We start from the raw sequence: 144,179 nt of genomic DNA on the forward strand, positions 1-144,179 counted from the left end.
TTTCCCGTAAAATCAACCCCTGACGAAGGTCAATTTAGTCATTAAAAATTCAGCAGCTACAGGCTACAGCCGTTCCATGCACTGACGTGGCAGTTCCTTGCACCGCAAATGCACGCAATCATTGCACGCGGTAGCTTCCAAGCTTCCCTAATTAATTACTAAATGCACCTGGCACCCGTTGATCGGATTGCTGGGGTATACGGACGGCCGATTACTGTTGTCGCATATAAATTTCTATGGGATGATTGCGTCGAAAACATTTCTATGGGACACTCGAAGGAGGGGGATTCCATCCGAGTCTTATGATTGTGGGTGTGTGGGGCCCGCCATCGACGGACCCGATCTTCCTGGATATCTGGCCGCGAAATCTGGGCAGTCGATGATTTCGCGGAATCCAAAGATACACAGCTGATCAGATGGCTATAAATGGGGGCAATGAGGCCGACACACGGAGGAGTCCACGAGCGAAATCTGCTTCCTCACCGGCTCACGTCTCCTCCTCTCTCCCTCTCTCTCTCTCTCTCTCTCTCTCTCTTTATTTTTCTCTAACCTCGGCAACTTGGGGGAAGGAGGGAGCCGGGGATCGCCAACGGGGACCTCGGGGGAGGGCTTCGATGGGCTGAGGGCCGCCGCGTCTTGGGCGGAGGAGAGGCTTCGGTTGCTGTATTTGGTTCCAATTCGAAGAGCCAGGCAAGCATCGGGTTTCGCCTGGATAAGTTTTCGTGATTTTACGGTGTTTTCCCAAAATAAAATTCTTAAACGGTTAGGGTTTTATATTTGTCTTGAATTTTGTTTTATTTCGTTTTGTTCTGTACAGGAACAGGGGAAAAAGCAAGGTCTTGTCTTGCCTGGTATGATTTTTTGGTTTCTTTCAGGGGATTATTGAATGTTTTGGTTTCGCTTATGGAGGGATTTTTGATAATTATGCTGATTTTGTCATGTTTTATGTTGTTCGAGGGGTCGTTTTGATAGAAAAGGGGTTGGTTTGATTGGTTTGGGGAGGAAAGTTTGTTTTTTTAATGCGGGATTTTATTCGATTGGGTGATTCTTTACATCTTTAGTCACATTGCTTTCCTTCCATTATTTTATTTGGAGCGAAATTGATCATAAAGGAGGTTTTCAGATTTGTGGCGTGGTTGGGCCAAGGCGAGGGTTTTTCTGAGGGAAAATGGCCTTGGCTTTTGCCCGTGTTTCTTACTGGCTTTGGGGCGGGAAAGATCTCGAAGCCCGGAACAATTCTTCTCAGAGTTCTTCTCCGGATTTCCCTTCGGGATTTGGGGAGCCGGATTCCTTGAAATTCCGACCTGTTGATGGGCCTAAGATGCGGTCGCCGTCGAGAAGAATTAAGAGGAAGTGGCATAGCCGGGAAGAGCGGAGGATCGACAGGGAGTACGATATCGTCCTTGTCCCCTCGGATGGAGGATGCATGTCGGGTTCTGAATCCGATGATTCGGATTGGTCGATTGGGTGGTTGGAGCCTCATGCCCCTGCCTTCCAAAGTGAAGCGGAGAGCAGCTTCGCTGTCCTGGTCCCATGCTATGGGCGTGGTCGCTGTGAGCAGCCTGAGAGGTTGAAGACTCATGTCCTGGGTGTTGGTGACCTCATGGATGATAATCTTTCTGGTGAGAAACAAACCATGACTTCTTGTTAAAATTCAGCTTTTTTTAATTTTATTTTATTGTACCTGTTGCGTAGAAGTAAAGTTTGAGCTTCTTATTTCATAGGTCACATTTAGTTCCTGATGCCTTTATCTGGTTTACCTAAAAGAATACCCGAACTCATGGCTATTGGCAATACGTGAATTGACTTTATCTGGTTTCTTTAAGGAATGCATACTAATATTGTGTTGGTGCTATTTGAGAGCTTCTGTTACAACCTAATTTGCATGGTATGAGTGCCGCTATATATGTTTTATGTGCCACTTCTCCACAGGACTATATGCCTTTGCCCTTCCTCTTGTAAATGCTGCAGGCCTTTGGATATTTGTTCCAGTTTCTTCTGTTCTACTTGGCTGAGCTTCTAATTTTTTCCATTGATTACTTAAATTGAAGGCCAGGGTTTAGGTCTGCTGTGCAGCAGAAACAAAAAAAAAATTTGCACTTGAGCTGGATGCTGTTCAGGGAAGACCTTGAAATTCATTCATAGCGGATGATGGCTTCCGCTTAGGTTTGTCAGGCTTCCGCTTAGGATTGCCACAGCATTGCTTGCATCATCTGCCATGCGCTAGTCTCGAGGTCTGTTGTGAATGGTATCACGCTCCATTTGAAACTCTTATTTCCATTGTGCAGTGAATATAATGTGCATCCAGGGGCCAGCAACAAGAAGGAACCTTCTTTATGTCTACCTATTGTTTATGGGTTTCTCCTGGCAAAATTTCCTTATGTGTTTGTTAAATTTGAGTTTCCTCCCCTTCCTGCTAATAACTTGCTTTGTGCTGTCTGCCAAAAAGAAAAAAAAAGGAAAAGGAAAAACCTTAATCAACTCCATGCACATCATTAATCAAGATAATTGCTGTTGAGCTGTTGAGCTAGTCTAATGCAAAATATCTGCCTTTTCAATTTGCTTATGTAAAGAATCCTCAAATTGATGCATGAAGCAGACTGTACAAAAATGGGTTAAGGCTTGTTGATTATGAAAGAATGCTTGATGGCAGTTTGCCCAGTTATCTTGTCTTGAATCTTCGGAATGTAGTATATTGGGAGGGTTACTTATAGGTTGCATGAGCTTAAACTGTTACATATATGGTAGCACTCTGCCACATTTTTATAGTTTTCATGACAAGCTCCTTTCTTGATTAAATCTGCCATAGCTTGGAATTTGTAGTGAAATTGTAGAGGATTTAATGTAGGTTGATAGCCAGTTGTAAAATTCACTCAATCCTTCCATGGGGCCTTCTCAAGTTTTGAGCTGTGCTCTATAGCCAACCTTATATGCATGTGCATGCATACATCCACATATACATCTCTGAGTATCTTGTGTTGATAGGCATGGTTATGTGGTCATCATATATCTGCTAGATAAAACTAATAGCATCATAGAATTGGATAGATGCTAGTAGAGGAGCATTGGGCGTTTGTGAGCCTTCTGATATTTAAAAATATTTTTTTGAAAAACTTCAGAGTCTGATAAATGTTCTCCGGGGTCGCAAAGCTTGTGTTTTTCGTGAGAGTTCTGCATTCCATTTTTTCCGGTGCATTCGGAGTGCGAATTGCAAAATCAAGGTAATTGAAGAAGGTAATTTATAGCCTGTCTTTACCCTGTCACATGGAGTTTCCTTTGCCTGCCCTGTTTGTTTCTTCGTGACTGTAATTCTATGGAACTTTTATCTATTTCATATTAGACATATAATAATTTTTATACAACATGAGACTGGTTTTGGAATAGAATTGTTCCACCATTAGTTTTGTTTTTCAGTTGCCGCCTTTCTTGCTCTGAACTGCTGCATGTAATTTCTCTTTCTAATGATTTAGTTTTTCTTGTCATTGGTTTTTTTAAAAAATTCTTCTTGGTGCATGAAATTGGGCTGAAAATTGTTGGCATTTGGTCATAGAGTAATCAGTTTTTAGTTGTTTCTGTATTTTAGTGGTTACTACTGAAGATTTTGATAGCTTTGCTGCTAGCCACAAACCATGATTTTGTTACTTTGGTATAGGAGTTTTTAATTCGTTTCTTTGGTGCAGCTCCAACGTATCTTGTAGCAAGGAAAGATAACAAATGCTTGAACAGTATAGGATTGGCACAATTTTATTACGAGGAAAAAGTTGTTCTCTAATGTTCTGTCAAATTCTATTTTGCAGATGGCAAGAATTACATAGAAGAATGGCTCTCTTCTCTTCAGAACACCTGATCTCACAAACGACCTATTTGTCAGCTTGGCCTTATAAGATGTGTTCTTTATCTTTCAGAGATCTTAAAACATTATAAAAAGGAAAAAAAAGAGATGAAAATGAAAAAAAAATGTATAAGAGAGAGAAGAACATAGAGAGCAATGGGGTGTTGAAATTCCAGCTGGATTATTAGGCTGTGAAGATTCTGAAGCAAACTACTTGTTGTGAAGCAACTAAAGAGAGAGAAGCAGCTGAAGTTAACTGATCCAATTGAAAGTTCTACACATTTTTTTTTAATGGGGATGATTGAAGTCACTAATTGCTTACATTGTTTAACCTCCTTGCTTTCTGCCCCCCATTAGGGATTTGTTGCATTGTGGGTTTGTACATATGGGCATATGTAGTTCTTCTGTAAATATTGCTGTAAATATGGAACCATCCTTGACCAACTATGCTCTAAATAGTCTCTGTTTTAGAAAGGCCAAGCTTCTAGCAGCCTGCAAGGCAGGTTTCTCTGTTTAATACTATATAATTTTATAAACTCTACTAATATTCTTGTTGAATGGGTTGTTTAGTGGCTTGATATGTTGAAAGGATGGTTTGCAAGGCTTTTTCTCATTGATGGGTGTTTTTCTGCGGACATCTTTGTATCTGAAAATGATGCCCTTGCTTTCAAAAGAAAGCATGCAGTTTAATTTTATATGTAAAGTATTCGATAGTGCTAAGCTCATTATCTTCCCTGCCTTTCTGACCGAATCAATCCTTCAATTTGGTCAATTTTGTCTATGCTATTATCCATGTATACTTTGCTAAAAAGGAAGCCTCCTAGAAATCATATAGGATCAGATTGCGGTTGAATTTGTCCTCTCGGCTTTAAGTGCTTTGAACAAAAGAACACTTGATAGATAATTTAAACTACCTTACCAAGTCATTGGTAATCTGAGGATTTTGTCGCCCAGTTTAAGTTTTAACCTCAATATCTGCCCTACCTTTCTGACCGAATCAATCCTTCAATTCGGTCAATTTTGTCTATGTTATTATCCATGTATGCTTTTCTAAAAAGGAAGCCTCCTTGAAATCCTGAATTTGTCCTCTGGCTTTAAGTGCTTTGAACAAAAGAATACTTGATAGATATATTAAACTACCTTACCAAGTCATTGGTAATCTGAGGATTTTTACCGAGTCGCCTAGTTTAAGTTTGCAGGAAGATGACTATCTTTTTTCTAACAGCCAGGAACTCTGAAGCTTCGTAGCAGGCACCTTTTTCAGTGAGATAATCATATCCAAATTTCTGATAGGCATGAGCAAGTTTGGAGGTCGTACGAAAATGGAAAAAGAGGATTCCGTCATCTGAATGTGACTTATTTACATAAAGTTATCGTTCTTTTTCTTTATAGAAGTTTTTGGTCAAAAATTTGGTGTCAATTTTGTGGACTACTGTCCTGTTAAAGCAGATTATTATTTGTTCTCAAATTTTAATGAGGTTTATTAGAGTTTGGCAAGTATGATGCACATAAGAGGATGTATGTAAGGCTGTGATTCCTTAATTTGAGTAAACTAATTATGTTGTTAGCTGCCATGGTGCTTATTGCTTCACAGCAATAACCTTTTCTGTCATAATTCTGACAAGCTGTTATTAATCATCAGGGCGGTCATACACAAGTTTGAGCAGGACAGGCCATGCTCAAACTGAGCTCAGTTCAATAATTAGTTCCAAGCTGATCTAGCTCGAGCTCAGCTCCATTGCAAGCTTGAACTATATTTACAGACTCCTACAAATGACAGGAAGAGCTTCTAAATTTTCAACGTTTATGGAAGAGAGAGGGAGGGAGGCTTTTCCAAAGATTTTAAATCATATTTTAGCTCTTTTCGTATCTTTATCTTTTGAAAAGTTTTTTTTTTTTTTTTCCGGAGAATTCTTTCCATTCAATTAAGATCATCTAGTAGTTTTTCTGTTTCATTGTTTCTTCAAGTTTAGTCTTTTATAAGCAAATTGAGAAGCATCACAGGGTCAGTTTCAATTTTCTACGACTCTTCTATGTGCCAGCTTCAGGAGGCAATTCATGCTATTGTCGCAAAGCAGCAACAAGTTGGCTCCAAGGCCTGATACCATCAGGCCAGCTCAAATAGAAGACATTGTAGGTGAGGAGTTCGGCTGGAGTGCACATCTATTTGAAGATAATGCGTGTATTCTTAGATGAGCTCAACAAGAAAAAAGAAAAAGTTTAGTCGCATTGTAGAGACTGCCTAGTACCTCTTGGAGGACTCTATGATATGAACTTAGTCAACAATAGCAACAAATTGTTTACACTTTGGAGCCTTCAAATTTGGATCTAAACACTCTCTGAGTTCTGTAAGATAGCAGGGACAGGGAGTTAAAAGTCACCAAGCAACTGTTGCTCTCCATGTTGCTTCCTACCTCCTCACCTCCGGCTCAGTAGGAAGATGATGCACCTAGGCAACTGAGCCTACTGCCTGAGATTCTGAGCAAATATATTAGTTGGCAAGTACATTGCAAGCCACATTTCTGAATTAAATCAAGCTTTCAGCGTGCAATATCTTCAGATAAGGAAATGTAAGATTAACTATTGGGCAACGTTTACATTTAAACCAAGAGAAGCAGACGGTATTATCTTCTCCATCATTGTTATATCCATTGGAAATTAAAAGCCAAGGTTAGTATTCTGCAAACCTTCAAGTTTCTTATATCAATCTTTTTTTTTTCTTTCAAATTTTCCCTTGAAACACAGGAAACAGAAACATGTATTACCCGCCAATTGTTCATACTGGTAACTGACACTTTTATTCTTAAAAAAGACAGGTATCAATATCTATTTGCCAGAGAAGCATGTGGTTGCATATGAACATACGGAAGGTAGTAAAACCTTTTTTTAAAATTTTTTTTTGTAAAGGTAGCTTTAATCTTTGTGCAACAAAGCTATAAACGAGTACTGGGCTCTTTTTGGGAGGCTTGCCTCATGTTATTCTTTGGAAGATGTGCAAGGGAACTTGGTTTTGTGTCACATACGAAGTGGACGGCTGCCCATGCGACATGCGAACTACCCTACCAAACATGGTTAATTCACTGGACTCTTTTAACGGAGCGGCTGAAAAAACCTGAAGCTTTCTTCTGGACTACGTAATAAGCAACGGATAGCACGTCTCCATCTCTCTCTCCCCAAGAGCCATAAATGGATTCAATATTTTCAAAGTAAAAACGATAAAGGGCAGATGGGAACATACACTATTTTTCACGCCATTAATTAAGGGACAAAATGGATGCCAAAAACACTAGCTAACTGTGTAGAGTGTATCGATCAGGCAAAATTTTAGCTTCTGGCAGGAAGCAAACACTGCGGATAATGATGAATACTGACTGTTGCTAGAATGAACTGATGATTTTTTTTTTTTTGTCGTTGTTATTGCTGCTGCTGCTGTGGCCGTGATTACCACATTTTGAAAGATTTTATAATAGGTTTAACTAATTGCTTCAACCAACAGTACATATATAGGTGAAGATAATTATCAGCGAGGACTGGATATAAATCTATAATTTAGCTTGAGATCAGACCTTGATAAACATGAATTATAGAATTCACCAAGCTACTGAGATTATTTAAAATGAACTGTGCACATGATATGTTGATTGGTAGATATTTCATACATAGTTATAATTAAATTCTGATATCTCTCCTTCCATGCACACAAAGATGTGTGAAGAATTAATCGCTACCAAATTAAAGCCTTTCAACTAGCTGGATATGTTCAAGGAAAAAAAAGAAGCGGAACAACAACTGCATCGTGGATCAAACTCTTGATCACCTCTGTACTACATAATTATTAGCCTTTACAATCGAGAGAAGATTTAACGTACCCTAAAACCGAGGGTCTTTATGAAACCAAAGAAAACGGTACCAAAAAGAGAGAACAGATCTCTTCAACAATGTAAAAACTCTCCACCAAACACCTAACATCAAAGAAGGCTCTCAATATATGAAAAGCATCATACATTTGAAGGGGAAAAGAGGAAAAATAATCATCCTTCAAAGTGCAAGACCTCAATCAACTCAAATAATCGCCACAATGAATAAACGTGGTAAACTCAACCCAACTAAATCAATTCAGATCTAACAAACGAACGTCAAATAATCTGCGACAGCAAGCTCAAATAAATATATCTATACACCATTTATATAGCAACAATGACAACAACTAATTATATAAGAACACTAGTGATCAACTAGCGGCACCTATCCATAGATCATGGCATGTGCAACTTGGAAAGGGCTCTCAACACATGCACTTGCAGCCTCAGTAGGAAGATGTACTCGGCGGTGCGCACGAGAAGCTGCTCGGCCTGCAACTCCCTCCCGCCCGGCACGAGCCTCTGGAGCTCCGTCACCTTCCTCCGCACTGACCCGTGAAAGGCCTGCCTCCCTTTCCGTCGGCGGCTTGCAGCGGCGATCCCGCGCCGCGCCACCTTTCTTAGCCCGGCCTCCTCTCGCCGTGGCCTCTTCATTCGAAGAAGGTGGTGGAGAGCAATTTGGAGGGGGGAGGGAGGGGAAGGGGGGTTGGGTGTGAAGGAAGGAGAAGAATATGGGAGGAGTTAATAAATAAGATGCGAGGAGAAGCAGAGATATAAAGAGGGGAAGGAGAGGGCTTGGCCATGTGCGCCACCCCGGCTTTGGCCTGGCCCTGACGGCCTTTTGTCGTTTTGCTGGACGAGGGGACCCACGTCGTAGTGCCACGTCATATCCGGTGCACGTGTCTGACAGCTCTCAGACGCGGACTTCGTTGGGGGTCTAGTCCTGGAAGGCCTGCAGGTCGTTCCACGTGGCAGCAGGTGGTATGTGTACGACCTGGTTGTCAACCTTGGCTGCCATGGGACTATGGGAGGCCATGAGGGTGGTAAGAATTAACTATAGTGTGGAGATGATACGGTAATATGGATAAAATATAAAATTTTTGTTTTAAAATTTTTGCAAGTATAAGTTTTTTATATTGTTTTTATTCGAAATAAGAAAATTTTGAAAAAATAGAAAACAAAAATATAGCACCAACATGTTCTTAGCCTTGATTTCTATATTTTATTTTTAAAAAATAAAAAAATAAAAAAAATGCCAAATAGATTGTTCGTAATTGCTCTCTCGCTCTCTGTCTATCTATTATCTTTCTATTTATCTATCTGTTAATCAAATACATGAAACTTGGAATTTTTGAATTTAATTCATTAATGGCCAAATGTGCTGCAAAGTCAAGACTTAAAAAGAAATTTATGATTAATGAATAACTTTGAGGCATATATTTGTTAACAAGGCTCTTGTGTAGTGAGATTTCCTGATAGAAAAGTGACTCCTACATCTAACATTCATGTATATCACTCTTTTGGATGCATCACCACGATGATTATTAATTAGCTGTCAACTTAACATTTAAACTTCTTGTTTTTCTATGGAGCATGCTGAATTCACATATGAATTTATACAAGAAAGCTAGTTAGTTGACCTAACTAAATACATTATTTGATGGCACTAAAACATGATATGAGTACAAATTGTTGCATTGCTTGTAGTTCCGAAAATTAGGATGGAAGAAAACTTGGTAGAAATCAAATCAGTGCGAAACTCAAACTTAGATTATTGGTATCAATGTCTAAAAACTTCAACAACTGCACTAATAGGCACCCCTTATATGATAATTACTTGTAATTGAGTAACATACTTCACCATTAGTAAGCGTTTCAAATTTGATGTTGTCCAATTCATTAAAGATAACAATATAGTGCTACGCCCTCAAATTTCTTTCCTTATTGAAGTAAAAAAAAGAGAAGAAATCTAAATAATAAACCAGTCCCTTATTTTTTTTGAGGGGAGGTGATTATAATTTTTCGGCAATTTAGCTTTTTCAGTTTTTCTTTTTTAAGCAACATAATATAGTTACATACCATGAAGCATTAAATCTGCAAATCAAGTAACAATATTCAATATTGCTTTCTTTATTGCAGCAAACATAATTCTATGTTGATTACTTGACATAGAGCTGGTTTTACGCTTGTATACATATTACATGTAGTTTTCAGTTATGATCCATACAATAAGACTATATATCATTTTGCCGAATATAATTTGGTTAAGGATGGTAAGTTAGGACATCAAAGTTAGTTCAAACTGGATGGAAATTCAAGCTCCATATGTTAGGTCGAACTGGTTTTTCCAAGGTCCTGAAAAGTATATTTTTCCTTTAATTTTGACCGATAGGAGTGAGCGCAAAAATTTTCCATTAGTTTAAAATAGCATGAAGTAGTAGTTTGACCTACAAGAGTACCATGATATCAGAGATTTAAAAATCTTAAATGGCTTGCATTTTTTGTATGGCATAGGAAACTACATATAGACATAACATGCACCATGATATATAAATGTATCCCATAAGGAACCGACTTTTCTAAGTTGTGCCTAAGCTAAGCCGGATTGCCTAATCCCAACCTGTCAATTTTATTCAAACTTTAGAGATCGAGCTTGTGAATCGTCAATCTGTTCAATCTCTTAGCACCATCCTTTACATCCTTCTATATATATAGTATGAGAAAGCATGCATCCGGACGCCCACTTGAGGATGGCAGTATTTAATCGATGACCAAACATACATATGCAGCGTTTCAAAAACTGGCATCCAAGCCTCGTGGCTCTAATGGCGAGCGAGCCAATGAATACTGTTTGCCTCCATGGCCTTGATGGGGACTCTACGATACCAACTGCAACCGTGTGGTCCTTCACGATCCACCATTAATTTCACAAAAATCCAAACAAACTACACTTCATCATCCCAGTAACACCGCCCGGGGGGTAACTCATCCATGCACCTTCTATCAGAATAAGCGACCAATATCACTCCTCTTCATGTGGCTGCAATGATAGCAGGTAACCGTCATACTGCAGCAAGATCATGGACATTCATTGCTCCAATTTGGTGCAGAATTATGTAGAGATGGTAGGGTGGAGGGGACCATAAGGAGAGGAACATGGCCAGCTCCGGGAGGGAGGACGAGTGTGCATGGAAAAGTAAATAAAAGGCGTTTTTGCTGTGGAAGGCATGCACTGATGCACCCCACGAGGATGGGAGGAGTTATATATGGCCCTGGCCCTTAGCTCTTGTAATTGGAAGGGGACGGAGCACATGAAAGCACATGACATGGCCCCCTCCCTCAGCCCACGTCATATGATCGCAGCTCACAGGACTCACCACCCTTTCCTCTTAGCTCTCATCCTCGCATTTGCTTTTCTGACGGCAAGGTGGCCGCTCGATCCTAGTCACGGCTAGGAGTGTACCAATATAACCCAGGAATTTGAGAACTCTGGTATCATCGAGGGCCAGCCTTCGAGGTATATTATATTTAAGGAACTAAACAAAGAACGGCTTAAATATATGGTACCCATTCTTATTAGAAGAGTAAGTGCAAATCAATTTTCTATGAAAAATCTTCTATTAGAGATAAATGGAAAGATAGCCGGTAGCTGTAGGGTCAGCTAGTTGGCATCCAACTTTAGATGAGAGAAGTCCCGGGTATGGTGGTGTTGGCCAATAACCCCACCATATTATTTCAGATAATGCAATCTGTTAGTCATGTTATTTTTTTTTCCTTGTTTCAAAGTGGAGAAGATTACCATTCTCTATTAAGGTCAGGAATATTGCTCTTTATTTTTCATTGTGCAGCAAAGGATTTAGAATTGTCAAGGTTCATAAGAAATGAAATATTTAGCCAAAGAGGTTATTAGGCCCAACATTTATTGACCTGATGGCCTGTCTTTCCGTTCAGCGCAGTTAGGATTAATCTCATGCATATCAGAAATCATGGATTTGTACATAACTAGCCTTGAGCATTACATGAATCTGATGTCAATGCAGATATTGTTTGGTAATACTAGCTTGGAAGAACTATCTTCACTTGATTTTAGCCAATGGTGGGGAAGGGTGCAGAAGAGACATCCTCAAGACTTAAATATCTTCAACGATCTATGGCTCCCGCTGCAGGAATGCTGGTGTCAATAGTGTCTTTAGCATGAATGTGTGCGTGTGTGTGTGTGTGTGTGTGAGAGAGAGAGAGAGAGAGAGAGATAGAGAGAGCGCTGTGCATGCCCAACACCAACTAATGCCATGTTCTCTAATCATGCCTTGCCTACAGATGGAAACACAGCTGGGTGACAAGCTTGGTAGGGAATATCTTGTGCTTGGCCTTGTGTGGCCCTGCATCTTTTCCCTACCTCATAGGACTCTTGCCATGCCTGCCATCATATCTCTCACCAGTATTATCGCATATCTCTCAACTTTCCTAGCCCTTACCAAAGGGAAAAAATGGAAAAGAAAAAAAAGAGAGAGCGAGAGAGAAAAGAATAGAAAAGACAGCGTGCCACTCATTATTTTCTCCATGGCCATGCAAGAGTGTTCCTCCTGCCTTCAAAACTTCGGTGCTCAAGCACATGCGACGCGCGTGCGTCGGGATACAAACCCTTCTTTGCTGTCACGACCAGCCAGGCCACATGCGATGGCATTTGGCCTCATGTGCACATCCGTGCTTGCATGTGCTCGTAGAGCTTCTTCCATATCATGAAAGACTTGCACCAAAGTATCACACATGATCGAGCACTTGGTGCCCATGGCACCTACAATGGCATCAACATGGTTGAAGGTTTGCTTCCCTGAAAAGTTGGAGCAGAAATTGAAATGGCACATGGGTGAAGACACCACATGCATGAAACCTTGGCATTGCCGGTGCTTTTTAAGTTATCGATCTGCCGATGCTTAAAAGCATCGCAGGATGATGCCCCGATGCTTCACATATGGATCTGAATTTAATTATTCATGGCTCGAGAGAAGGTCATGTGGCTTGACATTTGAGTGCAGAAGCAGGTTAGATGCACACTGGCATCCTAGGGGGTGTCCACGATAGCTATTAGTAATATGGCTCAGATAAACGACACTTATTTTCAGTGTCAATTAGGCAAATTGGTGCACTTTCGCATTGAATGAAGCAGACTTATAGCAAATATAGCCCAAGCAGTATGCAACTGTCATTACTTTAGTTCATCTGATGATATATTGTCAATCATTTGTGCCGGTAATTATCTACGTGCACCTAAATTGGTTCCTTTATTTGCAGAAATCAATTACAGATTGCGCGAGCAATCTGGCCTAAATTAGTCGAGGGATGCATGCTGCTGCGTGCAGTGATCTCTATCTCAGGGTACAAGTTAGAATCTAAACCCATTGCCAAAAGTATCTACTAGAATTTCAATATGTGCCAATAAAATGATGTCCGCCAATGTGTGTGTGTGTGTGTGAGAGAGAGAGGAGTCCCTAACCAGAGCTGGTTCAAGTCCTAATGTTGGACCTAGTTCGGGGTGGTTCAAGCTCGCTTCAGGCACTAATTTTGACTGGGTTTGGACATACAATGGTGGATCTAGATGAGTACCTTGGTGCCCTTTTCAGACTCCCGATCCCGATGGAGTATGTTTCGCTATTGCTTTGGACCAAGTTGCACTGCTCCCTGCTTGCTCCGGTGCATGAAATTCCATGCACGAGGGCAGCTCCACGTGCATGTTGGAGCTTGCAATCATGTAGAAGGACATTGATGCAAGAATAAACTGGATGCAGAATTGACAACCAAAGGATGGTGATAGGTATTACTCTCCAAATGAAAAAAATTGTTGTACCAATTGGGTGGCTAAGAAGAAAGGTATTATCTTTTTGTTGCATAAGAAGTATATGTTGTATGAAGTAGGGGCCAAACAAAGCTCGTTTTTTGAATCTTCTTTAGTTAGAGAAGCCTATTGGGCTGGTTGAATCAGGCATTAAGTTGTTGAAGACATAGCAAATTCCGTGCAAAATCAGGTAGTTTTTTCTTTTTTTTGGTTAATGGTTTGATTTATATATGTATGTATATATATAGTTTTGGGAAGGAGGCACGCCAAGAGGAAATCCTTGTCACTAGCTAATGTTTAAGATCCTGCATAGAACTCTTCAGGAAATGCTGCTCGAGAAAAGGTATAGGAAAAGACTTATTACTAGCATATGACTGTCTCTTGACATCAAGGAGAGTGGGGATATGACATGAGGAATTTTAGGTAAATATATAGCCCATGGACTTGGAGGATATATTAAGCTTAAACAAAACCATTCATGAAGATCCCTTTCCCATTATTGGGGGTATGATACAAATACAGTAGCATGAGCTAAGCTGTCGAGGGTGCAAAAACTGAGAGCAGTCTCTATTAGACCTTTCACAAAATAACTGCGATGAAGGGCATTTTTCGAGCACTTTGTCATAGAAGCCAGATTTCAGAGTCCTCCAGGAAGTAGTGTCAATTTGAACAAAATTTTATCATATCAGTATTGTTCTCATTATAGTTTAATGTACTATATATGATGAACTTCAAATTTGCAATAATGAAAGTGAACTAGACAAACAGTAATCAGAAGAGCGATTTCAATTGCTCACTGCTGACTTTCATCTTGCGTTACAATCTCCAGTAAAGAATATGACATAGTCATGCTTCTTGTGTCTTCGGTATTTGAGAATTTAGATTGGTGAGAGGATGATGCCCTTTTATTGGAATTAATATACATAAAATTTGTCACAAGGATTAATTGAGTAATAAAACAAATGATCAATGATCTAAAGACCAGATAGGCCTAATGGGAAATGTTGAAAGGCCTCATAAATATTTTGATCATGTAATTTTCAGTATAACAGTTGTGTGCATGTGCAAGTTAATTTCTTTAAGATGATGCATGCTCTTAAAAGAATGTCAACTTTGCAAACCAGGTCCCTTGTTTACCTTGTTTTAAGGGTGTGTGTGTGTGTGTGTATATTTGCATTGAATGTGTTAAAATTGTGCACATGCAGAGAGCTGTTTAATTAAGCCTCACTCTACTATGTACTTGATAGGTGAGATGTACGAATTAATGAGCTTTGATATCGATCTTATCCACAAAAACCTAAATGTTTGGATGGATAGGTTTAAGAGTATATAAGCATTACAAAAATTTTTAATCTATCGGATGTGGGACTATTATTTTTTTAATAATTATTAATAAAAGGATGGGATGGCGTGGATTGTTAGAAACTCAAAAATCAAAGCCACCAGTTTGAATGGGCCAATTGACAAGTTTCAGGTTGCTTATGGTTGGGTGTTTGATGCAGTATCTTTTTTAATAAAGATCCAACCCAGGATTCAGTGCCAACCATTACGCTAGGGTGGCTGGTTCAAGGGAAAAGGGAACCAATCAAGGGGTAGCGCCCTTGCAAATAAGTTCCAAAAGGTGGTCATGGGTTAACATTTTTTTTTTCAGCAGGCAACATTTTCAAAAATTATAGAGTCAAGACTTGACACAGTTTCCAACAAAAATTAACGGAAAGCAAACTATGCCAGTTTAGGCCGAAGCTATCAGGAGTTGGATTTGTCTCGCAGCAATGCATTGGAGCCAACATCGCACAAGCATATGGTTATCATCTCGGCAGACATCTCAGCTGAGATAATGGCAGACATCTCATATATATATATATATATATATATATATGTATGTTTGTATATCTATATGTATTCATTGGTGTGTGTATTCTCTTGTTATCATGAAAAATTAGTATATGAGGCTGATATAATAATTTCCCTTATGACCTCATCTAGTGGGCTATTTTGGTTGGATTGGTATGGTCAATGGACCGGGCCACAGCAATACTAGGGTTGGTCGAAGGGCCAGGCCTCGACTATCTAAAGCCTCTTCATTGGGATCTACTTAGATAGAACCAACCATGAGACTGCCTATCTCTTCATAAATTGCAGCCGAATGTCCCTCTATTAGTCTATGCACCCTTGTTTGAATTTGTTTTCTAAATTCCAAAAGATATTTGTCCCAAAATTGGAGTCAATACAAAAACAACTAGATGCAACGCATGCAAGATGCTGCTATCCTGTGCTGATAAACCTTAGCTAAGGTATAAATAACGTTAAATAGTGACTTAACTTTTATTTAATTTTGCCAGTACATCATTTAGAATAACAAAAAAACACAATGAAGTGTTGAAGGTTTTAGTGAAAACCATCAAAATCTATTCTCCTTCATTCGTGCCATGGACTTGTGCAGTTGCATGTGCCTCTCAAGCCAATAATTATGTTGGAGAGTTTAACAATCATAACTTATAAAATTTTGTTATCAACATTGACTAAGCCAAAATCTACGAGGTACATCTTTCAAGCAAAGCATCCAAGTTTCAATGAGGAAGGCAGCTTAACTTGAGGGTGTTCAAGCAACCCTTCGACACGCAAGACCTCCACTTCTCCTATTTTTCGCCACCAAGTCCTTTTCATTTTTTCCCTCCAAAAGAAGTCCTTTTCATTAACTGTAGATCATCCTGACCATATGGACTGATTTGATGAATCTGAGCCGTCCATTTTTTCTAAACCCTGATCCGTATGCTGATGTCACCACAGGTCAAGGTTGCGTCATCCTTCCGTGCCTTGACAGTTTATACAAACAAAGTCGCATGTAGCAGACTCACGTTCTATAGTTCTACAACGATGTCCAAAAGACACCCTTGGTGCCTTCTATTTATTAAGCGCTTTTCTGCAAAAAGCCCTCAACAAACATGGTTTCTTTAATAAGCTCCTCGGACTTAATAGTCGTTAGCAAATTTTTTATTTTCCTCCGGATGAGGTTATGGACTAAACTGGGAAACAAGGCCGTTAGTTTATGTCAGAATGAAATTTGAATGTACCAGTTAAAGACAAACAGTTGAAATCTGTAGCTAGTTAATAATTGAAACTTTGTCAGGGGGTTATGTCTAAAAATCTTTTTATTTTTACGGTGAGGACAAAACCACTCTTCTTCCTGTCCAACCTCAAGCGGAAAACCACCTTGGGCTTCGGAAGAGCTCCCACCACCCCGCCCCCAAAACGCTCTCCTTGCTCCTTTCCTCCTCCCAGTTTTTTTTCTTTTGTTTTTTTTTACTCTGAAAAAATAATGTATGGCAATAAACTCTACTATTTTGGAAGGAAAAGAATAAGATTTCCATTGTCCCCTTGAGGGTTTGGTTTCTTTCTGCAGCCAGAAACAAAGGCAGCTAACCATAGGAACCAGAAAGTGAGAGACCCCAGCAAAAACTTAAAGAAGGTCCCAACTACTCTCTAATGGAGGACTATCCAAACCAGAGGTAGGCCACCAATTCCACTCTTAAACAAATAAGCCCTCTCTTTCCCCCTCATTCGACTCTCTTGCTGTCCAACTGATGTGAGGGTGGGAGGAAAAAAAAAAAGAAGCAGCTTTTTTTCCTCTAAAGCCGTAGCAGTTTATTACACATGTGCTTGGGATTGTATTTTTAGCTCAAAAAAATTTGAACTTTTAGCCTTTCCTCTTCTGTATTGGCATGCCTCTTGCTTGTATGATTCGGATTTCAACTAAATGCTGGAAAAGGACCTCTCTGTTTTTTGAGAAAGACTGAGCTTTTTTCTTCTTCCTTCTTCTCCATCTGTGATCTGGATTTGATCTAAATTTTTTGAAAGAAAGATCATTCTTTTGGCCTGCTTTCACCTCAAATGAGATGGATTAGTTCTCTAACCTTGAAAAGTTTGAATTTTTAGCCTTCTCCAGCTCCTGTTCTCGGATGACTTGGGCCTGGTCCCAAACTACGGAAGGAGATGGTTGTTCTATCCTCCGCATCCCCCAGAACCGCTTCGGTACTGCCCCAAACCAAGAGAAAAATTGGATTTTTACCTCCTTTCCCATCTCCCCAACTCCATAGCTTTCAGAGGGACTCACTCCCATTCTCCTCCTCCCAGCCCCCACCATCCCCACCATCCCCCAGCGGTAAAATAAGCCCTGCGGTCCTCCTAATCATAGTAATCCTGGCGGTGATCTTCTTCATCTCTGGCCTCCTCCACCTTCTGGTGAGATTCCTCATCAAGAAGCACCCATCTGCTTCCTCTTCCAGCCACTCTAATGGGCACCAGGCGGCGGCGGAGCTCTCGGGCTCGGAGGCCCTCCAGCGGCAGCTCCAGCAGCTCTTCCACCTTCACGACTCCGGCCTCGACCAGGCCTACATCGACGCGCTGCCCGTCTTCCTCTACAAGGAGATCGTCGGCGCCAAGGAGCCTTTCGACTGCGCCGTCTGCCTCTCCGAGTTTGCGGCCAATGATAAGCTCCGCCTCCTCCCCTTCTGCGGCCACGCCTTCCACATCATCTGCATTGACACCTGGCTGCTCTCCAATTCCACCTGCCCTCTCTGCCGGGGGGCGCTCTTCGTGCAGGGCCTGTCGATGGAGAACCCAATTTTCGATTTTGAGGAGTCAAGAGAGGAGGGCGGCTTTGTAGGGGACCGGGAGGATGGCTTCTCGGTGCCTGGAGGTCAGAAGCCGGCGGAGGTGGAGGAGATTGCTGCTGAGATGAGAGTGTTCCCAGTGAGGCTTGGGAAATTTAAGAACCCGGGCGATAGAGATGGTGGTGCTGGTGGTGATGATGTCGATGGTAATGGCAATGTTAGAGGTAATGTGAGAAGAGAGGAAGGAGAGAGCAGCAGCAGTAGTTTGGATGCAAGGAGATGCTACTCCATGTGCTCTTATCAGTATGTTCTCGGGGAGGCAAATCTCCAAGTGTCTCTCTGCACTGGCTCTTCTAGGATTGGAAATGGTAAAGGGGTCCGGGGAAGGGGAGCTTGTGGAAATTCAACAAGCCATGAGGTTTGGGAGGGGAAGAGGCTAGGGATAGCTAGCAAAGGTGAAAGCTTTTCAGTGTCAAAGATCTGGCAGTGGTCTAACAAGAAGGAGGGGAAGCTCCCAATCTCTTCATTTGCTTCCTCTGTGAACGGGGGATTGCCATTGGCTAGGAGAGGTGTTGGCGATACATGAAACATGCATGTACTGTGATTATTGTTGTTGTCTTCTCTTCTCTTCTCTTTTCCTTTTTTTTTTTTTGAAGTCTCAGTTGTGGTTATTCAACCTCAGCATCAAAATTCATATTTATCCCTTCTCTTTGCTTTGATTTATTTATATTTCTTTGCATGTTACAGTTGTAGTATTGTTAGATGGATTTTTCAGAGAACAGCTAGTTGGTGACCAGAAGATGGTTCTGCAGTCTGATAATTTGGATTACCCAGGGCTTAATTATTTTGTGGTGATCCTTAAGTTTAATTACAAGCCATCCACGGATATATATCTACCTTCTAGAATCCAGACCACCTTTGGCGTTTATTAGTTCCCTTTTGCTTCTGGGTACTCAGAGACCGGTGATGCAGAGCTCAGACTGCCCTGATGTTTGTAGCCTTCTCCTTGTTCTGATCTCAGAGCTGCAGCTCCATCACTGATTGAAGATTTAAAACATCTGTCAATGCGCCTCGCTATATCAGCTTTTTTTTTTTGTTATTTTTTTTATTTCCCCTTGTGTTTGTTGTTTCTCTTTCTTCCATGAGATAATGGAAATATGTGAAAAATTTACGGTGCAATCTTGTGATGAAAGCCCTTGATATGATGTCTGATATAAGAGTTCTTTTCCTTCTCATTGCTATTGCCAATTCTTGAACATCCATTTGAGTGGCATCAATTCCCTCCCCCTTACCCCAGAAAAACAGTGAAAGCACCAGAAGGTCCAGAACCAGCCTTCAGTAATTTTTGTAAAGATAGGATTACCAGTTCATGCTTTCTTAGGTTGAGCAAAACCATATCTTGCTGCCGGCTACCTAGAGCCGCTAAATTTTCTTGCTTATTCCTTTCCATTACCTAGTTCTTAACCCCACCTTTAGATTCTCCACATGTACATAAGGCTCCTATATATCTTGAGAAGAAACCGGTTCTTAGATATATTTCATCCCTTGTTTATATAAATTATTTTGAGATTTACTCCTTTTGATCTACACTTCTGGATCATGGAGGTATAAGAGTTACAGATTTATGCTCCATATTATCTGGAGGGTTTCGGAAATTTGCATAAATGCAAGAATTTAATCCTATAAATCGACGATTTCAGATATTCAAAACCTGTGTTAGTTATAATCATCGATCTCTTTTCTCTGAACCTATCCTTTAATCCCTGCTTTGTTTGATAATGGTGAGTAGATAGATCATAGCATGGATAGATAGAGAGAGATAAACAGGAATAGAAGATGAGAGGGCAGGTAGGATCCGATTGCCACTATTTCCCCTTACAAGGTTGATGACACGGCATGCCAGATTAGCAGGCCACGTCAGCATGGAAGCGTTGCACGTAAGAAGAAGTTTTGTGGGAATAGAATATATGTTATGGCAAATATCAGATAAATAATTGTAAAGAATACAAGAGTTTACTCTGACTTTAGGCAGGAAGCAGTGAGCGCAGCTTATGGTGGATCAACTATTAACAACGTCCCTTTCGTTGGTATAATTGGTTCAGGCAGACTCCGAGCCATACAGATTCTATTGATTGATGATCTTGCCAATCCAAGATAGTGCATTGGCCACTGAAAGATCACTTTATCATGGATATGTTGTTCTAGATGTTCCGAGTTACAGCTTTACCTTTGGGTGGGAGGGCAGGGCAAGAGATTCCATGGTGTTAGGTGACAAGAAATACCATTAAATCTCATTTTAAAGTTCGATTTAGAAGTATAACGTTTGTGGTGAAACGATAGTATGCAAATGCTATGAGTAGGAACAGGGGATGTATCTTGACGAGAATTAATGTCTTGGCAGAACTAATGCACTAGATCCCATCAGAACTAAGGTCAGCTGGTAGGAGTTATAACAACTATTAGCTTTAAAGCAACTTCAAATATCACTATACTATTTGCTGCTTTGTTGAACCGCTCAGGAAGAAAGAAGTAATTAATCTTTTCCACTCATCCAGCTCAATTTTTTTAAGAAAAAATTCAGAAAATGGAAAAATGAATAAAAGTAGGATCATGGATAACAAAACCAAGTTATAAAACCTCTAAAATTCGAGACAGATACTTTTTCTAGTTAAAAGAGTATACAACTTTTCTAAAATTAATATAACTAATAGGAATAATCATGAAAAGTTAAAATCCTACGAGAAGTAGATCTCGGTTTTTACATCAATTTTATCTTCAACCGCTTTATCTATTCTTTTCATATTAGAAAATATGTCTAGTCAAAATCTTTTTCAAAAAGAAAATTTTACATTGATTGGCCTATTTCGAAGCTCAAATGATGTAATTTGGCCATGATTGCTCGATACATTTTACCCTTAGGCCGGTAAGGGAATTTGGAAGCCACGGAATAGTTTGGATTAGATAGTTTTGTAGATAGTTGGTTTCTTTGATAACCGGTGGACATTTTATGTGTGATAATGCATGCATATTATGGATGTAGTTGGACAAAAAATATATATGCAATTACTCCAGATCCTGATCAGTCACTACATGAAGAGCCTATCCAACATACCACTTAAATGTATCTTTTTCCATCACAATTATCATATTGAGGCAGCTCAGTAGTTTTATGTGCATCTTTAGGTTTCACTTTCATGGTTTGGGAAACCACAGTGGCAAGGTAGCCCCACCCCCTTGTGTCAACAACCTCATTCAACGCAAGGCCTTTGGGTTTCTTGCGGACTTCTGTCCAAAGAAAGTTCAAGGCAATTTGGAGGACAACACAACGTGGTTTTGGTGAAAGGGTACTCTGTGGGACTCGTTCTTGCACTCAATAAAGAATCCATCCGGCTTGGGTGCCAAGTCCTTTTCTGTCCATTATCTTCTTCTAGGTGCCTGACTAATAATGGCACTTTGGTTCACTGACGCTTGCTCCATATTCCGTTCTTAAAGCCATGGCTCCACTCTAAGACAGACAGGAAAAAAAAGATTCTGGAGTCCAATGCTAACCGAATTGTTGGACAAATTCTTACGACAGAAACCTTAGTTCAGACAGAAACAAAAGAAATAGTAACCGTTCCTTCCAATGCCAAGTACTAACGTTGTTTGCATTCAATTTCTACTGGATTCTTTTTTATGTCTTTGCTTCTTTCATCTTCCACCTTTTCCCGAAAGTTTGTGCTTTGAGGACAAATCTTTTCAATCTGATATTCTTTTCTCTTTTTTCATCTTTCTTAAGTTTGTTTGTAGAATCTACAGTTTTTCTTTCGCATGATTTAAAGGAAAAGAATAGTGGACAATCAAAAACCCAATGATAATTTTCCCTGATGAACTAGTGTTCATACAAAAATTAATTGTTGATCTACCAGCTATAACAAAGTGGTCGATAAAATTACATAATTTTATCGGACAAGTTTTAATTAATAACTTAAGTCTTGATGCTTGGAGAGATCATGGATGGCTTCTTCTCACTTGTACAAAAGGTTACATTTGGATAGGTGATTTATGGAATCAACTGACAAAGAGGGAGTTATTGGGATAACAAAAAGTTATTGGTGCTGGCAACCACTAGGAATCAACAGGAAGGGAGTTACCAGGATAAGAGTCCACCTAGAAAATGGGAAATAACTACCAATTTACATGAAGAAGGCTCCATTTGAGAACCTTGAGAGAATTTTGCATCAAGAACTTTGATTTAACATTTAATATAAAATCTCATCCCATCTTGGACAAGATCGATAGAGCATCAAGAAGGTTATGCATCCTTGGCCCTTACCGGCACATCAAATTCTCCAACATGATGACCATTCCACCTTGGATGTCTTGTACTCAATTGCTTTTTTTTTTTAATGTAATCAACCTTTATTTATCTGTTTCTCTACATGTAAGTTACTACAACCTTATTTGTTTTATTTCTTTGCATATTCTCATCATATTAAAAAATTTAAATTCTGTTATTAATGCAAAGTCGAACCTAGTCTCCTAGCGACCTAATTCTATTGATTGATCTAATCAATTTGGCATGCCAGCGGCCTAATCGACATCTAGTTTTAGTTTCTCAGGAAATAAAGGATAGATTTAGACCCGAACAAATCGACTGGATTCTCCTCCAATTCTGCTGTAAATACTAACTAAAATCACTTATTAGTACTTTTTGCATCATGCCTATAGGAAGCCGAAGTGCTCTTCTTTCACGATTATGTTCACCTATTCATCAATATTGCGTTGCTAATGCTAAAACTTACCATGCCAAGTATGATAATCTTCAGAAATTAATCACTTGAAGTAAACTTTTGAATATTGAAGGGTAAGGACCTACCCATGTCCTATAATATTATTGTTAACTATAAGCAGCATTTAATAAATTCAATTAGGAATTTTCAAAATGATTTAAAGCTTTTGTAAAAATCTTCACCGCCGTTATATCCTTTGATGATTGGAGCTTCATTGCTCATGGATCCAAGGGTGAGGACCTACAAGGAACGAGATGAGACTCGTATTGGCGAGCTCTTTATTGGAATAGCTGCAGAATAAGTGCCAATCTTGTAAGCTTTCACTGAGAAACAGAAGAAAAGATGGGAGTACAGATTCTGAATACAAACATTATCTTTAGGGTTCTAAGAAGAGATTGAATTGGATTACTAATTTGTCTGTTTTGATTCCACTAGTAGCCTTGAGATTGGGACATCAAGTATTAATTAGTTATTATTCATTGATGAGGCATGCACGAGTAAGTTGTCTCGAATTTGAAATCTATCCTCCATCTTTTTTTGAGAGGATTTTATTCTCCCTCATTTGTTGTCAGTTCTATTAGGATATCAAGTCTAGCTGAACCAGTGGCTGAATCATTAAATGGAAATATTTCCTTTCTTCCCTTTTCTTCTGATCGGTATGCTACACAATAAGCAAGCTAAAATTGGTGTTTCTTTTTTTTAAATGACATGCTATTGGAACCTAAACTTCGTGATCTCAAAGTGCAGTTGCATTGTAAAGACTCTGTATTTTTTTTTTCGAAGATTAGAAAAAAATCTTGAGATACTACATTGCATGAGAAACCTATTGGTTTTAAATAGGTTGAATGATTTTGGCTAGGAAAATACTGGGTATTTAGCGAAAGATCTAGGGGAAAAAAAAAGTGGCTATAAGCTCTGGTTTTCCGATAATTGCCGGACAAAATATTTGGACCCCAGATTTACACACTAATCCCTCAACCCCTAATGAATTGCATCAAAAACTGGTTTTACACCTCTTTCGGCCATCAGGGTTGTGGTGGGATGAACTTAGCAAGGCTCATGTCACGTAAACCAATTGAACCCAACACCCCGCCGACGGCCGTTGCGCGGGAGTTCTTCGAGTTCTTCACGGGCGCCGTGGGGCTTCGTCTTGGCCGGCGAGATCGCCACCACCCGCCGCAACCGAAAGTGCCGGGGGGTTTGGCCGCCTCCAGCTCGACTTCCTTGTCGCCGCCGACAGGGCCTGCCTCCTCAGCGAATACGTACGGCCTTCCCCGGAGTTCTAGCGCGCCGTCCTCCGCTCCAATGACGACGACATCATCGTCGGGACCGCCGAGACCCGGAACCGCGTCGGGAGGGCTGTGCTCGACGCAGGGTTCTGGTTGCGGAGCGGTTCATGGAGGCGTTCGGCTTGTGGGATCGCGTGAGGGCCGTGATCGTGCCCGAGAGGGAAAAATTTGAGTTTTTTTTTCTGGAGGATGGCAGGGAGTGATACAACTCTACAAGCTGGAGGTCACGTTCGGGGATCGGATGCTACTCTGTTGCAGGTGAATGCTTCCATTTAATGCCTAATTAGCTATATTCATATATGACTTTGATTCTGGTTAGGAGTTTAAGTTAATATATGTTTATTTGTATGCAAAAATTGGTTAGTATGTGTTCCTTCTTCAGTCCTTGTTCGTATTTATGGAACTGTTTTACATCATGAATTTTCCGCATTTCCTAGTGTTTAATACGAAAAAAAAAATTCTAGTTTGGGTTGTGAATTGAACCTTAATGGAGTAAAATGCCATGCAATGGTCATATTATTTTGAGAATGTGCACAGCGCTGTCTTTAGGGATGGAACTCATCCTCTCTAGCTTTCTATAGTCTCTATTTAATAATATCATATTAACATTTTTTCTCGGTGAACGCCAACATGGGCTGTTTTTTTTTTTTAATTAAAACGGTGATTAATATAGCTCTAACGTGAGTACATTCTGCCAAGTCAGAAGAAAGTAAAAAATATAATAGAGGCGGGAGCTCTACTGTGGACGTTCATAGAAACTCTCCAGCATGACGTACAATATAAGAGGCAACGTGGACTGCTTTCAGTCCCATGCAAGTTATATAGATCGGGCTTTTTTCCAAATCCAGTTTGGCGCGGGGACGAGTTTGGGGATGAAATGTTTTCCGCAAAAGCTGGGTGTCAGGACCGCGTCCAAATTTTTACGGGAATTAACTGGAGCTGCTTATGCAAAAACTTAAAATATCTCATGCCTTTAGATTTGAAGTATTATAGGGCTTATTCTGGTAATTCAGTAAGATTTGGTCTGAATTTTTTACTGAATTTGTAGGCTCGAAAATCCATTTGAGCACGGTATACATTAACCCAACACCTTCTAGCTCGAATCTTGTGTTAACCCAAAAAAAAAAAAAAAAACCCAATCTTTATGAGTCTTTTTTTTGTTCCTACAAATCAAAGTTGGGGCTTCAATGGGTTTGTATAAGACAGATTGGACGGATTATCAGGCTCGAACATGCTTTTGAGTGTGTAATTCACCGGAACAATAACAGGGAGTGCCAGCTCAAAGCAAAGCGTTGTGGGCAATAACAAAACAAAATAATACGAGTTAAGATGGTAATTATACCCATTCATTGAAAATTCGAAAAATCCTTTGGGCATTTGGGTCAACAAAATTCCTTATTAGCCGTTTGCTCAACATTTATTTACAAAAAGAAAGCAAGACATTGAACCCAACAGCAGACAGATTAGTTGTAATAGAGGTGTCCCAGCAGGCTCCTCTAAGGATTTTGTATTCATTAAGGATGACAGTGATATCCAACCATTACATTAGCTGTAAATTGATGCCAATTTCAAGAAGTCAGCATAACATGACAAACAGGGAGAGAGGGGAGAAAAACAAAAGCCACGAATAATTCCCACTTATTACACTTTTACAACAAATTTTCGAAGTACCACTAATAATTTCTCCAACCAGCAAACGCAACCAAAGCTAAGAAAAAAAAACGACTGCATTTTTACTATATATATATATATATAAATTAAAGGAGCAAAATAGAACAAAACAAACAATAAAAAAAATCCAGCAACGTGCGGCCGTAAAACTCTCCCCTCCTGTCGCTTCTAGAAACCCCTCCGGCGCACGCCATCTCCGACCTCAACGACCGCCGGCCGTGGAGAAGACCGGCGGGGCGTCCCGGACGGCAAGGTTCGCGGACGACGTCGCGGGAGCCGGCGGGACGGCGAAGCGGGCGGAGAAGTCGCGGAAGCCGGTGTAGTCCCCCTCGGGGCTGCCGCCGTGGCCCTCGTCGAAGTTGAGGGTGTAGCTCAAGGGGTCGTACTGGAACCTCGACGACCCCATCCGCACGACGCCGCCACCGTGCCGAGGGTTACGCTTGAACCGCCGGATGAAGGTCTTCCACCGGGGCCCGGCCACGAGCTCCGACCACTCACGAACCTTCATAACGGCGCTCCGCCCCCTTCTCCACCACCCGCCTCGCTCATCGCCCCTCTCCGAGACCCGCACCTGTTGCCACCACTCGACGGAAGACGGCCCCGACGAAGAGCGCCCGCCGGACCAGGGGATCCAGAAGCAGCAGCATCTTCGCGCGAATACCGCATCGGCCGTCGACGTCCCATCAAATTCAAGCGGCGCTGTGTGGGTCTCCGCCTCCATCGCTCCAATTGGAATTGGGAGAAGAAGACGGAGCAAGAGAAGTCCAGAAGATGAAACCGAAACCCTAACCCTGATCCTAATTCCGGCGCTAATTGTTCTCCCTTAGGTCGTCGTCGCCGTCCTCCCTCTCCTGAGAGAGAGAACCGATTGGAGAGCCTGAAGAAATGGGGAAGAGGAACGGGATGGGTTTGATATCTTGGAGTGGACCGGTCAAATCGGGGAGACTGTGCTGATGTGGCGCTTGGCACGCCTGGGTGGGAACTGGGAAGAGGGAGCGTCGGAGATGGGACCCATCTGACCGTCCCGCATCAAATCAAATCAGCCATCACTACTTTTTTAGGTCCAGAGGAGGACAATGGAATATTCCGAGGAAGAAGGTGTTGGGTTAAGTGCAACGAGCACAACCGTAGCTTTTGATTTCCACCGTTGAATTTGGAACTGAAGTTAACTGACGATGACGTCAAATTATCATGCTCTTTATACCTTAGATGATACACATACTGAATCCGTTCTCAATTCACAGGGTGCAATTTGCATGAAGCTGTTGGATCATCTGGAGGGTCACTTTGAAATTTATGCGGATGAATGACTAAAAAATTTAGAGTGATTTGAGATTTGCGTGTGGTGGATGATCTTGTTGTGATTTTGTGTGAAGAAAAACGAATTCTTTTTATGATTTGGCCCCTAGCATCACTCAATGCTATTGGTTCTGCTTTATTCTTTACTCCCAAGTGGAGCGTTGATAAAGGGCTTGGGAGATGGCTGCGCTGCAACTAGACTTGTTCTACTTTATGTATATTGTACTAATCTTTTGACTGGTGCAAAGAACTAAGCAGTTGATGGAGCAGAATAATGGAGGTATTTTTTTTATATAGATATGCAATTATATGCTCCTTGTTGTCATAGTGAATGACTTTTTTTTTAGGAGGGTGGTGGTGTAATAGAGATTCTCATAATCTAAGCAGGTTGGAAATTTCAGGATCCACTGGGTTTGCTTATAAATCGGTCTTGGTAGGCATTCAAGTTGATGATCGGATCCTTCTGTGAGATTAGCCTTGGTCAGCTTTGGTGCACAATTTGTATACTATCTGCGTCAAATGTTTCATTACTGGTCAGAGACCTTTTTTCCTTTTGGGCTGCTTTCTGCGGCTCCTTCCAAGCAACTGATAAGAGGAAAAGTTTCCTCCTAATGTTGCACAGGTGATGATTCTGTTGCTTCTTTCTTGATTCCACAAGTTCCCAAATACCTTCACCGTGAAGCGGGGTATCCCCACAAGAAACAAGAAAGTCTAGATTAGATGGTGGATACATGGTAGAAAGGAGAGTAGTTTGGCGTGCCAGAAGGTTGCAAAGAAAATCCTGGGCTAACATGATGATAGCACGTTAACTCGCCATTCAAACCAACTCTCATGTATTACATCGATTTGTATGAATAACATCAATCCTCACATCCAATGATTCGGTGACTGGACAAGCACCCTTCAGCATTACCGCTAGAATTATCCGGTGATCCTTCTCCACAAGTTCCCATTATCTTAAAAATCCATTCCACGATATGCCTTGTATTTATAATTTTAAAGAAAAAGACATGATATGTCCCCTATATTTGATATTTTTGCACTTCTTTACTCGGCAAGACCTGCATTATTTCCCTCTTCTCCCTTTCTCATCAAAAGCACGAATCATGTCAAACACGCAAAATTCTGTCCATGCATGTGCATCCATTGAATGGCCAAATAGGCACCGTCTCTTGCGCATTTTAGTTAGTTCAATTGTTTATATATTCTGACTGATGAATCTCGTAAACAAGTCCGTGCGATTCGACAAATCGATTGAGGTGATTAATGAACAGAACGCAAAACACTCTTTTCCAAATATTTATCGGCAAAGTAGGAATAGGACCCCTAGTGCCCGTATTCACGTCCTTAATTAGCCTCCCCAGACAGAGACGATAGAAACATAAACCGAGTTTTTTGTTTGGAACCCAACAAGAAGGAACTGTTTTCCGAGAAAGCACTTCGATGGCCGGTCACACACACGCAGGTAGGTTGGTTGGTGCGCGCACGCATTAAAAGAGACGGGCCGGTACGGTCATACAATTAGCAGGAACATGGAGAACTAGAGTACGTGTCACATAGAGTGAGATTGAACGCAGTGGAAAGAGGCCATGATACATTTCACTGCAGATGACTCATGCCGCCCAAAACTCTCCGGCAAAGTTCAATTTCAGGTGTATATATATATATATAGAGGGAGAGAAGAGTAGACACATAATTTCAGGGGGAAAAAACGCTAGCATTGATGAATGATGAATTACTTTCACAAAGTATAAATTGAACATTACATCCGTACAACAAACTCTTCCCTGCCCAGGAAAATGAATCAGTTCTGCATCCCTATAAAGGAAATGCATGGTGTATATTAACAGTAAGTGTACTTCATACCTACCAGAACTTGAGAATGCTGTATTAATGCCAATTTCTATACATTATATGGGAACAATCGAAAAAATGCCTAGATCGTCCAAGGCTCCTCTGAAGCAAAAAAGGAAAAAAGGGGGCAACCCTCCATGAAATAAATAATTAAAGGAAAAACTCTAGCACACGATTGGGCACCAAACAGCAGGCTCATAAACCAGGAGGAAAATTGTCGATCTGTCCTTGTTCCAACTTTTCTTGGTTATTCACTTTGTAAGCCATCCTTACACGCATGGCAAGGGCTTTCTGAAACAGCAAAATATGCACCATTAACTCTGTGAAGTAACATTACGAAGGCAAAAACTGAACCAGGATACATCCACGTTAACAGATGCATAATAACAGGTATTCTTCGAGAGCATAATGCTACTTTTAACTGTTCTGGGTAATAATTGTCATAGCAGATGAAACAAAGGTCATAAGTTGAAATGAATTTAGAGGAGGTCCAAGGGCTTGGAATGTAAATACAAGAGTCCACGGTGAAATGTAACACAGAAGGAGTTTCAATGTAACAGAAATACCCACCATTCTTTAATTATGCAGTAGTAAAACACTGAAAATGTTATTTTTTTATCAACTTATCACAAGGTCAAGGAGCGGGATCTCCATTCCTCAATTCCCAGCCAATGGGCTGATTGATGGTTTACCAAAATGCGAAACTAGAGCAGTAGGATGCCTTTATATTGGATGCTGGCATCCAGGATAAGCCACAACTTCAGGAAAAGAAATCAGCCAGCAGATTGGCAGGTCAAAAGGATTCTGTCCATGACCGAGGAGTTTGAAGCTGAGACTGACTTACCTAATGACTTATCTCTACTTGTAACTGCTGCTGGAGTGGGTTGTTCTTTCTTCAGATTTTAATCTTTAGCGTTCTAGACTTCTGGTCTTGGCCACCCCTCTAATAAAAACAGAAAAAGCAGAAGGCTGCTTCTTGAGTAAGGCATGGCTAAAAGGTCTCGAATCATGTACCAGTTAATATGAGTGCAAAAAGCTGCATTACAATTACCCAGATGTTGACAAGGTTAATTTCCTCAGGTTACTTAACAGCCTCATCAGTAATAACTTCAGCAGCCATGCTGTCAATGACACCTAGATTACAGGAACTCAAAATATCAGCATGGCTAAAAGGTCCCGAATCATCACTCCACTCAAATTCCAGTAAAGCCACTATCAGAATTGGTTTTGTATGTTTAGGGAGTCCCCACCAAACCAAGAACTCAGCCCTGATACTGCTTGACATATTTAAATAACTATCCATGCCCTTGAGATTACACACAATATGCAAGCAGACATGAGCACATATAAATGCACCCCCATGCACCCATACCCATGCACACATTAAGAGATGCACCCCACCAACATCTGCTTGCACAAATGCACACATCCATGTACACTCTGGTTGTGAATAATGCCTGAGAACCAGCTAAGCTTTGATCAGCATTTAGTATGCTAATGCAGTCACTGCTCTCAAATTCCCATAATTCCTTGGCTGTCATAATATCCATAGACTCAACTGCCAGGGAGTTGGACCAAATTATGCATTGTTCATATCTGTAATAAAAAATAGTATCATCTTTTGATGAATCCACTTCTGAGAGACCAGATAAACTGGCCTTTGGGCAATTTCCAACAGCCAGACAATGCTTTAATTCATCAACTCACAACAAGTGAATATCAGACTTTGACCAACAGTGAATAAAAAATGAATACATAACCATAGGGTTTCGAACAATCCCACAGATTAAGCATGCACTTGATATGGCAAAATCAATTGCAGATAAGTGCAGCACTGCAACGTCATCCAGTTCTCCAAAATTACCAATAATCTGGTAGTGTTGGTCAAGTCAACTTGACTATAAGATCACAGATTTCATATATAAAGTAATCATTAATGCCAATTGAGGTGCATTTGACTATAGTTCTCATTAAATGTTCAATTTGAATAAACTTAACAATTCACAAACTTTGGATTTTGTTCCATTTACAATAGATTGTGGAGAAGGCATCTGTTAGTAATATGGAGAAATAGTTTAGATTACTCAAGTATTCAAGTTTGTTATTCCTTAAATCCTTCTACATGTCATTTACATTTCTTCTTTCCTATTTTTCCCCAAGTCCAATTGCCAACACCTTCTGATTCCCCATTAACTTGCACGTACTATGGCCCTAATGTTGACTTTGAAGCTAAACATAACTGCTTAAGGATGATGGAGAATATAAATAAACCGTAGTTTATATAAGCAAACAAAAAGCAGGAATATCTTGGTGGTAATAGTGTAAAACCAAACATATGAAAGTTGTATGGAATTCAAAACTTAAGTACCTGCCCATGCTGGCTATTAGTGACAGTTAGCATTTGTGTAATAGTTCCACTGCCACCGGCTGGAAGAGTGCTGCTGCTAGCAGGGTCTAATTGCAACTGGATGAACTGGGGAATACATGCATTTAAGTATCATAAGTGAAATGCTTTTTAAGTCTCCAACTAAAAATTGTAAACTATAACGGAAAAAAATTGATAACTTAAATATCTTATCCTATCAGCCAATCCACATCCAAGAATCTATTAACACATCTCTTGGAAAGCTTAAACAAGAAAGTACAACTGGAATTTAAATTAATATCCATGAAGAAGTGCAATTTATATACATTAATATCACACCCCATCACAGGCAATCACAAAACATATGAACAAATGTTGTTATTTGTGTTCTGACAATCAGAGATTCAAATGATCATCCATATTTGTACAAAAACCTATAAATATATCTAAAATTTCAGGAGCCTTGTGCAATAGGTAATTCTGAACGCATTTTATTGCTGCAGTTTCAGATGTTTTAGTATCAAAAATTTTTATATTCCCCAAAGGGCATTACTTGCTATAAAGTAATCTAATACAGTCATCATCATAATCACCCAACCCTTTGCCCATCAAATATGTAGTTGACTACAGAAGACAACTCAAAATTAAAAGGCTCTATGGAAGGATCGAGCAGCTATTTCAATTGGATATCAATCTGACTTTAGCCTTCTAAAACTGGTGCTGAAATCATAGGAAGGCATACATAGGAAAGGGGAATTGCCACGAAACCTATATGGCTAGTTGACCAGTAAAGAGATCTACATTTCATAGTTTAATCTCATGCAACAAGAAGCAACCATACTGGTCCCATTATTCATAAGGATCCTCTACTACACTTGAAAAAAAGAATAATAAGGTCAAGGGCATTGAAACAGTTGTACGATGACAGTATCTGCACATGAACTTGAACATGAGAAAGGCAAGAACCAATGACTTAGGAAGCAAGCACAACAAAGCATCCTCGGCCTCAAACAGTAAGGCTCCAACGAGGGTTACATAAGATACCGTACAACAAGACAACATAATGGAAAAATTGATAAATTCAAGGATTTAAAAAGTTGAAGTTAACCTAGTATTATTTATGTTCGACCTCGAACTCAAAATGAATAAGAAGATATGCAAGTGCCAATAGTAATGAATAGAATCTCCTTAAAACAGCTATTTTTATGCATGTAAATCCAATTCATGTAGATGTTTGCCTGCCTAACTAACTACCCTACATGGGCGAGAAACATGAACCGATGCTTCCAATTGAAAGGACTGAAGAAATTATTGATCTCTCCATCCAGATATTCTCTAAGTACCAGAAACTACCCAATAAGCTAGAGCTGATCACGGGCCTTCTAGCCCGCCCAGCCCGCCCAACCCGGCCCGAAATTTTTCGGGCTTGGGCATTAAGAAAAGACCCATGGGTCGGGCCTGGGCAAGAAAAACGGCCCGACCAAAAAAATCGGGCCGGGCCTGGTCGGGCCATTCTGGCCCATTTCCATATTCCAAACAAAGAAAAAATCGGGCCTGTCGGATCGGGCCTATCGGGTCGGGCCGGGCTAGACGGGCCTAGAACCAGATTTATAAAGTCGGATCGGGCCTGAACAAAAATTTAAGCCCGACAGTCGGGCCGGGCCGGGCCTGAACATAGCCATCGGGCCTAATTTCTGTTGTAGAGCCCGGCCCGAGCCCGGCCCGGATTTTGATGAGCTCTACTATAAGCATATCAACATATCTCTCATATAAGCGCAACTCAAGACTCCAACAAACCATTCCAATTGCATCTACCCTCCATATATGCGATGTCTCACAGATACCTTGGTTACGCATCCAGGAACCCTTCAGTGGTTATTAAATAGTTAAATTGAGATCAGATGAGGGTGCCAATTACAACTTGGAAGGATTAATGACATTATAATTTATAAACATAATAATTATCTAATGCATGGAAAATAAGATAACTCGAAGGCATGCTAAATCAGCAAGTCCATTTGGGTGAATAACACCTGTAAGCATGGTCTGTCGTACCTATGCGTACCGGTCTGGCCTCGAACCGGTATCGGATCAGCGTGGAATCCGGTACCAGTAGCTTATCATGGAAGAACCGGTACGGGACCGGTACGAGACCGGTACGAGACCGGTACGGGATCAGCGTAGATCAGCATTGAATCCAAAACCAGTACGGGACCGGTACCGGACCAGTACGGTACAGGTCCGGGCCGCCACCAGTACGCCGACCGATACCGGTACGGCAGACCTTGCCTGTAAGTGGAGTGAACGACACCCCTCCCCTTGGTCCGCGCATCCCACCGACAGAAACGTGGACTCGATAATTGGGAACATGTGCAGTTCATGATCGTGAATGAATATGCATATATTTATCACATATCAAAATCTAGTAGTCATTATTGTGACGACCATACCATTGACCATCCTTCTATCCAAGTTCAGCCATTGGGCAGGAATAGGAGAACAAAGTGAAAGTTTCTGCTCTAGGTTGATGTGGAATAAAGATAAAGGCTTTGATTGTATTTATGATAGTCATCTTAATTCAACAAAAGGTAGGGAAGAATTGGCTCACATAAATTTCACTCATAATTTATCTCCCTAAATCAAGGCAATGGATGATCACAGCCAAAGCTTAAGGGTATGATTTTCTCAACATCAAGGAAGCCACTTTATATGGTCAAAGTTATAAGACTGCCTCAGCATCTCACAATCCAAATGATTAACCTTGTTTAGAAAGTGGAATGGTAATCTGCAGAATGGAGAAAGAAACAGACACCCTCTGGTTGTGCAACATTAGTCTTTACTTATTAATCAGTCTTCAATCAGTGCTCTTCCTATGAAGCCAATAACTTGCTAAACAAAAATAAAACGTAATAAAATTATTAATCCATCAAAGTAGCATCCTTCTAATAAGTAGATATGCAGCAGAAAAAATGTCCATATTTGCATATTGATGACTAATATGATTGGCCACGGAAGGAGAAAGATAATCTAAGATAACACTTTTCACCACACAAATTGCAAAGGGCTTGAATGACATGTTTGGAATCAAGTACTTATTATGTTTGACACATCAAATTTTTTCAATGGGTGAAAAATCTGGCAGACACAAGTTGCAACTCTCCTCAAAATGGAGGATGTTCTATGTTTGACTCTTGGAAGGTCATTCCCTATGTATTTGACACAGTAATTCTCAGTAATTCTTTGGGTGGGTTTCCCTGCCTTTTCCAAAAATTCACTGCCTTTTCCCAAAACAGAAAAGAAAGAAATGGAGAAGCCTCACAGACACACTTCACATGGCAAGCACAACATTAAGCTGTTCATGAAGAACCATTACCTGCTTGACTTGAGGGAAATCAGCATGTACAAAACAGTAACCTGCATGTGCACTGGGGTTTCCCAAGATGTCAGAATGTTCAAATAACAGATAGCTGCACTTATGCAGCTTAAATTAATTAGACTTTTTTCCCTAGACTAGTACTACTGTAACACAATTTGCACCCTTTAGGCTACCTTCCAAGGAGTATCATGTCTCGTAGTAATATGGAAGCTCCACAGTACAGTCGACAACTTGTTTTTAAAGAAAAAACCAGTAAGTATATAATATGCTTAAAATATAACAAACATATTATCTCATGACAAGATATCTTCAAGGGGGAAGAAACAATAAACACTGCAAAATAAGAAACTAATGATGCTTTAGAAAAAAGTCCATCTAGTACACATTACAATACCTTTGGAACAGCTGCTTGAAAAATGAAATCTGTGTAAGCACTAGATGACAAATTTGTGAAAGTAGCCTGGATCACTGTAACTTGTGGATTTCCAGGCTGCTTTGTGAAGCTGAATGTAATCTTCAAGGTGCTGCTCTCGAAAGCCATGATAGATGGATAAACTGGATTCTCATTTCCTGTTTATAGCAAAAAAAATGTAATTATACTGTTCATTACTCCGCCATCTTAAGAACATAAGCACCAAAAGATCTTATGTGGAAAAGATGTACTTGATGGTAAGCCATCCAACAAATCCATTACTGGAGCCGGAGCAATTTTAGGCTCTCGTGCATTCCCTACAATAATCCAGCACTGATACTTGAGAATCCAGGGATTAAGATGTAAATAAAGGTGACAACAATCTCCTCAACAGAATATTTGTTACCTTGCTTGGAGGAAATAGTATTAGGCACTGGTATATCAGTTGATGCGGAAGGTGATCCAATTGATAGAAGATCCATCAGAATATCTGTACCTCCACCCCCTGATGGAGCTAAACATGGAGATACAACACAAAACAAACCAATTAATATGGCTCCATTTTGATAATATTCCAATTATCAAGAATCAAAATTCGAAAGTCAGCAGATAATGATTAAAGAGCACTTAGATTATATGTAACCTGTATTATAGGTGAAACAACGACCTGCAGTTTAAAATTCCAAGGAATATATATATGTTCCTTGGAATTTTAAGCTGCAGGTCATTGTTTCACCTATAGTATCACTAAACCGAGGTAGCGATAACCAACCACAGTCCAGATTCATCATAGGTTACCATGCAAGACCAACAGAGAAAAAAAAATTTTAGGGAAATTTTTTGGAGCCACTACTATAAGGATCCATTTGATGATGGATTTGTAAAACTTCACTCTGAAGACCTTTCTATTGTATCTCCCCATAGAATAAATATTTAACAGAAGAAAAGTTACTTCCACGCCTATATAGCAACTTAGAAAGCAAGGATCATGCATCTGCTTCATCCTTGACAATCATCACCCAGTCCATAAGATAATAAATATCATTTCAACACTATCTTGACAATAATTCACAATGAAAGCTTCTTTACCACTTCCTGTAACAAACATTAAGGACAAAAAGAAGGTTGGCAAAAAGGCGATTAAACTTTAAAGGGTGTACCCTGTCCTAGAAGTTCATTGCGCGGTGCACTTTGAGTAGGATGGCTTGGGCTATAGGCAGTTATGCTCAACTGAGAGGATTGAACCCAGGTCCAAACCCAAGTTCAGCTTCTCAAGTCATTGATCGAGCTATTTAGTATTCAAAACTATAAATCCAGAATTTAGGGAAAATTTTGGCTGAGACATTGGTTATTATGCATCACAATGCAGGACATGTATAATAAAAGAACAATTGAACAAATGCACAATGAGAGGAAAATCAAATGACCAAATACATCAGTCAAATCAACTGGCAGGAAAAAGATTATCAAAAAGGAAAAATATAAAACCTGGACTTATCAAATCACCACCCAACAAGTCATGCAGAAACTCAGTAGTGGATGAAGTAGAAACTGGTGCATCATCTGAACTTAAATCCAGTAGATCCACCAGGGGAGATGCTGGTGGTTTGGTTACACCATTCGGAAGCTTCAGTGAGGAAGCTCCAGAGGAGGTTGGTTGGCTAGATTTATCTGCTGAAAGGGTCGCTTGTGAGGAGCCTGCTCTCTTTCCAATATAAGCCGACTCATCCAGAACAGGCATCCTTTCAACCAAAGAAGACCTATATATGCACCATAACACTCAAATCAAATATAATAAGCCCAAGCACAACAACTTTCAAAAAGAATCATAGTTTTTCTAAATTGATAGCAACTAATGAATCAGTTACCCACTTAATGTTCTGATGTCTTTGGATGATAGAATTGAATTCAATTGATCTCTGCTGTAACTCCAGTTCAACATTTCCTTTATGATGCATAACAATCTCTCTTATCCTCCTGATCAGATAATAAAAATAATGACAGCGATGATGATAATGATGATATTATGTATCACAGCATATAAAGTAGAAAGTATCATAATTCAAATAAAAAATGAATGTTGAATAGAGAAGATAAACCACAACTATAACAATCCATCCTTTTACCAACTATTTAGTGTCAGCATAGAGATTTGTGGATTATTTCCAAGAAAACAGTGTAGCAAATTATTTTTTGGTAAAACATTAAGACATGTCGAGATTGGAAACAATTCGGATAAGTCAATAAAAAGGAGATTCAAACTCAGCGTAGGTTTCGTACATACCCAGTCTCAAGGCTGGATGAAGGAGAATGGTTGCATTCGATTGACAACCAGCATTAAAACAAGAAAAGATAGAAAATAACATGTGCATAAGATAGAGTGTAGCCAAAATGAAAATGTTGAGATGGATGTGTGATAATACAAAAAAAGATAGAATAAGAATAAAGTAATTCATAGAAAGATAGAGGCAGCACTAATTGCGGACAAATTGAGAGCAGGGCAACTTAGATGGTTTGGATATATATAATATAGGCCAAAAAATGCACCAATACATAGGAGTAACTTGATACATGTAGAAGGAAAGAGGGATAGAGATGGATTGAAAATCACATGGGATGAAGTAATAAGGAAGAACTTGATATCACTACATCTTTCAAAAAGTGTAGCCCTAGACAAAACGGAATGGAGGAAAAAGATTCATGCGGACCCCATTTAGTTTGGGATTAAGTCTTGAATGAGTTGAGTTGAGTTCAATCAAAAAAAGATTTGCAAGCCTAACATAAAACAGATCTTACATTTAGAACTCATTACAGATTGAGCATATACATATGCATATTTATATACATACATACAAATTAGTAGGTTAAAATAAAGAAAAAGAAAAAGACAAAAATAACTAGATTGAAGTTTTTATGACTAAACACTTTATCAAAGACAATGCATATTTGGATGCGAATAGTACATGTAGCTTTCCTAACTCTGAATTAGTCCTGTTAAACTTATGAACGGTAATGAACATGTGGTTTGCAGAACTCTGAATGCACCCTGTTAAACTTATCAGATACAGTGAAGTGGTACTAATTAAAGACAATCAAGCACTCAGAGATGGAGTCAAACTTGTGAAAGTGGAGATAATAATAAGCATTAAAGCAATTTTATGTAATTAAATGGGTTGAGAACATACTCCGAGGTGGGAGGAAAACGTGAGGAGAGCTTCAAAAGAGCAACCAAGGACATTGCTCGAGTTGTGATATCTGAAGAATGACATTTTAAAGCAACCTCTACAACATCCACAGCATCGGATTCTGTCACCTGCACCAGAGATTTCTGCTTGTCATAAAGGTATCAGCACTTTACAGAACAAATTCATATCTCAAAAAGAGATAATAACATTCAACTGTTTATTTTTTTGGTAAACGTTCAACTGCTTTTAGGATTGCAAGATGTCATAAGTAGAATGTTTAGAAAAGCAAGAGATCTCAAGCATGGAAAAATTGAAAGATGGCATCAGGAAAATTTTTTGATTAATAGGCTTGAAAATATGGATGCAGAGATGAGGACCAAGAAGAGAAGGAAATGAGATCATGCCCAAGAATAGTGTATTTGAGTTTAAAGTACATTAGCATAAAATCTTGAGAGATGAAGTATCAAAGGGAGGGTGTAGCAAAAAAAAGTATCATAGGGAGGGCATTAGAACTCGAGAATTTAACTAATACAATGTCATGTGAAATGGCAGATTCCAGAGTCTAGCTAAATGACTTCCTGGAGAAACTACAGGTAAGTAACACTATTTTTTTTTAAAAAAAATGGTGGTGGAAAGATACTTGTCCAAGAGACCATCAAGAAAGAAGCTATAGCATCAAAGACTTTCAAGGATGATTAAAAGAAAAGAAAAATGATAGCAAGGATGCAAAAGGCAAGGTCCGCCGAACGGGTACCGAGACTTGTACCGGTCCGCGGACAGGTCGGTATGGTACTGAACCGGTACAGTACCGACCAAAGTTCATCGAACTGTTACCAGTTGGCGTCCGGTATGGTTCGGTACCGTATCGTGTCAGTACGGGTAGGGTGTGCCGGTTCCGTACCAGCACACCCATTTTTTTTGAAATTTTTTAAAATTTTTTAATTAGTAATCACTCTTTTTGAATTTTTCAATGATTTTAAGTCTAATTTGATGTTTTCTTGATGTTTTTTGTTTTTTTTATGTTTTTATGATTCCAGTTTAACCTAAATGATGCATCTTATTGTTTTAAAATGATACAAATCATAAAATAATTAGTAAAATGTCGCATACTACGATAAACATAAAATATCCTCAAATTAAGTAGTGATGTGAAAATTTAAAATAATACAATTAATTATATTCAAAGTATAACATTCATGCCGACATCTAAAATCGGATCGAGTGGCAACAGTCAGGATCTCATAGATATCTGGATCATCAGTATAGTTAGGAGGCACATCAGCCTACCCCTCTAACCAAGCGGTATTCTAGTCTTGTATGCTCATCCCATAAGGAATGCGCGCTGGGTTATAAGCTCTCGAATCTCTCGCTGAAGCTCTGATTCTGAGAGATGTCCTCTAGCTGATAATACGCTGTGGAGGAGCCCATCCGAATATCCCGGCAGCAAAATCCGACCCATAAGATGCTCCGGGCTGCGTAGAATAGTAGCCACAGGAAGATATCTCAAACACATCATATCTGTATGGGTCATAGGTTCTATGTGGGTACAGATAATAGGATCCAGTATATAACTCAGAACCTGATACGTCTATGTATCCTACTTCATGTGCGAGATCATCTGCAGCTGCATCGTGTCCTGAATGATCTTGAGAAGCTCGTGTCCTATATGCAATCGTATTCTTGCGGACTTTACTAGATCATGCACCGTGATCCCTATCCTGTGTAGCATACGTAAACTGAAAATCACCAGTGAATCAAAGATCACTCTGCGACTGTCTTATAAATGATGGTCATGTCCTCCACTTTCTTCCTGGTCAGCAGATTCATGACCACCAGAACTGCTACTTCTGTTCTCTGAATCTAAGTGAACTGACTCCTCGATACTCTCTACTAGGGATGCTGGTGCTTTTTGTTTTTTTTTTGTGCTGAGCAGCCGTCTTCTTACTCTTCGTGCCCCTCTGTCTGGCCATGCTAGGAGGATGTGTCGCTCTCCTGACCGAGTCGACCGGGTAGCATAGTGGACTCGTCCAAGTATCTCTCGGTCATATCTCTGAGAGAATGTCTCGGATAAGAAGTCGTGGTGACCGACTCTCCTGTAGTTATGGCTGATCAGTTGGAAGGATGCGTGAAATATTGCTCTCAGCCCATTGTCCTGCATCAACTCTAGCCTCGTTGGCTACAAAACTGGCCAGTTGTGAAGGCAATCCTCGCTCATCAAGCTCCGGCTTCTGCTGCTGGCCCACAAGCCATCCAATCATAGCATTATCCTCATTAATGAAAGCACTATGGATCAAATCCGTGTACTTGTGTTCCACTTTATTCTGAATGCACTTCAACCTCAACCTCAACCTCAGATTGTAGTAAACATATACAAGATCGTTGAGGCACTTCTGTGTCAAATAGTTCCTCTACTTGCTGTGGTTAAGGACGAAGGTGGACCAGTTGCGCTTACATCTATTCGAGAAGACCGTCTGGAAGAGAATCCGGATAGCTAGCTGCTTAACATTTTTCGCGGACAACCCAAAATGAATCTACTATTCAGCTGCAAAAACATTAAAGAAAATTACATATAAGATAGTACTAAATTAGTAACGATCTAACGCCAGGTAAATATCCTCCTGATGTGTAACATACCTGGATTCATACTTTTCTTACGACAGCTGTCGAGACTCTAAAGTTGTCGCTGCCCTTTCTAAATATTTTGATCTGTGAAAAAGAACTATGTTGTACTATGTTAATAATAGAAGATACCAGTTAACTTACACATGTCACTTAAGTTAACTTACCTCTTCTAGACATAGAGTCGTGACTTTTGGATATGGCTCCATCTTTTAAATCACATTATGCAAAGTGACCAAAAGATTGTCATCTATATCGATTTCAGGTACGCTACACTAAAATCGAGGATTCAGATAGTATGATGCACATAGTTTATTAATATCTTAGTAAAATTGTACTAGTACAAGAGCAGACTAATTTTCAATATTCTTGCCTACCTGCTAGATATAAGTTCCTACCCATCTGATAGTCCACCGCTGCTTAATGATATCGATGTACTCATGGGCATGCATCTGAGTCTTTGCCCTCTCTATGTGATACAAGAAGCCCATCTAGGGTATCTCTCGTTGTCCACAGCTCGAAGCATTTCATACAATGGTCTGATAGCCTTCACTATCGCAGTGGCCCGCTGTCAAAATGTCTATCTGGTTACTAAGTCCTCGACACTGCTCCTTTCAGTGCCAATCCGCGTATATCTACTTTTCTGCCCCTCGGGACTGATGAACATCGGACGTAGAATTGCTTTTTTCTCAAAAAGGCTATTAAATACATCATAGTTGGTAGCAAACCGTGTGACTCTTGATCTCAAGATCTCTTCCCCTGCATACCTTCTCATCAGTAAAAGAATTCACGTACGGTTATAAATATATCTGATGATGGTTTGGGTTGTCTCCACTGTCCACTGCACCTTACGAATCTTCGCAATATTCAACATGAGGTCAATACAATATGTAGCATATGGGGTCCATAAATGTAGCTGCCGCTCAATCAAAATCTTTTCGGCAGTCTTATATTGTGGCAGATTTCAGTGATGACCTGCACGACCATTCTCCTCTCCTACCTGATCAATCACCTCCATCAGTTTGAAAATGTACGCAGCATCGTGCACCCGATCAGAAGCATCAACCGACTTATAGAAGAAAGTCTCTGTATCACAATATATCAGAAAGTTGATGCTCCGTCTGGTAGGACCAGTCCAGCCATCACACATCACTATCACTCCATATGTGGGCCACTTACTCTTGTAGGAGGCAATCCATTTCTCTAGCTCCTTATTACTATCAGGAAGTTCATCATAGATGTCCTTGGGGCCTGGAGGACCTACACTGAGACTTGCAACCTATATGGCAAAAATGACAGATCTCTAGTATGTATTGTCCGCCACATTCGGTGAAATGTGGCTGAAGTAGAACTAGAATCCAATAACTCGCCACATATCCTTCTTATTCTTTTTCAGTATTGAGTCAGCCCAATCTCTACTGAAAAAGGCATGTGAATCTAAATCATGGATTGCTGCTCCTGGTGGAATCTCTCTGGATGACTTCTTTTTGCTACCAGAAGCCTCTAGCATAGATCCAATCTAGCCACCGCCTCTGGTGACGGCCTTCCTGACTGAGGTCCTCCTGAACTCTAAATCTGACCTACTGCTCGTAGAACTGAAGCCCCTCATAGTACGAGGCCAAAATGAGCTCTATGCCTCACCGCCTCATCATGCTGCCACTGATCATCCAGGTTCGCCTGCATGGCAACTTAAATCTACGCCTCCTCGTCATCTGGAGCTGACGCCACCTCTTCTGACTCTTTGGAGTGATATGAAGATGACTCTGCCGCTTGGCGGTCCACCTCTGCCTTCTTGAAAACCCTCTTTTGCTACTCTAAAATCAGCGAAGTACTTCATCAGCTGCCGAACCTACTGAGTAATTCCGGCACATAAATACATCGGAATAACCATCAGCTAAGTGCTACTTCAACCTAGTTACCTCCTCTCTTGAACTCTGTATTGCACCAGTTGCACTTCTAATAGTGCCGACCCATTTTTGCCCATGATCCTAGCCAATGTCACGCTCTGGCTTCTTTTTCCTTGATGGCTCCATTCCTACAGGTTTATCATGTATTTTATTTTATCAATTATTTAAAAATATCAAAATTTTGTTACAACGAACATAATTTTTTTTACCTTATAAAATACATCTGATTTATCTAATACATAATATTAATTTTTCAGATTTATTTATTTATATATAATAATTTTTAAATTTAAAAATATGTTTAAATTACATAAATTCAAAAAAATGATATATAGCTCAAAAATTACTTCTAAATTATGTAATACGTACTACTAATTTTTCATAATTTTTAAAAATATTTATATATTTTTTAATTATTTTTTAAAATTTAAAAATAATTTTTAAATATTAATATTTTAAAAATTAATTTCAGCTCAGATTCATGTAGAACCTAACAATGAATGCTACATATATTTTTCTAGGCCCTTGGCCATGCATCAAAGGCTACTTATTTCTAAATTTTTTTCAAATTTAGGCTTAGGCTACTATGTGCATGATCGCATCAAAACTTGAATGAATGGATACCAAATTTTTATGAAGAGCAACTTGCATGCCCCTAAATACGTTTCTATTTTTACAAATTTTTAAATTTTTATATATTTTAAAAAATTCTTTCATTTTTAATCCAAAAATATATTTCTAATTTTTAAAAATTATATATAATTCAAAATTTAAAAATTTTTATGTCATCGTGTAAATCGTCTATAGATCTACAACATATAATAAAATCAAACCCAAAACAAAAATTTTGGCATAATCTTTCCTTATTTTGTAATTTTTGAGCTATATTTCGAAGCTCCAAAAAAAAAGAGGAAATAATATAGAAGAGAAAAAAACATACGTTATTTAAGCTTTGATCTTTCTTCTGAACTGTTGAATCAGTGAAATTTTTAAATTTTTGAGCAGCGAAAACCTCTCCGCCACTTTTACCTATTGTCGGGAAGGCCTTCTCGAGCCTTCACAATATAACAAATAACCACTTTAAACAACTCAAAAGGCGGGGCCCGGTTTAGAACCGAGTCAACTAGGTGCGAACCGGCCGGTTCGCACCAGTTCCAGCCACTATGGACCCTCACTGGTCGGTTCGGGACCGGTTCTGGTCAGTTCGAGGTCGGAACCGAAAATTAAAGGCAAACCAACCAGGTCTTGCTCGATCAGGGTCAGCTCGATACTGCCCGAACCGGATGGTTCGGCCTGGTTCGGCAAACCTTGCATGTGTGTGTGTGTGTGTGTGTGTATATATGCATAAACAACGTATATACATACATGTATATACATACATACATACATATATATGTGCATACATTTATATTGTATAAATGTATATATTGATATATGTACATATATACATACATATACATATATATTGGTCTACTCTTCTTCATTGAGGCGTCAATTCAACCAATCCAAAATCAATGATGGAGATTCCATATGGAGGATCCACACCATTGATTATAATCTACTTTACAAAAAAACTACTTTGAAATTAAAAATCATGTCTTTTGAGGTCATTGACCTATGCATCAAGTGGTCCAAAAATACGTTTTAACTTTTAAATGCTTGATATGATATGTAGCATGATTGATGATTTGAAGGTATCCAAATCAATTTTAATTTGGTACATACATGTTGAAGTGTAGATCACATGGTCAATGGTGTGGATTTTTAATTTAGATGCCATATGATATACTCAATAACAATATTAGAATCACTGATGTTTGTGGTATTTGATGCACAGGTGGGAGGCTTCCAAAGCACAAGCTTCTTGATTTCTTGATAGATTTTATAATGTAGATCATAATCAATGGTGAGGATTCCCAATTTAGAATGTCCATCATCAAGCATAACTGAAAAGAGCCAACTAAATGAGCTACATCCCCCCCCCCCCCCCCCCCCTTTCCTCTAAAAAAAAGAAGAAGTCCTGGTAAGAATAGGGCCTAAACCGACATTATATTTCAATAGGAATGCTAGAGAATAAGCAGCCAGAGCAATTAGGCCAACATATATCTAGAAGATCAGGACAAATTAATCAGACCAGTATTTTTTTCTGCAGCATGAAAGTACAATTTATCCTTCAAAGTTCATCATTCTCCACATTGAGGTAATTTGACTCAGCTGGTGATATTAATGTATGGGAATTCATGGAAAAATGGGTCATTACAATCTCTAGCAAACAAATTAAGCGAGTCCTTAAGGTTTAAGGAAATACATATGAACAATATCAGATTGTTTTCACTCATGACATTGTGTATTCTAGGGTATTAGACTGATACCAGTTGATACAATGATCTCAAAATCTCTAAACCTTGTAAAATATGATACTGATTAGTCCATGATATGATATGTGGTATATGATGCCATGCAAGTAGTATAACAGTAACTTAAAAGGGAGATAGTCAAACAGTTGGCTGTGAAACCAACCTATGGAGAAATCTAGATTTCACACGTTTTAAGACTGCAACAACAGCAACAACAGTGATGCAATATGATGTAACAAATTCAATTGACTAAGTGAGGACAAGGGAAAAACTTATCGAACCTAAAAATCAGGTAGACTCAAGAAATGAAAACAGGTCTATATGTAAGTGAAGCTGAATAAAATTGTTCACGAGGCTAGCTTTTTCAGTTTGAACAGAAGTGCTACCTGATATTAGATATCTGGAGATAGAGGGGAAATACTATGTGCAAAATCCTAAATAAAGGGTAGTTCTTTGTATTTCGTAGGAACACCCTTGGTTCTCTTCATCATTTGGCAGAGTGAGTTGATTTGGTAAAATATTAGAACTCAAAAATCAATTCTACATTTGTGCTCTTCCATGAGAAGATCAATAAACCGAAGTACTTCTTCCCACTTCTGTGATTTCATAGCATCAGAACATAAATCAGCACATGAACTATGTTTTCCAATAATCAACTTGGCATAGCTACATACAATCACCATTCTGATGACATCAAATTATACACATGGCTCATATATTAAGTTAGGTTGCAAATGGCAACATTAGAAAAAATATGTCAGAACTAACAAAAGTTTAGTTTATATTTTTCAAAAAAAATAATAATTAAACTTTCAAAAGGCACCCTAGATTAACAACGCAAACCTTAAAATCAAAAAATATTTATATAAATATAATAAACTTTTCCTTTCAAGCTTGGCTGATTTAACTTGTAATGCCAACGTAGCCTAAATGACGGTTTTGAATCACAAAGCATTATTGTCAACCCTATTTTTAACATTATTGAGTTTCTTTGGTAGAAAGAATATTGTCCAAATAATATAAGAAAAGCTAGGATAGGAAATAAATCTAATATCACGAAGAATGCCCTCACTGTTATTGGTTCCTCCATTTCCAGCACTCCAACATTATTGACCAGCATCTCGCCATATTCACCAATGCACCATACTGTTACTCGCACTAAACTCTCCTGCACAATGAAGTTAGACAACTAGTAAGCAATGTAAACACAACATAGCAAGTATCCTTCGCATCAGCTCTGAAAGTAATTTTTACCTGTTCATTTGAAGTTTGAAATGCCTTGTATAATGACCTTACAGAGTAACCTTGAAGATCAGGTGCATTGCTTATCATGACTATTAGCGCATGCCACTCATCATCTTTTACATAGTTCCCTGCCTAAAAGTATCATTAAAAAAAGTGTAACCAGACATATTATCTTTGATACAAAAAGGAAAAGAGAAGAAAGTTAGCATCTTCTCCAGAATTAGATGAACTAGTCACAAAATGAGATCTTAAGATTATTGGAGATTTATCAACTAAATCACCAGAATTTTTGAATAATTCTATTCGAGATTAAATAACTCCCAGGTGGCCAACAATGAAATACAAATCCCTCGATACAAGTTTTCAACATTCAAAAAAAGTTGCACCTATGAAGGAAATTAGATACCAAACATGGCGGTGGATAGGGTTGTGAAAATAATGCCACAAAATTGTGTCTGCAATTCAATATGCATCAGCAGCGTCCTTAACAATACGGGGGAATATGTGAAGAATGTAACACATGAATTAAGTGCAAATACACAAATACTTCCAGCAGGGGTACACTTAGTTGCATGAGAGATGAGTTAAGAAACATGACTCATAAGGTCATCTCAAGCATCGTACATCTACAAGGAATATAAATCATTGAGAACAGGATGTACTTCCAGAGATCTATGTTATCCAGCCAAGGCTGGAACCATGTTCAAAATCAATAACCACATACGGGTCAGAAAATACATTTTTGTTGATAAAGAATAGTAAATTCAAATGTGACGAAAACAAGAGGGAAAGAAAGGAAAGTAGGGAAACCTCCCACAAACAATAACATGCAATAAAGGTGTTTAGTTTCAAAAACATCTCCACAATACATATCCATCTATTAACCATTATTTTGACAAGCAAGTTTTTGTCATCTGAAAATGGATAATTGTGTGCCATCTAATAGCTTGATCTTTAGACATTTGACAATGTATGCTTTAAATAGCGAGGTTATGTAAGTGGTGAGCTCCACTAATTAAAGGATAAACGAGTGCAATCCCATTACACATATAAGTTGAAAGAAAATAATACAGTAAATAAATAATATACATATATATATATATATATATATATATATATATATATTGCACCCCACACATTATATATTACTAAAGTTCAATAGCATAGTAAATCAAATTAGCAACAAAGACATTGCTTGACAATTCAAAGCAACAAAGAGTTGACAGTGTGTTAACATTATATTCTGTGATTACTCTTTTTTGTCAATCAGTTTACTGCATATGTAAAAATCTATACAACTGCATATAGCAATCTTGCAAGGATGAAAGTATGAGATCATGAAGCTCCAAAATCTGAAGCAGGCTATTGCATGTAAGCCCTGACAAAGTTTCAATGAGAGTCCCTCCTTGTTAAGAATATATTTTCAATGGCCAAGAACTGCATGGCAACAGCATGCAGAAAATGGGAATGGGTTAACATTTGCTCTCGTTCAGAGATTTTATTAGTATGACCAGCTCATCTAGGGATTTGTGAAAGATATGGTCTGGTCTGAAAAGGAAGCTCCCTTATATGATGAGTTCTTAAGCTCTTTTAAGGAATAGTTGTTAAGCTAAGCAGATTTTCTGACTCAGTCTTCTCAGGGTCAAAGTCATATATGCCAACAAAACTATGGCTTGTGTATTGGTTTGATTTTCTAAGCAAAATATTTGAAGATAATTGAATGAAGATTAGGCTAGCATGTCATCGCCAACAGGCATTTACCTGTATAGCTTTGTTTGAGGCCAAACTCAAGCTTGTAGAACAAAACAAACATACTTAATTATACCCATGCCATTCTTTAATAATCATATCAACATGCCAAGGATGAAAACATGAATTTAAGAGCCATTAGTTGGGGTGAAAGTGGATCAGATAATATCCGTCCAGATCCATTTTCGTTTCCAAATCTATCCGGATATGGACATCAATTTGAGCATCTAGCTAATATCCAGATCTATATCCATATCCGTAAAAAAAGGGGGGGGAGATATAGATATGGATAGACAACAATCAGATCCACATCCAAATATTATATTATATTTGTAACCCTATTTAATTTTATATAGCATTCATGAACTTTTCAGAAAAATAAATGACCACATTAACATGCTATTAACTTGATTTACTATCCACTTAGTAATATCTTTGATTCTGTGATCATAAAGTTTAATTATCCAACTCATATCCGTATTTATATTCATACTTCTAGTATCCGATTTGCATCCGTATCCATTTAAAACAAATATGGATATGAATTTTTGCATCCGACTAATATCTGTATCTGTATCCATATTTGTCAAACAAAATAAATATAGATACGAATATACTAGTATCCGATCCGATCTCAGCCCTAGCCATGAGCATGGTGTATGCCAGCTAACAAATGGCACGGCATGTTACTTGCCTTGCCCAAACTAAAAAAATAACTTTTGGCTAGGTATCGATCACAGGAATGAGTCAATAAAGGTCGGCACTCGGCACATCTGCTACCTAGTACAGTGCATTGTTCAATGGTAGTACTGGCCCGGAACAATCCAGCACCTAAAGCCTTGGACTAAAGTAATAGTGGCTGTAAGAAATAAAAACCAACACAGGTGCATATCAATCAGCAAGTACCTAAGACTCAGAGAAACCATGGTTGCGACTTAGATGAAAACCATGTAACTACATCTCACATGAAATTTGATTTCAAAATTTCTACACCAGCAAAGATGATACAAGGATGTGGAAAAGATTAGTGTACTTCTTTTGGAATAATGCAGTAGGAAGAACCATGAAATTATGTATCATTTGAAATGCAATTTTTATGCCACAATAAGACAAATGAATCAATAATTGATATCCCAATATCTTGCATCTGTAAAACATGAAACACCCTCCAACTACTCTTGTGACCTACCAGAGATAAAACCTTGAACATCTGATCAATATACCATAGCTTCTCTTGAGAAAACCTACAGGGAAAAAAAAGAGAGAGCACGAAGTATTATTAATTTGTGGCAACCACTTCTACTTTATAAGCCCTTTGCAAATATACAGACATAGAAGGCCAGTACTGCATTTAACCAATTATGCCAACTGTCTCATCCAGTAAGCATAATCACTAGCTTTCTCCACATGGTAAGTATGTAACAGCAACCACATAAAACCTTCATTAAAAGCAGTGTCATCATTGCATAATATTACAATGAAATAAAACATAGAACGTGGGGTTGAGTCATTAATCAGAAGAATTTCTCAAGAAGTGATAACAGCGTAAACATAGCCTCTGTGCCTCCTTTAATACATGTCAATATCAATCTAACATAGGTCCCTTGAATGAATATAAGTTTGAGATGAAAACTAAACTGTTCTAGAAATTTATTGGAAGCAACATTATTTTAGATGCTTTTGCATAGAATAATATTAAACCTTGTTTATACTGCAAAAAGATATTTACTTTACAATAGTTGTAACTACTGAAACTTACTTGACTGGGTCATAAGTTGCATATTGTCAATTTCGTGCAATTTATTATATTGAAAATATACATATTTTTAATGACTTGTGAATAATCGTAGGTGGTGCAATCAACCATTGTATCACCGAACATTCGACTACAAAATACTCCACATCAAGGACTTAAGTCCCAAATGGGACGGTTCCTTCCACACTATACAGTTCCAAGAGGAGACTGGGAGTTGGGGCACCCATTCTCTTGAACTTCAATATCCTAATCCATCCCGAGTGTCAGGATGCATCCAGACGGACAAGGATGTATTTTTTTTTATTATTTCTTTTCTTTTTCCTCCTTGTTGTTATTACCAATTTCGATATGTTTCAATGCCTACCATCCCATCCTGACACTGTACATCCCAAAAGCAAACCAAGACAAGGCCCAGTACTGAGAATTGGACCGTTACTCCACAAGATCAGAGGAATGCAAAAGTTCAAGGTTTGGCATTATTGCTAATATTCACTATAGATAAATAATTAGTATTGATGCATTTACAATATTCAGGTTCCTTCCAATGTGCATATTATTTGTAGGGGTGGCAATGCTTAACCCATTTAACTTGATTCAACCCATTGTTGATTAGGTTAGGGTGTCTGTTTAATAACATGATCAAGTTCGGGTTTGGATTTTTGAACTGCTTAATAAAAAAAGTCGGGTTCAAGTTGACAGATTTTTGACCTATCCTACATCTGACCTAACCCATAATTGGTCCAACCCAACCCGATTTCCACCCCTAACTATTCATACATGTCCTATATTCCTTTGTAACAGCATTCTATTGATATACAATATACATATCATTCCTCTGAAATCTCGGCATGTGGCCTTCTTACCACTGTGATTATTGATAAAATTGTACATATTCATATACTAACTTGCTTTTCTAAGGAGAGAATGACATATTTCAAGCATTTTCTTTGAGGATCACAATTAAGTTTTTGACAATTTGCAGTGCATATAGAGGATGAGGCTTGGAATGCCCACCAAAGTGATCAAAATTGAACTCTCTAAAAAATTCCTTCAAAAAGCTGTTATTTGGCAGTAGATATAAAAGAACAACTGGTAGAAGAAGTGAAAAAATCAAAAAAAAAAAAAAAGAATAAGAAGCAAGTTACATATGTTAAAAAATATATATCGTAAGAAGATAAGATGTGCAGAAACCTTCACATTGATCCCCATCAAAACTTTGATCTAAGTCCATGTTTCAGATCAAATCACAAAGAAAAAAAGGTCTAGATTTATATATGTCTGTGCTTATGGTTGAAATTCAATGAAATGGAACAAATTGCTAGTTTGGTGAAGAGTCAGCTAATATTACTGCAAATCATAGAAAATTAAAAAAGAATAGAAGAGTAGAAGAACAAAACAATTGAATTTTCATTATCACTTAGTATGCTGCTACACTATGCTATCCTCCATTTAAACCCTGCAAGGCTCCAAACTGAACCCCAAAGGCAGCATCCACCCTTAATTCAATGAACAAACACAATTAAAAGAATGGAAAAGTTTGAAGCGTTCCAACTGAGAGGGGGAAGGACGGCTGGATGGCTCATGGGCTAGCTCACTACTACTTTTCTTCCTTCTCTTTCCTTTTCTTTTCTTCCCATTTTTCCCTAGTTCCATTTTTTTCCAATCCCACCTATTTTTCCTGCACTAATTCGCTTTGTTGGAGGCTTCTTAGGTGGTGGGTAAGGTTGGGGATATCCATATGCTTTCTGTTCTTCAGTCAAGAAAGTCACCCTAACATTGAACTGACATATGGGCGCTAAGTTGGACAGGCTAAAAGAACTAAACCTTCTGATGCATAATATTTCTTATCCTTAAAAGGAAATACAAAAGGAGACATGATCAAAAAACAACAAGTTGCTACTTATGACACTTACGTGACTCTTCCACACCCCAAAGGAACAAATTAACAAAAGGTATTAGCAAAATCGACTTTCCATTTTTTTTACTCAATTTTCTCTTAGGTCCGGTCAGCATAGACTAAACGGGTTTTGAGGAAAGTTGTGATTTAGTCAGTTGATGTGAGAATGCTAGTCACAAATCCTCAATAACAAGAACTGAATGTTCTTGCCTTTTGCTTGCTTATTATGGAACCAAGGAAAGATGTAAGTTTATCAAGAAATGTGATGAAGGCCCAAGAAGTTGGAGTCACCAAACCCGAACCCAATTTCTAAGCTGAATTCATAAATCCCAATCCACATTCATAGACAAGCCCTACACTGACGTTCAGAACTCTTCCAACATGGATCTCAACCCATATGGCATATGATTTTTCCAATCAATGGCTGCATTACAATGAGGAATGAGGACATTTTATGAAAATGTGTACCAAAATGTAAATAATAAATGGGATTTATACATGTATAGCTGTCAAAAAGTGCCTTTTTCTTCTCAAAGAGTGGAATGCACATATATATCCCCTGCAAAAATCTGTAACTTGCATATACACCCATCCAAGAATCTGAAGTTTGCATATATGCCCCTCAAAAAATCTGAAACTTGAAAATATGCCCCTAGGATTCAATGAAATCCCCTGCCATAACTATATTAACTAACTCTTTTGTCCCTTGAAGAATTTTTGCGTATAAACCCAACAAAAGGTGTTTAGTTGTTTATTTATCCAATAAAAAATGAGAAGTGCCTCTTAAAATTTTTAAACATTTTACATGAAAAGGGAAAAATAGTAAATGCAAATTTACCTCTTAAGTTTTAACTCATTCAGTTTAAGCTTCGAACAATGACAGCTAATGCAACAGTGTACAGAAAGTACAATGCAAATTTTAAAATTTAGGAAAAGCACATGTGCTCTTTTGACTTTTTGAAAGGTAAATCTGCGAAAAAAGGGATTCTTCCAAACCATATAAATAAAATTTCCACTAATTCAGCCAATAAAATGAATCAGAAAAATAATTTTTTTTAAGTCAGTCATAACAAGAGAAATAGCCAGTAACTTCATTTACATAACATGCTTAAGTAGTATAAAAAAACATTTTGATTGATATTTTAACTTCACATAAGTTGAAATTAGTGAAAATTTTCACTTACTTTTCAACAATTGAGCAAATTTTGGCAGTCAGATCTCCCTTGAATTCTTGATCACTTGCTTCTAGGTAATCAATAAGTTCTTTTGTCAAAGACTTCACATTGGTGTCATTAACTAAGAGAAAAACAAGTTCGAGGGCTCTTTTCCTAATTGAGGCATCAGAATCCTGAAAATTACATACGCATATCTGTAAGCCTTCATTGCAAGTACAGCAGAGACGATAGACATCAACAGGCAGAACAACATAGTCTATCATTCCCAGCAAATATCAACGATAAGCATAGACAGAGCTTTAGCAGCAGCCTATGGAAGCATAATATTTTTTGGGAAAAAAGAAGACAACAAATAACCACTATGGAAACTATATGCTACATTGATGGCTTTCATCTCCCACCTGATTAAAGTATTCATCTTTCATTTAACTTGATAATATACTCCCACTTTGCATGGTGTACTTCATTTGTTTCCCTCCCTCGTAGAAATTGCAAATTAAACTAATAGAAAAAGGTTGTATTTAAAAAAGATTGGAGTATGTATAGAATGATAAAACAATTACAGTAAGGGAAAAAATTGGGAGAAGCAGTTTAGCACTTTAACCATGAAGTGTATAACGTGGTTATTTTTCAATGGGACTTTAAGCCATTAAGCCTGTATATCTACCCTTATCACAAAATAGCACTTTGTTGACATTGACATCATCTATCACATATCTTTGCGACATTAGAAAGTCAGCTTCTTCTGCACAAATCCCCTTAAACCCTTCTCAAGGTTGCACTACATGGCCTACTTTCATATACAAGGAAACCAACATTTTAACATCAATCACTCGTCATGTTCCTTTTATAGTGTTGTTCATGTATCCACCTATCACACCAGCATAACCTTCTCATGTGTCTACTTATTCAGGTTATCAACTATGCGGTAACATGTGTTAACACATTCTTCTCCGCATGCCAGAAGTGGCTCAATAGTTAATAAGCATAGACATATTAAGCTACTTTATGCAGCAATTTTTGAAGTTCGCTTCTAAGAGTATTCATATGAAATTCTGTGGTCATGAAGCCATCCTTTTAGTCACTCTTACAATGTCATCTCAGGTTCTTGGATTGTTATTAATGTTCAGAACTTTTTTAAAAGGAAGCATCAAAAAGTCATCTCAAGTGCGGGTGCTGGCCAAAAAGCACAGCAATCAACTCCTGAATTACAACCTAAAAATAAAAAAACTTAATATGTCCCAGACATATCATTTAAGTATTAAACTATGACAAATGCCTGAACATCACATTAGCCAACTTTCCGGTCTGACACCTGTTTGTCCAATATTGGTGCCTCTATCCACTTACTACTTATGAAAGAAAGCCTAAAACTACAGCTTCAAAAGCTATGGTCTCCATTTGAAAATTATGGCATGACCTTGCATTGAGTTTGCTACACACTGAGTACATATAGTTAAGAACTACTAGATCTAGGATCCAACTCTGATGGATTGATATCTTTACTTTATTCTCTTTTAATATGATATATACAAAAACAGTAAAATGTAAACAAATCATGTAGTCTTCATGGTACAAACAAAAACTCCTGAAGGTCTGGTTTAAAATGAGAGCTAAAATGGTTCAGCTAGCACTATGAATTTTAAAAGAAGAAAAGGGACAAAAAGGCATCTCTCAATACCGTTACCATTTAAACTGGAAAAGGTGTAGTAAAAACAAAGAAAGCGAGACATCAGATTCAAATTTTCAATATGCCTGTCAGGCAGACATTTCTGCAGGGTGAAGAATACCAACTATATACTTATTATTCTCTACTTTGCAAAATATACCATCTTAGTAAGAAAACATGAAAATATGGTACCTTGACACACTCTAGAATCGTTGTTCTGTGCCTTTGCACTGCTTGAGAATCAACTGTGACAGCCTTCATGAGCATATTAAGGGCAACATATCTGAAGGGAAAAAAGACTAAATAAAAAAGTGAAAACCAAATTATTCAGAATAGAGATCCTGTTCTGATTTTTTTTCCATTTCATTAGTGCAAGGACCACGTAAAGATATAAAATCGAATGACAATCATATCCATAAGAGGATCGGGTATACGCAGAGAGAAGGAGAGGCATAGAGAGAGTGATTGCATTAAAGATGTTGATAGGAAGTTTAAGATTATCAAAATAGCAAGAACAAGAACAATGTATAACAGATATCAAGACATGCAAAATCTGATAGGCAATGATACCATAGAAATCAACACTAACAATCCAAAAACAACAAAAGAATCACATACTCATCATTCCTTATTTTAACGTGCATAAACATAAAGAAAAGACTTATTCTAACTATTTGATATTGGACATGTGCATGCCCATGTGCGCAGAGAGAGCGAGCAAGAGAGAGAGAGAGAGGAGAGAATGTGTGAGAGAGAGCGATAACCATGGTTCGCCATACTGCTCCAAACCGCCGATTCGAGGCATACTGAGCCATACCGGGGGCGAACCGGCACGATTCCACCCCTCAATTCGAGAAATCGACAAGGGGAGAGGGAGAAGGAAACAGAGTAAGAGAGAGAGAGAGAGAGGGAAGGAGGGAGAGGTTGGGAGAGGGAAGGGGAGAGAGAGGGAACTCTGAAGCTCTCCTCTCCTCCTCTCCTCCTACGCTCGTCCACAAGGCCCCACTAGGTGGAACCCATGTTTCGAACAAAATAAGAGCACAGTCTGCTGACTTCACTTAAAGAACGGAAACAATTAGGGCCGAACCCTTGTTTCATTCAAAACAAAGGCTCCACCCAACGGGGCCTACGGACGAGCAAAGGAGGAGAGGAGGGCTTTCGAGCCCCCTCTCTCTCTCTCTCCCTCTCACGGCCTCTTTCTCTCTCCCCCTCCCTCTCCCTCTCTCTGCCTCCCTCGCTCTCTCTCCCTTTTCTGGTTGAGCCCCTGTTTTGTTCGAAATAAGGGCTCCGCCTATAGGGGCCTATGGATGAGCGGAGGAGAGGAGGGCTTCTGAGCCCCCTCTTTCCCCCTATCCCAGCATCTCTCTCCCCCCCTCCATCCCCTCTCTCTCCTTCTCCCTCTCCCCCTCCCTCTTTGGTTTTCCTTTCTCGGTACGTGCCAAAACGGCACGAAATGATACCGTACCATACTGTACCATCAGGCTACCGACATGGGTACCGATTCCAATACAGCAGACCTTGGAGATAACATTAAAGAAATAGCAGAAAGCTCAACATTATTCCAATGGTCAAAGCAAGTGCTGCACAATGGAAAGAATAAATAATCAGCACGTATTCTAAAATATGGAATGCAATGCCATGAAAATCGGCATTAACCATCTGAAAACCAACTTTTTTACATATTCAAATAAATATTAACATAGTACAGAACCTTGTTCAAATTTCCAACTTTTTGATATTGGCTTTAAGCATATTTCTTTGCCACTGCTATCTAATACAAGAGTACCAAGCCTAGACTAAACTGCATACAGCACTGATTCAATTTGTTTCAATTTACAAAGAAAATGCATGAATGAAGAAAGATGTTGCACATGAATTTCAGAATTAACCAACCTGAATACATCAGTCTGTTACATATTGCAGCATCTATTACTACATTTCAGCAAAAAATGCAAGCAAAATGTCGCTTATAATGATAAAATGGACATTTCTCACAATTGAGCCATTGAAATTACTAAAAAGAAAACACAAAATAATAACCTGATATTGTTGTCACGATTTGACAAGAATCTTCCCAAAATATTGATAGCAAGCACACGAAGACCACTAGTAGCTTCAATGCCCATTATAGTTTCAACACATTCATACAGAATAGCATTTCCAGCATTTTTGTTCGACTCAGTTTTTGTCGCAACCTAAAAAAAAATATACAGCATGTATCAAAGAATGACTTTTTAAAGAAACATTAGGGTCCAAAATTTGAGGCCTAATTAGAACAAATACGAGCTCCAAAGAGCATAGAGCAATTAGAATAGCATCAAGAATAAGCAAGCAAACATTTAATTCAACCAAGTGCAGATATAGGTGGAAGCACAGGATCCGGATGGCGGTGGCTTACCATGCCCTTCAAGATATAAGATGGCCAGTGGCATGGTGATCAAGCCTTATCTGGAAGTTTTTGTTTCAGTCTAGTAGTGCAACAGGCTCCTTGCTACCTACAATTGTCTAATAGACTCATATTTGCAGAAGTACAAAAGGCTAAAGATTGACTGAAGGAATTGAGGATGTATAGTTCATTCACTCGGCGCTTGCTGAAGTTTTTTTATATGTAATCATAGTCTTTTCAATGTCTTTGAAGTCAAAACAGCACAGGTGATGCCCCTAAAGAAATGGGCTTAATTGTACGAATATCAAGTAGCTATAAGGATCTGCAAAATCTATCTTGATCTTGTGGCAAGGGAGACAAATAAGTGCAATGAAACGTTTAACAGGTATTGGGATGACATGAGTCACATTCCAACTTGTGGTGATTAGGCTATGAATCAAGTGGTATATCATCAATTTCCTGGTTCTATGCCCCATGGTGCAATGTTTTGAGTATGGAAAAAGCCATATGTCACAAATTGGGGACTTCAAGTCCTCCAATTCATGGATTTTGTCATGCATGAGAATGGTGAGCACAAAGTGGTAGATAAAATGACTGTAACAAAGTTAACTACAAGATTCACAGGACACATATTGATGATAGCAAGACATCACATGAATTAGACTCTATTTTCATAAATTTAGTCACAGTGTGATGCTATCGCATTTTGTGCTGCTTCTTGCTCCTTCCTATTCAAGTAATGGTCCTTGCTACTTTTACGCTTTTCTCATTTTGCATGGAATTTTAGTATACAGACAGCTATTTAAATTACGACCATCTATATATAATTATCACCAAACAGTATATCATACTGTAACGAAGTCTAATATACTTAACAGAAACTTGTCTGAAGTTTCTTATTTTTTCTTAGTTTTTACTATTAATACTTTTCTAAGCTTTTTTACTATTAACATTTTTTAACTTCTTTTCTAAATAGTTTCAGATAAAACCACCAAACTACAACATTTTCCCATGGAAACCACTGAAACTACCAAATGTACATTTAGACTAGGCCAGACACTGAATTTCTTCACTGAGAAATTCAAAACATGATTACCGTACACTGCAAGGCCAGCGAAAGAACCAAATTTGAAAAACATGATTAAACATTTAAAATATGTACAATGTACACCAGAAAGTCATTGAAATGATAGGAAAAAGTTCCTAGTATATATATAGTGCATGCAGCTTATAGTGCTGTGGATCTTTCCAGGCTCATCTACCAGACCTGACAGGGCATGACAGGGTTATCAGCTTAGCTTTGTACTTTCCAAGTCAGATGCCATAATATGTATCTGAAGATTTTGGTACACATACATGTGCACACATATCCAATAAATAAATTGCATATCTCTTGAATCAGAATTATTATTCAAGTAATTCTGTTTTAGATTCATGAAAAGGGAGAAATATATAAGGAAAGGAAATTTACCTGAGCAAGAATGTCATTCATATATTCACTGGAATCTGCATCTCCTTGGCCCAGCATACGCATGAGCCTAAGCACTCGGATATGCAAAAAAGGGTCTGTAATCCCAGCAATGTCATACTCGGGTGCATATGGACTATTTGAGACATCTCTCAATATTCGAACCAGTCCCTCTGTGCAGTTCTATGATCAGGATGAAAACTAATCCATGTCATGAAATCTAAAAAGCACAACCACTAAGGCAGCAAGTATACATGAAATGTAACATGACTACCTACATACAAGACAAGAAATCACATAATCTTCAAGCAGAAGAAAAAAGAAATAAGAAAACCTAACATACACCATACTGTCCAACCAACTTAAATACCTGGCCTTGAGGGCAAAAGGATGGCTAAACAAATTAGTTGGTGAAAAATGGTCCAACTACTTGACAAAAGCACGTTTTGCAGGAATTGCAGTCAACAAGACTTCTGAAATTTTGTGTGCATGCGTGTGTGTGTGTGTGTGTGTGTGAGAGAGAGAGAGAGAGAGTGAGAGAGAGAGAGAGAGAATCTACAAGATTTTCAAACTTAAACACTAGTCTGAGGCACTTATCTTCCACATTGTTCATGATAGTAGTGTATCCAGCTCCATGATAGACAACAATAGTTAAAAAGAACTAGGGTAAGGTAAAGGTCAAAGAATGAAATTTTAAAAGCTTAAATGTGGCACGCATAATCCCCTTGATGTAGGTTACAAAACTATTAGGTAATAAAAAGTGTCCATACTCCATAGTCTTCCACAAAGGAAAAATGGGCGCTGCAACAAAAGTACCTGGTTTGTAGTTTTCTATTACTACCTCATATAAATTACTGACTGATCTGAAGCAGATAAAGAGATAAGTATGGATGAAAAACAATTTGATTACAAATTACTTCAAAGGCAGCGGGACAAGCCTCACCATGGTAATGAGATTCATAAAATCTTAAAATGTTAGAAATATAAAAAGTCATGGCTCCAGGAGACTTTATGCCAAACAAAATGTAAAAAGTCTTTTCATAAGTTGTTTAATAAGTTCGTGATAGAAGTCCCAATCTTAATAGCTTACGTATTTCCAACTAAGCCACAAACCCCAGTAGCACCTCAAAGCCACTGCAATAGGCCATATCCATACCTTTAGCCTCTGCGGCACTTCCACTCACCAGTTCCTTCCTTGCCCATAAGCAACCAAAATGGCTCTAGTCATGCCCTCTACCTTGAAATCACTAATATGATGTTCAATTATTCCATAATTGAAAAGGAAAATACTAATTTTGTAAAATGAAAAATTGGGTAAATTAGAGTCTTCTACACCTCAGCATTTCTCTAAATCTATGTTCAGTAAATATTACGCAAAAGTTGCCTCTGACCAATATCTCAGTATAAGCATCCAAACCAAGCATATTTCTTTTCCAAGCCTTAGCAACACTCATCAAGGCTGCCTACAAATCCTGTTTTAGTCCTGAAATTCCATTTGGTGCTTCAAGGTGAAACCAAATAAAAACATGTTTTATTGCATTTCTTTTACAGCAGAAAACTCTTTTCTCTGTTTCTGCACGGCAAAGATTTGCCAGAGACCAGCGCTGCTACCAAATTTTGTACCTTAATCATCCTCCCAACCAAACCTAGAACATATAAAAAACTCAAGAATCTCGAATGATTCAACAGAGCACCACTCGGAGTCTCTCACCTTTTCTAAGACTCTTTGTCAGCAATTTCATGTTAAGCCACCCCAGTCCCTTGCATTGACTCTTTCCTTGATCTTCTAGTAGGTTTTCTGCCATTTCATTGGTCTAAATACAATGCAAGTCCGCTCCACCATGGAGATCACAGGGTTCTTCCCCTCTCATTATTTCCACCCCATTCTCGTTATGAACACCAATTAAGTAAACTTTTGATTTCCACAATTTCTAATAGTACCATGTTACACTTAATTCAATTAAACATCAACTTGGGCATTAATTATGTGATCATCTAAAAAATGGAAGGAAGCAGCAGTACAGCAAAAGAAAAAAGAATTAAAAGAAACCAATATATAAAGCCAGATATAGAACTTCAAAATCAAATTCAAGTTGGATAGATTACTAAATATATCAAACAAGGACCTATATAGAACATCCACACAATGAAACTAAACAAATTCAAGCATCAGGAAACAGTGGATTTTCTAAAATTCCTTAACTGATTGCCAGTTGCATAGTTTCTTTTACAAAATCTGAAAGAATCTAGCCTAATAGAAGAAACAAGAATGTAACAGAAGAGTTTGTTCAAAGTCTTGAATTTTCTAAAAGTCCTTAACTGCAATATCAGTTGTGTGCCAGTTGCATAGTTTCTTTTACAAACTCTGAAAGAGTTGCAGGATTGAAAGAGTCACCTAATACAGGAAACAAGAATGTAGCAGGAGAGTTTGGTCAAAGTCAAAAGTTAGACAAAAATAACAATTGTATAATCAATATGGCAAAAAAATCTAGAAAACAGATATAGTAATGCTGTGCACCGTACCTTTCTCAAATATTCTAGGGCGTTGGTACTAGCTTTACAAAGATCTATGCAGAGCTGAACTCCAGCTATTAAAACTCCATGATGCTTTTCCTTCAGCAAAGAAGAAGCAGGGCCCATAAAGTTTTCTGCTAAGTCTGGAACTTTTCTTATTATCCTTATAGAGCACAAAGCAGCCTGAAAAACAAGAAACCTCCTTCAGTCACTGAACAATGAACTCTGTTTAATCTAACAAAGGATTAGATAAGTTATACTGCATCAATATAAAGTGCAGTTGTGCAGGATAAACTCATTCAAAAGTGAACGAGGCTACATCAAATTTTATCAACTTACAGTATATTTCATGGCTAAAAGAAACAATGTAGTGATCAACAAATTTTGAGATAATGACATTTTTTATCTGGCATAGCATGAAAGAATTTTCTAGAATAAAGCAGAGGAATAAAGGAAAAAATTGAATCATAAATTAAAAGAGTTATACAACAGGAACACCCTATAACTATACAGGATACTTATTTGCTTTCAAATTGCTGACTATAACAGCACAATTAAATTCATACTTCATTAATTTTGAGACAGAATCTCTGTCAGTAGTCAGTACACTAGAAACTGCAAGCATATTCAAGAGATTTGATTTTGACAACATCAATTTTCTGCTTAACTTCCTTCATTAACTTCTATCAAACCTGGGTTGTCCATTGAGTTTGACATGCCCCTGCTTTCTCCATCCCAAGCATTAGTGTTTACACGTGCAAGCACACATGCATGTGCACTAACAGTAAAAGAATAAATGTTAAAAATGTGTTGCGTCAAGAAAGGTTTGAAGAACAGCGGTATGGGAGTACCAGTCACAAACATACAGGCACAGTACGTACTGTGATGTGGCCAACACAAGTAGTACAGAATCCAGTACATACTGCAGAATAGTCAGTTGTACTAATTCTTCGTCTAAACAAATACAACCAAACACTAAGTATTTAGTATTAATAATAAGATATTAATTTTAAAAAAAAACCATGAAAATTAAAAAGAACATTGCACATATCAAAGAATCAGTTAACAATACAATTTCTCAAAACCTCAATCTTCAATATCATCAATTTACTTTTCGACTTCCAAGTTTAACTTCAACCCATTATGAGTAACCAATTGCAACCACTTTCCTATCCCTTTATCAATATCACGTGACCAACCCCCAATAAGTTTTTGGACAAGGACATAAAGCTTCATGGTTGACCAAGTATTGCATGAAGAACTCTACAGCTCTAGTGTCCAACCTTACCACAAACTACATAGGAACAAAAGTATAATGTGGGCATATTCCATACAGGGATCATGGAACAGACTGAGAATACAAAAGTCCAAATGTAAAGCACCAGAGCACATGCATATCCACAAAAGGATAAAGATTGGTAAAGACAATCATCAAAGTTTCCAAGTTTGAAAGGATGTATAGCATTTCTCTATGACTGGATTATCCTGGGCAGATAGCATACTCTTTACATCACGCCTATCAGAACATAAATCAAATGGCCATGCAAGAAAAAAAGATAGAAATGGGTCACGCTATGTATATAAGAGGTATTTTTAGGAGCTCATTGATCAAAGTCACATGAGGCCATAGGAGGAATAGCTTTAACTGATATTATTCTTCCTTGGATCTTTTATAGAACTATTAGAACCGGTTTTCTTGTTGGCTAAACACCTGCACCTAACACAACCAACCAGAAGCAAGTAGCATGTAAATTTCTGCAAGTGTAACAAGTTGAGGATACTTAGCTGTAAAAAAACGATTACTTCTTCAAAATGTATCTTAACAAGTAAATCACATTAGACACTAACAAAAAGCAGCCAACTTGAACTCACAATCTATGCAGCACAGTCCATTACCAAAATGACGGTTCCATATATCGAATTCAGAAAATAGCATAAATAACAGATTGCAGTTTAGTGTGCAAATCCAAGAACATAAATGACTGTTCATCCTTGCAATCCTATTGAAAGAATTCATTTCAAGAAGCTCCTTATAATAGCTGAGAAATACATTTTTACAGAGAAAAGCTGTACCTTTTTTTTAATGTTTGGGTCTCTAGTTTGTAATAACCTTTCTACTTCCGGTGTAAGATCCCGTGCCATTTCTGCAGAACATATATTCCCCAGAGCACAAAGTGCAAGACCCACAATATACTGATTTGAATGATTGAGATCTCTGCTTGCGTCAAGGATATGAAGAGTGAAAAAGTATGCCATTCCAATGTCTAAACTATGATACCATTTCAGAATACATATGTTAAAATTTAATGAAATACTAGCTATATGAAGTGTGCTAAATGATACCATATTAATGGATACTGTTTCAAGGAATTTGTAACAAGCATAAGAACTTCCTGCCTTTCATCAAGAAGCAGCATTAGACCAAGATAACCAATTCTCTTTTCAGGAAACCCAGAAGAAGCTATCAATTTGAGACATTCCATTTGACCAAAATGAGTGGGATAACCAAGCATGTGAATAAACATGAGTTTTGCAAGATTACGATGACTATAATCTTGATCATTTTCACTAATAGCAGCACGTATAGAAGCACATTCTTTTCTCACAACAGCACGCTCTTCTGCAGCAGTTTTGCAAGCACGTATAGCTCGAATCATGTCCCTGCAATGTAAGGGTCAGAATGAATAGAACCGAAGACGTTGATAAAACTCAGCTGAGAATCAATATACTTGTCTGGTTATACTAAATAAATCAGGGGTAAATGACTAAGGACGTTAAAGTTTCATCCATAGATTTATCACCAAGGGTAAAGAAATCAAGAAACATCAGAGAGATTCAACTCAAAATAATTTTTAGATATTTACTAAACCTCAGGAATACTGAAAAAAATAAGGCTCACTTTGTTGCACTATGCAGAGCACAGGAAATGGGCGTGAGAGTAAGCATGTAAGCTGTGACTCCCCACCGAAATAAAGACGTTTCTATTCATTATGTAATTTAATAATTACATCCCCATTGTTTGGCTGGTGCAATTCTTCTGTTTTCTTCCCTCTAAGAGAGCAAGAAAGAAGACTAAGAGATGTGATAAACGAAGATGAGAATATTTATAATTTGTGGAGAGTGTAAATGTGGTGAAAAAATGCGCAGTTGCCAAGTTGGTCATTCATGCCAAGGAGTCTACATCATGATAGTCCTAGAAATTGGCACATGTGATGCACATGATTGACCTAACAAGGAGAAGAACTACATGAGTGGTCATGAACTCATGATCGTATCAATCAGAGAGATAGATAACTATAAAGTTATCTAAATTAGGATTGTTTTCCCCATGATGTGAATTTATAAACATACTCCCATTTTTCACACATTCCTCTGCATATGTGTGTGAATTTCTACAGACAAGAAGAAAACAAATGGTTGTGAAGGTTGGCAACCAAAATGAAGGGGGAACTAAGGATGGCTGTACAGACCACCTGTACTAGAAGCCAATAATAAATTTGTAGTAAGAAAAATCGTTATACAGAAAATGTTATCAATGAATAATCGAGTATGAGAGTTCTATTCACCCTTAGTGATTGTACATCTCTAAATAGAGAGTTATGATACTTGAATTTGCCAGAAGGTTTCAAGTGACAGTTTCTTTTAACAAACCTTAAGGCAAAAGGATGACTTGATCATCTTCAATGATCCAATAGTTAAAGCATTCTTTATGTGATCTTGTAAACAATATTCTACAACTAAGCAGTCTAAGCTATTGTTCTTTCAATAATGTATCACAAGTCAAAACAGTCCGGTTTGAACTTAGAATCATATCTTCATCAATTACCCTGCCAACTTGTGCATTTTGGTTCTTAAATATATTTCACATATTAAATTCAAGGAATATCAATTAGAATCTTGGTTACCAGAAACGTGTTACATGAGGTTACACGGAAGTGGGTCCCTTAAAAGAATTAGTAAGAAAATATTTACGTAGAGGGCGCAGGGACAAGTTTCTAAAGAGATTCAAGAAGCGGGTGTGCCACCCTAAAGGAAGAGTCCTGCTACCGAGGTCTACCGTACTGCCTCGTACTGCCCGGTACGGGGCGTACCATATTGTGCCGAGAGAAAACCAGTACAAAACATACTTTTAAGTCGGTACAAGCCTCGTACCGTCCGTACCGAGGCGCACCGGTCCATACCGATGCATATCGAGATGAAAATCGAGAAAAATGGTTAGAGAGCTATTTCAGCACAGAAGTGTACCCTACTATACTGAACTGATAAAATACCGATACGGTACCCGATATCGAAATTGCAGACCTTACCTGTTACCAAGTTCAAAACTAACTCAACTAAGACTATGTGATGATTAGTAACATCTACAGAAGCTTGACTTATTTATTTGAAAAACAAATCTGATTTTTAAAATGGGCTTAACAAAGGAGAGAAAAAAGAGAGAAAAAGTTCTGGCAGAGTCCACGATGAAAACAATGACTATATTCACATGGAACCACTTAAAATCTTAAAATTTAAAATCACGGCGAAAAATGGCCTTCAACTTAAAAGCTTTAGTTCAATATTTAAATCTTCAAAGTACAGCAAAAAATAGCCTTTATCTCTTAGTTTTATGAAAGGCACCACAACCAACCAAGGTGATTCATATCCTTTCTTTATTAAGATCATTATCTGTTAGTTTCACAACAGAGAAACCTAACTGCAATCGACTGATGCTAGGATAATCCTTTAATAAACAAAAGGCAAGGACAATATAATTTTCCTAAGTAGATAGGCTTGCAGGTTTTCACTTCAGCCCAAAGCAACCTACTTAACTCTTCTAAGACTTCGTATACAAACAGCCCTAAAAGTAAATTGAAAAAGAAAAGAAGAAAAAAAGAAAGAACCATGCGTAGCCCCTCCTAAAATCCTAGTTTCATCAACAAAAAAGTTGAGATAACCTAACATGCAAACATTTAACATCAAATGTTCTTTATCTAACTATCATACTTTTATTTAGAAATTAGCTGATGTCCTTTAAATGATGTACAAATGGTTGACCGTTGAGATCTTCAGAAAATATGTGGTAGCAAACCGAATATTTAAAAGTTCTAACAAAAAAAAAGACAAAATCTTTAGAATAGTACATGATAGTAATCACTTTTCCTTAATATTTCATAGTCGCCTCCTAATATATTTCGTAAAATCAGTCCTTAGATACTGGTTAAGGGCAATCCATGGATTAATACCTAGTTCTTTATTCAAAGAACAAATTTAACCAAAGATTAAAAAGCCACTTTACAAGATTACCAGTCACAAAAAAGAAACATGGTACTGATGTGGCAGCAAGAACCAGATCAAACAGTCCGAGTTCCATACACTGACAAATTTTCTTGATATTTTATGGACCCTTTCTAATACATATGCTAAAAGCAGTCCTTAAATAGTATGTAACTGCAATTCTTGGACGTATATATCATTCTTGATTTAGAGAACAAAACCAATCTAAACCTGAAATACTACTTCACAAGATCATAAATTACAAAAAAGAAAGGTTGTAACAATGTGGCAGCAAAAAGTAGATCAAACTATCACTATTCAATGCAGCAACGACTTTCCTTGATATTTTGTGGTCCTCTCCCGATATATACATTAGAATCAGTCCTTAAACTGTAGGCAAAAGCATTTCTTGGATTAATACCTTGTTCTTGATTTGAAGACCAAATCTAAGCTAATGACAGAAAGCTGCTTTAAAAGGTCACCAGCTTCAAAGAAGAAAGATTGTACGAATATGGCAGCAAGAACCAGATCACATGGTCACAATTGCAGATAGTAACTTGTCTTGGTATTTTATGGTTCCCTCCTAATATACTAAAATCAGTCCTTGAATTATAGTCAAAAGCAATTCTTGGTTTAATACCTTGTGCTTACTTCAAAGGACCGGACTAACCTAACGTTAAAAAGTTACTTCGCAAGATCACCAATCTTACCAATGTGGCAGCAAGAACCAGGTCAAACAGTCACGATTCCATACACGTTTCTTGATATTTTGCAGTCTGGTCCTAAAATATGAACTAAACAGATCCTCGGTCATAGTTAAGAGCAGTTCTTGGACCGCTACCTCATTCTTGACTCAAAGAACAAATCTAACCTAACGTCAAAAACCAACTTCACAAAGTCGCCAATAGCGAAGCACAAAGATTGTACTAATGTGGCAGCAAGATCCAGATCACCTGGTCAGAATTTTATACCCAAACAAATTTATTGATTCTCCGTATAAACAGATAGAATTCAGCTGCCTGGAACGAAAGACAGGTGATCCGACTGGAAGCGATTGCTTTCAAACGAAGCAGAATCAAGAAATCAAGAAACCAAGAAATCAAGAAATCAAGAAATCAAGAAAGAAACCAAGAAATCAAGAAAAAGAGCACGAATAGAATAACTTCTAAAGGTTCGATCGAAGCGGAGCGGAGGATCGGAGGTTACCTGAGCCGAGTCCCGGAAGAGAAGGGATTCATGGCGAGGTCCGTCTTGAAGTCTCCTGCGAGTCCCCTCGGTTCTCGATCGAAAGGGCGGCAGAAGACCTAAGTCTCGAGAGGGGGCGCGAGGCGAGGGATCGAAAGCCGAGCGGAGTCGAGGGATCTGAGACCGGGGAGAGAGTGAAGGAAGGGGGGGATGCAACGATTATTGGATCTGAGCGAGAGTGCGGTGCTGGAACTTGTGGGTCCTCCGAACGGAATGCCACGAATGGAGGAGAGATACTTTGATACGCCGGTTCTTGAAGCAGCTAAACGCACCCATTCGCCGACACGAGGGCAAAATCCGCGGGTAGATCCCTGGGAATAGAGATAGGGGCCAATGTAAGTGTTATAAGTAAGTAGGCCAATTGGAAAAGTTGGCACGGCCGGATGCAGCCGTGCACGCGCCCTTGGAGAGACCTATCTTGCAGATGATCGCATAGAGTTTTATATGCGATCTCAGATCTGTCGTTCATCTCAGACCGTCGAAACTTGGACCAGGCCCAAGCCTTTACTTGGAGGCTTGTGTTGGTATTGGGCGTGGGTCTTATAGTATCTTATCAGTTAAATTTTAACTAATTATATATTTAATTAGTTTATAAATTATATACGAATTGTGATAATATATTTGAAGTTAAATTTGATCTTCTCGTTGACATTTGAATATTATTTTTTATTTATATACAGATATTTAAATAATTGATGGATAGGTATAAGTTTGTATAAAATAAATGGGATGAGTAAATAGATTGAGTATGAGTTGAAAGGTTTTTTTTTTTTGCTTTGACTTGAACTTGGGTTTGGTCCGACCTGAATTTAACTTGACTCGCCCATTGCTTTCGGTATCTGAAATGGGTGCCAAATCAGATTTTATCTCCCACAGGGTAGATGGTTTATTTAGAACTTTAATGCCCCAAAAATCTTGTGGTTGACCCTGTGATATTGAAGGGGTATGGATCTTGCGGAGATAGATCAAGACAATTTGAAAAGCAGCTTCTGCTGTAAATAAAACAGAAGATCTATTTGAAATGAAAGAAAGTCTATCTAGTTCACATAGTTGTCTCTTTTTCTGTTATGCTAAATTCTTGATACAGAGCTTCTTCTCATAATGGTACCAATTTAGGCTTGACCACCATAATTGCTGGAGGCTACTCAAGATAAAACAGGGCATACTGATGGTCCTGCTCAGAATGCATCTTTTTCGAATGATCTTGAGTTGGTGGATGCTCCCAAAGTATGTGCCTAGCTGATTCTGATCAAGGAAATAGGGTGGTTCGATAAATGGATTTAAAACCAGAGGATTGTGTACATGAATCCCAAACAGATGAGCATTCTTCTTAAACTTTGGCTCCAGTCTGTCTAATGTTCCTTAGTGAAGCTTTGGCTGTTACCAACAGAACCTATGCTGATTAAGTATGAAGTCTGAGATTTATTGTTTCTTATGCTTCTTTTACCATCATTGATTTCAACAAATGAAAATGTACCATGCTAATATTTCTGTGATACTATGGTGAGATGTCATGATAATGCTACTTAATTACAGGATGCACATGACTACATGCTTCTCTAATGATGACTATCCTTCGGAATCCTTAATTCTTAACTGAAGCAGTTAATGCCCATAATCCTTAATTTTTAGGGCTGGGAGTGACCTCTGTATGTGTGATTGCTTGTGTGCACTCTTAGGCTCAGATCTTGGGTTTATAACTCGGCCATTCTTCACCTGCAATGTGTCACTCTTTATATTTAAATAATTACAGCCAATGCATTAAAAATTGCAGCCTGAAATCTCGAGACAGGAAGTCTCCAGCAGACATTGTATCAACAGGACATAGGAGCATTACTGAACCAGTTAGAGATCAAAAGGCTCAGTTCTTAACTGGGCAGTACAGTACTGAACGGCAATGCGTCTCTGGCAGCCACTGTATCAAAAACCTATGTGGCATCTCTTTTATTAGTCAATATATTACTAATGAAGTAATGATACTAGTAAGCAAGGGTCATACACACTAACTGTAAAGAAAACCTTATGCTTGTGTCATCCGATGTTCACAATGCACATTTAAAGTTTTCAACACCAGAGGGCATCTCCACCGGCCCCAAAACCCCCGAACAAAGACTATCAAATACAGAATGCAACAACCCTGCACACAACAATCATGTATATCAAAATTTAATAACGGAGATTGCATAGATATTGACAATTGTCAACAATTTGTGCAAATCATAGAGACAGAACCCAAAGTACAACTAATATGATTAGAAAGAGAGGAGTCTTGAACAACGAATATAGACAAGATATATTAAGGACTTTAGTTCCCTTAACAACCACAGCATAAAGTTCTTCCTAACTTCCATTTGACCATTCATTACACAAATCTTAGTCCTATGCACTTTTATAGAAATGAAATATGGTAGGCAAGACCAATGATCCCACAGGTAGAGAAAATTTACCATGTAAAGAAGAGAAGGGGAAAAGAGTCTCTAAAACATCTAATAGTAATTGCTGTAACCCATGTAATTATTCCGGCAGTGCATGCCAGACTGATCATAGATAGAATCCCCATAATTCAGAGACTTAATCTCCACCGTCCTGCGCTTGCTATCTGACTCCTGGACAGCTCCAAACACAATTTCATTGGTTGTTTCACAGCTCTGCTCATAGTAAGTTTGTGGGCCCAAAGAGTATTGCCTGTGCTGTTGGAGGTGCTGCTGGTGCTGCATCTGCTGCTGTTTTTGGAGCTCCCCATCCCAGCCGCTAAAATAAGCTCTTCCCTGCCGGATGTGGTGGAGCTTTTCTGGTTCTTTTGACATGAAGGCATAGGTCTTACGTGGGGTGGGTGTCCTTGTCTCCACTGGTGGAGGCGGCTCATCTTCACCTCGGATCACAAAGCTCTCCTGCACCGGCCAACTGTTTGGCCTCCACTGCTGCTGCTGCTGCTCTTGATATCGGTTCGCTGGTTTTTTTCTTCTGAAAATCGAGAACATTGCACCAAAGATCAATGTTATAGATGACCTGGCTCCAGAGAAGAGCTTTCCAACTGAGGTGAAGAGGCCTTCTTCCGCATCTTCTTGCTTCTCTGATTCGTCCTCAGGTGGGATCAGTGGTGACCTGACTGATGGTTTAAATGGCTTCTGGTATGGAGGCATCATTGCTTTCTTCATAGGCATTTGAGGTTCCTGGAAGATAAATCATACTTTCAGCAAGACAAAAACTATTGCAGGAACAGCAAAAAGACTTGGTAATAGATAAATTGAGACCAAAATGAGGTGTTTTAGCCTAGTATTATTGATCCAGAATGAGTGATCCGCCACCTCACTAGAAATTGAGATGGACATTTAGAAAATAACCACAAGATTGTTGAAAGTTCCAGGACTAGCTTGCCCAAAAGAACATTAAATGAATCACCTTCTTTGGTTTAAGCATATAAGATGGCTCCCAAGCTGTCTTTGATTATATTCTATCAGTTACGCAAAGGTCAATCATACAACCACTCTTCAACATACAAGTATAGCTCTGAACAATGTTTTACATTTCATTTTCCATGATAAGTTTCCCATGGAAATATGTATAATAGATATTTTCAGCAAAACAGCCCACAGGAATATTGCAAATAAATATGAACAAGGGGAGTAACAAGAAGGAAGCAACAAGAAAAAGAACAAAATTGAGAATTTGAACAGTTTTATGTTGAGAATTCTTTTTTACTGCAAACATTTGTTTAGCTCAGTATTTGAAAACCATCATGAAAAAACAGCAGTAGAGTCGATAATTAATGTTATGTGGTCCAATAGGTAGGTCTTTGCTTTAGTCAAGATTGGGCTGTTTTCAAGATGAAGCAAACTGGCTGCAAGGAAGGTACTGGCTTTGGCTTTAAATAACTATGTAGTTTTTCCTATTAGAAAGACTAACTACACAGATTTACTCTAAGTTTTGTATCAAATAGTCTTTCCCAGTACAGGGTGAATCATTATCATGTACTCACATGTTTGGAAGAGACAATAGCTCCTACTTGACGTTGAAGCAAGGCAAGCATGTAACCAAAGAAACCAGCAGCGAGAAGGACAGCAATTCCTGCAATGGAAATTCAGATCTAGTATTCAAGATCCAGTTTAGTAAACAAAATAATAAGTAAATAAATAGAAGGCTCAGAAGTCTGCATGCTAGAGCTCGATGTATCAAGGTCTCATGGATGTGGCAGCTATTATATTTACTGAACTTTCTATACTCTGAAGAAAGTAGAACAAAAATAAAAAAAAAACCGATAATATGATCATATCATGTACCTAGAGGAAAGCCAGTTTCATATTGGTAGGCACAGTCATCAAAATTGAGCTGTATCTCCCGAATTGCCTGGTTTCCCCTGTCTATGACCAGAAGAGAGCAGCTACTACCAACATAGACCACTTCAAAATCAGTAGAAAATTTTGCATCTTCACTTGGCCCATCAATATGCCCTCCTCTATTCCACTTGCCCCCGGCAATGGTTGTAACACCTAACGATAACGAAAATACAACCCATAGTTAGAATGTGATTTTTTTGATTGCTAGAAACCAAGTGATGTTCAATTTAGGAAATAGTTTCAATGAAGTGAATGGAAGCACGTAGTACCATTTACCAAACAAAATTATTATAACATAGAAAAATAAAAAAAAGGACTAGATGAATAATACATGCACCTTAATGAGTACTTGAATATCAAGAAAATGGACACGCCTATTAAAGAAAAACTTGAAATACCAGGTCGCCTTGATTTAAAAGCATGCTGTATTTCAATGCATTATGTGCATGTAATGTGATTCAGGTACCCATATCAAACAGACATAGACATGCGAGCGAGCATGCATGTATACATAAAAACAAAGCAATGGTACATTCAAAAGGAGTTGATCGTATGAAATGTCAGTCATGGCAAAGTACAAGCACTAAACTTCATCCTAGCTGTGAAACTTCTTATGGTTTTTATAAGACCGAGGGAAAACAACAAAAATCTTGCAAATGAATTTTCTTGATAGAGATCTTGCAAATGTCATCACAACAATATCCAAATGACCTTAGTACGGTACGACAGACCATGGGAACCAGTCAATACATTTTCAACAACCACACTGTAATTGCAAATCTTAAGTGTTTATGATAAACATAAATATATGCAAACTTTATCCCATTGTTTTAGTTCAGCTTCATGGAACCTACTTCAATTACTTCCTATCTGAGGCCAAATCTGCAAAAATGTAAATTTCTCCATTCATACATGTATATATGTACAGACTGTAATTTCAAACTAAATCCACCATACCCTTTCACTAGGTCATCTTAGAAGATTGCTCTTAAAACTTTGTACTTCCCCCGTTTAGCACATATCCATGTGAATATTGTCACCACTATCACAATTTGGTCAGCTAATTTGCCCTCTTTATTATCAAGAATTTTGATGGAAAGTCAGAGCCACTTCTCTGTCTCTTATAACTTCCTGTACATCTTAATTTTACTTGATGCTGCTAAATGCTGCATGGGTGATTTCCCCTTATGGCCACCATGCTTTGTTCTATTGGTGACTTGCTAAAGTGTGTCTCTGTCCATTAATACCATGGTGGAATCCGTTGAGCTTAAACTAATGTATCAAACTAGAATCTTAGTTATCCTAGGAGAATATATCGAGGCAAAGCATCTACTTGTTCGCCTCATATAGTGAGCCAATCTTATTCTTTAATATGAGTTAGTAGCATTTGCAATTCAGGAAGTCCACAATAAGCAATACGAAAAAAAAACACAGAAAAATGAGATAAGACCGGCCTTACGTTTGCCCAATCATACATGTTACGTAATTCATTATCTATGCTACATGCTTATTTTTCAAATTAGTCTCCCAACCCTTTTTTAGAATTTTATAAGACAGTTGATCACAAAAGAGCCTGATTTAGAAAGGATTATGGTTCTTATGCACAAGTTTATGATTCCCTCAGTGCTTCAAATCAGGTAATCTTATTTGGAATCTTTTGGTCCTTTCATGATAAGTTGAGTGAAAACAAGCTCTCCTTAATGAATTATCTGCATAATCCTCTATCGTTATAGCAAAGGATGCCTCTCAGGAGGAGCCTTTTCAATTCTATCCATAACATACGAAGAGAAAATTGGTTCGGTGTAGTTTGATTCTATAATGCTATGTCTCAACATCAAGAATCAAGATATCGTATAACTATGGCATGCCAGCCTAGCATTGCCATGGTATGTACTATGTACCACATCATACCTTGCCATTTCTCGGCATACTTGACATGCACTGGCATGGCTGCATGCCATTATCACACAGCCGATCCCATGCTAACGTGTGTGCTGGTAAGGCACTACAGTGTACATACCATGCCCTATTCCATATGCTGGGCAAGCATTTTTATTAACCCCAACTCTCTCATTTGAGAAGAATGTTAAGAATACCTAATGTGATTACGACAGATCACTAGACAGGTCACAGAGTTGCTAACAAGATAAATCAATAGAATTTCTCAAAAGGGGTTCCCTGTTGGTGATATGCATGTGCACGCATACCCAAACTCCCTTATATTAGCACAGCTGTTAGTGCTAGCATGCAGCAAGGTGTACTTGTGCAACTATCTTACCCTAATAAATGGGGAATATCCCATAGATACAGAAACATAGGCTGCATTTTGTTGGAGAATAGGAAAAACAGGAATAGTAAAAGTCATGCCTATGAGAATAGTTATGACATGAATTGTGCCATTTTTTTTTTGGCTCCACTTTTGAATAGCCAAAGGCACCTTTCTAGAACAACTTTTGAATGATGATTTTGCATCCATAAAAAGTAAAAAGTAGGCATAAAAGGTGCCTTTGTGCCAATGAATAGCTTATGATAGCTCTCTCTTGGAAAAGTTATGAGTCATAAGCAAGTTTGACCGGCATAATGATTCCTTGGTTATGCCTCCTTCCCAAATACTGCTTGGCAAGCATAAGGCTTATTCCAAGCCTCATGCCCACTCTATGCCTGAACCAAAACCTATAATGGTAAAGCTATGGATAAAGCTGTTAGCTAATCAACACTTTTAGCTTGAGATTGTTTTTTTTTAGAAGATAGAAGCAGCAAATGAATGCATACTTACAGATATTCATAACTCATAATACAAGCTGGATTTTAGGAACAAAAAAGAAAATGGAAGCTGTAAAAACTAAAAACAATTGTAATGGTACATGCAAGGTTCGCCATGTTGGACTGAACTGGACAGTACGGAACGTACCGTACTATATTGGTTTGATACTGGTATATGGTATGGAGCATGTACCGACACTCGGTACGCCGAACCAGCTTCATACCGTACCATCCGGATATAGTGATAGTGTGGCACTAGTACAGAGTCCGGTACTAAAATGGCGTACCTTGGATACATAATTTAACTTTCAAGTGCTTCAACCCACCTGCATCACTAATTTTCCTGATTGCCATGTTCATGGTGTCTGCAACATATATATTCCCTCTATAATCCACTGTAAATCCCATTGGATGGTTCATCTTTGCTTCTCGTGGCTTCCCATCAACATGACCAGCATACCCTTCCGGTGAACCAGCAACAAGTTTTGGCCTGCTGTCTGCGGTTCCCCAAATTATTAAACAGGAAATTAGTAGGGTCACAACAGAAACTTGTAAACGAGAAATCATAAAAAAAAAAAAAAATCAAGAAGTTAGAAACTTGAGAAAGAATTGGAGTCAAACAAGAATGTGAAACTCAGAGGGACTTCTTTCCAGCATAAAACTATACATTAAGAAGCACCATATTTGAAGAAAAGTTTTAAGATAAAAACATTTATTTGAAGATGTTTAATTTGACCGAGGTTCCAACCCATAGCTCAGTAGGTAGACAATGTTCATTGCAACACTATGTATCATTACATGTCATCCAATTTGAGCTTTGAAATAGTCAAAAAAAAATAAACAACAGAGGGCCTATCAGAAAAGGAAAATCCACATTATTAGCTACAGAAGATGAAAAACCATAAAATGCATCCAGAAGTGCGTGAGAAAAAAAAATTCAATGAAAAAGGAAACATAAACAACAGATAACATACTTACAATCTTGACCATTCAGCAGATGAAAAGATAGACCATTTAAAAAATGAACAATGGGAAAAAAAAAAGCAACTATCTCTGAAATTTTTGAATTTCTAATAACAAACTTAAGTAGAATACAATGAGAAAGTGAGATTGAAGCATTTTATTAGGTCATTTCGGGCGTTAAATTGGAATTAAGATCCATAGAGGGGGGAAAAAAAGCATACGGCAAAGGGGGAAAAATAACAAAAAAGGACTGGAAAATCTCAGCCAAATCCAATGGGGTTTTCTCAGAAACATATTACATGCCACTAGAAGACAGAATGACGCCATGTTGACTCCAAACGTCACCAACAAATCAACATCACTACATTAAGCTAAAAAGACTGCGTTCAGGACCAAAATTCCCCAATATAACAAACACTCCAACCGAAATCACACAGATCAGGACAGCATTCAAGACGATTTGAGACCCACTCACATCTTGACAGCGGCAATGAAATCCTGTAGATATTACTGTTCACAGAATCGAGAACAAGAAGCTCCCCAGTCTGGGTCACCTCCACAGAGTAGGGCTCGATCCCAAGCTTGCTCCCGTCGAACACCGTCTCGACGGTGTAGCCACTCTCGAACTTCATCGTCGGGCGGACAGCAACAGCTGAATGATCCGACCAAATCAACCCCAACCCTCACACTGCATCAAAGAAAGCGAAAAACGAAAAAAGAACTCCTAGAAATCAAAGAAGCATACCAGTTCTGGTGGTGGACTTAAGCGACCACAGCCGCTTCAATAGAGCAGACGCCGCATTGGAGATAACCCCACTCACCATCTCTACAAAAGAAGCAAACGAGGATTTGAGAGAAGAAAAAAAAATGTGGCCGAAAACAGAGCAAGAACAAGGATGGCGGGTGAAACAGGGATCCTCACTTGCTGGAGAAGCAGCCGAAACAGGGGAAGACCCATCGAGAAAAACCACCAGGAGAAAGAGCACGGCAATTCCTCTCTTCTTCTCTTCCATTCCCTCCTCCTGCTCTCCAGAGGACTAATGACTACAAAAAAGGGGAATCAAAGAGGAGTAGAGAGAGCTCAGAGGGTGCAAGCCATCTGAGCGAAGTCCTTTGAGAGGGCCCTTATGATGATGGGAAGCAAGAAGAGGAAGAGCAAGCTCATCAAATCTGTCACCTTTGTCCTTAGTTTCTTTTTTTCTTCTTATTCTTGTGGCACTTCTTAGTGGACCCGCCCAAGGGGAAAGGCAAAGTGAAAGAGACAAGAGAGAGAGTAGAGCCGAGCTTGGCTCACGCAGTTCTTGCTTCCCCTCCTCTCTCTCTCTCTCTCTCTCTCTCTCTCTCTCGATGTAATATTTTAGGGATAGAGAGAGAGCGCATCAAGAGAGCTTGAGGAGGGGGTTATATAGTTTAATCAAATGATTTAGTTTAGAAGACTGTTGCAAAATTAGCAGCCTAAAGCAGCTTAGTGCAGAGGAATGGGTGCAATTTCTTCTATACTTTAATTAATTTATCTTTTTCTTCGATATTATCTACCATTTGGCTACTTGTTGTCACAAGTTTCAAGGTGGGGGCTCTGTTGCTTTTGTGCTTCTCTCTCTTGGTTTCTTTCGGTATCCGCCATTCTTTCTTCGTTCTTTCCTGTGGGTCGCTGTAGATATATTCCTGAAGGCCTTCTTTTTCTCTTTCTCCACAAGCTGCAATGCATGTGGTTTTTGTTTTGGTGTCGGCAATGGAGGGAGGGATGGCCATGCGTCCAGCTTCTTTGCTTCTGTCCTTCCACTAGGACCAGATGCTCGGAGCTAAGTGTCTTTAGTGTGTTAATCCGCTCGACCTCTAGGCTAACTGGCACTTTGATTAAATTTAATGTTTTAATGCTCAAGTTAGCCGTTAGTGATTTATATATATATATATATATAGGCTTTTATAAATTATGGTATCGTACCACGTTCCGGCTTTGTCTGTGTTATATAGAACTATTGTTAAACAAACTTCATTATGATTATTGTAAAATTTAAGTTACCACAGATAAAAATTTGGTTGGAGGTGTGGGGTTAAGACTGGTCACCATGATAAACGAATAGCTCGGTGGGAGGAGGTGTAGGGATAACTGGCCTACGGCCCACCAGTGGCCCACAGCGGAGTGTTCTCCATCAGGTGAGATGGAGGGCCGGGAAGGAGCCTCGGTTGAAGTGCCGGCAGTGAGTGGCCCGAGTGGAGATGAAATATCTCCCGCCTGCTGGGCTTAGTCCGGATCCCCAATGGCCGCGCGCGATTGGGGCGCTCTCCCCTTGGGCTGCATCAGCCCGGGGCCCAACGAGCAGTGCCGCGTTGATGCAGCTCGCGAGCCCGGGTGGCAACCAGGTTGGATACCAATTAAATCGGATGTGCGTAAGGTCCAAAATTTATCAGCCCAATTCGATCTATTTATTAAACTAATCAAAATTTTATATCCGAGCCCGACCTGCTTATTAAGCAGGTAACCTCAATCCGATCCACGTAACCCATCTATTAAATATGTCAAAATAGATTAAACGGGTTAGAGGGATTTTTAATGGGTTAAATGGATTTAAACAGATTAAGTGGGTCGGGTTAAACAGATCGGAAACATGTTAAGCATATTTCAAATAGGTTAAATAGATTTTAAACAGTTAAATAAGTCAACCCGACCCAGTTATTAAATAAGTTAAATGGAATAAAGGTTTAAACCTAAATCCTACCTATTTAATAAACAAGTTTAAATAGGTTGACCGTTTTATGACCTAGATCTGTTTATAACAAACCCAAACATGCTTGTAGGAGACAGTAGCAAAAAAGAAGGAAGTCTGCTTCATATGATTTTCTCTTATGCACACAGCACACACAAGAGGATTTTTATTCGTTTAGGTCTCCATAGTTAATAATGGTATGTTATATAAATCATTTCTGAACATTATGATGATTTAGTGGCTGCTATTTGTCTATACATTTTTCAATCATGATAATTCAGAAATAAAATGATATTTATCAAAAAATAGAAAGATGATATGTCTTGTGCCAATCACCTGTTATTGAACAAAAGTTAATTTCTCTAATGATTCATATTTTAAAAGCATAAATTTATTCAAGCAAACATTGCATACATTAAATAATGGTTGTTATTTTCATTATAATGAACCCCCTTGAATTTGTTATAATAGCTGTTAGTTAAACCTTGCTTTGAATTGTTATAGTAGTTCTTATTTTAAAACTTGGTTTTTCTCATTAAAGACATAATCAATTTATATACAACTTTAGTTGCTGGTAGGGAAACCTAATACATTTAGATTACGGGTATTTTGTGGAAGAAAAAAAATCTTTATTTTGCAGAAAAAGGTATGATTTATGCACACAAAAAACAATATTTTAAATTTTATAGAAATGTTATGGTTCATCCTCAAATCCATGCAAATTTACATGCCCATGCACATATCCTACCATATCTACAATGGAAAAGCCGTGGAGTCCTGCATGCTTGTGGGACTCCGCGCGCGTCCCAAAGGCAATTTAACATGAGATGGCCTCTAAAACCTAGAGATATTTTTGGAGAAAAAAATGAAATGTTTTCATAAAAAATGAAAATCAAGTGAAATTTTCGTTCAGAATTTTCTTAGCTTACTTGAAATGATGTTTTTTTCGGTTGTTGGTTCATTGCGAAAGAAGTTTTATATTTATTCTAGTTTTAGAATTTATTTTCAAAATTTAGAAAAGAGCCTAAGAGTATGTGACTCAACTGGGAGCCATTCTAACCCAGCGTTTCCATGGCTGCCTATGGAATTAGCTTTGGGGTCATTTGGTGGTGTAAATGGGCTGAGCAGGACCTACTTCGGTAGTGGCTTGGGCTCCTCCTAAGCGGAAGCTATCTGAGTTCAGATCCAATTATGGACAACTAGGCAGGCCTTTAGATTGATTAAAACGTGGTCTTTAGGTTGATTAAAATGGGGCATACATTAGCAAGGTTAGATGTTGGGACCCAATAGAGTAAAGTTTTTTTGGATCTTGGTAATACTTGTATATCTGATTAATGTATCAATGCGGTCCAGCATGTGCTGGGTCGTGTTGGGCACTGCTAGTTCTCGTAAGCTTTATTCATCGAGTGCTCGTCTCGATGCACTGCCATAGAAGCAAGCAGCTATGATTGGTAGCCTGTGGTGCAGCCGTGTAGAATATAATTTCTTCTTGCAGAGCAGTAGTGACATATTGCTTTTGTATGTAACTGTAATTCGTGATATACTTCTAGTACGAATCTTCTTTTCTATCTTTATGTATCATATTGCTTCAAAGTATAATCTAGTGCGCTTTTTTTTTTCCTCCTTTTTTTTTGCATGGAACCTAAGTTAGCTTGAGTGGCACAAACAGATATTTTTTCCCATTTTTTTACACAAAAATTCAGAAAAAATGTTGGCTAGGCGAAGGGAGGCAATGCATAGTTCACTATAGATTGGCTATACTTGGCTTGGATTATTGCTGAGTTGTACTGCAAATGCATCATAGTGAGTTCACTTGAATTAATTTAATGTTATAGTATGTCTAATTGGACCTCGCTAACCTGTGTGCTGGGAATTGGTGGACCCTTGCCAAAAAGTTGCTAATTTATATGCCTATAGTCTTTCAAATAAAGGAGGAAGCAAAGGGATGGAAGCTGGACCAGCACAAATTTTTGTTTTTCTTTTTAAAAAAAATGTTTTGGGTTTCTTTTTCATTAATTGTGTCGGGTTCATGTGGTACTCCTGTACACAAGCAGCTATATTGGATGGATTAACTCTCCAATATGGACGGAAAGATCCTCATCTTCGGTGCTGGAGAAGAAAACCATTCGGATATTTGCAAAAGAGAAGGTGCAATCTTGGGATCATCTGGATTATTTTAATCCCAAGTATGATGTAAACAAAGCTAGGGGTCGTAATCCATGATCTTATCCATCAATTCAACAAATAACCAAATCAAAAGAAGCGAGTCTAAATTTGAAATATTCGGATTTGTATGGTAAACAAGCTGACACGATTAATTTATTCATTTAGTGACTGTTTGAATGCTAGGAGATCTTATCCGGCGAGGATCCTATGTGATGGCTCGAGGAATCTGAGGAGGAGGAGGATCCTATGTAATCCCAGCTTTTTTCAAGAATAGTAGATTTTATTTTTCATGTGATTTATCTTTATCTCTACAAATAGTGATTGACCACCATGTTTTCAACGTGGAGACACTTTGGAACAAGGATCTTATCCCGCCTACATGATTTTTTGGCATCCAAACAGGTCCCTAATGAGCTGAATTCAAGTTTAGAGTTCTGATCCAATTAGCCTAATTCATTTGATAATTGAATTGGATTGATATGATTATACCTGTTTTTTTTTTAATACACATTCAAGCATTAATCCATTAGAAATCTATTTTACATAGTCTAATTTAACAAGCCATCACAAGCCCAACCCAACTTCATCTGTTTGCTAAATGAGTTATACGTGTCAGATCATATTACCTGTTTAACACACACGTTGTATTTAATTTTAACCCAATACACATGTTGTATTTAATTTTAACCCATTCAATAGACGAGTTGGGTTCTGGTTGAGAGTTTTTTTTCCGATAGCTACAACTCAACCTAACCCAAACCCAACTTGACCTGGATCATTCTTGACTGGAGCCATGATAAGCCCCTACCCTACATGATGGTAATTAGACCAGAATCTAAAACCCAGGTCCACTAAGAGTTCAGATTCTGGGGATTCAGATTATGTTCTGGCTTCCAAGTGCACAGGGGCATGCACGGTTGGACAATAAAAGATGAGATTGATAGGAAAAGAGTTTCCAGTTCAACGTTCTTAGGACTAATCCTTTTTAACCAAATGGTGATGCTCCTTGGACCGAATACAACATTCCGTGTAAATTTCCGGTTGCACAGCAAGCAACTCGCTTCCACTACGATCGCTGTGATGCTTTAGTTTTGTCTTTTTTAACTGGGACGTGTTGTTTTATTATTTGGTTGGTACTCTTTTTTAATTATTCTTGAAGGTTATTTTCCTCTCTGCTTCCTCCACGAGCTATGGACTGCAAACCTATTAAGGACCTGCGATCTCTCTGTTTCTAGGAAAGATAAATCATCCCTCTAGCGGATTCTATAATTACTCTCCTCTAGATGTTATGTTTTCTTTACAAAAAGTGGAGAAGAAGCCAGCAGCTGGTTTCATTTTTTTTCATTTTTCATGTAATACTATGAACTACTTTATCTTTTCAGGCAATACTTTTGCAATTTCACAAAAAAAAAAAAAACAGAGAAGTTCTTTTAAACAATACCACACACGTCATGAAATTCCTTGTTGGGAGATCTATCGAGCCAATAAGATCTTCAAGCATCCAAACAGAAATCCTCTTATGTTATATACAGATAGATAATAATCTACTTCACAGATATTCAATTGTCTGGAGATAAAACGACCGTATCCAATTTCCCCGGATGTCAACCAGCCAATTAGAAAAAAACTTATCACTGAATAAATTAGCTCGCCCAACCCTTAAAAGCAGGCTTCCATACCAACTGTTTCAATGCCCGTAATCTACGGGATAGAGAAGAAGGAAACCAACAGGAGACAAAGCAATGCTAAAGAACCTAGAAATCCTTGTCATCACATCAGTTTAGTTTTAGCCCAACGGTCCAAAGGGCATTACCTCTAGATCTTACAGTAAAGAGCACGCTGGACGCCAATTCATATCGCAAGCAGCAGACCCTGCAAAACATTTAAGGTTGACTACTTGCATTGTCGTCCTTGGCATGCCAAGAAGCAAGAAGAAAGATGGGAGGGCCCAGCCTGGACACTCTGAGCTGCAATCCTCATAGACATGTTCCTTAATTTGTTCCAATTGTAGCTTACATCATCTAAAATAGCACTGCCCAACCCTGCATTGGGACTGAAGCATCAAATCCTGCACAATTATCAGCTTTCAGAGATAGCAATTGATGGCATCAAAACCCAAGGGTTTTTACAAGAAGACATGTTGCTTGTAAAACCAAAGGTAGTTCACCACCCATTCACAGCCCGGCAAAACAGATTCGAGTAATAATGCTGCTGTACAAAACAAGAGACTGGCTTGCTCAATTGCCAGGTGAGAGTCACATACCTTCCACTTCAGCTAACATTGCCCTGTAGATTAACATCAGAGTGTAGCCATACATTTTCTGCCCAGCAAAACCCAGTTATCACACCTCTAACACCAAATCAATCTATGAGAGATGAAATCTTTTGCACTACATATCTGGCTCCTACCCCAGGTACCATCAAATGAAGTTGAGTGAGTCCTTGATGATAAGCTGCACCAATTTTATTGTAACTAATCCACTTGTACCTCATGAGATACTAAGGCCAACACAACCTTGACCCCGACAATCTGCAGTATCCCACAGAATGGCAACACAAGTTTCTTGCATTCTTAACAGTCCAAAATTTGGCAGGATTTTTAAATCTTCAGATTAAAAAGGTTGACCAGAAGAGGACGAAAATATATTGAGAATGATTATATTAAAAAAAGAAAAAGTATATATCGCATCTAAAACAGATGCAAGCAACCGAACAAAATCTCTTAAAGTTAGAACGCATTTCATTCAAACCTGAATGCTTGTCTAATTGGTTATATATGCCAATACCTATACAAAATAATGGTGTCAGCCTGCCTCTCAGACTTCTAGAAATATCACCAAAAAAAAAAAATCTCCAAGGTTTATCCTATTTTCAAAACTGCCAATGATGGCGTCACCTTCAATCCTATCCAAGTCAGTCATTACCTCTTCTGTTGAAAAGCATGCCCGTATATGAATGTGATGACAGGTATAGCTGAAAGGATCAGAGTCAAGACCCCAAAGATAAAACTCTCCAAACACTAGAATATGCTAAGACATGCATATGGGAAACTGTAAACCATCAGATGTACAGGTTGTCACCAGTAACCAAAGGGCAAATAGGCTTAATCATTCGCTTCATGCGGCCCTTAAAAGGAAACTTGATTGTGGGTGATCTTATGTTTTTGAGTTGAAACAGTAGCAATGCTTTGCAGTAATCTTATCACTTCACCAGTATCTTCAAGATAATACTTGGCCTTGCTCGGCTTTTGTCCAACTGTGCATGCAAAGACTTCAGGAACTGCGGGAAATAGATTACTGGAAGACATAATATTGATGCTTTCAAACATATCCTCATCGGATCGATCATCGCCAACACACATAACAAAATCTGGTGGCTTCCCACTATTGACTAATGTTCCCACGAGCTTCTTCACAACCAGCCCTTTACTCACTCCCTGCATGCAATCATTTATTGTTAGTTCTAACAAGTTTCAGGCAACAGCAATAGACAAGATCAGGAAACAAAAGCAACGTGGCAAAGGTTTCAAAGCAGAAAATATCTACCTGAGGTTTAACTTCCACGATATGCTGACCCCTTTTGACAACCACTGGCTCATTTGCTAGCACATTCTCAAGATGATCCAGTAGTTCCTTGGCTTGGCAAGAACCAAAGTCAGGATCTGCATACTGATGATGCCATACCAATGCACTCTCCTTTGATTCTACACAGGAACCATCCGTTGTCTCAGTATACAATCTCATAACAGGTTCTGTGATCTTCTTCCAGTAAGCGTCAGCAACATTTGAACTAGATTCCCATTCAGTGGCTTTAGTCCATCTAGAAAGGGAAAAGAATAAGCAAAAGCTCATGTAGCAGTTAAGATGATATCATAATATGGTCGGCCAGACAAAATAAGGAGTTTACTTGACATACCTGATGAAATAGCCATGTTCAGCAGCAATACCAAGGGCCTCACAAGGTGCAAACCATTCACCAAGAGATGTCCGTCCCCTTCCACTGACGATAAAGACAGTATTGTTTGGATCGCTGCACAAGTTGTTCAGGACAGAAATGATATCTGCACTTGGAGTTTTATTGATGGATGCTTCAGGCATAATGGTGCCATCATAATCCAAAAATATTGCCCTCCTATGGGTTTTCTTGTACGAGGAAATAATATGATTAAAGGACAACTTTCTAAAACTAGGAGAAAGGGCAATAACTCTGAAACCTAAACCAAATCCAATGGCCCAGCACCTTCTATTGTAGTGATCCTTGCATGCTCTCTCCAGATCCTGGGCAAAGCTGCAGGCCCAATAAGCAACATGATGGGAGCTGACATAACGGTAATGTTTTTCATGACGCAATTGCTTCTCAGATTCTGACAAGTCAGTTGCTTTATATAAAGCATCAGCCACATCTTCAACACTCCAAGGGTTGACCCTGAAAGCTCCACTAAGAGATGGAGAGCAACCTACAAACTCAGAGACAATAAGTGTGCTTGTGTGAGGTAACTCCAAACCGACACCCCTACATTTATCCATCTCCTCAGTTCCCTGTCTGCAGACTATATACTCATAGGGGACTAAGTTCATGCCATCTCTAAAAGCATTTACAATGCAACATTCTGCTGCCACATAGAAGGCAATTCTTTCATAAAAAGGTAAAGGGTTGTCAATAAGGACAACTGGATCATAGCCAGGAGCACCATAGGAAAGATTGATCCTTTCAGCTATACATATTGCTTCCTCTCTTGCTTCCTTCACGTCTTTTCCCATGCTTCTTGCAGGATTGACAATTTGTACAAGGACTATCTCTCCTCTTAGTTTGGGATGCCTCTCCAGTAAAAGCTCCAATCCTAGCAATTTCAGACTGATGCCTTTAAAGATATCCATGTCATCTACACCTAATAGCAATTTTTTCCCCTTGAATCTCTGCTCGATCTCTTGAACTTTGGAAATTGTATCAGGAAAATTTAACACAGATTGGAGACGGCCTATGTGAACACCCACAGAGAGAATCCTGATGCTAACTGTACGACCGAAATATTCCAATCCAATATAACCACGCTTAGATTCATAGTTCAGACCTAACATCCTGCTACAACACGAAAGGAAATGCCGAGCATAATCAAATGTCTGAAAACCAATAAGGTCAGCGTTAAGCAATGCCCTAAGGATTTCATCTCTTACTGGCAGTGTCCTGTAGATCTCTGAGGAAGGAAATGGGCTGTGGAGAAAGAAACCAAGCCTCACTCGATTCAGACGTCTCCTTAAGAAAGTGGGGACAAGCATGAGGTGATAGTCATGAACCCATACACAGTCATCATCTGAATTGATAACCTCCACAACTTTGTCTGCAAATATTTTATTGGCAGAAACATAAGCCTGAAAAAGGGAACGGTTGAAAAGGTCACCCTTGACAAGGCAGATGGGAAGCATGTAATGGAAAAGAGGCCACAGTTGCTGCTTACAGAAGCCATGATAGAACTTCTTTTGGAGGTCCGGAGAAAGGAAAGTGGGTATGCACTTGTAATCCTCGAGGAGCTTTTGAGCAACCTCTTCTTGCTCACTAACATCTACATCAACCTTTAAACTACCTACGTGGAGAACTTCGGTATCAGAAGAAAAGCCATCTTTTAGTTGCAGCAGAAGTGAGTCCTCATCCCACATGAAGCACCATTTTCCGTTCATTTGATCCTTTGAAGAATGAAGTGGAAGGAAGTTTGCTACTATTATTTTCCGATCCCGGAATACAGAGGTGGAAGTATTAGAATCCTCATCACTGCTTGTAATCCCATCTGCATCGGTAACAATACCAGGAGCTGTCATCACCCTAGGAAGTGATTTAATAGTCTGATGGAAGTCAACTGCATCATCAGATCCCATATCAAAAAGGTTTGCGCATGATTTAGATACCATCATTGCCCAAAAATTGAGGTCTCAATAACAGGTAATAAAAGTAAGATTCTTATTGAAAAAACAGACTTGAATCTCAAATCCTGAAGCTCGTATATCTGCACGAGAAAAATTAACCCAGTTACGTCCCTATTATTTTCTCACCTTGGAAAGCAGGCATAATTGATATCTGAGAAAACTAATAATCAACATTTTTTTGGGCAGTTAAAAATATGAGACATGTAACCTTTAAGGCTATAAAACTATACAAGAATTACATCAGCATGACATAAGATACCGTAGCATCCACATCAATATCATATAGCGCACATTAATGAATGTTTAAATGACAATTATTTTCAAATGTTGACATATACTTACTAATATTTTTGTAATTGTTGTGAACCAATCATACAAGGTTCAGTCAGGCAGAATGCGAAGAATGACAAGTAAAAATGATCTGGGCCTTCTCATCTAGCAAACACATTATACAAAAATCTATACATCATCAAATATTTAACTATGCCACACCAATCTATATCCAAGATCTCCATTATGTGTTTAGGAGAAGATAGCCCCGGAAGCATAGGTTAATACTGTACCATAAATAGATATCCTACAACATTGCTATCAGTGTCTGTTTCGTTAAATTCTTAAATGGAAAAAACTGTATGTACCCCAAAACATAATTGAAAACGGTTCAAATGGAGCTTCTGGGTTCTGGGTGGACTGCTGAGGGCAAAATAGGCCTTCTGGCCCAAAATATGCCCAACTGTTGTAAATTGCACAAAACACCTGGTTTAACCCTTCTCAGAAAAAAAATGGGTACACAGAGCCAGGACTGGCTCATGTGTTCATTTTTCCCTGGGGGTGGGGAAGGGGGAATATTCTATTTACCTAGAGACTACAAATTTTACCTGCAAATTTTATTTAAAAAAAAATTAATTGCTGATATATGTACTGCTGATATTCAAGTTGAAGATGGTAGTTTAGATGCATAGCAAATTTAGATTGGGATTAAAAGTAACATTACCATCCTTTCTATTATTTTTTACAATAAAATGTTGCATTATTTAATCCAGAAGCAATCTAATTAAAATCACATAGGTCCATGTCACAATTTCTATTAAAAGATTGTGATGCATTGAGAACAAAGTGACTCAAAGTAAATATATAGACTTAAGAGTGAAAAAGTGTTAACTCTGGAAGTTCGAAGGTCAGCCACCGAGAAAAGAATCGAGAGAAAGTTCTCGATTTGAGAGAGAGAGAGAGAGATCAATTTGGGAAGACTCCATGAAGATATTAAAACGCAAGGCCCCAAGCCATGTAGACATAGAAAATCAAATTACTTTAATATCTAAAAAGATCTGGATAGTTTCTTTAGTTGTACTTATCTTTGGAAATCAAAAGCTGATCACAATCAATAAGAACAAATTTCCTAAAATAAAGTTATTTTGAGGGAGCGGACACTTGTTAAGAAATTGTTCCAGGATGTTGGTAAGAGGGGGTAGCAGGATCCAAAAATACAGGCACCATACAGAAAAGAGGGCACCAAGAATAGTGGGCTCTATGGGATCGAGAACAAGCAGATACAGATTTAAAGAAACAGCAGAAGAGATGTTCACGAGCATGCACTCATGTATATATACTATACGTATTTGGAGAGAGTGTGTGAAATATAAACCAGAGTTACTTAGGGTTATAAAGAAATTATGAGCAGAACATCTAAAATCAGTGATTCTAATCAAATACAATTTCCTTTACCATCACTCTAGAGCTCTCGGAGTCTTAATAAGAGATGCTATACCAGCTATGCATGCACAGAGTTTGACTCGATGATAATATACAAGAATTATTTAGATCTCTACCATGTAGAACACAACTGCATATGCTAGCAAAAAACCTAACTTTTGGAAGGGGGAAAAAAGAATGGAAGAACAAACATACAAACCCACCAGCACTCTCCTTCATGGAAACGAAGAAAGTTTCTAACAATTAAACCTACCAGCCTTATCATGCTCACACGTACACCATTAGATTTTACAACATTTTCTTTCATGTATACAACAATCGACCAGCCATGTCACACAAAAACACAACTATCCCCTAAACCCTCCTCCTTAAAATCAGCCAACATCTGGCAGTCTCCCCCATGTCCTATGTACACCTCCCTGTACAGTGCCAGTTATGGAGTAACAGGAAACTGCCACAACTGTTGAATGATCTTTGCTAGCATTATTCATCAAGAGAGGGGGATCAGAAGAAGTAAAATGCAAGTGAAGGAAGCCTACCTCCCATTTTTACTGCACTAGCACCACCATTATGACCAATTCCTCCATGCATAGCCATCCTCCATCTCTTTTAAGAAGCATTGGGAATTTTTTTACTAATTTACTTCATCCTCATCTTTGACTTTTATTCTTTTTGTTCAGATTTAAATTTTTGAATATAAGAATGGTTGTTTTTCTGAAGATTCTGAACTGAAGTCAGAGGCATAAAAGGAAGCTCCTGAATATGCATCCAAATTGTCTAACAATTATTGGCATGGGGATACATGTCATGGGAGCGTCCATCCATATGACAAAAGAAAAATGTTTGGGACACCCATTAGTGCATAGAAAAGTTCCATGGACCCACATATTGCTAGCTTGGCAACTTAGCATTCAACCATCCGTCATGTACTGCACTTATTTCCGCACATCACACTAATCACCTTATGCCGCATGGCATGGTTGAACTTGGCATGGTCAAGGAAAAAGAAATCTTATCTCAGAACATTAAACGTATGGGGTATGCCAATTATATTCATAAAAGTATAAAAAAATAACTACTTACACCTCTGTCATATACTGGCCAAAAGCCTTCGGAGTTTAATTGGCATGAGATTCTGAATAAAGAGCTATCATCTCTGAGCAGGCAACATGCGGAGCTGAGGTGATTGATCATCATTTTCTTCTCATGGCAATATTTACCTTGTACAAGGGAATCGGTGATCAAACACATGGCCCGATTGGATAAAGTAACTACAACCGATCTCAAGTGAATACAAAACCTACCCCTTCGACCAACCCCACCCCCTCCCAAACCCAACCCTTTTCCTGTGGGATCACAAGAATGCTTCCCCTATCTTGTATTATGACACCAGCTACAAGAGTTCCCAGGCCCCACCATTCATGACAAACTCACAGCCATATATGAAACCATTCTCTCTCATGTGTGGTCAGTACCCTCTTCTAGTTCAGTTTACCTCCTCTTTAAGTGATGATCACAGGGCTTCCTCTTCTTGATACACATCATAGAAGCCATCACCAACATATAGCAAGCCACGGACATTTACAGCAAATTTGGAGAAGAAATCCAGCTATAAAGCCAAACGCCTATAGGATCAACACATCACATTCCCCTCTAATCCTAAAAGTAAAGCCCCCTTATTTTTTCTCAGGACTTACGCTAGCATTACCTTTGCAGTCAGTTTTGTAGTATATAGGAAAGCGAAAAATCTATGACGAAAACAGGAAGCACGGGAATTTTATTTCAAGGAAGAAAGATCAGAGTAAATATTTATAATTCACATTTTCCGATTGGGAGTTGTACCAAAAACGCCGATGTAACCCTTCGGCTCAACCCTACTTTTCCTATACATAGAAAAGCAAAGAGGCCCAATATTTCCCAGATTAGAAACTCAACAAATGAAAACAGTTCCACCAATTCGTCTTTTATATAATATCAGAAAATGAAAAAAAAATGTAGGAAAATCTTCAAACCGTCCTAGAAATAGAAAAAAACAACGACATCACAGCAGGATACAATCCTGAGATTTCCATTAACGATCGTCGGCTTCCCAAAAAAAAAAACTTCCCCAGAGGGAGAAGCAACATCCGATCGAGAAAAGATGGTATCTTCAAGAGCAAATGGATGGCAAAAACAGAAGAAAGGAGCCCTGGAATCGATCACGGAAGTCGAAACGAAGTAGCAGAGGCACGTACCTGAAAGCGCGGCGATCGCCGTGGACTAAGAGCAGAGGAGGGAGAAGAAAAGCTTGTGGAAGAGATTTCAAGGGGTTCTCTGGAGGAACCGAGGAACGTATCGAGCACTCTATCTCGTTGGGAAATCGTCTGTTGTTGTGGGGTTTTTGAATTCTTTCGTTCTATGCTTGAATTTAAGAGAGAGGGAGAGAAACGTCAGTGGGAAAGAGAAGAGAGAGAAAGGTATAAACGAGAAGACGTTTAGTTTTCCGCTCCGCTGGGTTTGGATGTTAACCTTTCATCGCGGTTTACTTGGGTTAAAATCTGGGTTCCCCCGCTGCGCGAAAGCCCACGGAATTCTTTCTATTCACGAAAATGCCCCTCTTCTATGGATTTGATGTGTTTATGGCTAGGATTGGGTTTTACCTTTTTCCTGAAGTGAGCAAATATATGCAAAATGGAACAGGATAAATTTACAAATCCAAACGGAAAATATAATAAAAGTATAAATTAGATGACAAATATCTCCTGAAAAACTGATGCTTCGTAATTTCTTTTCTAATTTATCATTTATCAAAGTGTTATGCAAGAAAATAAATAATTTTCTTATTTTTTATAAAAAGAGAGGATAAGTTTAATTAGAGACTAGTAAAACATCAACCAGCAATACATGATTGTATTCACATAATCCAGATAGTAGCTGCCCAAGATATATGTCTCCTATTTGTCATCAATCAAGTGACAAACAAGAAAGAGCACCATAACATCTAAGAAGCAAGAGAAGGAGAAAAGGATTTGAATTCATTAAACATGGCTCGTATTGGAACAAATGGTTTAATGCCATAAATTCAAAATTATTATTATATTTACTCAATTTACCATAATTTGGAGATTGCGTACAATTTAATATTCAGCAAGCTCGTGCTTGGATAATGATTCACTCTAATATATAGACCCATTTGCTATGTTGAAAGGGTTTGTATGACATAACTAAAATAAAAAATAAGGTGAGTCTTACTAATATTAAAGGCTAGTCTGGGGAAAAAAGTATGTGCATGTAAAATAGAGTTTCTTTTTTGTTGGTCAAAGAGGTTACATGGTATCCCATCCATCCCAAAGGTCCTATGGAGAGAGTAGATTATAATAAGATGAACAAGATGGAATATATCCACCCACTTGAACTTTTAAACCAATGTTTTTTTTTTTCTTTTTATATTTTTTAAACAATCAATGTAATCGATCCTGTAGACACATTTGACTTTTTTGCTTTTCATAGAAAGAATAACCATTCCTTCCCTCAATTAGGTATTCCAATAGCAGGAATATCTAATCTTTCTTCTTTGATCTCGATGTTTTTTAGGTATGAAATATTAAATATTCAGATTAGGCTTGTATAAAGCATCTGTGTTATCAAAAAAAAATATTGAATAAAGTTGACAAGGAAGAATACATAAGAGTTTGAGGTAGTGGACTAGAAAGAGAAAGAGTGCACATACTAGATATTGTGGGTGTTAGCAAGCTATTTATGAATAACTTGTTCAAAAAATTTGTAAAGGCACAAGATTTCTACAGTGATGCAACTGTTTTAAGGATGCATATGTATATATAAAAAAATTATATTTGAAAACATGAGAATATTAGATAACTCTCAACTTTGCATAGTCTAGTCCATGCACAACCGCCGGCTGCCAAATAGGTAGGAATGGAGCCAGCCATCAGTATCCCCTCTGAGGGCGTTTCCGTAAATAAGTCCAGCAGCCAGGGGCAGATGGCAGGCAGGGAAGTGGATGGAGATGGTGTTTTCGGAGGTGGTACGTTAGTTCGCCTGCCGCCTTTCCTTTTGCCCGGATATTAATATTGTTTGGCTTCCGTTATGACAGCTGGAACACGCTTCTTCTTTTTGCCGGGCCGAGCGTGACCGCGACTGCACGCCGCTGCCCGACCTCGCGAAACCTTGCTGGCGTTGCTCCGGATAAGGTTTCCCTCACTTTTTCCCCTCTATTTTCGCTTTATTTACCGGCATGCCCTTACCTCCATACTTTTTTCCCCCTCCCCAGCCGACATTAGTTGGCGACAAACGGCGCCTATTGGATCTCGATTCGTTCTCCTGATCAATAACCGGGATTTTGTAATTTTATGGTATTAATTAAAAATTAGAAAAAGTAATGATGGAGCCTATATATATAAAAGAAGATATCTTAGTTGATGAGTTAAAATTAAAAAAAAATTGCATGAATATTTTTTAAAAAACTCAAATTTATGTGAATACTTTTTAAATTTTATATTTATTTATGTACCCTCGTAATATATTATTTTTGTACAAATAACCCTAATATAATAGTTCTTCCAACACAGTTAATAAAAACCTTATTTATTTTAATTAAATATAAAATAAAAATTTTAAAATTATTTTTTTGTTTTCTACCGCGATCGCCTTATCAATATTTTTTTATATTTACCCATTAAGAGTATTTTAGTTATTTTAATTTAAAACCGTTAATTTTTTAACAGCATCAGATCGTGTGCGTATACATACAAAAATAAGGATAAAAAAATGGCAGAATAGCAAAACAAGTGTTTTACGAAGTATATATGCAAATATCAATTTTGTAAAGTATTCATGCAAAATTTAATATTTAAAAGAGTATTTATGTAAGAAATTAAAGAAGAAGAAGGAGGAAGAGGAGGAGGAGGAGAAGGAGGGTGCATGGACTCGTCATTCATAAAATGATGGGGAGATAAGGACGATTTGTTTGTCGAAATGGAAGGGAGATGGGAGACCGTCGGGCCTCCTTTCCGCATCCTACCAACCTGATACCAACAACACCATTAAGCTATGGGAGATTCGTATCGCCCGCCCACCGCATCTCATTTAAGAGCACCGTGGAAAAATCCTTGTGGACGTCACACCCAGATGGAAAACCATAACCATTCGCTAGCATGCAATTATCCTGATGATTAATGTCATGGCCAACGCCATGATCGTTTTAAGCATGTTTTAATAATCACAGGTTGAACATTATGAAATGACATGGATTGAAAGAAGATAAACATAGATTTTGTTGAAATTAATAGCATTACGTTGATATGCATACAAAATTTGTCTATAAGCTATGACCACTTGTATATTGATCGTGATATACAAGATTTTTAAGTAGCCTATGAATTACTAAATCTATTAGGGAACGACTTAGTGAAAAAAAAAGGAATATGTCACAAATCAATATATGAAGTCAATAAATTTAAAAATATATATTATAATTGAGGTTGTAAATCAATCGGGTTGACCCATGATCCGAGCCAATCTGTTTAGATTGGATCCAGACTCGATTTAAGGACCTGTGAGGTCGGATCGGGTTTCAAATTTGAATATGTTCCACATTTCAGGTTGGGTTTGAGTTTATTGAATTATGACCTAACCCAACTCAGTTGTTATATGGATCTAATTTAGGTCTTCTGACCTATTACCAGACCTGAATATGATATATCCGTTAACCCAAAATGAGGAGGAGTACTGTTAAGCTGATCTACCGTCTATAGTCTACTCTCCCGAAGTTTCAATTAGAAATTAATCTCATATAATGGTGGCATCTATCATCAACTAATTGGTTTGAAATAAATGGTGTCATCCTTCCACCAATCTAAGTTTTTTTATTTGATTTTATTCGCATGATTTAGGGGATATTTATGGCAAACTAGATAGGTGAGTCATATACTTGGATGGAAAGTTTATTTTTTATATTGTAGATTGATATTGTGTCTATTAGATATCTTTAAACATAATAATTTATATAATCTATAGAGAATGCTCAACTTTTGGAACTCTTTTCAATTATTTTCTTAGCTTTGTTATAAAAAAAAAATATCATGCTAAATATGTCATAACATGCTTTTCTTTTATCTAAATTTAACTCCTTTACTTTATAACTTCATATGTGCGATCCGGTCTCAATCTGGATCCGAATCTTTCGGGTTGGGATCGGGTTATATGTGGATCTGATCCAACTCGAATGACCCATTGAGTCAAAAATTTTAGCCCCTGAACCCTATCCTATCCGACCTGATCTTTCATTGGGTTAGCTCTAGGTCTAATATTAGAACTGAATAAGAAACCAGATTAGATTGGGATCATTTATGGCCTGATCTGACCGACCTATTTGCACCCCTAATTATAATGTGATTGTGTATGATTTCTTTTACCTCCAATATCTACAATCACCTACTCTTAAGCATACATATTGTTCCTCACAGATTATGTGTTGCCCATGTTTTGATGGTAGACAAATCAAAGCTTCAAACATCATAAATTTCTTTAACAAAAGTCACATTCGATTTAACTTGACATTGCCTCTTTACATGAGATTAATTATTCCATGTAAGCCGGTGAAAGCTATATTGCACCCAAAATTCAATTGGTTTGGTTTTAAATATGGGCATATCACGGTATATCAACATCAAATCATCACCACGAGCAACGATAAAATATTTCACTATTCCCCCTCAAAGTGGACCCAAGAGTCTTCAATTTGCTGATGAGCATATTTGGTAGTGCCAACAAATACAAATTAATCATTATCCTTGCTTGATTTGGTGGTGTTGGGGGAAAAAATAGACCACCCCACAAGTACAATTAAAGCATCCAAATCCGACAACAAGTCTGACCTCATGCAGGCTGAGCCGAGCTCATGCAGGCCGAACGGAGCTCATGCAGACCGAGCTCAGAAGACTGAGTTCATGCAGGCCGAGCTCATGCAGCCCGAGCTCAGAAGACTGAGCTCATGCAGGCCGGGCTCAGAAGGCCGAGCTCATGCAGGCCGAGCTCGTCGTCCACATGCTGCGGCCACGCCTTGCAGCAGTCTCACCGTACCATGCTTTGCTTGCCGGCCATGCCGCGACACATCAACTAGGGACCATACCCTGCTACGACTGTCAACAATTAATGCGCATGGTCTCTGTTGGAAAAAAATAGACCATCCCACAAGTACAATTAAAGCATCCAAATCCGACAGCAAGCCTGACCTCACGCAGGCCGAGCCGAGCTCATGCAAGCCGAGCTCAGAAGACCGAGCTCATGCAGGCCGAGCCGAGCTCATGCAGACCGAGCTCAGAAGACCGAGCTCATGCAGGCCGAGCTCCGAAAGCCGAGCTCATGCACGCCGAGCCCAGAAGGCTGAGCTCATGCATGCCGAGCTCAGAAGGCCAAGCTCATGCAAGCCGAGCTCAGAAGATCGAGCTCGTTGTCCACATGCTGTGGCCACGCCCTGCAGCAGTCTCACCGTACCATGCTTTGCTTGCCGGCCACGCTGCGATACATCAACCAGGGACCATACCCTGCTACGACTGTCAACAATTAATGCGCATGGTCTCCATGGATCTCCAGATTACTCAAAATCTCAGGCCATCCATGGCAACTCATCAACTCGCTCAACTACGTCCGGTCACCCACAACAACTCATTGGCTCTAGTCCCGTCCTCCACAGCAACGCATTAATTCAGATGACCACACTCAATCATGACGGTAACTCATTTAATTCGTCCGGTCACATCACATGTAACCCTGTATCCCTCCTATAAAAGAGAAACCTCTCCCTCTTAGAGGGGGTCCGGACTCTGAAAACTGGAGAGGATAATCTCTCCCCTCTTTAGACATTAGCCCCCTCTGGCTTAAGCATCGGAGGGCCGGCGCCAGAAATCCCGCCCACCGGCTTTTTGCAGATCCCCCGGAGGACGCAACCCGCCAACCTACTCTCGCCGGAGCTCCTCCTCCTCAGCCAGTGGTCATCCCCGGGTCCAATTTCCAGCAACAGGTGGTTTTAAGCTCTTACAGTGGAGTTTGGATCTTCCTTAAGTTTGAAAGCGAACTTGACTCGCAAGCTTGATTCTGAATTTGTGAGGATTCAGACTCCTCGTGGTCTCACAAAGATAAAGCGATAGCTTTTCAATATTGCATGTCTATGCGTTGTAATATCTTAGACCTTTTGTTTCACCATGCAAACTTCAAATATTCAATTTTTGTTTGTCTAAGTGTTGAGATTTAGAAAACATTCAAACTTGGCCTATCTTTAGATGTATAGAGGTTGAACGAGTCAATGCAAGGCCGAACCCAGATCTCATGAATAGTTCATGCTTTACTTATTGCTCTATATCCATATTAATATTGGAGGAGGAAGAAAAAAAGGATGGCAAAATGTTGAAATCCAACATACACATTAAAAAAAGAGAAGACAATGGAAATATATTTCTTTCTAGAAAAGAAAAAACTTATATTTATGTGTTGCAAGGCAAAAATTGTACCATACTATTAGGTTATATTTGGTTGGAAGAAGTTAGACTTTGAAATAGAAATGGAAATGAGTCTCCCATTCCAATGTTTGCTTGGATGGAGTTCTATCTCCAATTCCTCAAAATTTAGTTCCAACTCTTTCTTAGTATTTAAATTCTATTCTAATTTTAATTATATTCTAGTTATTGACTTATTGAAATCTTATTTCGATTGCCAATTTTGATCCCAAACCAAATATATTCTTGTCGCTTGTCGCTGAATAGCCTCAGAAAAACCCTGTCCATATCCTGTTGCTTTCGTTCTCTCGACGCTGTCGAAACATACATTCCGTTTTCGATGAAAATTTGACTTCGCGGCAACCACACCTCGATGCATAAGATTTTCTCTCAAGAAAAGAAATAGAACGAGAGCAAGGGCATCACCGTAATTAAATAGAACTAGAAGAGCATATTGCCGAGTGCTCTGTCCGACGAGGATGACGCGGATCCGCTACCTCCGCAGGTGAGGCCCACCACACCCACGTGAGGGGACTAGACACGTCACCGGTCACCGGCCACCGGTGGCTTGTGATGCACGCCGCGCGGCGGGCCAGTGGACGGCCGTGGATTTGGGGGACCAAAGGGTGAGGTGGGCCCCGCTTTGTCCGAGTCGCCGCGTTTCCCGGCATCTCGGTTGTTGCGTTCATAGCGGTTGGTGGGCTCCTTCCTATCCATAAGTCGAACTGGTGGGGCCCACACCCTTCGTGCTCTCCGCTTATCACGTATTCACGTTTCACGTCTCGTAGCCTTATCAACGCACGCAACCACGAACGGCCCCTCTCTCTCCCTGTTTATTTTCTATAAATACCATAAATTGGTCCTAATGTGTACAACGTTATACATTGATTTCTAATCTTAGATTAAAATATTTGCCTTTTTTAAGAACAATGTACTATTATAGAATTTTACCTCATGGTATATTAGTCAGATAACTTCTTAAAAATTTTTGTGAAAAACAGGAATTGTCACTTGTTAGGTTTGAACATGGGACATATCTCAAGTCCTCTGGAAAAACTTTTTTTTTTTTACCTAGATTATTTTAATTATTTTGATGAACTTTTTAGATTTTTTTATGAAATGATCTATAATGCTTAATTTGTTGAGCTTTTTTTTGGCACGACGCAAAATCTTGGACTCAAAATATGCGTGAGAATCTCTTGAAAAAGATTCTAAATAGTAAGTATTATTTGCGCAATATTTGCCCGCCTAATTGGGAGCAACCAAACATAACATCAAGTTGCTCGATTGTGTCTAGGGTTTTCAAAATGCAAATACTAATTGTGGTATAGATATAAAAAAAATTTCAGCCACGGTCCTAGACCAACTGCCAAAGCTTACAAGCATGTAACTGATTTCTTTATTCATTAATGTAAACATACTTCGAAAGTTCAATGCCTATATTTCTATCCAATGCTTGAATGGATTTAAAAGAATGAAAATATGTTCATTATTGATAGAAAATATGAAAAACAAACAAAGGTTTTACTACCCTCCTTCACTTCCAACATTAAAAATACTACTATGGTAGACAAAACTCTATAAAAAAAATATGTAGATTATGCACGAATGATGTCTTCTATAAGGTGACCCAACCAACTCATAAATCACATCACCTAATTATTATTACTTTATAGCATACAAAAATTTTGGGGGATGTTGCTTCCAAGGTTATTAATCTAATTTTAACCCCCATAAAATTATATCGTCCCCCACCTCACAAATAGTATAACACACTTGGTTGCTTGGCTTATCCAAAAAGCCAAGCAACCAATGACCCACATGATTTCTAAGTATTGAATGCATATCATAAAACATATGCTATATATTACTTCTCTCTATTGCCATGCTTAAAATGCACCATCAATGTTACCATGCATTCTATATGAATCTTATGATACAACCAATATGACAAATGATTTATTACCTATTTTACACTAATTGATTGTCGAGCTATAATAGAATTTCCTAGCCTTTGGACTTCAATAGAGAGAAATGCATGAATCAAGGAGAATATTAATCCATCATGTACCTTAGGCCTGAGTGAGATTTATCAATTATCTTCTTTACGAAGAGAACGTAAAATGTGTATAACTTATTATTTTCAAATGTATGTGGCGGAGCAGTGGGGCACCAAGATGAGCTTTTGATGAATGAGGTCCATAGTTTGATGGGCCCTTTCTTTTTCCTTTTTTGTAGGTCCTAGGTCTAGCAAAACATAAAATTGATTCCTTTTATAGAATCTCCCAAACATGACAATAGTAAATAAAGAAAGGACAAAGCGTGGACTAAAGGGAGTAAGATAAGGAGACAGGTCGCCCACCTAAAAAAGAAAATAAGGGAAATTACCAAAAAAAAACATAGGTGAGCCGGCAAAGACAAAGGGAATGGCAGGAAAAAGTTGCAGGGATCCAGGTCATGTTGACCGGGTAACAGATAGATTTTGATAAAGTGGGGTTAGGGAGGTGCAGGATAAGATGAGGATAATGTTTTCAGGGAATGGCGTGAAGCTTTGAATCAAATGGGCAGGGAATTTTTCGGATGATCGATGTCCAATCCTTGTACCAAGCTTCAAGGGCACGGTAGTATCTTTTGGTAGACGAAGGTACATATCTAAGCTTTGGAATGTTTGTTTCTATAGTTGGGTTGGTTACTTTAAACCAAAAATATAGATGAATATTGCTTTAATAAAGGCAGGTTGTTCTCTATTCAATTCAAGAAAAGTCAAGTAGAGCTGAACCAGCCGGTTCAGCCCAAACTGAGCCGACCCAGTCGACTGGGTCGGTTCGGCAATAGAAAACGGTTTTGGCTCCTAGGAGGCCAGAACGTGATTGGCTCTGGTCGAAACCAGCCAGAATCGGTCAGAATCAGACGGAACCTGATGGTTCCATCTGATTTGACTCGGTTTGAACCGGTACTGACCCATATCGGACGCTGATTGGTACGGATCTTGATACTGATTTGGCCAATCTTGAATCAATTCGTCTGTCTGAGTGTTCTAGAATTTGCTAAAAGTCGAACTTTATAGAAGACTAGTGCTATAGCAAGCATGATTGATTTTTATTGAGGAGAGAATATGGTTATAGGCTTATAGCATAGCGCACTATTTTCAATAGAGCAAAATCCTATGAAGGGCTTGACGCAATTTAATGGTAGGAAAAATTCCACTACATGTGTGCAAATTTGTAAGGACTTTGATTTCCTGCAATTTTTGATCTTGAGGGATTTTCAAATCTGCTATGGACCATTTGGCCACTTGGATGTAGGTTTAGATAGGGGCAGAGTAAGATCTTCTTCGGTATGTTAAGTATCAAAATATAGCTCTCAACAAGTACCACAATGATACATCTATCTCTAAAGGGTTTGGCTCATGCAGCGATTGGAGGCATGCAGCAACTTTGAGCCTTGAAAATAGCTATTCAAAATAAAAGTTTTTTTTTTGGGGGGGAAAAACTTTAATCGGCAACTCTTATACTCGGAAGAAATGAATGATAGGATTAAAAATAAAGTTGATGTAGGAGTTAGATCCAGCTCCAAGAAAGTTTTAGTTTTTCATGATTATTTCTATTAATCATGACTATTTAAAAAAAATAACCACTTCTACTTAATAGAGAAATCTGATCCAGATTTTATAAAAACGGACCTCACTATTATAATTAGTGGTACTGTAACAGACAAACTATGTATCAGATGCATACATAAAATTTTTTTTGCAGGTGCCAAATTAGCCACCAACATACCTTGGAGCTTGCAGTGTACAACTCATATATATAGCATTACACTTGATATAACATTTAGTTTGATGTATGTCATACGTAAGCAGCTATAATAGCTTCTACAATCAATGTAGATGACAATTTGATGATGGAACCTCGCTAGATTTTGGGAAGAAATTATCTAGATATCCCTGGCCAACTTTGGAAGTTTCATCCGAAGTCCGCAATCTTGCCAACTTTTCCATGTACAGAACATATTGAGGAAAAATTATCTATAGATTCCTAAATACATTGTCATTAAGTATAAATGTGGTTATGAGATATGATCAGATTATTTACATGCCTATCACCAACTATGGGTCTTGGGTGTCTAATTAACTATTTTACATGTGAAAAATATACTGCTTGCTCAGGCTTTCAACTGCATCCTTAATCAGTGCCATTTGCTATTTCAGCAAGTCACTCCCTAAATATGACTACACAGGTCATGAATTAGTCACATATATTTGGCCGATGAGCACCGAAAATAATTTCTAGGCAGTGCCTGATAAGTCTAGGCATATGGAAGTCTGAAAAGCAATGCCATTTTAACCCTCTGTTCCACCTTTTTCTTGTTGGTGTGAATGCATGTGGATTCAACATCATGTTGAACTCATCATTGATATGGTAGTATATAGCATGCGATCCCTGGTTAATCGCATTAGATCAAGCTTACGAATTTTTGATCACGATTACATCATAACAAAACAAAATGACATGCATTATGCTCTCAATTGTACCGGAAGGATTTGATACAGCCAATTCTGAATAGCCAAGTGCAGTCACAACAATTGCACAGGAAGTAGATGAGGTTGCTTCAAGACTTGTCTGTCTCAAAACTGATTCCATTATTTGACATTACACCAAACAACAACTTCATTCTTTTAGTTAATCATCTCTACCAACTCTGTCAGCATTGCAGTCTCTTGGTTTTTGAAAAAAAAAAAAATCTAAATATACACAAGGCATTTTTCCAAAAATGGCAACTGTAATCTCTTCTCGGTCGGTCAGCGGCAGCAACTTCTCCTTCATGGGTCCACCATCATGATATGAGAAGCTAAGCCCGTAAGTTACATGCACACAAGAAAATTCAGAATGTACAACTGCAATGGAAGCTCAAACATGGTAGACCATCCCCACCTCAAGAGTAGAAGCATGGGGGATGTTAAAACCATAGGCAGGACCCCTGCAGTTCCTCCTCAAGAATTCATACCCAAAATTGATCACTAACCTCTTTATAAGACCAGATCCACTCTTCGCTTTCATGTGTGAATGCCCAAGTATGAAGGCCATGCCGGCTTCCCTTGCCTCCGTTAGCTCTTGCAACTCTTCCCTCGCTCCTCTGTCTAACTGCGGGCTCTCGGGCAGCACAAACCTCACTCTTTTCTTTGGTAGCATCACCGGGGACTGTATCTCCCTTGAGTTTGATGGGCCAGGAGCTTCCTCTGGTTCACCATCCTGCTCGCATAACCGAAATCCTTTTCCAACAACTGTCATCTTCTCATCGCACTTCTTGGTTTCATCCATGAAACCATTGTGCTCGGAATGCTCCGTCTGCATGAACTCAGCTAGGCCGCAAACTAGGTCCTTCTCAAATTCCAGATCATCCTTGTGCATATCATGGTATCCATACCGGGCAATGACCCTATAGAGCCTGAACTCTTTCGGGCCAATGCGGCCTACAAGGAATCGTTCCTCGGGTTTGACATATGGCACTGGGACTGACTTGATACAGAGGAAGACAAGAACCTGATGAATTCAAGACCATGATAAGTTCAACAACAAAAAAATAAAATGGCAACTAAGAAAAGAGAGGTACCAAAAAATAACAAAGCTTTTACATGTCCTATAATTGAGAGCATTCCAAAAGTTATGGTGAAAGCAATCTGCCGATAAAACCAATAATAAAAAAGGAAAAAGGTATTCTTATATATGATTTAATGAAGAACAGAAAACCTAGTTCCACAGACCTGGTGGAAAGCAGGTAGGTTGGTGACAAAGTGGGAGAAGACGGCAGGTATCCCTGATACGAGATCGGTGTGTATGAGGCCAATGCCTCGCACACGAACAATCCCAATATGAGGGCCGAGGCTGAGAAGCCAATTGAGGGAGACCTTGTTTTGGACTTCAAACTCATATTTCTTGAGGGTGCCATAATGCCATACATACATGATGATCATAAGGATGAAGGAAAGGGTAATAGGGACCCAAGCTCCTTCGAGGAATTTGATGAGAGAGGCTGAGAAATAGAGTGCCTCAATCATCCCAAAGAAAAGAATAAAGCATACAGATAGGAAGATGCTCTTGTGCCAACACAGTACAATCACCAGGGACATCAAGCAGGTGGTGACCAGCATAACGGTAATGACTGCCAACCCTGTCACGAAGAAAAAATTATAATCTACAATAAGAACATGCAGCATGAAAACAAGGTTAAGTTAAAGTGCATAATTTAATGGATATTACAGCCATCAAATAAATTTGTTAGTAAGTTCATTCCCATATGTAACATAACTTACATAAATTAAAGATATGAAATGGAAACCGTAATGGGTCTATACCAAAAATCTCCCTTATCAAACTTATGTATCAGAGCTCAAAGCATCAAGTTTTCATTCTACTTGTTACATTTACATGGATCGGACTGTTACTATAATTAGAATATCACATGGACTTTTCTTGTCTCCAATTCTTCTCTAGTGAGCAGAAGCAGAAAAAGAAGGCAGCAACTCAGCCATCAAAGGGAGATTAGGAAAAGCAAAATTGAAAATAGAAAAACTTATACCGTCACATAAAGCAACTCCCACGACCGATCATCATATGTTTAATGCATTCTCATGTAACCTCATGTGAAAGAAAATCAGACATCCTACTTGGCTGGAGGAAAATCAGGATAGCATGGATTTTTTATTGACTTTATATTATAAATGCCAATTTTTCAAAAATTTCATTCCTAATCACAACAGTATATCAATCTGAGGGCAGTTATGTGACAGAAAAGGATCCAGAGGCACATATAACCAGGTAAACAGCATGTGCCTTCATTTAGTTGGTAGAACACAAACAGGAGAAAGGAGGTGGAAATCAGATGCTGAAGAGGAAATGGACCGGCATAGGCCAATGAAAGGACATGGTTACTTTGATATGGTGAGATGAGCAAAATCCCATCCCAAAAGTATGTAGAAATTAAGCTGAAGAGAGAATGAGCTTGTTTTTCATATGTATGAGATGGTGTCATGCTTATTAACACCAATTGATCGATAGGTATACGTGCATGGAAGTTCACGTGACTGCCTAAGATAGAAGAAAAGAATGGAACCAATGAACTATGAACTATCAAACAGGCTAGTAATACAACATTTGTAATGACCATCAAAGCACAAAAAGAAAAGTTGCCAATGAGCAAAACATAATATCGAGCATCACAACTTCAATGAAAATGACATATGCCCACAATAAATTTATTTAAGTTTTGAGGTTACACATGCAGAAGATACACTGTTATTTGGACAAAAGGACTAAAGTTTTGCAATGTAAAGCAAAATGAGGGCACTAGTAAACCTGGTAACTAGACATACAGCAGGAAGGAATTCCCGTGGAGGTACAACAGAGAAAAAGATGAAGGCATTTCATGTAATAATGGTACTGAAGGAACAAAGTTAAAACTAATAATGATTGTGAATTTTAGTTTAATATCTCATACCTGATGCATTACCCATGTGTTTTGTGTCTCGAAAGCCAATAGTAACAGCCAAGCACAATATCATCAAGATCCAGTTGATCTCTGGGATGTATATTTGCCCATGGACTTCGGAGGATGTGTGGACTATCTTCACCCGAGGGAAGTAGCCCAAGGCCGAACATTGTTTAATGATCGAGAAAGTACCTGTAATAACTGCTTGGCTTCCTACCACAGCTGCAAGTATGGCTATTGCCAGAAGAGGCCACCTGATTCGCTCTAACACGAGAAAGTTCTATATGTCAATATTCTGGGAATCAGCATCAATGTTCTTACAAATTCTCAAATCCGAAGATAGTAAGTAAACAAAGGTAGAAGAACACATCAATTACTTAAATACCTGGAACAGAAACATAGAATCCAATCCAATAGCGGCTTTCCATAATATGATGCTGAGAGAGATAAGCAGCTTGTCCCATATATGCTAGGAGCAAGGATGGATAAACCACAGAAATGAAAGCAATCTGCAGACAAGTGAACATTCATCAGAGCGCTGGTTTCAAAGTCTGCAACCGCTGAAAGCATAATTGATGAGCAAGATGTTCAACAGTATTAACTAGCTCTGATGTGTCCTCAGGAACTAGCCTATAGTACAATGAATTCCACTACAATGTCATTATTGATACCTATAGGCATGCGAACAAGTTGATCTCTTGAAATTACAGGAATATCGCGAAAAATGGTTGGTTCAACATAAATTAGCTTAAGAATTGTACTTAATACTACAAATTATGCGGTACTGGTAATCAATCTGAAGACTAGTATAATGTTCAAAACTTCAACTTTATGGTTACAAGAATAGTCGGGAAAGTTGGAATTCAATGATGCGAGATATGGGAAGGAATTAAGTAGAAGGCCGAAGAAATTCAGCGACATGAGTCAAAAAAGGGTAAGAAAATCAAATACGAAAGTGTTCCAATTGATGAGGTCAGGGGATTTTTTTTTCTAATTTTGTAAATTTTAACATAAAATTGCTAAAATTGTGTCCAGATTTTGGTTCTTTCACTCACTTTTCCTCATTCTAGATTTGTGCATGAACTTCTTCTGCTGCTGCATCGAACAATTTATAAATTATAACCATCAAGCCTAAGTGTAACAAATCTTGGATAGCTTTATGTATCCTTGTAAGCCGATGATTACTTCTTTGTTTATTCAAGTTATTCCTTCTCTTTTGTTGTAAAAATAACAATCTAGTCCTTACAACACAAACATATAGAGTGAAATGCAAAAGCCCAAATAGTTTCTAGGATAAGTAATGCCAATGAAGTTTGATCATAGAAACAAGTAACTAGAACAATGCAGCAGATTCCATGCAAAATGGTACCCATATTCCATACCTTTATTGATAATTGTGAGAAATGTCCCAAATCTGCATACATAGCTTCAGAGCCTGTTAGTGAGAAAGAGTGTTAAAGAACAAATCATGTAGGGTACGGAAAGACAAACCCAGAAAGCAGGTATCTTTGACATACCTGTAATGCATAATAGGATTCCACCTAATGACATCCAACCACGTCTTTGGGTCTTCTTCAAAAAATTGTACATGTAGTAGGGAGAGAGGGCTTGATATACATGTGGATTCCAATAGAAAATATTATAAACACCAATGATGCTTATGCAGAAGAGCCAGGTTATAACAATCGGTGCGAACAGGAATCCTACCCTCTGAGTACCATAATGTTGCAGAGCAAACAAGAAGACCAATATGAGACATGTAACAGGAACCTCAACATCTGCAAATTGATAAATGTTTTAAATGGTAAACATCAGATAAACAGCTACTTAACCAATGACTAATTTGTCTCCCAACATAACTGCACATTCAAAGGCAAACAAGCAGTTCATGTACCATAAATATTTGTATACCGACTAAGTTCTTCCAGCATTATAAAGAAACTTTCTGTTAATCTCCTCATCAAACTGAATAAACCCACAAACTAAAACCTGATAGAGACTAGCTTATTCACATGTAGTAGAGTTTGACAAGGAATGCTAAGTAAACTCATTGTTAACATAGATTCCATTGGATAATTGTTGCTGCATAATGCCCATGCCTTGTCTGCAAGTATACATAATTCTCTGCTTGAATCCTTTTCTTTAGAACAAGCAAGAAGATAATTATGATAGTTGTTTTGCCATCTCTTGACATTTAGGATTATAGCATAATAGCTTTCCTCTATCCATTCTTCCCATGTAGATCTGTTCTTTCAGATTCATCCTACATATAGTCATTTCATATGTCTTAACATAACCATGCAACAATATCTTAAACTGAGAACATCAGTCCCCTTGTGTTGCTCAATCATCATCATGACCAGTTCTCTATACTTCAACCCTTAATTTCTGATTGATAATTTTTTAGGATCCTTTTTCACCTGATAAAAGTTTGTTACCTGATTTCAAGAAGGAAACAGAATAAGATGTGCTTTATGGGACCACTTTATACTGTCATAAGTCAAATTAGAAATTTCAAAAGAAAACATACTATCACCAGTTAATCCCAAATGAACCCATTAAAATTTGTCCTTTTTCTTCCGATGTGCACCAGAATCTCTACAATGTCCTCTTGTCACCTCACCTATCCGTACTAAAATTCTAATAGTATTTTGTTGCATTTTGAGCTTATATAAGATGCCACCTTGGAATATTTATGGTTTCAATTTCTTATGGTCATTTGATGGTAAATCCATCATCTCCTCATTCTTCCAGCTGAACAAGTTACCAAAAACCAATAACATCTGACCTTAATATCTCAGCCAACCCTTCCCAACCATTTACGAACTTGAGGTCCTTACTGGCTCCACCAAGTAACAGATACTAGGCTATTTTGTTGTTTTAACTCTTCACTTATGTGTAAAGTACTTTTTAGGTTATACCGACCTTGAAGCTTGGGGGTTTGCTTAGGGACATCCTTTTAACTGAAAGTTTAGTTTTTTTACTCCAATACAAGTTTAATTCACCCAGCTTATTGGTGCCTATTTTTGCCCTCCCATTTACCATATTCTCAGCATCAAGGTTTCTATGGACCACAATTCCAATATCTGATCGAAACCATTTGTTGAACACATATTTCATATTTGCAGTGCAATCCAATTTTTCCATATCAAACTATGAAAAAAAGTTAGGCTAAAAAGTATCTGTCTTGGTTGGTAAATAAATCATCACGAGTCTAGCATATGCATAGACTTCATTTGCATAAACAGACCTTGCAAGTTGCACACCTTAAGTCAGCACTACGATGGGTAACCCCTTCCCAGCCTTTCGACTTTCGTCATGCTAATTACTCTTCATTGTTCATTATAAACTCGATTCCACATGCAACAGATATGATATTAAGCCAATTTTGATAATCACAAAGATATTGCAAACCCTTGCCCATCTTAAGAACTGCAAATGTGGTCTTTCATGCTTTCCACTAAGAAAATTTGTTAGTTTTTGTTATAATCATGCTTTAGTATCACAACGAAAATCTACTTATGGATTCCTTGATAGAAGAGCTGCCTAGATACTGGATACTTCCATACTTCCATACAACCCCATAGAAACCTAACAAAGGATGCTTCTTGCAACTTAAATAAACACATGAGTAACTTTTAGAGAAGTCACACAGAGTTTGTTGCAATTCCCTCGCCTACTTCCTTGCAGATCAACTTGTCAATTAGGTTTTATTTTCAGATATCTTGGGATAAAAAAAATAGTTCACAAATGGGAGACACTATGGTAAAACAAGATAGCAGAAATTGACAAATAAATAAAACTTGTAGAAAACCAAAGAACAATACATATCAGAACTCATACGATTAAATGGGGCATCTTTAATCATGCACAACTAAATGCAAGAATTTGACATGATTATTCATCCTAATTTAGCATCGTCTTGCATTTCAAGCTATGAAAGACTTTTATTTGGGCCTAAAAGCAAGACACACAATTCAATTTCCCACAGTTTTCTTCAAGAAGCTAAAAAGAACAGATACACATGGACAAAATTAGGGTTTTGGAGAATACGCCTCTTCTAACAGAAGAATCAGTGACAGCTACAATGGCCAATAACTACGTACTCCTGGCAAACCAAATGCATGTTAAACATCAATTAATTAGTAGCTTTCTTACATTGATGATGTTCCTTGGACATGGAAAGCTCAAGCCCGGAGACTGCCGAGAAAACTGCCAACCACCAACAGCAAGATTAAGAGAGAAAACACACCAATCGACCGAGTCAAAATAAGATTTGGAATTAAAGAAGAGAGCGCAACCAGAAATCGCAGGTGTGAGGACACCATCCCCAATAACCATAGAAGCCCCGAGCAGCGCGAGGATCATCAGCAAGCGCTGCAGCACCTGATGCTTCTCCAGCATCCTCTTCAACCTGGCCGCAGCCGTGACGCCACCGCAGACGGCATCGCCTGAGGGAACGTGTATGTGGCCGTCCCTCTTCTTATATGCCGACAGCTCCTCGTCGGCGAGCTGCCCGCTGGGGAGGAAACCAATGCCGGCGCGGTGGCAGAGGAGGGAGTAGAGGGCGAAGGTGCCGCCCTCCCCATCGTCATCAGCTCTGAGGACTATGAAGACATATTTGAGGAGGGGCACCAAGGTGAGGGTCCAGAAGACAAAGGAGAGCACGCCGTAGATCTCCTCGTTGCTCTCCGAGTGATCGATGTCGTCGGCGAAGGTGTTCCTGTAGACGTACAGCGGCGAAGTGCTCAGGTCCCCGTAGACCACGCCGAGGCTCTGGTAGGCGAGCGTCAAGACCGTCCTCCAAGACTCCCTCTGCGACCCAGAAACCGATCAAAGCTCCCACCTTTGTGCTCAAAAACCCATCAAAAAGCTCCAAAATCTAAACTTTAGCAAGAAAAAGCCCACCTTCACGGTATTGGCGCAGGATCCGCTCTCGATATCCATTGTCCGAGTGATCAAAATCTCAGAAAGCTCGTGTCTTTTCGCTGTACTTCAGTAGAGATTAAAAAAAATAGAGAAAGCCTAGCGAGAAAAATGGACTAGGCTACAGCAGTAGAAGGTCAGACGAGATTGCGAGGAAGGGACAGGGGATTTGATTTAAGTTTTTTATTTTTTTTTATTGAGTTTCGGACTGGTGGCGAATAATGGCAGCGGAAGGATCATCCAAGAACCAGCGAAGAAGGAATCGAACAGAGGAATACGGGAGGATAGAGAACAGTTGCCTCAGTAGCTCACGGCCCATACTACTTCCATCTACTGGAAGAAATATAGTATTAATTTCTTTTAGTTCGATTCTGGGAATAGAAGACGACACGGTTTCTGGAAAGGTCTGCACATAGACATGGAAAGGAGGAAGGGGAGTCGGCTGAGGGGGGTGGGGTTGGTAAAGTGACGTGGGGCTGCGACAGCCAGCAAAATGAAAGAGAGGAGAAAAAAGAAGCAAAGTATTTACTTTTGGAGATGATGATGAAAGGATAAGAGAAAGACCCGTACGCTATCTTATTAATTTGTCACATTAAAATGATAGGTTCGTGCTCTTTTTAATGTGAGGGGAGTTGCTTATCAAATGTTGTGCTAAAATTTTCAAGGGAAGACTTCTCAGATAGAAAATATGTGTCAAGTTTGTGGACAAGAAGAGGACGCACATTGCGTGAATAGCTTGGGCAAAGTTTCCTTTGAAGATTGGGCCACTGACATCATTTGCCTGATTTAGTCATGAGATAAGTACAAAATTAGATATTAATAATATTTGTAAAGATCTGTACATATGCTTGTATTTAGTCTCATATCAGTTATTCATTAGATTAATTTTGAATATTTATATAGAATAAAAATCAAGAAACCTAAATAATATGTTCTGATTAGCTATTTTAGATGGGATCCTTATTTGTTACAATATCTTCGCATAAATAAATTATAGCAAAGAATATTCAAAAATTAGTAGGATGGAGCATATGCTGAGCTTGCACTTTGAGTATAGATTTTCAAGTAAATCACCAACAGCCCATGTTGCCTCTGTATATTAGAATATAAAAAAATCATATTCAAAAACGTGAAAAATTAAAAGCGAGGACTTATCGTAGGGCAATACTCTAAACTTATTTAAAAAAATCTTCATTTTGTTATTTTATTTTATTTTATTTTATTTTTTTACTAAAACAAATAATTTATATAATATTAGTACGGAAACATCCCAAAAGTCTAAAGATGGTACATCCCGATATTTCTTTTTTTGGTTGGCGTGTTGTTTGGGGGAAGGACAAGTTCTCGCATTCTACAGTGGTCGCTTAGATGAGGGTTTTTTTTTTTTTTTTTTTTTGCTGAAAAGATGAGGTTTATGTCACACGGAGAAAAAGGACAGAAAGGACTTCATCAGTACTTTCAAAGAAGGGAAAAAGCTTTGCACGGTAGAAGCTAACGGATCAATAAACCCTGGTCTGTATATGCTCATGAGCTCTTTCAACCGTCCATCTCAATCGCCGATGAACTTCAACTCTGCTTCCGGCTACTGTTCCCGCCAGAGTTCTTACATGGCTTAAAATCAAATGGCCATTATAACATTAAAACCACGTCCGATTTCTTCAAATTGGATGAACTACAAAAATGACCGGACAAACAAATGAGACAATGAGTTCAAGCAAACAGCTATGAATTTTATACCGTTCTACTTTTTTCATCACGAGTATTGGAATGATTTAAAAGTCACCTAACAATCTGCTGTTTGTTATAAAATATTGATTTGGTCTAGGTAGATTAGGCTAAGCCAATTTTATTGGAGAAGTATAAGTTAATTTCCAACCCAATCATGAGTCTGAGACAACGTTGGACATAAAATCAGCTAACTTAGCACCTAGGCGGCTCGCTGGATATAAGTAAACTCAGCCCAAATTATTCATTAGCCTTGGTTATTATAATGACTGCATCATAAATTAAAAACCCGCACGCTATCTTATTAATTTATCACATTAAAATGATAGGCCTCTGGTCTTTTTAATGTGAGGGGAGTTGCTTATCAAAGGTGCTAAAATTTCCGAGGGAAGACTTTTCAGGTAGACAATATATGTCAAGTTTGTGGACAAGAAGAGGAGGCATATTGCCTAAGAAAGGCCATCCACCGGTCACTAAAATGCCGACTAATTAATTCTAAAGGCACGGTGTCCTCCGTAATATTGGGTCAGTGACATCATTTGCCTCATTTAGTCGTGAGATGGGCACAAAATTAGGTACGGTTGATAGTAAAATGATTGCAACTTGAAAGTTGAAAGATGGTATATATGAGTACCTGTGCAGGTGTGTGTTTAGTCTTATATCGATTATTTATTGGGTAGATCTTGTGTACTTATATAAAATCAAAAATTGTTACAAATAGTATCAGAGCGGATCCGACCTATAACCTTTTTAGACTATGGGACATTACAACACAGATCCATTAGAGCTGTAGGTTGAATCATTCACTAAACAACTATTTCATTGATCGGGAAGAACCCTAAGTGAGAGGATGAGAGGGAAGTGGTTGTATTCACAAACTTTATCCAGCCCTGGTTGCTGGGATACACTCGGCGCGATTCCAGCTTTCATATTTTGATCAGGTAGCTGAAGTCGTAGTGTTGATTGCGTGCTTTGCCTCCTTTCTCGTGACCATGTCTTGGTGAGCGTGGCGAGTCAATTTGCTCTGTTCGTACAGGTTACGTGGTGGATCTTATAAGGTCTACTCAAGTTAAGGTCCTTCTCATCCTAGGGAGACTTCCCTTTCCCAAACCAGACCTAGACTTGATCCATAACCTTTGGGCTTTGATGAAACTGTCTAAGAAATAACGGAGAATTGACTTTCAGAAGAAGTCTCTCTCTCGCCAAATGAGAGGGATAACCTTATCGAAGAGTACATCTCTCTTTCTCGTGCCGACAAATTGTATTATTTAAGTGCTTATTGCTTGCCAAAGATCCTACTTCTACAATTGATAGGTCATCGGGTTATTCAATAGATCTGACCATTGGCCAATTGTGGTATTTGTGATTAGATTTGAATTGATTTTAACCCTTAGTAAGACGAAAATATTAAACGAGGAGAGTATGTGAGGACTCGTGTGGGCGTGTGTTTAGTCCTACATCGATTATTCTCTGGCTAGATCTTGGGTACTTATTCCATGTGGGCGTGCGTTTAGTCTCATATCGATTATTTCCTGAGTAGATTTGGATACTTATATAGGATCAAAGAATCCAAATAATACCTTATGGCTAGCTATTTTAAGTGAGTTCCTGTATGATGAATTTCTTGATATGGTGAATCAGCAGAGCATATACTAAGCTTGCATGTTAAATATGGATCTTCAAAGTAAATCATGAACAACCCATATTGCCTCCAGTATACTAGGATATAAAAAGATGATATCCGAATACACGAAAAATTAGGGAAGAGGACTTAACTTATGGCAATATTTTAAATTTATATAAAAAAAGGATCTTTTCCCCTCCAGTACCCTCTTTTTATTTCTTTTTTGGTTGGCGTGTTGTTTGGGGGGAGATAAGCTATCGTGTTCTACGGTCGTCGCTGAGTTGCGGCTAATTTCGCATGGAGAAAAAGGACAGAAAGGGCTTCTGTACTTTCAAAGTAGGGGGAAAAAGCTTTGTACTGTAGAAGCTAACAGGTTAATAAACCTTTGTCGTTGTATGCTCTTCTCATGGACTCTTCCATTTGTCCATCTTAGTCGCCAATGAACTTCAGCTCCGTTTCCTACTTTTGTTCCAGCCAAAGTTCTCAGATGGCTTAAAGTCAAATGGCCATTATAACATTTAAACCATGTCCGATTTCTTCAAATTGGATGATCCACAAAAGATGACTAGACAAACAAATGAGACAAGAAGTTCAAGTGAACAGCTATGAATTTTATACTGTTCCATTTTTTATCACAAGTATTAGAGCGATTTAAAAATTACGTTACAATCTGTATAAGTCCATAATATTTCTATTTATTAGCGTGATTCAATATTAGGTTATGTTATTTTTTTTATTAGAGTCTGTACACTAATATACATAATTTCTGAAATATATCGAATGTGATAGAATAAAAATATAAAATTCTGTTTTTCTTTTATTTTTTTTCTTCTTTTACAAATATATTTACAACGAGTATCGAACTATGCTGGTTGGTTTTAGGTTTTATCCGAATAAGATTGCTTGTTATAAAATATAGATTTGGTCTAGATAGGTTCGGCTGAGTCAAACTTACTCGAGAAGTATAAGCTGATAATTCCCAACCTAACCATGAGTCCATGACAACGTTGGCTAACTTAGCACATAGGCCGTATATTGATCCGGCTGGATATAGGTAAACCCGGCCCAAATTATTCACCAGCCTTCGTTATTATGACGACCGTATAATAAATTAAAGGCACCTTTGGTATAATACTGAGACACACAAAGTGCTATAGTACTATAGCTAATAACTGATATGGCTTTTATAATTGTTCAAGCTGCTATTTCATAGAATTGGTATTGGAAAATCATCCACTGAGTTTTGATCATATGGTTATTTTTAATATCAATATTATGAATGCATTTCTATGAAAATATAACATTCTTTTCCTCAAAAAAGTCCCCTTTATTTTTTCGATATGTAACACTGCAGGATATGATGCTTCATATTAATTATTATTGCATGATAATAAGATAATCTTAGTTTTAGTTTTCTTTTGCCCATTTTCAAGATTTTTAGCTCAATAACAGTCTGTTATATGATCCTGAAGATGTTGTTAAAATCATGACCCTCACCGATTCATTTTGAAAATGATGGGATGAGTTGATGGAGACTGAGATGATATACGTGATAGCCATGATGTGGTCCGCTGGCTGGCATGGGCAAAGCTTGACGAGGTAGCTTGGAATGTTCTCACCCTTCCAATCATGTCATTTAAAGCGTCCAACCATCTAAATCCGGGAAAGAAGGTGCCTTGCCTTTATTTTTTAACCTAATACGTTTGGCCATGCACTTAAAGTAGGGAAATTTAACTTGGCTCGCAGAAAGTATTTATCCTTTTAGAAATATGATTTCTGCAAAAAAAATTTCTAAAAAGAGAATGCATGGGAATGTACTTTTGGCATATTTGGTTAAACATGGAAAAGTGATAGATTTACATAGTACTTATGTTTGGTTGATCATCCACTTTCGTGTAAAAGTTATATATGTATAATTTCTATTATACCTTTAATAAATTAGATCTTTAATGCCTATTTAATGTTGAAGGACATTTTTGGAAAAAAAAATAAAGATAGAGTGATTTCCAGCTCATGGAAAAATAACTTTTTCATGTTTCTTATAGGAAAGACTTTTACATGAAATGTGAGAATTATATTTCTATGGGAATACAACTTTTTCATTTCTCTCATTTAAAAACTCCAACCAAACAAGAGGCATCTCATTACTTTTCTGTTGACGATACTTTCTTCCTTTCTTTTTCCGCAAACCAAACGAGCCCTTAGAGAATGACCGGATATATTACGTATACGTAGTTCCTTTACGGGGCGCATCATGTGAAGAGGGGCTGAAGTGAGTACTTGTCGCAGAGACACCTTCCCGTTGGGAGGAAGAAAAGAATCTAGATAAGCAAGCATTAGATGCACGTATAGGAATATATAGGCATTGAATCAAAGAATTCCTCAAATCCTTCGAGCTGGAGTCGTGCATATCCGGCCTTCTTAGTTCTTCTGTAGACAAACTGTACAGCTCATTTGTTTCTTTTAGTTTTGCTCCTCCTTGTACCGCAAAAATCAAAAGAATTCCTCTAGAAGTAGTGCAAGCCTGCATTTTTTCCCCACCATATTGTTAGTTGGCTCGAAAGTTGTGTTCGACCCAGACCTAAACTAATTTGTTGCCGACATGTGAATTTATAGGCTAAATTCAGCTGGATTAAGCTAGATTGCGTTAGGTATGGCAATTGCTGCTAGATATAGCCGATCACACATCTAATTCACCTAGCTGGATCCATACCTTACATAAGACAAGTTCTCGCATGGCTTAAAATCAAACAGCCATTATAATACTATGACCATGTCTGCATAAGATAACTAGACGAAAAGATGAGAAATAGTTTTATTGACAACCATCCTGGCTAGTGGAGTAGGGTTCTCATTGTAAAAAATGGATTTAGTCTAGATAGGTTAGGCTAAGCTAAGCTTACTCAGGAAGTAAGTTGATAATTTCCAACCCAACCATGAGACCATGACGCAGGTTGGACGCATATTCAGCTAACCTAACACTTTGGTTGCATATTGATTTGGCTGGATTTAGGTAAACCCAGACGTTCGAGTTATGAATCGGTCATAGTTGTTATAATGTCAACTATACCATAAATTAAAGTCATCTTCATTATATTATTGAGATACATAAAATTCTATCCAGTAAGTTTCCATCATATACTAATAGATGCATTAATACTTTTTAATATTGATATTATGAGTACATATTATCGCTATGAAAATATAAGACTATTTTTTTAATAAAAGACTCCATTATTTTGTGGATACGTAACATGCTTCATATTAATTAATATTACATGATAATAAGATAATCTTAACTTTAGGTTTTCTTTTATCCTTTTTCAAGTTTCTTAGCCTAATATCAGTCTGTTATATGATCCTAAAGTTGTTACTAATTTCATGATCCTCAGCGAATCTCATTGAAAATGATATGATGAACTGATAGAGACTGAGATGGTAAATACCTGATGGCCATAATGTGGGTCGCTAACACGGCAAAGCTTGACGTAGGACTCAAACTTATACATTAAGTTTGGAAAAACATAACACCAGACCCAATTACCGATCACAAAATCACTCTCTAACTGTCTAGTTGCCACGAAATTTGCTGTTTGATTTCCCTCGCGGATGGCGGTGGATGCGAGTAACGATCAAAAAAAAAAATTCTCTAGGAGTAGTGCAAGAGTGCACTAGTTCCACCATGATGCAGGGAATTATACTAATCACGTACTCATGAGTATGAGTACTTCTTAGAATCATTCTAGATACCGTTAAATAGTTCGGAAGCAAGGTTCGACGCCTCGATATCAGATCTCTTACTAGTATCATTATATTATAATATTGGTACATCCGATATGAAAGCTGGTTCGATGTAGCGATTATCGGTAGGCCCTTCATAGTGAATATCGGTTCAATATTGATATGGTATAGCATGGTTGGCATGCACATTATTACAAATTTTTTTGGAAAGTTGTGTTTAGTCCAAGCTGAACTTATTTTTTTTTGATGAGTAGACTTCCATGGTAGGTTTTGGCAGCTGCCGCCGGATAAAGGCCAATGAGACGTCTCACTCATCTAGCTCGAGCCACACCTGAGATCACACTAAGAGTCCTTCTAGTTCAACTAAAATCTACCAAATTGTTGCATCTACTAAACTAAACCAGGCCAAGGGGTCCCTTGTTCCTTTGACTAGGAATCTCTCTTACACACAAGCACTCGCATCAGCCCACATCAAGTGTGTACGTGCATGCACGTGCGTGCTGGTTCGTTACTAATGCATTGCATAATTCAAATTAATTAATTCCATAAGCCTCCATTCCCTACTCATTGTACCATGAGATTACTATCTAAATAACATCCACTTCCAAAAGATTCAAATTAAAAACAAAACCTCTTAGGAATAAGTGATCACCTTGTCTATACACCCAGCTTAATTTATGAATACTCGACCGGCTCCTAAACATTGCTGAATTTATGAAATGGGTTCGCCTGAATTAAAGTAGTGTCTTTTAGTCAAAACAAATTAACGAGCACCCTCATTCAATTAGCACATCCAAATAAATTAAGATGATCTTCGGAGTGGAGCCCATTGATCCATGAGGTTCTCACACCTTCAACTTCTGAAGTTATGATCCCCTGCAGAGAAGGAAGCACAATTGACCCTGCTTGAAAGGCCACCATAATTGGTTCTCAATCCCAGAGTCCAAAACGTCCAGCTCTGAGGTGACCTGTCTCGTGGTGTGGCCGGCAGGATAAATATTCTTACTGAGGCTTTTATAAAGAGGATACGTAAGTGATCACATCTCTAGCTTATATAAATACGGACAAAAGAGCTTTTACCATCATAAATTAGGCTTCCGTTACCATCACAAGTGCCTTCAAATGGACCACTGAGCACAACTGTGGTCTGGCGAGTCTATTGGCGAGGTTTCCTCGCAGTGGTCCGGCGGAATCTGGGAATACCTCGCCATAATGGTTTGGTTTAAACCGCAGTTTCCAATAATTAGCCCTTGTGATAGCGAATGATCAAAAATATGAAAGTGAGAACGTGTCCATATGTGTTTCCCAATTAAATTTATTTACTCCATGCATGGTTCTTGTTTTCAAAAAAAGAATATTATAAACTATCGCTTCCATGGAAGCAATTATTTATGCTTTCAATAGTTCAGAGTCTGCTGCACACTGCTAACCTTTTTGTTAAAATTATTTGTCAAAATTTAGAACCTTATCTAAAAAAGCTAGCCGGAAGAAATTTTTAAATTTCTTAGTTCTGTAAAAGTATCCAAAATCTTTCTGACAAATAACTGATGTAGGACTAAATATAGGCATGCATGAATCTTTATGCCAATTAAATTTATTTACTCTATGCATAACTCTTTTTTCAAAAGAGATCATCAACTATCGCTTCCATAGAAGCGATTATTCAGGCTTGCAATGGTTCACAGTAGTTATTATTAAGTCTGCTATGCATTCTTAACCTTTTTCCTCTTTTTTTTCTTCTATCAGCTCAAACCTTTTGAGGTTTGGTGGTTTTCATAGTTTTATGCATGATCCATGCAACACATAGGAGACTGCTAAGCCTAATATAGACTCTTTCCCAACTACATTTATATATCCACCACCTCAAATTTTTATCACTGCATTCTTAATTAACTATATTTGTATGTGCAACACATAGGAGTCTGCCTATTTATATCCTGCCATACAAATTTGCAGTGATTTGTATCGCTACATTCTTAATTAAGGTTTTTTGCACATCTGACCTCGCCATTGGGTTTGATAGCATCAGGTTTGAACATTAGCACAGCATTTTGGACTGGCAATCATGGAAGACAGCTAGAAAATGTATAGATGTTGGGGAACTTTGTTGGTGTAGAGTTAGCAGACATTCTAGCTAATAACATGTCGAGCTTTAAATGTAAATTGTGCTTGGATTCAGCTGTTTTTAATACTAACAACTTAGTTCATGCACGTTCCAAAAAATAAGAAGAGTGCAGCTACCCTGCGCAACTCCATTCTTGTTCTGGGCACCATTCCTCGATGACCTTCAGGGATTAGTGCAGTACGAAAGATCGAAGATGCATGGATGCCAAAAGAATCTCTTTCCTAGCTTGTTTTTTTTTTTTTTTTGGTACGATGTGGGAGACAGCTGGAAATAAAAACTTGGCGTCTAAAGAAAGCCACAACATATATAGCCATCAAAGTCGACTCTCGTAGCTTGTTTAAAGTAAGTAATTGTCTTCAGTTGAAACTATTATACATGTGAGTAAATGCATGCACAAATCCTTCTGCGTACGATAACACGTCGTTCATTTTTTTTTTTTTTTATAAACGTTTTCCAGTCAAATGATTTGAAAGCTCCACGCACCATATTTTGTTGAGAAGTTCGAAGAAAGACGCAGTGGTGGGCAAGAACTTCGCCGCACGAAGCTTTAGGAGATGACATTTTTTTTATTTTTTTTGCTAGAGTAGGAGATGACATTTAGAGAGCTAGGTAGTCGCCTTGGGTGAAAACTAGTATAAAAAATATTGGCACGTTATACCAACTCAGCCATCTTTGTTGAGAATTTGGAAGAAAGATCGTACGAAGCTTTAGGATAAAATATATAGGGCCTGTTTAAATATTTCTCTATCATTGGCCTAAAAATTCTGCAGAAATTAAGTCTGACCCATCCATCACATATCTTCTAAATAATATGCACATATTATGGCTAATATTATGGATCTCTTCCCATCCATTTCTATAGGATGGGAAAAAAAAATCTGGTATGATCTTTCTTTTTCTTTTCTTTTTTTTTATAATGAGATTCGGTCCGGCCTACTCTAAAAAAAAAATCTATGAATACTATGAAATGGGCCTTACAATTGGCATGTGTTTTTGTGAATCCTATTAGATTGCACCGCATTATTCAAACAGACCCTTGAGAGTTGGATATGCATAAGTATGGCCGGTTTGAAACTAAATCCGAAATCCAATCGATTTAAATCGGTTTTTTAAAACCGAAACCAATCCTACCATCTATAAAAAATGCTTAAAACCAACCTAGGAAATTCGGTTCGGTTTAATAGATTGATGTTCAATATGAGATGAACTAAGTCTAAACATAAAAATTTTATATCATGTAATGTTGATACCCAATGAGGCTAAATGGGTTGAACCGCATCTAAATATAAAAATTTTATTTTAGTTATAGCAAAAAATATGAGAAGCAAATTTCCAATTAATATATATATACATACACATATACATACACACACACACGCACGCACGCACGCACATGGCATATGGATCAGGTCGGATCCGGTCGGTTTATATACCGGATCGGTTTGAATTGGTTTTCTAAAAGCTCAAACTCAAACTGAACTGAATTTTTTTAGTTGAAATCTTTCTTAAAGAACACTACAAAGTATTTTGTACAATCAATTGAAAGGATATAAGATGTGATACTAATGCAACAGCCTACTGTAACAACTGCCGCTTCCCCATCAAAGAAGTACATAATAGAAATAAATTTCCAACATACCGTTTGATATTGTACAAAAACATTATCAAGATGCCAATGCTGTTCAAGTTGAAGCGAGAATGAATTAGGTTCAGCTCAAACCATGTAAGTGATTCCGACCTGCATGATGTTCATATGGGGAACCATCAAGTTCGCAGCACCAGCCCTGCAATTCCTCCTCAGGAATGCATAGAAGTAATTTATAATCAGCTTCTTCAAGAACCATGAGTCTTTCCTCGCCCTCACGTCACCTTGTGCAAGAAGGTAAGTAAATCCAGACTCTGTGGCTTCTCGTAGAGCAGAGAGCTCGTACTCTAAACTTGGATCATCATCTGAAGGCATGGCACTACAAGGAAGTACCGAAACACCACCTTCAGAACAAGAAAAGCGGTTATTACCTAACTTCTGATCAGATAATAATGGAACCTGCAGCTCCCCAGCTCCATCTGCAGCTCCTGAATCCCAGGACATCACAGACTCGTCATCAGGCTCAATATCAGCTGGACTCATCTCCAATGCAAGTTCTCGAGCTTCCCTTTTCAAGAACTGCTCGAGGCTCTCCACCAAGAGCTGCTCAAATGCCTGATGGTCCTCCTTCCGGACATCTTTATATCCATATCGGGCAACGCAGCGGAACATGTGGTAGTCCTTCTGGCATACCCTTCGAAAAAGGAATCTTTCCTCGAGAGGGACAACAGGGACAGGAACATACTTGATGCAGACAAACACGATTGTGGAGTGAATTGCTGGGAGAGCAAGCAGGAACTGCCCAAATATTGAAGGGATGCCTTGGACGAGCTCATTGTACAAGAGTCCAATACCTGGGACTCTGACAGTGCCAAGTGTGGATCCTAACTCAGCAACAAAGTCCATGGAAATCTTCTCCCGGATCTCACTCTGGTACTTCAACACACTTCCATAGTTCCAAGTGTACATTACACACAGGAAACAAGCAGCGAAAGCAAGTGGTAGCCACCCACCTTCCATTATCTTCGACAGCACTGCAGATAAGTAGATAAGCTCTACTGCACCAAATATGGCGGGAAAGCACAAAGCCAGGAACAGGTTTGTTTGCCATATGAGAAGCATTACTAGTGTAACCAATGTAGTGCTCACCACCATCACCCCAACTTCTGCAATACCTGAAGGATGAAGGAGCCTAGTAAGTTGTTGATCCCTCATCCTCTTTCAAGTCCACTATTATCAACTTTTAATCATAACGGGAGAAACTTACGCAGTGAAAAGTAAAACAATTTGGATAGTGGAAATTTGCAATACAGCAGAGAGCAAGCGCATGGACAAGGGCAACAGGAATAACAACGAAAGGGTCAAAAATAAAGTCGAGATGATAAAGGAACGTGCCATCAAGTACATAAAATTCAAGGAAACAAAAGGACAACAAAAGAACTAATGAATCTGCAAGCAAGTTTCAGAAAAACCGGCAGCTAAGATAAGATGTGGCTAAAATATTTAAGGGGATACTCACCATATGCATTGGCTATGTCAGTGGTGCTCCTGAAAGTGGCAACAACAACTATGCACATAATCATCAGAAACCAGTTGATGACAGGGATATAGATCTGACCCATGAATCTCTTCGAGGTATGGATAACCTTCATCCTGGGAAAGCAGCCGAGAGCCATAGCCTGCTTTACGCAGGAAAAGGTTGCTGATATCATGGCCTGGCTGGCGATCATAGCAGCAAGCGTTGCTATCACAAAGATTGGCCAGAAAAAAGCCTCTGCTCACAAACTTCAAAAATCAAAATTTATCTAGCTTACAATAGAATAACTAATTATTTTTGCATTGAATATGCTAATTTAGATCAACGGGTGAATGCTGAATGTGCATCAAATGATTGCAGGAAAGGAATCGTGGGACCGCATAAGCCTAGCACCCCCAGTGATGGCAGAGAAAGCTCACCTGGAACAGAATCATAAAATATTCTTTCTGCTGAACTAGGCTGTTTCATCAGATATGCAGCTTGACCCATGTATGCCAAGAGAAGGCAAGGAAACACCACAAACGTGAAGGCTATCTGTCAAAACAGCCTAACTTGGAAGTTACAAAAAAATGCATCATTCATAGGCATAAGCGCTAAAAAATGCCGAATATGACAAGACAAAAATAAGAAAAGGCAGAGAGGCTGGTCATAAATGAATGACCTGTATAGATTTTACAGAAAAATGGCCAAGGTCAGCAAACATTGCTTCAGCTCCTACAATAATGAAGAGAGAAAATTGGATGAATAATCTTTTTCAAATATATACATAATTGACTAAAATCAGTTCTCATCATCATCAGCAAATGCAACAAGTCCTACCAATAAATTATAAATGTTATATATGTGTATAGATATATAAATGTATTAAATGCTGAAATCAAATAGTATGATGCACATTGAGAGCATCTCCTTGCTATTTCAGAGTTAATTAACAGGGTCCCCCTGACAAAATTAAAACTTGTTGATCATAGCATTGGTGTGACGTATGTGATTTTTCCCCCTTTAACTATTGAGTATTCAGTACTTTCAAATGTCATCCTTTGACGTGTCCTCATGGATATCTCACTTTTGCCATGTAATTCGAGTAGTTAAGATACAGAATGTCCAAAGCCAAATGTCAAGCATTTTCTGTCCTCTTATCTTATACAGCAGATCATGTGAAAAGTACATGTGAAAACAGAACTAGAGGATCTTCCATTATAATGGTTATCATCACATGTCACAAGACAAATTAGAGATGATTTGCATTAGGAGATAAAATAAAGTGTTATTATGTACTATAGTAATATAGTGTTGTAAGGATAAAAAGTTCGGCCTTCATCCACTATTCAATTTAATTCATTTGGAGTTTATTTTGGTGCTTTTAGCAATTTCTCTACTTGTTTTCACCTCAAATAATTTAAACTTGGTCGAGGCCCAGTAGCAACATCTTAAACGTGCACTAAGATGATCTCTTCTCTCTTCTGGGTTGTGAGCCTTCGAAAATCTTTTGGGCACTACTCTTTCGGTCAATTTGGGCTATCTGAACTAAGGTTTTAAATCCCGTGGGGCAGGGATGTCCCAGTGTCTCCATGGAACAGGATGCCCCACTATCTTGCCTCGTCCCGACAGTAGTTCCGGTCAAGAGTCCCATAGGTACCCTCGGTCTTTCTCCCCTTCTTCTTTCCTTTCCTTTTTTTGTTTCGTTCTTTCTTTTTCTTTTTTCTTTCCTTTCTTCCTTCTTTCCTCCCTTTTTTCCTTGTCTTCCTCTCTTTTCTTTTTTCTTCTTCTTTCTTTTTCTTATCCCTTCCTTTGCCTTTCTTTCCTTTTCCTTCTTCTTTCTCTTTCCATCTATTTTCTTTTTCGTTTTGTTTGATTTTCTTTTTCCATCTATTTCTGCTTGAGAAATCTTTTATCCTTTATGTCATGGCACTTCTTTTGGCTTGTCCTATGCCTCTTTCTGCAAATCTTGTCTGCATCCAAAACTACCCTTCTTCCACTAGTCAAGTGCTTTACATAACTCCCATGTATTTACACAAACAATATTATGCAATGTTACTTGGACACGTGACACAGCTGTCAAGTGTCTGAGTATCTAGAAGAATTCGGCATACAAACCTTTTAAAAGTTGGTCATGTGAACACATCTATATCTGATATATGCTTGTGTAAATATGTATTGATTTATTGATATAGAAAATAATGAACTGGATCTGTCGCTGCTCTCAAAATTCAAATGTCTAAGTGCCCGGCATGTCAAAAAACCCAAAACTAGGTAACGATAACATTATGTAGTGAATCTCACATCATGCACATCTCAAAGGTTGTGTAACCTTCTTAATGGCTTAGATCTTACATTCACTTCCATAACTACTTCAAAGGTGATCTCAAAGGTCTCAAGGATAATTTTTGTATTATCATCATCCAACTCCAACTAGATCATATTAAATAAAGTATTTAATCCTAATCCTAACATCTGCAAAGCCCTCTATTATTCTTCAGATGTCTCATATGCTCTTAGTTTGTCATGTCTTCATCTACCTCTCCAAGGCTCGCTTTCTTAGGGACAAGTGTCAGGAAGAAATAAATATCCAAGTGCCAAATCCTATTAATCTTTCAAGAGTTTCTTCTTACAGGTTGATTCCCAAGTGTCACACCAATACCCATGTCTGAGTGAAGGGTGGGGTAACATAGATTTGTGTCTACAAAGTACTTGATGTTTATCAATCCACTTAGTTTCACTATGTAAGAACTATGTAAATTATCTCTAGATCCTAGAAGAAGCTTCATATTGAGGAGAAATAATCACCAACATTCTTTCTCTGTCATTCTTCCAATTCAGCAATAGCTCTATATATTGTGTACCTTTATCCAGAGTTTGTCACTAAAAAGTCAGATTGTGTGATGCAGGAAGCTCCTTCCCAACTCCAGAGTTCCTTGATTAAGCTACCGGAACTTGCCTTTGCACTCAAGGTATGCATTATGTTCCTTCTCTGGAAGAAGCTTCATGTTGAGCAGCTATAGACTCCATAATCTTTCTAATGTCATTCTTCCAGTTGAGTGGTCGCTCTACGCTCCAATATAAGAAGCTCCTTCCCAACTTCAAGATCCTTGATTAAGCTACTTGCAGTTGCCTATACTCAAACCATACTTTTTGTCCCTCTAGATCAAACACTATCTGGTTCTTGCTGAACTACTTCTGCTTATGCTTCTTTTTCCTTGGATTCTTACTAGCATACTGCAGAACGTCTCATGGAAGCCCTAAAGAAGCGGCTCATGGAAGTGCCGCGCTTAACTATATCATTGTACACCCAAAGGTAGCGCATCACAGGAAACCAATCTCCATCTCCAAGCCTACTATTGCCTTGATCATCAGTTTTGATCATGTACAACTTGTGCCATGAAAGTATATACACTATACCTCCTCCATATGGGGGTATGTTCCCCTCGGACAACAACAAAAAGAATAACCATTTTTTTGGGTCTTTCTTAAGGAGTACACATGATTATTCAACTCTTCCTCTCACTGAACTAATAATGGAGCACCACAAAATTTCAACAATCCAATTATCAGAATCTACTTAAGTCCCAAAATTGCCACTACTCCCTTGTGTGAAATCTCTCAATAACTTAATATATGAATCCTAGTGGTTGTTAATGGGACAAGTTCAGCTTCACTCACATTCTATTTAGGTTACCAAAGATGTATAACAACCAACATAATTCTTTTTTTTTTCTCCATTGCCATGCCTTCTCGGACTGCTCATCAAAGATGAACTATATCCAATGAAGCTAAAAAGAAATTGAGGCTGTGACTTAGAAGTACCTAGAACATGTTATTCTTTTAGACATGGATTTCTCTAACTTTCGTTTTTGGGATTTCATCATTTAGACCATTATGAATCCCAAACCTGTGACACGTATTTGGATATTAATGAGTTTGTTCACACAGATCCATAGCAAGCCAATAAAATCTGTCAAAATTAGAGAAATTTAAGCTATTACTATTTTTATTAAAAGTTGTAACTAAAACATATTACCTACCATTTGGTACCATGGTGACAGGTGCCAAGATCTTCCATTGGCCATAAGGTTTGTAATAGGCTGACCTAAACTTTCTAATCTAGATCTAATCCATGACATGAGATTTCCACAATTTAATACCTTACCTTCTGCAAATTTTCCCACCATGGTCATATCAACACTACAAGATTCTTCATGCCTATGTGGATTTCTATCTCATCGCAAATAATTTCACCAGCTTAAGCATTCCTAAAGCTCGTTAATTTTGTATTGTTTGCAAGTGTAACAATTCTTGCTCGAAAAGTCACGATTAATATTCAACCAACTCATCTTCTCTGAGCAGCTTTTGCATTATGTTCTTCCTCTCCACTAAAACTTTTACACCATTCACCATTAACAATTGTTCTTCCTTTCTGATGGGGACATCAGAGCCTTTCATCCAGACAATCCTGAGCCCCCAGATTGAGTCAGATCTGAATTGGGTCCATTTGAGTCCGAGTCATTTTCTTTTATTGCATTATTTGCTTTTGTTTTAGTCCAGTCAATTTGGTCAGTTGTTTTGTTATTAGACTAGTCAATTGGGTTTATGTAATTAGGTCAATATGTAAGGTCTATATAAAGACCACCCCTCTCATGTATGAGGCAATTGATGATTGAATGAAAAAATTCTAGTCTCCTTCTTGTTCTTCTTCTTGTTCCTCCTCCCCTTCTCTTCTTCCTGCGTCTCTATGACCTCTTCTTCCTTCTTCCTCCCTGGTTCTTCCTTCTTCTCCTCTTTCCCTGCAGTGGTGCTACATCACTTTCTTCATGGGTTAAGTCATTGTTATGGATGTGAAACATGCGACTTATGGTCCTTTGGTTCCTTCTTAGAATATTGTCCCATCTCTCCAGATTTTCTATCTTAAAATGACTAGAAGGAAGTACCAAGACTATTTCTTTTCATATTCAAGGAGTACCTAGGTGACAAATTTGTAGATATTCTCTCAAGAGATAATCATCACCTTAAGATAAGAGTAACTGAATTTATTAGAAGGTTCATCATATGATAGGAGATATTCTACCTAATAAACTATCACTGTTAAGTTAGTTGAAGAAGCAAGTACCATTGGTTGCCAGGTCAGGTGCTAACTCAAAGCCAGCACCAGAAGTATTTCTGAGTTAGTGCAAGCCAATATTATAAAGGAAGGAGGAATTTAAGCCTGTCCAGCATTATACCAATGTATAGTGACAAATAAGGAGTCATTGACACTACTTATGAAACAAACAAAACATAAAGGTCGATCATCATTCACATATGATGGTTCCCAGGACATAAGTCACTATTTTTTATCGGAATTCAAATGATTGGTTATAAGATTTGGGAAAAACCTTCAAAAGAATTTGTCAGATATAATATGTTCCAAATAAGCATGGTTTACTAATAATATGCCACAGCTTGAGGAAAAAGAAAGAGCGATCAGATTCTTGTTCAGGTCATCCACAAAGAAACAAGCTTAAATAATGAAAGGTGCTGCATTGGCTCGTTTATGATCAAATGATTCCATTCAGATACCTCCCTCTTTTAATTTATCTTGCATGTTTCATACGAACCTCTATAACATGTTTTCCAATAACAAAATTATCTGAACATGTCAATTAGCCTCCAGTGTCAAACTATAGAGAAAACACACTTCTTTTCTCATTAACTGTTTATTTTGACATTTATGCAAAAAAGAAACCTTGTATATATGAATCCAAAATTTATTTGTCACAATAAAAACAAACCAAACATATTGAATCGCTAATCAAAGTTGACCAAATAAATCTTGCATGACTGAAAGAAGGAAACAAAAATTTGGAAGTTAGTTTTATAAATTTAAATTTCAAGGGTCCAGGCTGCCTTTTCTGGAAAGGAAGAAACCTAAAGGGGGAAAAATTAAAAACGTTTAGGAATGGAGATAAAGGAAAAACCTGTAATGCACAAAACACAACCACCAAGAGCTGACCATGCTTCTACGGTGTTCCTCTGGAAAAAGAAATAGATGTATGCTGGGTTCAATGCTCTCAGAACAGAGACATCATACTTAAGCAAGTTGTATATTCCAATGGACCCCAAACTGAAGAACCAAAGTGCTAGAATAGGTGCAAACAAGACACCAACTTTGCCAGTTCCAAATCTCTGTATGCTGAACAATAATACAAGAATTATGATGGAAACAAGGACGACAGCATCTGCAAAATGAATTTAAGAAATTATATAAAGGTGAAGGAAAGTAAAGGAAAGAAACTCCAATGACTCCTAAACTAGAAGAGCATTTCGGCACACGGAAATGCATGCAAGTCCTGCAATAGGGCATCAACAAGGGATTGAGTTAAAAACCTGTGTTAAATCCTGGAATTTCACCCTGAAGACCACTCACGGCAGACATTACTGCATACAAAAGGAACAAGATGAGAAATAACACATGGTACAGCACTAAAAAATATGACCATAGAATACAACCTTAGTCCTGATAAGTAAGAATCAGCAGGGCGAGTAAATATGAGATTAAGGGACTATACTATACCTGACAATGATGGAGTAAGAATACCATCTCCCATTATCATGGAGGTACCCATTAGGACAAATAACAAGAGAAGATTTTTTGCAAAAGAACTTCTTTCCAAGCACTCTTTTATATTTAGTGCCCTTTCTAACTCAGGAGTTGGCAACTTGAGACGGAAGCTGGAGATATCTTCATCAGCCCGCTGCCGATTTGGAAGTAGACTAACCTTAGCATACCTGCAAATCAATGAATACAATGCAAAAGTGCCTCCTGCAATAACAGTCACTGAACATTCAGGCATGGCACCATATTTTAGTAATCAAAATGTTTGTAGAAAGTACAGAAGCATGAAAAGAGATATATGATTACCAAGAGAGAGAGAGATGCAAAAGTTTTTTGATTATATAAGAAAGGAAAAACTAAAGCATAGTTTAAACACCAGAACATAATTTAGTGAAAAAATGTTTAATCTGCTAGATTCTTCATTCCATACCTTCACCATTATCATTAGCTTTCAACACTACAAACACATACTTCATGAAAGGAATGAGCGCAATTGTGTACAAAACCAAGGATAAAGCCCCCAAGACATCAATTTCTGATTTTATTGGAACTTTGCTGAATACATCACTGAAGACATATAAGGGACTTGTGCCCATGTCACCATAAACAACACCAAGAGTTTGAAATGCCAAAGCGAGTGTGCTCCAAAGTGAGAGGTCCTGAGTTGAGTTAATATTAGAAAAAAGAAAGGAGTCAGTCTTCACATATATTAAACCTGATGATGTGACAGGTAAGCTATAACATATGCTTTCTTAGCGATCACCAAGAGCCATGGTACGTCATACTGTACTGGACGATACGAGGCATACCATACCGTACCGATTCGGTATCGGTACACGATACCGAGGGCGTACCGACACTTAGTATGCTGAAGCAGCCCGGTACTGCTTCAATATAGTGATAGTGTAGCACTGGTATGGGGCCCGATACCAAGAGCACCTTGCCAAGAGCTATCACTAACATGTAGAGAACAATTACATATACATAAGACTTGAGAAACCAAACATATATGGAACCAACTTCGTATAAAAAGCAAACACATTAGCAACTTACGCCCATGTCATCAAAAAGAAAATGAAATGATACATACATTAAGATTCGTTGGGAGTGTATGAGAGATTGGGAGTACATTTCTTTTTCTATGTTGCCCCATAACAAAATAAGAAGTATCAATTCATGCATGCCAATCCTTCTACCCTCTACATAGAATGCCAAAACTAAATGTTGATAAGCAAATGTTGGAAGGTTACGTGCAATGGAATAGAATCCACTGCAGAGGATGAAGGTCTTACATGCACCCTTACAGGGCTCGTTTGGTTCGGGGGAAAAGAAGGGGAGAAAGTGTGGTCAACAGGAAAGTAATAAGATACCTTTTGTTTGGTTGGAGTTTTCAAAGGAGAGAAATGGAAAAGTTGTATTTCCATGAGAATATGATTCCCACATTTCATGGGAAAGTCTTTCCCATGAGAAACATGGAAAAGTTATTTTCCCATAAAACGGAAATCACTCCATCTTTATTTTTTTCCAAAAAGGCCCTTCAGCATTAAAGAGGCATTAAAGACATAATTTTTATTAAGGGTATAATAGGAATTACACATAACTTTTTCAGGAAAGTGGATGGTCAACCAAACATAAGCACTCTGAAAATCTGTCACTTTCCCATGTTTAACCAAACATGCCAAAAGTACATTTCCAGGCATTCTCTTCCTAGGAATCTTCTTTCCAAGAATTATATTCGTAGGAGAAAAAATGCTTCCCGCGAACCAAACGAGCCCACAATGATTAATGGCCCACTCATGCAGCAAGTGCAGATTATGTGTATATATCCTAGTAGTGGTAGTAGCACAATCAGCATAGCTGAAAGTACCTAAAATCTCCTCGGCAAATAACTGATGTGGGACCAAACATACGCCCACACGACTCCTCACATACTCTCCCCCCGTTCAAGCTCTGACGTCCTCGTAAAGCTAAGGATTAAAGTCCATTCAAATTTAATCACAAGTACAATGATCGGCCTGTGGTCAGCATAGGCTATGGGCCGAGTTCGCTCTGATATCATTTATAATAACCCAAGACCTCAACCAAAAAGGCTAGCCGGAAGGTATTATTTACGTTCTTTGATCCTGTATAAATATCCAAGATCTATCCAGCGAATAACCGATGTGGGACTAAACACACGCCCGTACGGATCCTCACATACTCTCCCCGTTTAAGCCCTAACATTCTCGTCGGACCAAGGGTTCAAATCCATTCAAATTTAATCACAAGCATCACGATTGGTCAGTCCCAATGGATCTGTGATGCAGTGTCCCCCTAGTCCACATAGATTATAGGACGGATCCGCTCTGATACAATTTATAATAACTCAGAACCTCATCCAAAAAGCTAGCCGAAAGGTATTATTTGGGTTCTTTGATCTTGTATAAGTACTCAAGATCTACCCAACGAATAACCGATGTGGTACTAAACACACACATGCACGGGTCCTCCCATACTTCCTTCGTTTAAGCCCTGACGTTCTCGTTAGGCTAAGAGTTCAAATCTATTCAAATCTAATCATAAGCAGTACGATCGGCCTGTGGTCAGCTCCAAAAAATCCGTGCTGCAGTGTCCCTAGTCCACATAGGTTATGCGTCAGGTCTGCTCTAATACCATTTATATCAACCCAAGACCTCACCCAAAAAATCTAGTCAGAAGGTATTATTTGAATTTTTTGATCATGTATAAGTATTCAAGATCTACCGAGCAAATAACCAATTTGGAACTAAACATATGCCCGCATGGGCCCTCACATACGTCCTCCGTTTAAGCCCTGACATCCTCGTCAGGCTAAAGGTTCAAATCCATTCAAATCTAATCACAAGCACCACGATCGGCCTGTGGTCAGCCCCAATGAATCCGCGCTGCAGTGTTCCTTAGTCCACATAGGTTATGGGCTGGGTCCGCTCTATGTGAGGATCCGTGCGGGCGTGTGTTTAGTCCCACATCAGTTATTCGCTGAGTAGATCTAGGATACTTGTACATAATCAAAGAATTTAAATAATAACTTCCGGCTAGCCTTTTTAGATGAGATTTTGGATTATTATAAATGGTAACAGAGCAGGCCCGACCTATAACATATGTGGACTAAAAAATACTGCGACATGCTTCCATTGGGGCTGACCACATACCGATCATAGTGCTTGTGATTAGATTTGAATGGATTTGAATCTTTAGCCTAATGAGGACGTCAGGGCCTCAATAGGGAGAGTATGTGAAGACTCATGCAGGCATGTGTTTAGTCCCACATCGGCTATTCGCTGGGTAAATCTTGGGTACTTATATAGAATCAAAGAACCCAAATAATACTTGCTGACTAGCCTTTTGGGGTGAGGTCTTGGGTTGTTACACCTATAGCATTTATAAGCTGCTAAAGGCCAGGTAGTAAAAGAAGGTCTGAGCACGCAAAATGAGCATGGCAAGTTCGAGAGAATGTTCAAGTCTAACAGCCTGACACTGATGAAGGTAGATCAATGAATGAGCACAGCAAGGAAAACCATGAATCGTTCTAATTGCAAACAAAAACAGGGAACTGCTGAGATGGTATAAGGCATCTGCAGCAAGCACCCAAGGAGGCTTTGCTAAACTGAGAGGCTTGCATATGTGTCGAAGGGTCAAGAGGAGGGAGTACAAAGAGATCTTTGTGAGAAAGGATATCTCAAATCTTACAGATGTAGGATATTATAGAGAAAAACAGTAAAGAAGAATATATAAGGCCAACCCCAGATAGTCTGGACACGGTTGAAGGGATATGCTCATGATGATGATCAATTTGTTAATTTAACTCATAAGAGATATTAGAAATTGTTGTACATCTTTAGTTCTTTTCTGAGCATCTTTTGCCCCAACATCATTTTGGGGTATTATGAACCAACAATTTTTTTTTGAAAAAAATTGTGATTTTTGTAAAAGATGGATATAAGTTTGTTCTTCTTTAGTGAAAAACCTAAAAAACAGCTGAATCTAAAATCCTCTGGTTTTCAAAGACGATCTTACAATCGCTCACTCTCAGTAAAAATAGTCGCCAGAGTATCGCAATTCGCAACCCCCTAAAAAATTTCGAAGCTACAAAGAAATCGAGAAAATATAACTACAAACACCCAAAAGCATAATTTCCGAACTTGGTCTCAAACTCCAAGAAGCACTCAAAAGTCAAAGCCCAAAACCCAGAGAACATCCAAAACGCTGAAAAAAGGAAGTACTTTTTGGCGATGCTTGTGGGAATCTGCGATGCCCATGGCCTCCACGTCCAGCGAATCGACCCTCCGGGGCTTCTTGGCGAGCCTCCGCCGCAGCGACCCCTCCCCGGGGAGTTGGAACGCCGCCACGCCGCCCCAGCTCTCGTCCTCCTGGAGCGACCACGGCGGCGACTCCGAGTCCACCTCGCTCCCGTCCACCCACCTCGTCTCCGACCGGGACAGCCGCGCGCTGCCGGCCTCCTCGATCTCCCCTTCCCACATCTCCTCCCACACGCCGCCTTCTGGCTCCAAAGTCCTCCTTTTTTTCCTCGATTTTTCTCCGATTTTTTCAGCTGGAGTCGATTGGAAAGAAGGGATCTCTCACCGCGCTCTCCACTCTTATCTCCGGAGCTCTCGCCGAATTGATGGCGAGGTTGAGGGTGGCGTAGGGCAGGTCGGTCGCGATTGATTTTCTTTTTTTTTCTTCCTTTTTTCCGGGGGAGGGCTCGTCGGTTACTGTGCTTTTATTGTCGTCGTCTCCCCTTACTTCTGCTTCGAACTGACGGGGTGGTGCGGACCAATGCGATGGCCGGCCGTTCCGTTCACTGGTTTCTTACCGAGAATCGTTGCACATCTAAACGGAGTGTGATAAGGACAAAACTCGTCTCCTGGATTGTATGGATTGGTGGGTTTCTATTTTTGTCGGGAGGCACTTAAAAGCGTGAGAATTACGTGGCCCCACTTCCCCTTACTTGTGGGTTGTATCTCTTTTGCTCGAAGGAAGGGTTTCCCTTACTGCGAGCGAATCCACCATTAGATCTCGCAACGTTCACTTCGGATCTGTGCACATAAGAGTTCTAAGTGCTTTGAGAGTTGTGTGGGAGCGATCCAACGGTTTGCATAGCGAAAGAAGATCAATCATTCTTTCGCCGGAAAGATACAACCCGAACCCTTTCTCCAGAGACGAGTTTGTCTCACGCCTCTCTGTCGGTGAATTGAACTTTGGTTGCATTGGTTGTATACCATATTGCGACTATGAATCAGGGGCGCCCACGTGTCCTTTTGTGGGTGGGCTGCAAACCAGCCTCTGTTTTCTTCTTCTTCTCCTTCTTTCGTTCAACGATTGCCACTGCTCTCGCATGAGTACACTCGACTACATCACTATCAATAAAACTACATAAAGTAGAAAAAATAGAGGACTGCTGGGTCCACAGACAATCTCCAAAATGATAAGCGATAAATGAGGTGACTCAATCCGCAGCTTGGTTTACCTCCTGAAAGTATGTCTCGCCTAGGCAACACGGCACTTTCGCAGCAATCGCCGTGTGTCACCTAGGAGCGGATGCTCAACCTCCTCTTGTCCCTCCTTCCGTAAGTGCTCAATTAACGAGACTGAGTCCTCCGGTTTGCTCACGAGCTTTCGGAAGCAGGCTATTTTTAACCATTTTAAATTAGATTTCATATTCTAGACCAACATGAAAAATCTTTATATTGGTTTAAAATTACATTTTTTCGAAATTACTTGAATTTGTAAATGCGTATCTATTAATAATGGATGCACGAATAATATGAATAGCATGCGGAGATGTTCTTACAACCATTTGGGGATCTACTAATCTCAAAAATTCACTGTTTTTGTGATACATATGTATGCGGCTTGTTTGTCACAAAAACTTATATCAAAAAATATAATTATTAAAGAAATATACATAAATGAAGCATGTGTATAGTTTCCAAGCTTGCAGGAGAAGAGGACAAGGTTAATCGTTTTGACTTGTATTGTTAAAGATGTAATGATTTACAAACAAGAGACTACAGTCTACACTCTCAATCGACGAAGGCAGTGCGAGGTTGTGAAGATTGGGAAAAGAGGGTAGATTGCTCATTAATCATGGTTTGAGATTCGCATGACGATTAGGATCAAACAAATTGGGCACCACATCAACTATTAGAAAAGCATCTCTCAAAATGAAGATGGGAGGAGATTGAAGGTGGCTTCTGTCATAACTTTAATTAATTGTATAATATTCATGCACTCAAGAATCATGTACAATTGAAACAACTCAAGATCGTAATATAGTTTTGTTAACTACAAAAATGGCAACAATTGGTTCAGGTAAATTCATAATATAAAAGAGTATATGCCTAGTCTTGACAACTTCACATTTTGCAAATCTAAAGATAAAAATAAATATTTCAACAAAATTTCTAGAAGATTTATGTGAAAAAAAGAGAGTATTTATAAATAAATATACCTATGAATTTGTCAAAGATGCTCATCACTTATTTATCTCATGTCTATTTGAGCTGCACATTTAGGATTGCTTGCAATGGACTTCCATTTTCGGGGTAACTAAGCACTTTCGAACATTTCAATTATTTGAAGAAAAGCTTGCTTAGAGTTTTTTCTCCTTTTGTAGTAGTAACTCATAAAAAAATACAGTTGTAGCAATTAGTGACATAAGAGAATCGAGAGATGGAGTCGACATAACTGTTAGATCTCAAAGCTACTGACTCTACTAATTAGTTCGCTAGTTAGTTCTCCTTATAATGGGTTTCGGGTGTACAACATGGCAAATCTGATTCGAGCCATGGATCAAGTATTTTTCAACAAGAGATTATAAAGCAAATTGGTTGTTCTTGGTTCGCTAATCTAAGATTTGACTGAATAGAACACTCCTTCTAGCCACACATCCCTTGCTAATTGGAGACCCTTCCAAGCACTCAAGATGCCAATCTCTTCATTATTTCATAGATTACTTAAGAGAGACATACACTCAAATATTCCATGGCAAATGTGAGAACACTCAAGTGAGCTTTGAAGTAATTGAGTTCCTTTTCTTAAACTACGATAACGTCCACTAAGAAATCAAAGAAACACAAGGCTTGTTTATTCTTGTAGAATCTCTCCCAACTCCTCTAATGACCAAATTCAATCTTTCTTATCTACTTGATTCTGTTTTTCTATTGAAACCTTCTTTTTTTTTTTTTGGTTCCATCCTCTAGCTTTTACTTGTCCATGATATTTTATTTATATATCATTGGAATTCTACAGGCATGCGGTATCGTCATGGAAAGGGGGAGGTTTTTGATATATATAGTTCTCTAAAATAAAAAAAATAAATATATGAAACAATCTTATTCAGGGATGGAGACACATTCAAGGTCTCACCGCATTATAATTTATATACAGCGAAATGGACAAAATAAGCGAGATGATTGGACATAGTAGAGGGGGATGTATCGTCTGTTGCATGCTTTCTTTCTCTCATGCTTTAGAAATCAAATAAAATATCTCCACTTCCCGACGTGATTCCTTGCAAGTAGACATTGTTGCAAACATTCAAAGGAATAATTTCATGGGCCAAATTGTACCAATCTAAATATACAAAATTATATAAATATTCTCACAGAGTTATTATTTTTATATGTACCTTAATATATTATAATAAAATACTTATTTTGTATGTATATTTTTTTTTATTTTTTTGCAAATGTACTATACCATCTAATACCATTAAAAATGAGTAGTTTAAAATTAAAATGACTGAAAGACTCTCAATCGGTAGATATGCAAGCAACAAAATTTATAAGGGCATCCATACAAATAATAACTTTATAAGAATATTCATATAATTTTACATATTTAGAAGATATACACTCAAAAAAAAATATTAAAAAAATAATTAAAATTTAGCTGAGACTTGTTAAGTCTTTCATGACTCAATTGAATCGAAAATCAAAGAAAAGTCTAAGTCGTATTGTTAATTTTTTTAATTCAAAATTCTAACTCGATTAAGTTGGAATATTGGATGACCATTTTGGTAATTTTATTCTCTCATTTGATTTTGATGTAATTATTTTTATCGAGTCTATGATATCTATATAGTTTTTATTATTTTTAGAATAATAAAACATATTGAATTTAAATTAATTATATATGTTTAGATTAGTAAATTTTTTTAGTAATTTATAAATGATGAGTTGTTGTCCGTTTGTTATGGAGAGAATTTCATAAAGACATCGTGATTTATTCAATAAAAATTAAAATCAACATAAGATTATGAGGCATGAAAATACCGATCTTTTTGTCACCCATTTTAATTAAGTATAACCGAATTATCTTCATTGGCTTCTGCAATTTGAGCATCTGCCCCAAAACGTGTTGGATTAATCCTCAAACTTGTTTAATTCAGAAGCGGCATGGATTTAGCTGATGTATTCCCATTTCAAATTAAATCACATGATTAATCTAACAAATTTTGCGGATGGCAAAAGCCAATTCTAGCTTTTGTAAATTTTTTGTAAATAAAAATATTATTAAATGCAGGGACCGGATGTTTCCGTCTGATTTGCCTGATGAAGTCACTATCTAATCTGCCGTTACTTAAGTGGTGTTGGTGTGATGTACTCATACGGGGATAGGGCTACCACACTGGTAGAGCTCTGGCACGAATGAGAAGGGTATGAGTAAAAAATGTTCTATCTGCATCCAGTATTCTCCAGCGGGGAGGGGGCCTAGTAGGGGTTGCTACGCGGGTGAGGTTCTCCTCACCCCCCCTCTTCCTTTTTTTTTTTAAAAATAATAATAATAATAATAATAAATAAAATAAAAATATTATTAGGATATTTAAGTAATTTCGTAAATTTAGGATGATAAACGTGCAACAAGAACTTAAATTTTTTAATAAAAAGTGTAATTTTATGTTTAGAATTAGCAATTTTACATATTTAGCCCTTGCTAATTTTGCCCTGCCGGTTCAAGAAATTTGAGCGATCTCAGGGTCTTTCCGGGGATACATTGTTGTTTTGTAAAGGGACCCTATAATTATCGTAGGCCTGAACCCTCACCTCGTCCTCAAGGTCTTTTTTTTCTAGGGCTTCCTGCGTTCCAACCCTCGGTCCCAACTCCCAAAGCTTTATCGAGACGGTGACTCGAAGCAGCTATCTCGTTTCCTCGACCCATTGACGGTAATCCGAGGCTTTGCTCTTCTTTCGTCTCTCCTCTCCCGTTTTTCCCCCTTCGATTTTTATATCATCTCTTTCTTCTCCGAAAGATTAAAACGTAGTTCGATGTATCTGTAGAAAAGCGCCAATCCATTTTGATCGCGCAGGAAAGTTTTCACCCTGCGGGGAACTAAATCCATGGATTCTTGAATTTTCTTTCATTTTATTAAGTATTTGAGAATTCCGCTAAATATTTTGGTCGATGTTATTTTGGGGGAATAAATAGCAGTTGTTTTTGAAATATTTTCGTGCTAGGATCAGTGAATTGATGATTCTTGAATAATTTAGGGAGTCTTGGGACTTGTGACTGGCCTTAAAATCGTTTAGACCATCGGTTTGATCCATAAATATTTGGGTTTTCGTGGGCAGGTATTAATATGGAAAATCTTGAAAAATCATGTTTACTGAGTTGCTCAATTTTAGATTTTTCTCAATATCATTGTTTCGTCAATTGAGCCATAGGTGGTGGACATCACGGTCCACTAGTCTGCCCTCGCCTCAGGACCCGTCGAGTCTTTGTTTTATAGTCATGGTATGCTTGTTGGGTCAGGAAGACACTACCATACCTGCAACAATAATGTTCTTGTTGGATTCGAACTCGCGACCATCTCCAGACATAGGATGGTGCCAACAGCTTGGGATAAGTGTGTTGGTTTTCATCAGTTCACTTGTTATCACGTGTTGTCAAGTTTCACGCCCTGCTCATGCCGAGAATGAAATTAGAGAAAGGATGCAGTTTACTATGTTTTTTTTTTGTCGAGGAAACAATATTCATATCTGATTGAGAATCATTTTTTTTTATACCCATACTTGACAAAGGTTGATGAGTGCATGTGCATAGTTCATCTCCCATAAATTGTACAGATTAAGATGAAAAGAGTCAGGTTGTACATGCATTCCGACCACCTATGGTGAACCACACACACATGCCGGAGCTTTGCAGGGGCTTATTAAGCTAGAAATTTCTGATGCTGCTGATGTGCGTATATCATGCTGAGATTTTGATGATGCTGATGTGTGCACATCACGGCGAAGATTTTTGATGATTTTAATGGTCTGCTTTATGGCCTGCAAAGAGAATGAGTCTTATACCCTTACAAAAATTCTAGACATATGAGGGAAAGCGGGGCTTTTGTGTGAATTATTCTGGAAGTAGTTATTGTTGGCTATAAGTTGATATTTTGCTGTTGGGGAATCTTGGGTTGCAAGTGTAATGTTAGGTGGCTTAGAGTATGGCAGATAGTCTGTCAAAGAATTTGCTCAAAGGACTCACCTTTCGTTGCGGAAGAAAAACTGTTTTAATATGAGGGTATTTTTTGATGTTCAAAAGGGTGCTCAGATTAATTACTCTTAGCTATTTTCTCCCTATCTGATTTATTGTTTTTTTATGTCAAATGTGTTTTCTTTAATGATGAACAATATTGATTTTAATCATAACAATTTTTGTATGACTTTTTTGATTTTATGCTGAATATCAGTAATATAAATAACATAGTCATTATATGTAGAATGAATGCTAGGTTGGTTTGCCTTGATGGTAGTCCTTATCAAGTTTATGATGAAGATCTTTTTAGTATAGTATCACCATGCTAGTACATATTTGCTTAATCATCAATTTTTTATTGTTGCAGAACAGTAGAACTTCTCTTTTAAGAAAATTTGAGAAATTTGAATGTCTATTGTCTTGTATACTAGATTCAAGTTGGCATTTGTTTCTATCATTTATAAGTTTCTTTTTTTTTCATTTATCAGGTCATCGTTAGTTATAATGTCTCGAGTTTATGTTGGGAACTTGGACCCAAGAGTCTCAGAAAGAGACATAGAAGATGAATTTCGAGTATATGGTGTGCTTCGCAGGTGAGACATGATCGAGTATAAATTGCACATCATTGAAACATCCTGATATCTTTCCAGAAATTGTATGGATTTGTATCACATAACAGATCCAATTGCAATCACTTCAATAGTTCTCTTCCCATTGACTGTTCCCTTTCTTTTGCTCTTGGTAAGTCCAGTTATTTGCCAGAATAAATATCATAATGAGTAACATCAAAGGCATAAAGATGACTTTTCTTTCTTTAACTAACAAATAACAATTAGAAATTTGTGTGACATATAAGGTAGCATATTCTTTAACAATTGAATGCAAATATGAAATACTCTATGATAGTTAAATTCATATGCTCATGGGATCCTCATAGGAGTATAATGTTAACAATTAGACCAAGGGGGAAAATGCTAGATGGAGTCCAATATGAGACCAAAAAAATGAAATAAACTGTTTTGTGTGGGTTGTACCATTTTGGTTTTCCATTATTCTTCCACATATCCTGGACAGCAGAAATCTTGGAGCAGTCTGGTTGAGAATATAGGACTCAAAATTACAACTCAACTCAGGTACTTCATGAATGCTCTTTGATTAATGTTCGCTTGGTTGGTATTATATGCACTCATGTACCCTCTATAGCTTCTAAAACTGTACTGAATGCACATGTGTATCAGAATAGCTGTCTAAATTGAGCTTGATACATCCTGCAGGAAAGCGAGGTGATCAAACCTGCCATTTACTTCAATCCCATTGCTTTCGAGGGGCTGAAACTTGATCATATTTTTATTTGGTGCAACAGTTTGTTTTGGTCCAAGTATTTTACAGCTGGTTTCAGGATTGCTGTCACAATTAGAATTTCTAAACTCTACCATTTCCCGAAAAATCAGTGGAGGTTCAAAATTGGTTATATGTAATATTGTCTTCCACAACTCCTAAGTAAGAATTTTTGTTCTAGGTAACAAAATTGCAGTTCAAGGGTATAAGAACAGGTTGAATTTGTTTTTTAAGCCAGCATTGCAGGAAGACATATCTTGAAACTGGGTTTATCCTATTGGTTTGGACTCTCTGTTGAGTTCAAATAAGCTAGATGAACGTGCAGACATATTTCGCAATGAAGGCTGGTTAATATTGGTAGCATACTGTTTGCCAAGCTGAAAAGATGGTATGCTTTGATATTCCAACAACATGACTGAGGGTGTCTTGGCAGTTCCATTGTTCTATATGCACTCTTCTTATCACCTCTGTATATGAGAAGAAAGGTTGAGGAAAAGAAACTGCTAGGTATTTCCACATTGATAACACAACAAAGGCTGAGGTCAAGGTGTGCTGTGACTAGGACCCAAATTCTTAATATGCCAGCACAATGGGGTCCTCTTATCTGCTTAATCTTTCTACGATGAGACTGTTTGTGTTTGAACCTCCCTTTCTCTTAATTCAATGATGATTCTAGTTGAGTGGAAAGTTATTGTTTTGTCACAAATGTGCTAACTGGTTAAATTGTTCCCTTTCCATCAGGTTGCTAAAACTAGGTAATAGTGGTCCACTAATGATGAACTTCTTGGATAGATGGTCATCTTATCCAATTAGTTTTCTACTATCATCCATGCTTTTCATTCAGTCTGGCAGCTGATTATGGTTCAGTTCCTAACAATGATTGCTGAGGACATAGGTGCCTGCTGATTTAGAGCTGGCATAAACATGGTAGCTTGGGTTCATGCATGTGGTTCACCTTTTCTTGGAGAGTCTTCCGTGTTTGCTTGATCATTGTTTTCTTTTTCTTATCACAGACCATTGGCTTCAGAGTATGATGATTTAAGTTTTGCATATAACAACAGCTTTGTGGTATTAAAATTCTATGTACTGCAATCTTTCTATTGATATATTTTATTTGAATGATGATTTAATTGTCTCAATTTTTTACGGAAGGTTTATATATATTTTTATTGATTCCTTTGAGCTATTGATCAGTGTTTAGGAACTAATGCTTCCTAAGAAATTAACTGGAAATATATGGAGGATCTCTGTGGATTCTGTTCTTTTCTCTTTTTTTTTCTTCTTTTTGTAAGATTTTTTTGGCACTCTCGTTACAATTTCCTGGTATTATATATCTTTTCTGGCATGAAATGGATCAATATTTTGCAAGATAATCTCATTGATTTTTGGGTGTTAAGCTTGCATTTTCCTTTTATTTTCTTGATAACATGCATAATGGCCAAATGAATGTTGTAACTGGATTGACATTAATTAGTCCGTGTTGCTATTGTTTTCTATAAAACTATATCTTGATATTGCCATTTTCTGCATTATTTGAAATAAATGCAGTGTTTGGGTTGCTAGAAGGCCTCCTGGTTATGCATTTGTTGAATTTGATGATCGGAGAGATGCATTAGATGCCATTCGTGGATTAGATGGTATGTGGACTACACATTCTTTATCTTTGTAATGCGTCAGACATCAGTATATCTTTATGTTGGTGCATTCTTGTTGACTTTTAACTTTATTTTCTTTGATCAAATGGTTATCTTTTAGAAAATCATATTAAAAATCAAGTCAATGTTTGAGATATGTTTCTTAGAAAGTCTTGGGACTTACTTTAAAAAAAAGTCTTATTTGATTGTATATTGTAGTTATTATTACCAAAAACATCGGTTTTCAGTCTCCCAGCTATAGATATTTCTGTAATGTTCAAGCAATTGATGGAGAAAAAAATAAAAAAATGAACTAAATTGAAGAAATGCCATTTTGGGTCCTGTTTGAAATATACCCAAGCAATTGACCTGATGATGATCATCCATATTTTTCTTGTGTTATGCAGCATGTAAATTGCTGACTGATTTGAAAGTGCATGAATTGATGACTTACATTGAATGGTTCAAAAATTTTGAAATCTCACTGATACTTTTTGACAAGCACGATCCTTTTTGGCATTTTAGCTACATAACATGTCCTAGTTATGTAGCTTATGCATACAGTGAGGTGATAATTACTAATATCAAACTATACCAACAAGATTTGTGTGATAGGTTTGTTCTATGACGCAAGTCACTTCTTGCTACCAAGAAGGTGAGATATACTGACACTATGCTGATTTGCAAGCTTTTTTTATATAATAATGTGTCTTGGTGAGATTTAAGGGAATTAAGTAGTAATTTCATCTGCATGAGCTTATTGGCATCTTATCCCTCCAAGCTTGAAGGACCCATGTAACTAATAGATAATCTGACACCATTTTTTTTTGAATAAGGGGTATATTCAAGATCTTCTTTTTGATTTGCATGTGGGTAAAGGTGGAAATATCCCTCCAACTTATTATGTGGTCTAGCTATTCTGAAGCAAGGAAACTATGTTTTCTTGTAATTCGTTTGACAGGGAGGAATGGTTGGCGTGTGGAGCTTTCTCATAACTCCAAGGGTGGTGGTGGTGGTCGAGGTGGACGGCGAAGTGGTGGTGATGACATGAAGTGTTATGAGTGTGGTGAGCCTGGTCATTTTGCTCGCGAGTGTCGGTTGCGTATTGGTTCTGGGGGATTAGGGAGTGGAAGGCATCGAAGCCCCAGTCCCCGATACCGCAGAAGCCCGAGTTATGGGCGCAGGTATGATATTTGCATTTCAACTGTTGGACCATCTGGCTTCACTGATTATTTTCTTTGTTCTGCATTTTGGTCATCCTTTTTAATGCTCTCACCTTTTATAAAATCTTGGGGCAAGTTGAAAAAGTAGGTTCACTGAAGGATGAATTGTCATGTATTTCATCATATCACAAACTTTATTGTTCTGAGATTTTAGCGTTGTGAATGTCTATTTTTTATCATATTCATATTGATTATCTTATGTCTGTGGCAGGAGCTACAGTCCACGTGGAAGAAGGTCCCCTCGACTTCGCAGTTATTCTCCTCGACGTGGCCGGAGCTACAGCCGATCACCACCTTATCGCAAAGACTCTCCATATGCTAATGGGTATGTCACTAGAGAGCACCTATTGCCTTATGACTGCAAACATTTGCTTGTGTGTTGTTCTTTTTACATTTTTACTATTCTTGTATCATTTATTGATGTCACAACTTATGCTGCCAGGGATCGTCGGCGCAGCCGGAGCTGACTGCATTGTGCTTACTTGGAAACCAACTACTTTGTCCCCATTAGTTGTAGTCCTGCGACATCTTTCGGCTTGTTAGACCATTGAAGTATGTCTTTTGATTAGTAGTTGGCTTCTGCAAACTGTTTTAAGTGCACAATGGAGCTCTTGACTCCTCAGGACGCTCTCAGCTTGCTGTCATGTTGAGAGGTTACTTTTCTACTTAAGCACTTATATCTAGAATTCTATTTGTGGCAGGCTTGAATTGACTTACATCTTATGCTTTAGAATTTATATCTGTGATCTTACAAAGACCTGTCCCTTTGTGTTTGTTTTGAGGTGCGGTTCTGCTAAAAGCTGAAACGACACTCTCTTCGGCTCTTCTGCTCTTCTGCTCCTTAACTGACACGGGTTTTCTGCACTGTGCATCTCACCATCTATTCTTCGCCCACTTGTGCTTTATCTCTGCTTGGTTCACCTGCCAATCAAAGAAAGGCACTGAAGCTTCTATGGAACTGTTTAGGTTCTCGCCTCAGCCTGCAACAAAACCTTCTCATTTCATGTTTTAGGTTTAGAATCCCAAATTGTCTGCTTCAAGAAGGGGATGCTGCTGCGAGCTCATCGGTCATGCCTGTTGGCCCCTGTGGTTTCCCACTGGACCGTAATCTTACCCATGCATCTTCTGGATTGTCTCTGTTTATTTTGCTTCCATGGTCAATTTAGAATGAACTTAAAAGAAAAGGTGAGTCATAATTGATATTTAGTCTTCTGAATCATGGAGATGATTAAATTGCCTTAAAAGGGCAATTGCATAGTCCAAATTTGATAGTATTGCTTGCAAACCTGCATGAATTTGTACAAAGATCTTTGCAGGTGTTCATGATCAGCAACTTATCCAGGTTTTTGTTAATTAGGTGGTGATACTGAAGATTGTTAGCAGTGATATTAAAACATTACAGTTCTGTTTGTTTTACAGCCTCTCTTTCATGGTCTTTACATTACATTAGCAGTGATACTGAAGATTGTTAGCAGTGATATTATGCTTATTC

At 38.3% G+C, this 144,179-nt stretch overlaps 9 protein-coding genes across 19 annotated transcripts; 3 read left to right on the forward strand and 6 right to left on the reverse strand.

Moving 5' to 3' along the window:
* Nucleotides 1-450: 450 nt before the first annotated feature.
* On the forward strand, nt 451-4,390 carry LOC103710045 (uncharacterized). 7 transcript variants are annotated; one of them, XM_008795629.6, is made up of 4 exons: nt 451-690; nt 818-851; nt 1,124-1,622; nt 3,798-4,390. In XM_008795629.6, the coding sequence occupies exons 3-4, from the start codon at nt 1,169-1,171 to the stop codon at nt 3,845-3,847; spliced, it is 504 nt and encodes a 167-aa protein (XP_008793851.2). In that variant the 5' UTR covers nt 451-690; nt 818-851; nt 1,124-1,168; the 3' UTR covers nt 3,848-4,390. The 7 variants fall into 7 exon arrangements, 5 of the variants coding, with proteins under 5 accessions (XP_008793851.2, XP_008793852.2, XP_089782293.1 ...); XM_008795630.6 differs by lacking the exon at nt 818-851; XR_016397809.1 differs by adding an exon at nt 3,120-3,221 and having other exon boundaries at nt 479-1,622.
* A 12,342-nt stretch (nt 4,391-16,732) lies between these two features.
* LOC103710046 (RING-H2 finger protein ATL46-like) lies at nt 16,733-19,317 on the forward strand. Its single transcript, XM_039128114.3, has 2 exons — nt 16,733-17,034; nt 17,462-19,317. Exon 2 carries the CDS (start codon nt 17,519-17,521, stop codon nt 18,722-18,724), a length of 1,206 nt encoding a protein of 401 aa, XP_038984042.3. The 5' UTR covers nt 16,733-17,034; nt 17,462-17,518; the 3' UTR covers nt 18,725-19,317.
* A 6,345-nt stretch (nt 19,318-25,662) lies between these two features.
* LOC103710047 (uncharacterized) lies at nt 25,663-26,730 on the reverse strand. Its single transcript, XM_008795632.6, has one exon. It carries the CDS (start codon nt 26,589-26,591, stop codon nt 26,073-26,075), a length of 519 nt encoding a protein of 172 aa, XP_008793854.3. The 5' UTR covers nt 26,592-26,730; the 3' UTR covers nt 25,663-26,072.
* Nucleotides 26,731-28,865: 2,135 nt separating this feature from the next.
* LOC103710049 (AP-1 complex subunit gamma-2) lies at nt 28,866-67,929 on the reverse strand. Its single transcript, XM_039128111.3, has 19 exons — nt 67,566-67,929; nt 63,462-63,764; nt 63,177-63,318; nt 61,113-61,286; nt 58,593-58,772; nt 56,776-56,930; nt 54,928-55,018; nt 53,076-53,239; nt 49,428-49,482; nt 46,499-46,621; nt 46,317-46,412; nt 38,362-38,489; nt 37,049-37,153; nt 36,665-36,936; nt 35,583-35,690; nt 35,428-35,493; nt 35,159-35,334; nt 31,392-31,496; nt 28,866-29,314 (listed from the first exon to the last, which is right to left on the reverse strand). Exons 1-19 carry the CDS (start codon nt 67,595-67,597, stop codon nt 29,219-29,221), a joined length of 2,571 nt encoding a protein of 856 aa, XP_038984039.1. The 5' UTR covers nt 67,598-67,929; the 3' UTR covers nt 28,866-29,218.
* Nucleotides 67,930-69,873: 1,944 nt separating this feature from the next.
* Nucleotides 69,874-77,188, reverse strand: LOC103710050 (uncharacterized). Its single transcript, XM_088707345.2, has 8 exons — nt 76,845-77,188; nt 76,590-76,711; nt 76,413-76,493; nt 76,143-76,319; nt 75,031-75,201; nt 71,885-72,094; nt 71,584-71,672; nt 69,874-70,777 (listed from the first exon to the last, which is right to left on the reverse strand). The coding sequence occupies exons 2-8, from the start codon at nt 76,678-76,680 to the stop codon at nt 70,091-70,093; spliced, it is 1,506 nt and encodes a 501-aa protein (XP_088563471.2). The 5' UTR covers nt 76,681-76,711; nt 76,845-77,188; the 3' UTR covers nt 69,874-70,090.
* Nucleotides 77,189-83,183: 5,995 nt separating this feature from the next.
* LOC103710051 (putative alpha,alpha-trehalose-phosphate synthase [UDP-forming] 9) lies at nt 83,184-90,686 on the reverse strand. Of its 5 annotated transcripts, XM_088707346.2 has the most exons (5): nt 90,407-90,686; nt 89,256-89,392; nt 84,457-86,539; nt 84,087-84,360; nt 83,184-83,977 (listed from the first exon to the last, which is right to left on the reverse strand). In XM_088707346.2, exons 3-5 carry the CDS (start codon nt 86,445-86,447, stop codon nt 83,669-83,671), a joined length of 2,574 nt encoding a protein of 857 aa, XP_088563472.2. In that variant the 5' UTR covers nt 86,448-86,539; nt 89,256-89,392; nt 90,407-90,686; the 3' UTR covers nt 83,184-83,668. The 5 variants fall into 5 exon arrangements, with proteins under 5 accessions (XP_088563472.2, XP_088563474.1, XP_088563473.2 ...); XM_088707348.2 differs by lacking the exon at nt 89,256-89,392 and having other exon boundaries at nt 84,457-86,323; XM_088707347.2 differs by lacking the exon at nt 89,256-89,392 and having other exon boundaries at nt 84,457-86,392.
* Nucleotides 90,687-101,270: 10,584 nt separating this feature from the next.
* Nucleotides 101,271-109,488, reverse strand: LOC103710052 (potassium transporter 6-like). Its single transcript, XM_008795637.6, has 9 exons — nt 109,061-109,488; nt 108,454-108,967; nt 108,311-108,364; nt 105,670-105,930; nt 105,535-105,587; nt 104,538-104,661; nt 104,162-104,416; nt 102,429-102,835; nt 101,271-102,207 (listed from the first exon to the last, which is right to left on the reverse strand). The coding sequence occupies exons 1-9, from the start codon at nt 109,097-109,099 to the stop codon at nt 101,575-101,577; spliced, it is 2,340 nt and encodes a 779-aa protein (XP_008793859.4). The 5' UTR covers nt 109,100-109,488; the 3' UTR covers nt 101,271-101,574.
* A 10,280-nt stretch (nt 109,489-119,768) lies between these two features.
* On the reverse strand, nt 119,769-132,908 carry LOC103710053 (Potassium transporter family protein). The gene is made up of 9 exons (XM_008795639.6): nt 132,246-132,908; nt 128,435-128,663; nt 127,963-128,211; nt 127,776-127,826; nt 127,367-127,627; nt 122,077-122,129; nt 121,835-121,949; nt 121,398-121,652; nt 119,769-121,053 (listed from the first exon to the last, which is right to left on the reverse strand). Exons 1-9 carry the CDS (start codon nt 132,501-132,503, stop codon nt 120,008-120,010), a joined length of 2,517 nt encoding a protein of 838 aa, XP_008793861.4. The 5' UTR covers nt 132,504-132,908; the 3' UTR covers nt 119,769-120,007.
* Nucleotides 132,909-137,013: 4,105 nt separating this feature from the next.
* LOC103710054 (serine/arginine-rich splicing factor RSZ21) lies at nt 137,014-143,992 on the forward strand. Its single transcript, XM_008795641.6, has 6 exons — nt 137,014-137,192; nt 138,981-139,085; nt 141,379-141,467; nt 142,426-142,648; nt 142,899-143,012; nt 143,130-143,992. Exons 2-6 carry the CDS (start codon nt 138,997-138,999, stop codon nt 143,152-143,154), a joined length of 540 nt encoding a protein of 179 aa, XP_008793863.1. The 5' UTR covers nt 137,014-137,192; nt 138,981-138,996; the 3' UTR covers nt 143,155-143,992.
* The last annotated feature ends 187 nt before the right edge of the window (nt 143,993-144,179 follow it).

Source organism: Phoenix dactylifera, chromosome 11 (genome assembly GCF_051530095.1).
Source record: "Phoenix dactylifera cultivar Ajwa chromosome 11, Ajwa_hap1_PhDact_Kaust_v1.1, whole genome shotgun sequence".
Lineage (NCBI taxonomy): Eukaryota > Viridiplantae > Streptophyta > Magnoliopsida > Arecales > Arecaceae > Phoenix > Phoenix dactylifera.

Excerpts from the sequence above, each read along its gene's own strand:
- LOC103710045 (XM_089926167.1), top strand. The coding sequence starts at position 1,169 with ATGGCCTTGGCTTTTGCCCGTGTTTCTTACTGGCTTTGGGGCGGGAAA. Across the intron at positions 1,623-3,797 it reads CATGGATGATAATCTTTCTG|ATGGCAAGAATTACATAGAA; the intron begins GTGAGAAACAAA and ends TCTATTTTGCAG.
- LOC103710046 (XM_039128114.3), top strand. The coding sequence starts at position 17,519 with ATGGTTGTTCTATCCTCCGCATCCCCCAGAACCGCTTCGGTACTGCCC.
- LOC103710047 (XM_008795632.6), bottom strand. The coding sequence starts at position 26,591 with ATGGAGGCGGAGACCCACACAGCGCCGCTTGAATTTGATGGGACGTCG.
- LOC103710049 (XM_039128111.3), bottom strand. The coding sequence starts at position 67,597 with ATGAATCCCTTCTCTTCCGGGACTCGGCTCAG. Across the intron at positions 35,691-36,664 it reads TGGTGATTTGATAAGTCCAG|CTCCATCAGGGGGTGGAGGT; the intron begins GTTTTATATTTT and ends CTCCATGTTTAG. Across the intron at positions 35,494-35,582 it reads TACTATTTCCTCCAAGCAAG|GGAATGCACGAGAGCCTAAA; the intron begins GTAACAAATATT and ends GGATTATTGTAG.
- LOC103710050 (XM_088707345.2), bottom strand. The coding sequence starts at position 76,680 with ATGGAAGAGAAGAAGAGAGGAATTGCCGTGCTCTTTCTCCTGGTGGTT. Across the intron at positions 72,095-75,030 it reads CAGGAAAATTAGTGATGCAG|GTGTTACAACCATTGCCGGG; the intron begins GTGGGTTGAAGC and ends CGTTATCGTTAG. Across the intron at positions 71,673-71,884 it reads TGAAACTGGCTTTCCTCTAG|GAATTGCTGTCCTTCTCGCT; the intron begins GTACATGATATG and ends TTTCCATTGCAG.
- LOC103710051 (XM_008795635.6), bottom strand. The coding sequence starts at position 86,447 with ATGATGGTATCTAAATCATGCGCAAACCTTTTTGATATGGGATCTGAT. Across the intron at positions 84,361-84,456 it reads GAACATGGCTATTTCATCAG|ATGGACTAAAGCCACTGAAT; the intron begins GTATGTCAAGTA and ends TTCCCTTTCTAG. Across the intron at positions 83,978-84,086 it reads TCGTGGAAGTTAAACCTCAG|GGAGTGAGTAAAGGGCTGGT; the intron begins GTAGATATTTTC and ends GATTGCATGCAG.
- LOC103710052 (XM_008795637.6), bottom strand. The coding sequence starts at position 109,099 with ATGGATATCGAGAGCGGATCCTGCGCCAATACCGTGAAG. Across the intron at positions 105,931-108,310 it reads GTCCAAGGAACATCATCAAT|ATGTTGAGGTTCCTGTTACA; the intron begins GTAAGAAAGCTA and ends ATCAATTTGCAG. Across the intron at positions 102,208-102,428 it reads ACCTACCTGCTTTCCACCAG|GTTCTTGTCTTCCTCTGTAT; the intron begins GTCTGTGGAACT and ends TGAATTCATCAG.
- LOC103710053 (XM_008795639.6), bottom strand. The coding sequence starts at position 132,503 with ATGTGGGAAGGGGAGATCGAGGAGGCCGGCAGCGCGCGGCTGTCCCGG. Across the intron at positions 128,664-132,245 it reads CCCACAAGCATCGCCAAAAA|GACCTCTCACTTTGGAGCAC; the intron begins GTACTTCCTTTT and ends AACTCAACTCAG. Across the intron at positions 121,653-121,834 it reads ATTTTATGATTCTGTTCCAG|AGGCTTTTTTCTGGCCAATC; the intron begins GTGAGCTTTCTC and ends GTTTGTGAGCAG.
- LOC103710054 (XM_008795641.6), top strand. The coding sequence starts at position 138,997 with ATGTCTCGAGTTTATGTTGGGAACTTGGACCCAAGAGTCTCAGAAAGA. Across the intron at positions 141,468-142,425 it reads TGCCATTCGTGGATTAGATG|GGAGGAATGGTTGGCGTGTG; the intron begins GTATGTGGACTA and ends TTCGTTTGACAG. Across the intron at positions 143,013-143,129 it reads GACTCTCCATATGCTAATGG|GGATCGTCGGCGCAGCCGGA; the intron begins GTATGTCACTAG and ends TTATGCTGCCAG.